We start from the raw sequence: 101,541 nt of genomic DNA, 5'->3' as shown, positions 1-101,541 counted from the left end.
GGAGGAAAGGTACCAGAACACTAAAGAGTGGTCAGGTGAATGACAGAATGATGACAAACTTAATTGTTGTGAGAACATTGTGTCAGGGCCATGCATTGTTCTTTTGGAAACACACCAGGCTTTACAGGCGTTAAGACAGGATTCAAGACAGGGCATTTTCTTTGTTGCTTTTTTTCCATTATGATATCTTTGGATATTTTTAGAATGATGTAGAAAGAAGTGTCAATTCTTTCATAGCTTCTTACAATCTTTTTCTGGAGTAATAAGACAGAATAAGGCCAGGAGCAAATATTTTATAATAGGCTATACGCTTTTAATGAATAATTAGAGTGAGTCACGGACTCCTTTAGTTTGAAATCCAGCCTTACCAGGAAGTTGGAGATTCATGAAATGTGTACTATTGTTTTTTGAGACAGATTTCATGAATCCTTGACTGGTGTCCAAGTCTCTCTATAGCCAAGGATGACCTTGACCTTCTGATTTTCCTTCCTCTACTTCCTGACTGCTGGGATTCTAGGCTTGTACCACCACATTCTGTTTTATGAATGTGCTGGTGATCAAACCCAGGGTGTCTACTAACTGAACATCCCCAGCTCAAAATTTAAGATTTTAAATGCAAAAGAGTAACTGAAGAATTTGCTTGGAAATCTTGGTTGTTTATTCCCTATGCAAAATTTTCTTTAGTGAAATTTTAAGAAACTGAAGTTCAAATTTTTCCACTTAAAACTATTTAATATATATTGCATAGTTCTTATTTGTTGGCCTAAAATATATTGAGCAGTAACAAAAGCAAAAAGTCTTGGGTAAAGTGAGACTAAGATGTATAGGATATAAGGCTCTGCTCTCAAATGTATTCACTATGCTGAAAACCACTAGGCATTAGTATATCTATTACTATTTTAGGCAATCCCAAAATAGTACTGTGGTGAAAATTTACAGGCTCTGGGGTCAAAGTCCCTTGAGTTAAATGAGATTTTGGAACTACTGACTTCCAATACCAAATATATCTGTCCTCTTGTCATCTAAATCTTAGTAAAAAAAAAAATACACTATAAGTTTAAAGTAGTACCTAGATTGTTGCAATGTTACTTACAGAGGTTGGAAGAGTTCCATTCCTACAGTCATCATTTTAAACAGAACTTACTGTTCCTATTTGGTGACAATTAAACCAGTATTTTATAAAGCTTTAAAAAGTTTTAAAAGAATTCATAAAACCAAAGATGGAACAATTTTCAGACTCAAAACAGTGTTACAGAATTTTCCGGAGTTGTTCTTTGCAGATGTTCTGTCCCTATGACACTGTCCCAATTCTGAGTCTATAAAATATAATCTCTATAATCCTCACTGCCTCTTATGAACAACTGGGATTTTTAAAACTCACACTCTACAAAGTGATTAGAGAAAATGTTTGAAAAAACAAAAAAAGTAAGTCCTCCCTCTCCAGGGGAGAGTGCTAAGATTTTTCAAAGGCCGTATGATTGACTTCTTTTTAGCCCACTGATTTTTTTCCCACTGATCTTATATATTGATGTCACTTGGTATGATTTAAGGAAACACTAGACTTCTTCCCTGAGAGTCAGTAGACCAATACTCCTGGAAACTGTAACTGGATTTCAGAAATTCCTCCCCTAGTGTGACTTCACTTAAGTAGCCTTCCTAACACAAAGTTGAGTTCTGTAGGAATAAAATGCTTGATGAGAATAAGGTGAGGAAATTAATGGTATTGTTGAATATCAGAATAAAAATCATAGCTGTGTGGCTGATCAGTAGAAAGAAATAGAGAACACAGTGAGGATGAAAGGAAATACCAGTAGAGAAATACAGAGGTAGAGATTAAGAGGAAAATGCATAATCAGCTGTGTCACATGCATGTGACTATATGAGGGAAGGCTTGCACATGGAAATAAGACCTGCCACTCAGTATATGAGGGAAGGCTTGCACATGGAAATATGACCTGCCACTCAGTATGACTGCAGAGTTAAGCCATAGGGCATCACCTGGAACTTGTCAGAAATGTAGCATTATGGAATCAATTCATAATTAAAATTTGTATCAGGACCTGAATGATTTGAATCTGCATTTAACTGAGAAAGGGTTAGTTATCAAATGTATGCAGATAGTGATGAGAACAACACACAGTTGGGTGAAGGAAGGAGGCAGTCTAAAGGCAGAGGCAGAGATGTGTATGCATAGTCAAAAGAGCCAAGAGACCATAACTACAGGGTAATTTGGAGATAACTGAGCTAATTGTTAGTCACATATTAGTCTGCATTCAGGCTTAGTGGTATGACAATGCCTGCGAGTTCCTTTAAAAAGGAAGTTGTAATAGATTACTTCAGAATTCTTATCTCATTGGATATAGGATTTAATTTTTGGATTTTGGTACTAAATGTATATTTTTCTTCCTTTGCTGCTGTCTAATTTAGCTAGGGAAAATATAGGAAAGCCATTCAGAAGTAGTTTAGGGTAAGATGTCAATCCCAAATAGGTTGGCTTCTGGATACTCTTAGTTTTTTCCAGATTCTTTAGTAGTTTTTCTCACAGACCCCTTTAAAAGCTCCATATTTCAGAACATTGAATGTTTTTGCTTCCAGGGTATCCTTGAGAACAACTTTATTACTTAAAAATAATAAACATCAATAAAATATAGAGAAGGCAAGACCTTCATTGTGTTTAAGTCAAGAAAGTGGTTATACCCAGGGAGAGAGAGGTGCTACATCTGGGAGAGGTAACAGGGACCTTCCAGGCTGTCTTGATCTAAGTGATTACACATGTATTTGTGTCATACTTTAAACTATTAGATTCTATACTCTTTATCTGTATAACTTTTTCTATTAAAAATAAGAGAGAGAGAGAGAGAGAGAGAGAGAGAGAGAGAGAGAGAGAGAGAGATCGAGATCCCCTCCCACACTCAGATACAGCCTGACTCCCAGGACATCTGTCACAACGAGGCTTGCAGGTGAGATGCCTCTCCCCACCCTGTCCTGCCCCAATACCTGTCCTAACTAGGACCCCCATAAGGTCCAGTGCACACAAGACCTATCCACCCTGCCAGAGACACATCATCCTTCCAGTCCACAACTGTGCCCGGAACAGATCAGTTGTTCCAGCCACATCCCTCTATGCCCACACCCAGAGGCAGCTTAGAAAGTCCGTCATAACCAGGCTCTTAGGAGGGACAGGATCCAGACAGAGACAGCAAGGGCATTTAACACCCGAGACAGCCAGATGGCAAGAGGCAAGGGCAAGAACATAGCAACAGAAACCAGTGTCACTTGGCACCATCAGAACCCAGTTCTCTCACCACAGCAAACCCTGGATACCCTAACAGATCTGAAAAGCAAGATTCCAACCTAAAATCCCATCTCATGAAGATGATAGAGGACCTTAGGGAGGACATAAATAACTCCCTTAAAGAAATACAGGAGAATATAGGTAAACAGTTAGATGACCTTAAAGAGAAAACACTTTAATCCCTTAAAGAAATACAGAAAAACACAATTAAACAGGTGAACGAATTGAACAAATCCATCCACGATCTAAAAATGGAAATAAAACCAATAAAGAAATCACAAAGGATGGCAACCCAGGAGATGGAAAACCTAGGAAAGAGATCAGGAGTTACAAATGCGAGCATTACCAACAGAATACAAGAGATAGAAGAGAGAATCTTAGTCATTGAAGATTCCATAGAAGATATTGACACAACAGTCAAAGAAAATACAAAGTACAAAAAGCTCCTAACCCAAAACATTCAGGAAATTCAGGACACAATGAAAAGACCAAACCTAAGAATAATAGGAATAGAAAAAGAGTGAAGATCCCTAATGCAAAGGGCCAGAAAACATTTTCAACAAAATCATAGAAGAAAACTTCCCTAACCTAAAGAAAGCGATGGTCATAAAGAAACCTACAGAACGCCAAATAGATTAGGCCAGAAAAGAAATTTCTCCCATCACATAATAATGAAAATACTGAATATATAGAACAAAGAAAGAATAGTAAAAGCAGTAAGGGAAAAAGGCCAAGTAACATATAGGTAGATCTATCAGAATTACACCAGACTTCTCGAAAGCCAGAAGATCCTGGACAGATGTCATGTAGACCTAAGAGAAAACAAATGCAGCCCAGGCTACTATACCCAGTAAAATTCTCAATTACCATAGATGGAGAAACCAAGATGTTCCATGACAAAACCAGATGTACACAGTATCATTCCACTAATCTAGCCCGACAGAGGATAATAAAAGAAGAGCTCCAACATGAAGGAAACTACACCCAAGAAAGACCAAGAAATTAATCATGTCACAACAAACCCAAAGGAAGAGAATCACACAAACATAATACCACCACTAGCAACAAAAATAACAGGAACCAATAATCATTGGTCTTTAATATCTCTCAACATCAATGGACTCAATTCCCCAATAAAAAGACATAAGCTAACAAACTAGATACATAAATAGGATCCAGCAGTTTTTTGCAAACAGGAAACACACATCAATGACAAAGACAGATACTACCTCTGACTAAAAGGCTGGAAAAAAAATTCAAGTAAATGGTCCCAAGAAACAAACTAGAGTAGCCATTCTAATATCCAATAAAATAGACTTTAAACCAAAAGTTATCAAAAAAGATGAGGAAGGATACGACATACTCATCAAAAGAAGTTCTTATCATCAAAATTCTAGCCAGAGAAATTAGACAACAAAAGGAGGTCAAAGGAATACAAATGGGAAACAAAGAGGTCAAGATATCACTACATGTAGATGATATGATAGAATACGTACGCAACCTCAAAAATTTCACCAGAGAATTCCTACAGCTCATAAGCAACTTCAGCAAAGTGGCTAGATATAAAATTAACTCAAATCAGTAGCCTAAAAGAAATTAAGCAAACAACACTCTTCACAATAGTGGCAAATAATACAAGATATCTTGGCTTAACTCTAACCAAGCAAGTGAAAGATCTGTATGACAAGAACTTCAAGTCTCTGAAGAAAGAAATCGAAGATGGAAAGTTCTCCCATGTTCATGAATCGGTAGAATTAACATAGTTAAAATGGCTATCTTACCAAAAGCAGTCTACATATTCAATGCAATACTCCTCAAAATTCCAACTAAATTCTTCATAGAGATAGAAAGAGCAATTCTCAAATTCATGTGGAATAAAAAAAAAAAAAAACAGGGATAGTGAAAACTATTCAACAATAGAGAACTTCTCGGGGAATCAACATCCCTGACCTCAAGCTGTATTACAGAACAATAGTGATAAAAACTGCATGGTATCAATACAGAGACAGACAGGTAGATCAATGGAATAGAATTGAAAACCCAGAAATAAACCCACATGCCTACGGTCACTTGATCTTTGACAAAGGAGCTAAAACTATACAGTGAAAAAAATACATTTTCAATAAGTGGTACTGGTCTAACTGGCAGTTTACATGTAGAAGAATGCAAATTAATTCTTTTTATCTCCTTGTATAAAGCTCAAGTCCAAGTAGAACAAGGACCTCCAAGTAAAACTAGTTACACTGAATCTTATAGAAGAGAAAGTGGAGCTAGGCAGATCTTGGGAGGCAGAGGCAGGCGGATTTCTGAGTTTAAGGCCAGCCTGGTCTACAGAGTGAGTTCCAGGACAGCCAGGGCTAAACAGAGAAACCCTGTCTCGAAAAACAAACAAACAAACAAACAAACAAACGACTGTAAAGCCTTGCTGAATTTCAAGTACGTGAGAAACATTAAAAAAAAAAAAAAGACGATGAAAATTGAAGAGAAGAGAAAGTAGGAAGGAACCTTAAACACATCAGCAAAGGGGAAAATTTCCTGAACAGAATACCAACGGCTCAGGCTCTAAAGTCAACAATTGACAAATGGGACTCATGAAACTGAAAAGCTTTTGTAAGGCAAAGGACACTGTCAACAGGACCAAACAGCAACCTACAGATTGGGACAAGATCTTTAACAACACTACATCAGACAGAAGGCTAATATTCAAAATATACAAAGAACTCAAGAAGTTAGATTCCAGAAAACCAAATAACCCAATTAAAAATGGGGTACAGAGCTAAACAAAGAATTCTCAACTGAGGAATCAACTAACCTCAGAGCTTCTAGGGTCTAAACCATCAACCAAAGTGCATACATGGGCCGGTTCATGGCTCCGACTACATATGCAGCAGAGAACTGCCTTATCAGTGGGAGGGGAAGTGCTTGGTCCTGTGGAGGCTTGATACCCCAGAGAAGGGGGGATGCTAGAGGGGTGAGGTGGGAGTGGGTGGGTGGGTGGGCAAGCACCCTCTTAGAGGCAAAGGGGAGGAAGATGGGATGGGGGGTTCATGGAGGGGAGATCGAGAAGGGGGATAACATTTGAAATGTAAGTAAATAAAACGATTAATAAAAAAAAGAGAAACACTAAGTGCAGATGGTATCTGAGGAAGAATACGAGTACGTACCCTTTCACTTTGAACTGTCACAATAAATACAGAAACCTAGCTTCAAACACCAATATAGCACTTTTTGCTTTGGCTGCTCTTTATTATAAACTGAGCTCTCTCCCCAGTCTGAGTCCCTCATGGAACACCAGATGAGTGCTTGTTGTAACAGTTCTGGATTAATTCTACACAATGCATTGCTCGATTGCTGTCTTAAATATCAGTTACTGTTCTGGTTCCCTAGCAGTTATGTCCTTACAGAGCTAGGGCCCAGGTATCTTCATCTTCCCTAGGTATCCACTGTGGGTTTATGAGCACAGGGGCTTATAAAATGAACATGCATAAAATCCGATATATTTTAGCAAAGCACACCCCTCCCCCAGGCTCATAAATCTAGCTTTGTTGTTAATCCTTTCTAAAATACTTGAAGCATGGGTATTTAATCCAAATATATTAGTTACACATTTACCCCAATGAAAATAATAAAGATAAATACAGCAGTGTTATTGCTGAGGCTATAAAATCCATTTGGTAAAAAGCAATCTTCGTAGTTTGCAATTTCAGTACATTAAGATGTTCATAAAATATTTATTTATTTATTTATTTATTTATTTATTTATTTATTTTGAGACAGGGTTTCTCTATGTAGCCTTGGCTGTCCTGAACTCTCTTTGTAGTTCAGGCTGGCCTCAAACTCAGTGATATACCTGCCTCTTTTTCAACTCTCTGTTATGATGTATTTTCAGAGTTCTATGTCCAAAATATTGCATTAAACATAAACACACAAGTTTATCAAAATTCTATTTTAGCCCTGCATTCTCTTTAGACTCATTTCTAGTTTTCGATTTTTCTATTACAAAACAAAAGCTTGTTCCTGCTGTTATTGTAAAGTGTTTTCATTTCTAGTATTACTTGTAAGCTCAACTCCAATTTTGTTGTTTTGTTTCTCACTGGGATGAGAAATACTAAAATGGAGACAAGATGGGTGTCTCAGCTGCATTTCTGCCTTTTGAAGAATGCTCAAGCTCTATAAGGTGCTAATGGTCACTAAACAAGTGAAAAATTGGCTTAAGATAACCCTGATCTCACACAGTGGCTTCCTGTCAAAAGGACTCTGCCCCTTCATTATTCTTTGGTGGATTGGATATTTTCTTAGAAACCAATGTGCATCTAGAGTAGAATTGTATTCCTAGATTACCTAAACATCTAGATTCCAAGAATACTGCCCAAAGATTGATAGATGGCTACAGCTATACAGTCTCTGTTTGTATATATCCCTCTCACTTCGTGTGTGTGTGTGTGTGTGTGTGTGTGTGTGTGTGTGTTTAGTGCATGTACACTAAGTGTTAGAGATCAAATCCAGGGCTCTGTGCATGCTAGGCAAGCAATCTACTAACTGAGCTACTTTCTCAGGCTTCACACCCCACACAGTGTAGCCTCAATAATGAAATAAAACGTAAAAACCAGAATGTTGTAATGATTTAATTTTCTCGCACAAATTCAAGATTGGAGGTAAAACTTGGTTTTATATGTAAATGTTAATAGAAAAATAAGACAGTAGATAATAGGAGAGTAGATGGAGTCTTCATGCAATAAGGAAATTAGGATTTATCTCATAGATTGTAGTCAGTGGGTTGTTGCCTGTGAAGTAGTTTAAAAATTCAAAGATCAGAATAACAGACTAAAGGAACAGTGAGAGACATTTAAATTTACATCCAGACAAATAACAGCAGAAAGCAATCAGCAGAAAGGCTTTGTCCCAACATTGTAATAAATCTGAATTTGATAATCAAAACCCACTATATTCTTTCTTTGTTTGAGACAGGTCTCAAATATTCCAGAGGTTAGCTTCAAGCTTGTTATGTAACAAAGTGCTGGGATTACAGGCATGTGTCAACAAACTTGATTTACACAGTTGTGGGAGACAAGCACTCTACAAATTGAGTTACAGCCCTAGCCAAAACCACTGTAGTTTTCAACATATCAGCTCCAATTAAATATTTTTATGAGATTTCTTGGTCTAAAATGCTGCTTTGCTGACAAGTAAAATAGTAACTATGAAGAAGTTTATGATAAACATAATTAAGAGGCTAGTGCCAGTAAGGCAGCTCAACAGGCAAAAAGCACTTGTCATTCAAACTTGACAACTTGCTTGACTTTGGATTCTTGGAACCCATATCAAAAAGCCAGACCTAGTAGCCTGTGACTAAATCCCAGTAGACAGGGGTTGGAGACAGGTGTTTGCCATAAAAGCTCACAGGACAGCTATCCTGGAGTACACATGTAGCTTCAAATATTCAGAGACCTTTCCTCAAAATAGAAGGTAATGGCTGATAGCCAAGATTGTCCTGACTTCCAAATGTATGGGACAGCATGGCAGGAGCACATCCTCACACTTAAAAATTTACACATACACATGCATGCAAAAATGATTTACAAGTAATGGGCTAGATTCAACTAACATCACCGACACTTGATGTCTTATTCCACCTATTACTGTTTCCATGGAGTGTAAATTACAAAAAAAAATCAATACTTTTTGTAAACCAAGTATTATGTTGGTCTGATATTTGCTAAATAAATCTACTTATTAATATTAATTGTATTTCTGTCAATTCAGTATTTTTCTGTAATTCTAAATATCAATGCTATTATGTTGGAAGAGGACATTTCCTACTCAGACTGAGAAGTGACTTATGTGCATGATATAAAAGAGAGGCTGGGGACTGATTATATTGATATGACTGTTGTAGCACAGGTGGCTTCAGGTAGACTAGTAAAGTAAAACTCCAGACTCTAGAGACCAATTAATCAAATTAAAATTACTAGTCTACTAAATTTACAGTATTTCAACCATGGATAAATTACTTCTCTGAGCTTAAGTCTTATCTGTAATGTGGGTATAAAAATAGCACCTATTTCAGAGTCATTTTGAAGTCTAAACCAGGTATTGCCTGCTCAGAGAAATTGCTCACAAATATTAGCTATTTCAAATATCAGGACCAGAAAGGAAACTCAGACAATCAAAATGATGTTAGCTCCTCTGGACCTCTGTTTTCAATTTGAAGATTATTAAAGGGACAAAATTGTTGCCTAATTTCCATTAATACTTTTTTCTAAATAAGTATATAAGGCCTTGAAAATCTGAACAGCTCTCCATCCTACCTGTTTGGAACAAAGTCCTCTGTATCCCAGGCTGGCCTTAAATTTATTATGCAGTAAGCATAATCTTGAACTCCTGATCTTCCTCTCTCCAACTTCCAAGTACTAGAATTAGACTTAATGCTTCTATTCCAGGTTAATCTAGTGTAGGAGATTGAACCCAGGGTCATAGGTATGTTAGGCAAACACTCTACCAATTGAGTTACATCCCAGGCCCCTGAACAGTTTCTTCATAGCAATATTCTAGAGTAAATGTGAATATCATTGAAATATAAAATAGATCCTGGGAGTGTAACTTAGTTGATAAAGAACTTGTCCTCTATGCACAAAGCTGTTTTAATTCCCAGCACTGCATAAAACCAGGTATGGTGGGGCCTGCCTGCAATTTCAGCAGTCTAGAGGTGAAAGCAAGATCATCAGGAGTTGAAGGTTATACCTGGCTTCACAGTGAGTTCAAGGCCTGCTTGGGATAAGTGAGACCCTGTCCCAAAATAAACAAATAAATGATCATTTTAATAAATCCTCATAAAATTCTGATCCTTAATCAAAGTTTCAGTATCTTCTTATAACTCAAATTTCATGTTTTCCCATATTATAAACATGACTGGGATGGGAACAACCTCAGTGAGCTTGTATAACATAGGAAAACTAACTATGTTGGTACGGTATGAAATAGTCTAACATAGAAAAGACTACATTACTAGACTAGAAAAACTCCACCTTACTGACTCTAAAGAAATAAGCTGGTATGCTCTGAAAAGGCTGGTTACAGAGACATTTTACAGCAAGCATACGAGAGCCTTAGGTATAAGCATGAGAGCAGTCCCTGGGTGAGCCAAAAAACGTTAAAGGGACCACAATTCTATGCTCAGATAGAAATGAATACATGAGGAGACTGGAGAGGTGGCTCAGTGGTTTAGTGCCATTGGCTGCTTTTCCAGAGGACCTGAGTTCAATTCCCAGTACCCAGTACCCAGTACCCAGATGGTGGCTCATAACCATCTGTGACTCCAGTCCCAGGATATCTGAAGCCCTCTTCTGGCCCCCATGGGGTACTGCATGCATAACGCACTAACATTTAGGCTAGAATAAAAAAGAAAAATAAATTAAAAATATAATATTCACATGAGAAATTTAACAAACTTACATTTTAATGGAAAGTTTTATTTTTATATAAGCATATATATCACTATATAAATGATGATTAGCACAATGTGAGTGTTTTAACGCCAGTAAACTGGGTCTTGGAATTGAAAAAATAAAAGGAACATGACCTTGGGCAAGAAACGGGAAGGTGAAACAGGAAAAGAGCTGGGGTGCTGGCATGAACTTAACCAAAATATGTGGTATGAAACTCTCAAAGAATAAACTTTTAATTTTTTTGAAAAACAAAAATGATTATGATAATAAATTTTGTTACATAAAAAATCTGTAGAGGTTATTAAGATGATTCAGCAGGTAAAGGTTCTTGCTAAGTTTAATCTCTAGGACCAATATGCTGGAAGGAGAATATTGATCCCCACAAGCTGTCTTCTGATCTCCATAGGCATGACATGGCATGTATGTGTTCACACATAACAACAACAAACAGTTCTTTAAACTTGTAAGAAATTCCCAACTATGATAAAAGTTAGTCTAATTGGATCTTATTTTGGTAAACAATAGTATGTTTTATATGCTTTACTATTACATATAATTTTAAAAAGTAGTTAGTCATTTAATTAACAAAAATTGTCCACCGTTCTCTATCAATTTTAATACTTGGATCTATTTCTGTATTTTTCAAGTTATTCAGTGCTCACTGTTTAGTAAGTTGACGATTCCCAGTGTATTAAGGTATTAGCATCATCTGGAACATATCCCTCAGAAAGTGTATGGAAGGAACTGTTAAGCTTTTGGTGACATCTAGTGGACTATTTTTACAGCCTTTATTCAATGTCAGGAAGCAAACATACCTAACTACTCAGCTTCTTCAGCCAGTAGAGCAATTTCAAACACAAAGTCTAACCCTTACTGCACACAGCACAGCTCTCTACCTCCAGTTTTTCTCTAGTCCACAGTTCAGACCACAGCAGTAAGACAATCAAGTGCAGCTGAGATTGCCACGCCTGACTTCTGCCACTGAGTTGGCCCTGACAGTTGGTGGTTTATATTTTGGCATTCCTCATTTCTGCTTTCCTGATAATCAATCTGAAGGTATATCCTTAATTACTTTTAATGATTCATATGTATCACTTTAACTTAATCTCTAAGCTTTCAGCAAATCTGAAATTATTATTCTGTCCAGAGCTAAAAAAAAAAAAAGCAGTAAGAAAACTCCATGTACTACATCTAAATCTTATTCATTTAATTCTCAAAGCAACCTGCTACTCATCTTTACATCTTATTTCAGTCTTTACTGTCTTACGGTTACATTTTCTAGTGTCCTATGACAAATTCTTACTGCTAATACCTCACTGTTAACTATAACAATTAAATTTGTATAATTTAATCAGTCTGTCATCCTCCTACCACTTGGAGGAATAAAGAGGCTCTGGACCTCAAGGTCATTCTTAGATACAAAGACGAGTTTGAGGTCTGCCTGGACTACATTGGGGCCCTAGCACAAAAAACCCAGCCAAGCAGTATTTTGTTTAAAACTTATTTCCATTGCCTGGCTAAGAATTACTTTCTCCAGAATGAATCCCCAGAACATTGATTGGCCTTGTAGAGATGCAACTTTTATAAAGTTCAGTGGGAACTTGTTAGGCCAATTTTTAAAAAAAGACAGTTTACAACTCATACTGTACAGCTCATTAGTATGTTCCCAATATTAAATGCTAATGTGGGGGGTGTGTATGGGAGATCAAATCCTTTAAGAAACTTGCCCAAGCAAATGAATTCCAGAATGAGGGCAGTGCCTGTGAACAAATGTTGTCTACAGTAAGCAAGTGGATTCCAGGCAATAAGGGGAAGCTGTACTGCTGCTTTCTGTCCCATCCCAAAGCCCCTCTAAAAAAAACACCTTCCCAACAGGCATTCAGCTCAGTAGGGTCATTGCTGCACTGCAGTTGCTCTAGAGTTAAGTTTTGCACTGGATAAATGACATTCCATGTTATCTACACATATTTGTTGTTGGGTCTTTAAAAACTCATTCTTAGAAGGGCTATCCTGTGACAGGAATTAAATCAACATCACTGCATAAACCGGCAGATCCTAAAAGGAATTTTTTACCTCCATAGGGAATTTATGTATGCAATACAGGCTGATTCTGCTTGGTCAGTTCTACATCTGCCCCAAGGAGAAAAGCATTAATGAGAGCAGAGTCACTGTCCTTGAAAAGGAATATTTTAAGAAAATGAAATCACATTGCTCTCAAAATATAAACTCAAAGGGAACGAGTGTGGAAACTGCATATTTAAAGAAATGTTATAGCAGCCCTAGTTATAATAAATAGCATAGACATTAAGATTACTATTCATTAAGTAATGTTAATTGCAGAAGTTTTTCTTTGCTTCCTAAATAAGTATGGATCTAGCATGGAGAGGCATGCCTGTAGTCTAAGCACCTGGGAGATAGTGACAGGTGGGACAAGGAATTCAAGATCTTTCTTGCCTACTTGTGAATTTAAGACTAGAGGTCTAAGACTGTTTCAAAAAATCTTCAACTTTCTAAAATTTGGAATAGAGATATTCAAATTATATCCAAGGTAGTAACCCAGTCCAGATAGGAAGGGTCTAGAAACTGAGTCAAACGTACCACCTGTACTTATGTGAACAAAAGAAAATCACTGTAAAAATAAGTGTTTCATTTTGTTTGGTTATATGTCATGTACTGTGCAAACCTTTAATTTCATGCTAAAATTTCTGTGAAATGTTTTAATCTTATATCAGATGTCAATGTGCAAATCACAGAAATGTTAATTGGAAAGTTTTTCATACAATACATTCCGATCATGATTGCCCCTCCCCTAACTTCTTCCAGATCTTCTCTACCTCCCCATATATTATAGATCTTAAAAAATTTATTTTTGAGATAAGATCTCACTATGTAAAACTAGGGTGACCTCAACTCATAACCCTTCTTTCTCTACCTCATGGGATACAAGTAAAGTCCATCATTAAACAACCAACCAACCAACCCAGGGAGTTAAAAGCATAGAGCATTAGATTCAGCTAAAATCTCTTTTTCCTTCCCACACTAAAAACCCCTATTAAGTGTTATCGCTCCAGTAATACTTTCTGGTTTTAGTATACTTATGCAGTTTCCCCCTTCTACCACATTATTTATACTTACCCATGTTGATCACGTGGATCTGGCCAATTCACCTGAGCTTCTGGATGGAACTTCATCCTCTGTTGAACCGTTCCTGATAAGCTGGCTTACACCTTTTAAATACCCAGGAGGGCTCTAAAAGACCAGTTTGTATATAACTCCTTGTGTACTTGTGCGTTTTTTAGGGCATTTTCTTGAAAGAACATTTCTGGATCATAAGTGTGCATAACTCCTTGTGTACTTGTGCATTTTTTAGGGGATTTTCTTGGAAGAAAATTTCTGGATCATGAGATACACACCCTTCAGCTTTACTAGGCACTGCCAATTTACTTCCAAAGTGGCTGTATCCACTTCTACACTTACCAGGAAATCATGAGTCCTTTTGCTCAATTTTTCCTTGTCATTTTTAAAAACTGATTTGCAAAGCACTCTTTGGGAAGCTATTTCAATATAAAAAAATCTTCCAATTGATTTGACATTTCATTTTGTTAATAGCACCTTTATCACAAAATATCTTAAAAGTGTGGAAATTATATCAACATATTCCTTTAGGTTTGGGCTTTTCTTTAAAAAGAATTCTCTACCCAACTATAGTGAATGCAATTTTCCTCTTCAGAATTGTTTTCAAACCATCTAGTGTATGATGTGAGTTAAAGAATCTGATTTTATCATTTGCAAATCAACAGTCATTTTTAAATTGTCCATTCTTTCACCATTGACTTTTAAAGCTACTTCTATCATATGACAAATGCTTGTATCTGTAAGTGGGCCTGTTCCTAGGCTCATGATTTTGGTCTACTGGTCTATTCTTGTCTGTTGATAATATATACAGCTTAAATTGCTAGAGTTTTGTAATAAATCTTGATATCTGTAATAATACTTGGCATCTCCTAATACTCTCTCAATACTTTTTTGGCTCTTTTTGCTCTTTATTCCATCATGTAAATTTTAAGATTAGCTATATCTTCCATTATTTTTTTAAAAACACTTCCTTCATAATTTGTTGATGAGATAAAGCTAGTTTTGTTTTGGGTTTAGCTTACCAAATAGTAACATTGCATCGCTGATCAACAATAAATGGTGTTACTAAGGAGGAAAGGGGAGTTATGAGAAAAAGTATGTTGTGACTTCACTTGAGTTGTACTGCTTTTTCAAATTACTTTGGTGAGATTGAGAAGTTATGGTAAGTGTTCTCAATCGTGAGCAAACACAAATTTCCATTTGCTTAGTTCTTCTTTGTCCTTTTATATATCTTTTTCCCATAAATATCTTAGGAGTTTTGCTAGAATAATTCCTGGATTTAAAATTTCTATTTGTTGTATTTCATCTTCTGGGCCACTATATGGCATATCCTTTAATTCATCTACTACATTGTCAAAAAAAAACCACCCATGTTCTAGGACTGTGTGTGTTGCATTCAGAGCTCAATTGTTTTTTGTTGTTCAGGTGTCCATCTGTTTCCTCCAGCAACATTACACTGAAAAGTAAGTTCTATACCATTTTCTCACATAAGCAGGGGGATTCCACAAGTATTTCTTGACCTAAGTTTGGGGTGGAAAGAGGAGACAAGTCTCTCCTGAAGTATCTTGAAAGAAGCCTCTCTGATCTTTTTCTGCCCAAACCTCCCTTTTCAGTGGGGAACACTCAAAACACCCTTTGCTTTTTTTCCGACAGTTGACCCTGCCCCTTCATAGTAGTTTGAAATTCTCAGATGTTGAAATGCAATCTTTCAGGGATTCTCTGACCTTTGTTCCTGAGAAGCTTCACCCAGGAGGGGAAGAAGCCCAATTTTCTCCACCTGAACCAGTATCTATCGGAGTTAGGAATGGAAGTCATTATGATTCCCAAATCCACCATTGGCACATTTCTTAATAACTTATTAGTGTTAAAAGTAAATGCTATCAATAGGTAATTTTGGGTTGTTTTTCAGCTTTGTGGTTGGTTGGTCAAATTTTAAATTTAGTATTCCATCGATGTTCCAATCATGTAAATGCTATCTTGGGGAAGGAAGAGACAGGAGATTCTGCAGATCTCCAAATAAAAAGCAAAATCGGCAAAGCAGTCAAAAGAAGTTAAAAGCCAGCATCCATTTGCTTTTGACTCATCGAGCGATGGGCACCTTCTTTACACAGCGGCTGGTCTAAGTGGGTTTGGTTGCTGTTTGGTTGGTTTTTAGTACTGGAAACAGATTCAGTTTGAAAGACACTTTGAAATCGAGTAGCAAACACCAATTCCCCCCAACTCTTTCTCCCCAATCCCCAGTTTGGTCTGAAGGGGCACGATCCTTTTTCCGATTTAGGTGGGCAAGATTTCTGTGCAAAGACCTTAGAACCGTTTGCCTCGTTTATCAGGCAAATTTGGAAGGGAACTACTTTGAACGACAAGGAAGACTACTACGCAGGTTCAAGTCATACTTTTAACACCAGCTTGTTGAAACGTTTAACAATTCCAAAATGAAATTAAACGAGTTTTAACTTTTTTTTTTTTTTTGCCTCTCAAATGCATCAAAATGCAGAGGAAGTTAACAAGGGGGAAAAATCTTAAAACGGTAAAAATAAGAAAAACAACTCTTCTTAGGACTAGTCCTTGGATGAGTTACCAGGAAACTGATTCTTCTTTTCTTGACTTCGGATGCCAGTCCTGAGGCCAGCGGCCAGCGGGCTCAGTACCTGCTCCGGCCTCCCCCTCGCTCCAGGCGGCTTCCCACGCGGCCTCCGCCCCTCGGGGGCGCCCGGCGGCCCGAGCGGCTGTAGGAATCGCGCGGCGTCGGGCAGCTTCGTTCTACAGACGGCGGCAGCCCGCGCTCCGGCCTACCCACGCGCTCGCGGCCACTCGAGTAGCGCTCGCTGCGGTAGCTGTCGCGGCCGCCATAGCCGTCGGGCGAGCAGCCGCGGTACTCCTCATAGCGGCCCCCACCGTAAGATGGCGGCGGACCTCGGGCAGGGCCGGCTCCACGCGGGTCCCCGTAGCTGTCGAAGGGGTCGCGGTAGGAGCCTCCGCTAGGATGCTCGGAGTAGTCGCGCTCGCGGCCCCCGTAGCCGTCGCGCTCGCAGTAGCCCCTGGAAGGGCATTCGTCTCGCGCGCTCGAGTGGCCATAGTCGCGGTAGGTGTAGTCGCGGGGCGAGGGCGCGAAGTCGCGCGGGTCCCGGGCGCTCGGGTAGTCGCGGCTCGAGTAGCTCTCCCGGGGCGAATAGCCCTCGTCGCGCGGGCCCAGGTACGGGTCGCGGCGCGGCGGTGGGAGCTCCCGGCGCGGCGGGCCCCCGTAGCCGTCTCGTCCCCGGGAGCCGGCCGCCCGCCCGCGAATCCCCGCGCCGCTGCGCGCCGGGCCCGACGGCGCTGCTCTCTTGGGCGGAGGCCCGGCCCGGCGCGGCGGTGGTCCGCGCTTCAGTGGCATAGGGGCCCGCGAAGGCCGCAGGTCGAAATCCCCCGTGTAGCCGCCTTCGTCGGCCGACCCGCCCCGGGAGGGAGGGCGCCTCGGGCCGCCGCCGCGGGTCCCGCGCAGGCCCCTCGGGCGGCCGCGGCTGCGGGGAGGAGGGGGCCCGCGCCGGCCGCTCTCGAACACCGGCTTGGTGGCCTGGGCCACCTTGATGGCCTTACCATCCAGGGACTTGCCGTTCATGTCTCGGGCGGCGGCCTTGGCGTCCGCGGGGTTCTCGAAGGTGACGAACGCGAAGCCTCTGGACTTGGAGGTCTCCCGGTCCTTCATCAGGAGCACCTCGATGATGCGGCCATACTTGCCGAAAGCGGCTTCGAGGCCCTTCTCGTCGGTTTCGAGGTTGAGACCCCCGATGAAGAGCTTTCCTGGACGGTCGGCTTCAACCATGTCGGCAGCAGGGACGGCAGCAGCGAGGACTGTGGTGGCGGAGAGGCGAGAGACGGCGCGACACTGAACTCCCCTGCTGGTCGAGACCGCCTCCTACCGGTCGGGGGCGCTGTGCGCAGGCGGGAGGGCGGAAGGCAGGGCCGGACGGCCCCTGTGCCACGGGCGACTCCTGGCTGTGATTGGTCGGCAGGTCCGCACCTCAAGCGGGTGTCTCGGGGAGGCGGAAACTGGTTTGTGGCTTCGGTGGCCTCTTCAGTCTCACTCAGCTGGCCCTGGCTTCACGTGTGGGGCCCGTCCCTGAAGGGCGGCTGAATTTAAAAGCCGTTAGGGGAAGGAGAAATAAAGTTCCATTGCTCTTAATGAGAAGAATTCCAAGACATTCCAAACCTAGTTACCCAAACGATTTTAAAACAAACAAACAAACAAAACAACCCTCTGGAAAAGGAAAATTGTAGTCGTTTAAAAAGATTTAGAACGGAGTTTGTATAGAAAGCTTAGTAATGAGATGCGAGGGTTTATTTTTCCCCTGAAGGGAGGGAGAAGGTGTTGATAGGCAAAACAATTGTGAGAAAGAGTCATTATATGGATTTACTCCTTTTTTTCTTCTTTAATCTTCGCCTGTTTGGTCTCATATGTATACATGAAAATGTTTTCCACATTTCTTCCTGCCAGTTTGTAAAGTGTAATCATAACCATGATTATCTTATCTATTTTTTCTCCATTTTTTTTTTTACTTCTCCTATAGAACGATTTGTCATACTTTTTTTCTCACCTGTGGAAGAAGTTTCTTATTCCATTTTCTCTAATGTTCTCAAAGTCTATAAGTGTGCATAGTTTGATGCTTAATCGTTCATGTGTGTGTATCCATGTAACCATAACCCACACACATCAAGATGCCTAACATTCCCCTCACTGGAACTCTCCCGTTGTATTTCCATCAGAACTGTGCCTTCCGTCCTCACAATTGGGGTCACTGTTTTCTCATCTACCACAAATGGAGTTTGCCTGTTCTTCAGCTTAATATAAATTTACTTCTAGATTCATAATGAACTCTTGTGATTTTGCTGATTCACTCAGCATATTTTTGTTATTTATCTATGTGGCTAGTTTGATATTTTTAATATTTCTTTCACCACCCTTTGGTGAACATTGGAACATCCGTCACTCTGGAGAGTGCCTCTTTCCTAACCCAATCATTTAGGGTCCCCAAAATACATTTGGAATCCATCTAATTCCATTTTGCATTGTTAACACCTTCATACAAGCTGCAACACACACACACCACAGTCTTTGTCTAGACTTCTTGGTGTAGGGCTCCTAAAACCCTTAGAATTTCTGGGAAAGAATGCCTTTTGTTATTTCTAGGGCATACTTGATGCCCAAAGCTGGTGTGATGGTTTGAATGAGAATGGCCCTATAGAATATTTGATTGCTTACTCTCCAGGGAGTGCAACTGTTTGAGAAGGATTAGGAGGTGTGGCCTGTGTTGGAACAGTTGTGTTACTGGGTGTGGGCTTTAAGGTTTCAAAAACCCATGCCAGGCCCAGTGTCTTTCTCTCTTTGTCCATCTCCTCCCTCTCCCCTGCACCTTGGCCAAGGATCAGAATGTGGCTGTCACTTACTACTCCAGTGCCATGCATGCATGCCTGTCACCACACTCTTTACCATGATAATAATGAACTAACCTTTGGAAGCTGTAATGCAGCTAATGTAAATGTAAAGCAGTTAAATGCTTTCTTCTATAAGTTGCCTTGGTCCTAATGTCTCTTCACAGTAAATGCTGTGTATATAAATCATGTAAACGCTGGTGGGGACCTAGATAACTTTAGTGTGAGAGCGGATCGTTTAACCAACCCAGTGATAAGAACGTGAGAACTTTTGTGCTCCTAAGGAGGAGGAAGGGACCAAGGATACACACACACACACACACACAAACACACACAAACACACACACACACACCATTAATGTGTTACAGTAGAAATACAGAGCTGAAAGAATACTACTTGTTTAGAAAGATTACCAAGAAGTAAACTCTTTTCCCTTAGAACTAATTTTGGAATACTGTGAAATTATGCTAGATTTATATAGTATTGATATTGTCTTGGACACAGAACTCAATTGACCAATAAAGAGATATGTAATTATGTTTAGGAGTTCTAAGGCTAGTGTTTTTCCTGCTTGGAAAACCACCACTGTGTTTAAAGAGAGGAAAAAGAGCTCTGGGTGGTCGTGTGGTGGTTTGAATGAAAATGGCCCCAATAGATTCGCAGGGAATGGCAATAATGGGAGGTGTGGACTTGTTGGAGGAAGTGTGTTTCTGGGGGTGGGCTTTGAGATTTTCAAGCTCCAGCCAGACCCAGTGGCTCACAGTCTTTCTTCCTGCTCCCTGTCCCTCCAGGTGAAAACTCCAGCCTATCTGCCTACCTGCTACCATGCGTCCCACTATGCTGACAATGGACTAAACTTCTGAACTGTTTTCCAGCCCCAATTAAATGCTTTCCTTTATAAGAGTTGCTGTGGCCATGGTGTTTCATCACAGCAATATTTATTTAGTCAGGGAATTTCAATAAAATGCTGTTTTCCTAGCAGTCATGGAAGAATTTTGACAATGGTAAAAGCTTTTAAGTGTGGGTTGTTACTGACATCATGACACTACAGCTAGTCAGTTGCCTGGCTATATGGTTAAGGAGAGGGATAATGAAAACTTGGCTTTTAAGGGGACACCTATTTGAACATCACTATGGGAATTTTGGAAAACTCCAGCATTAAAAGAGAACATATTGATGTTCATAAGGGGACTAACTTGGGAATAAGGTACAGTTGTACAGACCTGTAGTCTCTACTTGGGAGGTAGAGGCTGGAGAATCAGTCTGACAACCTGAGACCAGTCTGGACAACCTTACCTCAAAGGAGGAAAAAAAAAAAGGCAAAACTACTTGTAGCCTTAGAAGGTGGCTGGAATTTACCAAGGGATATAACTGTATACTTGTCCATCTGATTTTTGAACTGACCCAAATGAGTTGAGGGATTATGTTACAGGGAGCCCACTAGATATGACCACATAGACTCAGTTTATAGCCATTTGGAAGTCTTTATTCCAAATGGCCAGTACTACACTCAGGACTACATTTAGGACCTAAGTGTAGTCCTGAGCATTTAGAGCAAAGGCGTTTTAAAGACAAAAACCACATTGTGGTATCTTACCCTGCTGTTCCCAGGGGAGATTTGTGCAAACAGTTTAACAGAAGCTAAGGTAAATTAGCTGGGACATTGTGAATTCAGGTTCCTAGAATAGAGTTGGGTACTTTCCCATTGGATTCTCCATCAGGAAGATAAAATTATAGTTAAAACTGAAATGGCCTCAGGTTTGTCTTGCCCTGTCACAATTACAGTAATGCAAAGAATGGAGAACGCTATATCATTTCATCTTGTATTGCTGAGATACAAACTACTGCTAAAGACAGTTCTGGAACTAGAAGAGACACATCGCCCATGGCTATATGCCACATTTCCTGTAGAGTTGCAGAATATAGCTGGTAAGTAGGAGTGATTTGGACCAGAAGTGGTTATTTTCCCCTTATTTTACTTATTTTCCTGGTGTTTAAGGTTGAATCTAGAGCCTCGAGCATCTCAGAAAGCCCTCTACCACTCAACTGTATTCCTGATCTCTACCAACTTGTCTTGACAGAAAGAGACACTGAGTGAGCAGGGCTTTACTTGCTCCATAATAGATGCAAATGCTGAGTGCTAATAAAGTAGAAGAGTACTAGAGTAGAAGAGATTATAGCAATGAGGACTTCCAAATTGCGTTTCTTCAAAAAGGAACATGCTTGGATCCCACAGTTACAGCAATGGACAGAGATGCTCGTTTAGGAGTAATGCTTTTGTAGAGATTATAAACAGGCTTTTCAAACATTGTCTAAAGCAGAGGGCATGAAGAGCTGGATCATACCTATATGTTAATATCCTACCCAAGAAAGGCTGATGGAGATTCCTCTGTTTATAGGTAGATATTTTGGAGAAGAATGGGGGCAGATGCTATATCCCACCCCATCTCTTGAATTTTGGTTTTGCTATTTGAATGCCATAGAGATGCAAAACCAAGCTTTGGAGGAAGGATGCTTACTACACAAGTCATTGTAAATGTATTTAGATTTTTTTATATCAGAATTCCTGATGGCACAGTGGAACAGGTTGTACCTATACCATCTAGATAAAACTGGGTCTAATAACAAATATAGTTATATATTTTTTTTGCATGTCATAGCAACGTTTTTTTATTAGATCTCTTTGCCAGAATCTGACACCTAGAAGTGTGTAATTTTACACCTTACACTGACTGCTTGAGTGCCAGTATGGTCGACCAATTCAAACTTCCTTAACTATCTTTCACATGTTTTTTCAAAGACTGATGTAGAATCTTCTCCACCTCCCCCACTGGCTGTTTTCCCAAAGCAGTTACCAAAGGAGATCTGTGATGTTATGAATACAAAGAATTTGAACAGAACCAGAAAACAACGAAACAACTGTCAATGGAAACATCAAGTAAGGAGGGACTTCCACAGAAGTTGTAACACTCAACAAGAAAACCAAAGACTGTCCGCTGGGGCTAAATGAAGCTCCAGGTCTTGCTCAGTCAGAGGATGACTCTGGAGCCGCTGTACCATCATCTTTCCTTTTTCCTGATCAGAAGTGTTCTTACTCCCGGCTTTTCTGATCATGTCTATCACCCACAGCCTTGCCTTAAATGGTCCAACCACAGTGACTCGGGTTTGGCCTGAGGTTGTGAACCATCTCTCCAGCTGAATGAGAGTGTGGCTGTTGACCTCCATGGTGCGAAGATATTCGTCCTTGAGGCCAAATATGTAGTCTTCCTGGTCCTCTTCCATGTAAAACATTAGTGGGCTGTGGAAGTAGTCAGACACATTCCACCATGCGTTCCTTCGTGGGTCACTCATTCCTGTCTCCTGTAGGCTCCTACTTGCTTTAGCACAGAGTGATTCCAGGAAGCTGGTTGTTTCAATAGTTATATTTTTAAAAAGGAATTTAAAACTAAATTTTCATTACCTTTGTGTGTGTATAAATATATGTATGTATGTATGTATGTATGTATGTATATATGTATGTATATATGTATGTGTACCTGTATGTGCATGTGAGTGACCATACAGGCCAAAGGAGTTGGATGCCCCTGAAGCTGCAGTTATAGGTGATTACAAGCCGCCTGATATGGGTGCTAGGAATTAAACTTGGTTTCCCTAGAGAAGCAGATTTTTTTTTTTTTATAATTTATTTTTTCTCAAATCATAATTCATTCACACAGGGGTTGTAAACACAGAAAGGTAGGATGTGGGGAAGGGAATGACACTGGAGTGTGGGTGTTCAGGGGGAATACATATATCAGAACCGGGTATCGGCTGGGTGAAGGTTCCGGGGACAAGTCACTATGACTCTGCCTATGACTCGCTTGTCCTTATCTAAGGTGGTATTGTCTGCCAAGGCTACCTATTTACAAGGTCTATGACTACTCAGACTTGTAAATTTCCACAAAAGCTGCCTGTTTACATTAGCTTATAGCCATCTGTTTCAATGTTTTTCCACTGAGACCCAAGACTTGGTGTTAGTATACATGTATGACAGGCCTATTGCTGATTTTAGGCTTATGGCTGATTTTAGGCCTTCAGTGTGTAAGCAGGGCTGTCCCTGACATCTCCTCCCTTCTCTAAGTATAGAAGGGCTGTGGCAATTCTAAACTTGCCAAGGTGGGGATAGAGGCCTGACCTCCAGTATTTGAAGGGGACCTTGTAATGGCTCCAGTCCCCCTGTCGTTGTCCAGTGAGGCATTAGGGCCATACCCATCCCAATGTCTTTTTCCTGGAGAGGGGATACTTTTGGCATCAACCCCTATGCAGTCAGGCTTGTCCCTCAGGGAACCCAGATAGATATTTTTATCTTTTATTTATATTCCCTTGCAGTGCTTAGCCTCACGGCCTAAGCAAGAATTCAGATCGCCTGTCAGAGGGGGTTCTGGGTGGCCCCTCTCTGCTTGGTCTAGGGGCAGAAGTCCCCCCTTTTAGGTTGGGTGGAGATGGGTTTTGGAAACACCCTGTATAAAGTAACAACCTCATCTTGAGTCTCGTGGTCCTCCATAGCTAACTTATGATAATGTATCTGAGTAGGTTTTGCTACCAAATTATTTATCTGTTGTATCACAGAGTTAGTCCGCCTATTTGAGGGCCAGGGACCAGCAGAAAAAAGCAAAAAGAACCCAAATAATGGTCCCAAGATGGGAGGAAATAGGGTTGACAAACTTGGAGAGGCTGAAAACCAATTCTTGTACCAGCCTTCATCTGTCTCTTTCTCTCTCTGATTTTTCTTATGGCCTTCACTACCTATTTCATGCTCTCTTTAACCCTCCTTGTCTATGTAAAGGCAATCTTCTTCTTTAAGAGCTGTACAAAGTCAAGAGCTGTACGCAGCCTTTTCTATTGTAATAGAGTAAATCAAGTCCAATAAGGATCTTTGCGATTTTAGGAGGTCTCTTCAGACAGCGAAACGTGGGATTTCTTCAGATTACTGATGTCAATCTCTAGCTGTTTGATGTTCTTGTCAGTGGCCCTTCAAAGGTCTGAGTTGTATAAGTTCGGAGGCCAGCATCTGGATTAGAGCTTCTAACAGCAGACTTCAAGGGTGATTCATTTTTACCTGGAAAGGAAAAAGAAGGGGATTCTCAGGGAGATTTGTTTTCCCTGGATGTAAATTGATATTCATCATATTTATGGTTGGGCCTGGCTTTGTGGGGGTATCTATTTTTTTCATTAATCTTTTTGGTAGCCGGTTAGCTGTGCCTTCTGTGGTATCAGACAGGCATATCAATCCTCGGCCCCATAAGGGAACTGGGTCTGGGCCATTCCCTTTAAGGGTAAGAGGGTCCTTCCCCATATCTGTGGCAAAGTTTTGTTGGTCTCGGTGGTGCCAGAGGCAGTCAGCAGCAGATTTGCCATGAGCTTTCAGCTTTAGAGAGATAAAAGTGAACAAGGCATGATGGAGAGTATTTCAGGGGGACTCCTTCTGAGGGGGTACCGTTCCCCCTCTTTTGTTTTTAAAGCCAATTTTTCAGAGTTCTTGTAAAATCAGGGCAGAAGTGCCAACAGTCGCTCCTTGCACACTCAGAGAGTCATGAAGACCCTATTTAAAGATATATAAATCTATATTAATAATCTTTTGTCAAAGGACTGTTATAGCACCACTGACAACTAATCAGACTATATAATATATCGATTAGTAATAGCTTCTTCTACTTTTTGTGAGATTACCTCTCTTTTCTCAATTAATTGTTGAGGAAAATTAGGATTTACCTCTCTCTTGAGAATATTGAACTGAGACTTAGATTCTTTTGTGGAGAGCTTAAAGTAGGATCTTAGCCAATTAGCAACTCCTAGAAACTTTTGAAAATAATTTTAAATAAGTAAACTCTTTCCCTCTCTCTTTTTTTTTAGACCTTTTATCTGTGTGGTTTTTTTTTTATTGGATATTATACGTATTTACCTTTCAATGTTATCTCCTCTCCCATTCTCCCCAAAACCCCTTTATCCCATACCCCCTCCTCCTAGTTTTTGTGAGGGTGTGCTCCAAACATCCTCCCAGTCCCATCTCCCTGCTCTCGAATTGCCACACAGTAGGGGATCCAAACTTTTGGGGACCATGGCCCTCCACTTTCACTGAAATCTGACAAGGTCACCCTCAATTCCCTATACAGGTGCATGAGTCCCTCCCTTTGTGCTCTCTGGCTGGAGGTTTAGACTTTGGGAGCTCTGGTTGAAACTTTTGATACTCTTTCTAGAAAGGACCAAAGCATCCACACTTTGGTCTTCCTTCTTCTATGTGAGTTTTATGTGGTCTATATGTAGTTTCTTAGAAATTGTGAGCTTTTGGGCTAATATCCACTTATCAGTGAGTGCATACCAAGTATGTTCTTTTGAGATTGGGTCACCTTGTCGGGCAGATCTCACGCCCGGGTCGTGTGGGGGCGCCCCAGGCACGGGCGCGGGCCAGTGCCCATGCGCCCGCGCACAGATGTCAGGGCGGTCTCGGGAGCTGCGACTTGGTATAAGCGACTCTCTGGTATAAGCGACTGTAGAGTCCCAAGAACTGAGACGCCCAGACGCTGAGTGCCAGACGAGATGCTGAGACTCGAACAAAAATGGGCGGAGAGCGTCCCGCGCGCTGCCACTCTTCTCGGCTCTCAGGAGAAAGTGTCCGGAGGCTCGCTAGCTCTCTCCCACTCCCACCCCGTCGCGTGGGTTTTGGCTTACACAATGAATCCAAGATTTCACGAGACATGTGGAGTTGAACACGTCCAGATTTATTGTCACGGCGACGGTGGGTTTGGATGATAAAAGAACTCTCCCGAAACACGTTAGAAGGTGTTTGCTTATATATCAGAAGCAGGGAAGAAGGGCGGGGCCAGGGAAATCTTGAGACAGAGATTTGTTCTCTCCGCCTTCTCTCTGGGCTCTGGGGGCGTGGCCAAATTACAGGGTCACCTCACTCAAGATGATGTTTTCCAGCTCCATCCATTTGCCTAAGAATTTCATGAACTCATTGTTTTTAATAGCTGAGTAGTACTCCATTGTATAAATGTACCACATTTTCTGCATCCATTCTTCTGTTGAAGGGCATCTGGGTTCTTTCCAAATTCTGGCTATTATAAATAAGGCTGCTATGAACATGGTGGAGCATATGTCCCTGTTGTATGTTGAAACGTCTTTTGGGTATATGCCCAGGAGTGGTATAGCTGGGTCCTCAGGTAACACTATGTTCAGTTTTCTGCGATACCACCAGACTGCTTTCCATAGTGGTTGTACCAGTTTACAATCCCACCAACAGTGGAGGAGTGTTCCTCTTTCTCCACATCCTCGCCAACATGTGCTGTCACCTGTGTTTTTTATCTTAGCCATTCTGACTGGTGTGGGGTGGAATCTCAGTGCTGTTTTCATTTGCATTTCCCTGATGACTAGGGATGCTGAACACTTCTTTAGGTGCTTCTCAACCATTCGAGCTTCCTCAGTTGAGAATTCTTTGTTCAGCTCTTTGCTCCATTTTTTAATAGGGTTCTTTGATTGTCTAGAGTCTAATTTCTTCAGTTCTTTGTATACCTTGGATATTAGCCCGAAGCAGATGTTTTCTTAACCACTGAGCTATCTTTCTAGCCTCAGCTGGTTTTTGTTTTGTTTTTTGTTTTTGTTTTTTTTATTTTGTTTTTTTTTGTTTTATTTTGTGGGTAAAAATGGTCTGCTGCTGCTTGCTGTATGTAACCCCACTGTACTTTAACTGGGGTGGCTCAGACAGGGTGTTTGCTAGTCTAATATTTCTGTCTGAAATCTAGTCCTGCACAGTAGTTGAAAAGGGAGAGACTTTAGGTGTCAATAGAAGGATGAACAGCAAATAGGGATAAAGGAAGGAACAATGGACTCTATTACATTTTTCATTGGGGCCTCAAAAGAAACTGAAATGGATTACTGGGCACTAAGAACTTTATTAAAAGTCATTGAAGCCATGGACCCACAGACAGAGCAAAAAACAACCTGCTGGGTGTTCTGATGAGAGTTCAGGTCCAGTGCCAGAAATGGACACCATGGTGGGGTCTCTGAAGAGAATAGACCCCTGTGTCAGAAGAGAGAGCCTTTTCTTATTTATACTCTTTAAGGATAGGGTGAGGTTTACAGTACAGCCTGCAGCCACATTCTATGATTTCTATGCAAGATGAGTGTGGTATGATAACCTTAACATCAATATTCTTAACCTTAACATCAATAATACAAGTTAACTCAGTTCGTGTCTACAGTGTCCCAGTGGGATGCCTGGCCCTTCAGTAAGATGGAAAGAGCTGTTGTAAAGCAGAGGCTAGATGCTAACATTACTCCCTGTTAGGATCTAGGGTGGAGAAGTCCTGTACTATTCTGAACACCCTGAAGGAGGTGTGTGGAGCAAGAGATTTCATCAAAAGATGACATGAAACCAGAAAGGAAGCCATGTGCTCTGGGGACAAACGTGAGCCAGCAAACTGGAGTGGCTACAGATTATCTGACCAGCCACACTGGCCCTAGCATCCTAAAATGAAACCTCAGAGAGCACAGAAACTCCAGTGAGGAAAGAAATGCACTCACTATCAAAGAACAGGGACAACATTTCAAGAAAGAGTAATCATCTTCCTTTAAAAATAGAAAAAAAAAGGGGGGGAGTTTCTATGTGCAGGTGGTATCCTGACAGGAATAGTTGGAGAACACAAGGACTAACCTGCAGGGCCTCCTTGGGTTGAGATCCCCTGGACAGTTAAAACTTCTTCTCTCTCCTGTGGACTGGGAACTGCTGCTTCCATTTCCTCCTGGGACTGAGTTCTGGTCCAACCATCTAGACCTGTGAGCATTATGGCTCTCTCTGTTCCCCAAGTTCACTGACGATGAAGCAAGCAGCACTTCCTATGCTTAAAATTTAATCCTGAAAGCTGTAAAATGCCCACCACACAATTTACCTTCTTATCCATTTTAGGTATAAAGTCCAGTTGTGTTAAGTGAATCCACATTGTGTGTACTTTTGAGAACACTACTTGACAAAATGAGAGTCTGTCTAACAGCTTCTGACCCCTGACATCCCTCTGGTAACTCCATTTTACTTTAATACATTTGACTACTGAGCACTAATTACTCTAACAATATGGAATAAAACTCTTTAAATATTTCTCTTAGTCCACATACATTTGTGTTCTATCAGTGAACAATACTCATTCAATATTGAGATATCAAATCTGCCTGCTTTTAGGGAAGTGGCTTCAGACCTCCCCCTCCAAATTTATGTATACATTTTACATCCTGATCGCAGTCCCCTTCTTCCCAGTCCTCCCCTCATAAGTCTCTCCCCCATTCTCTCCTACCCTTCTCCTCTGAGAAGGGGAAGCCCCACATCCCAGGGACCAACCCAGCTTGGCACATCAGGTCAGTGCAGGACTAGGCACATCCTCTCCAACTGAGTCCAGACAAGGCAGTCCAGTAAGGGGAACAGGATCCACAGGCAGGCAACAGAGCCAGCCCCTGCTCCAGTTGTTGGGGGACCTCCATGAAGACCAAGCTGCACATTTGCTACAAGGAGGGGTTAGGTCCAGTCTATATGTGCTCTTTGGTTAGTGGTTCATTCTCTGGGAGCCCCAAAATGTCCAAGTTAGTTGACTCTGTTGGTCTTCTTTTAGAGTTTCTATCCCCTCCAGGTCCCTCAATCCCTCCCTCAATCACTCTACAAGACTTCTGAACTCTAATGTTGGGCTGTGGGTCTCTGCCTCTTTTCCTGTCAGCTTCTGGGTGGTGCCTCACAAAGGACAGTTTTGCTTTGCTTCTGTCATAGCAGAGTATCATTAATAGTGCAAGGGATTTGTTCTTGCCCATAGGATGGGTCTCAAGTTTGGCCAATCATTGGTTAGCCATTCCCTCAGTGTCTGCTCTATTTTTGTCCCTGCACATCTTGAAGGCGGGACACATTTTGAGTTAAAAGGTTTTGTAGGTGGGTTGTTGCCCTTATTTCTCCACTGGTTGTCCTGGCTACAGGAGGTGGCCATTTCAGACTCCATATCTTTCACTGCTAAGAGCCTTAGCTAGAAACTGAGTCATAGACCCCTGGAGTACCCTCATTCCACCGCAGCTGCTGCCAATTTCTGTTAACTAGCCCAGGCCTCTGTCCCTAGGTCTCCCTACATCTGATTCCCCTCCCTTCCCCATCCCCTCTCTTTTCCAGTTCCCTCCCTCCATTCACCTGCAATGACCACTCTATTTCCCCCTTTGAGAGATTCAAGCATCATCCCTTGGGCCCTCCTTGTTATGTAGCTTCTTTGGGACTGTAGATTGTAGCATGATTAGCCTGTACTTTATGGCTGTTATCCATTATAAGGAAGTACTACCACGCATGTCCTTCTGGATCTGAATTACCTCACTCAGGGTATTTTCTAGTTCTATCCACTTGTATGCAAATTTCAGGATGGGTAGTATTCCATTGTGTAAATGAACCACGTTTTCTTTATCGATTCTTCAGTTGAGGGACATCGGGGTTGTTTCTAGTTTCTGGCTATTATGACTAAAGCTGCTATGAACATAGTTGAGTGAGTATCCTTGTAGGATCATGAGGCATATGTTGAGTATATGTCTAAACGAGGTATAGGTGGGTTGTGAGGTAGAACTATCCCTTCTTTTCTGAGAAACTGCCAAATTGATTTCCAGAGTGGTTGTACAAGTTTGCACCCCCACCAGGAATGAGGAAGTGTTCCCCTTGCTTCACATCTTTGCCAACATATGCTGTCACTTGAGTTATTGATCTTAGCCACTCAAATGGGTGTAAGGTGGAATCTCAAGAGTTGTTTTAATTTACATTTTTCCAATGAGTAAAGATGTTGAACGTTTCTTTGTTTCTCAACATTTAGAGATTCCTTTGTTGGATTATTTGATTTGTTGGTGTCTAACTTCTTGAGTTCTTTATATATTTTGGATATTAGCCCTCTGTCAGATGTAGGGATGTTGAAGATCTTTACCTATTCTATAGTCTGCTGTTTTGACTTATTGATGGTAGTGTCAGACTTTAAATTTTTTTTTTTACAGTCCAGTCGTTACCCTCCTCCCAGTCTACCCTCCCACATTTTCTCATCCCATTTTTCCTCCCCCTGTCTCCAAGAGGATGTTCCATCCCTCCCACCCCACCCCCGCCAAGCCTCCCCACTGCCTGGGGCCTCAAGTCTCTAAAAGGTAGGCACATTTTCTCTGAGGCCAGACCAAGCAGTCCTCGGCTGTATATGTTGGAGGCCTTGCACTGGCTAGTATATGCTGCCTGTTTGGTGGCTAAGTGTCTGAAGGGGTCTGGGTTAGTTAAGACTTCTGGTCTTCTATGTGGTTACCCTCCTCCTCAGCTTCTTCCAGCCTTCCTCTAATTCAACCATAAGCCTCCTCAATTTCAGACCACTGGTTGGGTGTAAGTATCTGCATCCATCTAAGTCAGCTGCTTGCTTGGCCTCTTGGAGGACAGTCATGCTAGGCTCCTGTTTGTAAATACACTATAGCATTTATCAGGGACCTCCTTTCCCTCAGGTTCTTCTCCATTTTTGTCCCTGCACTTCTTTTAGACAGGGTCAATTCTGGGTCAGAGTTTTTGACTGTGGGATGGCAACCCCATCCCTCCACTTGATGCCCTGTCTTTCTACTGGAAGTGGACTCTGCCAGTTCCCTCTGCCCACTGTTGGGCATTTCATCTAAGATCCCTCCCTTTGAGTCCTGAGTCTCTCTCACCCCCCAGGTCTCTGGTACATTTTAGATCCCTCCAACTCCCAAGGTTGCATATTTCTATTACTTCTACTGGCCCAGGGCTTCTCTCCTTCTCTGACCCCAATACCTGATTATGTTCTCCTTTTCCCCTTCCCCTCTGCAACGCAGGTCCCTCCCTCCCTCTGACTCCCATGATTGTTTTCTCCCTGCCAAGTAGTACTGAAGCATCATTTGGGCTCTTTGGCTTGTTAACCTTGAGTTCTGTGGATTGTATCTTAGGGCTTTTTTTCTCTCGCTAATATCCACTTATTAGTGAGTACATAACATGCATGTCCTTTTGGGTCTGAGTTCTCACTCAGGATGGTATTTTTTAGTTCCATTAGTTTGCCGCAAAACTAACGACATCCTTATTTTTAATAGTTTTAATTCCATTGTGTAAATGAATGACATTTTCTGTATCCATTCTTCCCTTGTGAGACATCTGGGTTGTTTCCAGCTTCTGGCTATCACTGATAAGACCACTATGAACGTAATGGAGCATGTGTCCTTGTGGCATCTTTTGGGTATTTTCTCAGGAGTGGTGTAGCTGGGTCTTCAGGTAGATCTATTTCCAATTTTCTGAGGAACCTCCAGATCGATTTCCAGAGTGGTTGTACTAGTTTGCAATCCTACTAGCAGTGGGTGAGTATTCCTCTTTCTCCACCGAGAAACATGTGCTGTCACCTAAGTGCCATTCTGATAGGTGTAAGATGGAATCTCAGGGTCGCTTTGATTTGCATTTCCCTGGTCACTAAGGACTTTGAGCAATTCTTTAAGTGCTTCTTCACCATTCGAGATTCCTGTGCTGTGAATTCTCGGTTTAGTTCTATACTCTGTTTATTTGACTGGGTTGTTTGGAGGTTAGCTTCTACCCAAAATATATTTAAAAACTCAGATTAGACCTTTAAGTGGCAAGTTCCCTTTAAAACTGAAGGAGGCTACAGAAGTGCTGTCCAGGGTCCTGCTCTGTGGCAATGGACAACTGGATGGGGCTGCCTGCTCTGCTCCATTCCGAGTCTAGAGACTCAAGGCTGTCGAAAATCCATCAGTGACTGGTTGTGCTCCTGTCTGAAGCAGTATGTGCTTCTGCAGACTTGCTCTGGAATTCCCTCAGGCTGCTACTGCTCTTTGGTCGAGGCTAGCACTTACCTCCTCCAGGTCCTGCCCCTCAGGTCTCAACCCCTCCCACCCTGCTCTTAGCCACCCTATCCCTACCCTTAACACCTCCTCTCCACTCCCACAAGTAGGCTTTCTTCTAAGTGCCCTCCTGTAGCTACTCACTACCAGTTGTGAGTACTGGTCGTGGCAGCACTCCCAGGGCAAAGCTTAAACTGTTCCAATTCAGACACAGATGCCTTGTAGGGCTTTCATATTGGGTTTGCAGTCATCCTCCCAAGTGGCTTCCACAGCATTCCCACTCAATGCCACCAACGAGCCACACATGATACCATGTAGAATGAGACTATGTAGAGGAAAATGCTTGGCTGAGCCCTTGCTGAATGCTCATTTGCCATGTCATGAATTATTTCATTGAGTCAGGGTCTCATCATGTAACTCTTGCTGGCCTGGAACTCACTTTGTAGGTCAGGCTTTCAACTTGAACTTAGAGATTCACATGCCTCTTCCTCCCAAGTGCCGAGTATTGAAGGCATGTACCACCACACCTGGTTCTAAATCAGAAGTTTTTTTTTCTCTCCACCACACAGAGTTCTGGAATGATTTGTTCTACAGCTTTATTCAATAGCTCCTAACAATCTATGACAGGTAACTACTGTGCCATTTTATCAAATGAATCTTTTTAGTTTTACCTTCAATAGCCTTATGTCCTCTTAAAATTAAGCCCCACCTTTTTTGTAACAGGAGGCTACAAAGTAGTCATTGCAGAATTGTATTCCCACATCTACCTAAAGCTGTGATTCTCAACTACTCAGAGGTTACTTAAAATGCTCACTCCTATGGAGATTCACCTCAATATTCTTATTGATTCCAGTATGGAGTCTATATAAGTGACTCCAGATGACATTGGCAGTACTCAGCACACATACGGATGACATTTTAATAGAATAAGCTAGAGCGCAGATATGAACTAAGCCAGGGCTGTGGGAAACCAAGGTTTGTGAATCTTTAGTCCTGTGCTGGATAATTTAATGTCTTACTTTCCCACCACCCCCATCCTCAATCAAGAAAATGCCTCCATAAGATCCAGCTATAGGGCATTTTTCTTAGTAATTTATGCAGGAGTGCTCAGCCCATTGTGGATAGTGCCATACCTGGGATAGTGGCCCTGGGTTCTATTAGAAAGCTGAGCAAGCTATGTTGAGCCAAACCAGTAAGGAGCACTCCCCTGTGGCCTCTGCATCAGCTGCCTCCAGGTTTCTGCCCTGTGTGAGGCCCTCTCCTCCCTGCTTTGATAATGAACCATTGTATGGAAATGAGAAAAATAAATACTTCCCATCACAAGTTGCTTTTTGTTGTGGCGGTTTTTCATCATAGCAATAAATAACCATAACTAGGACAAGTCCCATCATCAAGTTCATCTCTATTTTCCAGGTTTTTAAGCTCCATAGTCAATAAAAACACGACACTTATAGCATTTTATGCATTTTGCTTTACTTTTTCAACCTCTGTGTGAAACCCAACAAACATTTTACCAAGACATGTGTAGCCTATCCCTACTGAAATGCAGTTCAGTGCTTATGGAAATAAACAGTATTTCCTACAAGTTAAAGACTTTGCCACTTGGAAGTTATGTTTTTAATTTTTTTTACAGGCACATCAGGTTCTTTAGAAATACTGCCACCAGCACCCACTTTCTGTACCAGGACACTGTGGCCTAATGATCAAACGTGGATTATTTATTCTTACATCAACCAGAAACTTCTTGATTTTCTTCTTGAATATTTCTTTTTTGTCCAACCTGAGAAAATAAATGAACATCTTTTCTACCTTCTAAAACTTCAGCAGAGGAAACAAACCTTTGCTAACATAGGGAATTTAGCATTGATGGGGAGTGGGATTTGGAGGTATGGTGAAGGAGACGCAGCAAATAGAAGTGGCATATCAAGTGTAATTAACAAGAGCCTCTGGGAGCCTCTTCTCAGGAGGAAGACAACCAATACACTCTTGTTAATTATACTGGACACCGTGTCAGCCTCAAGTCTTATAGATCCTTGGAATTGCCTCAAGGATAGAATTTTATCAATTTATCCACTTTAAAGATCACTTTGAGATATTAGCAAATACCCAAAGTTGAACAGGAGTGGGGCCAGAACTCAAACCAAGGTAGTCTGGTTCCAGATCTATCAAAGTGCAGCAAGTTGATTCTCAGGGCATCAAGGAAAGAATGGGCACCTAAATCCCTCAACACAGGACATAGTCCCTCTGAGAAGCCATCCAGGACTTACGCTAGAAATTCCATTTTGCATGTTGGAGACCTCAAGACTTTACATAAATTCCTAATTGCTTCATGATCAAGGGCATTCTTCATTAAGTTCATTTGTATCACACTTCGGTTGTTAGATAAGAGACCTAAGAGATCCTGACAGCAACCAGGGGTTAAACCACAGTTTTCCAATCTACAAGGGAGAGAGACAAAAAGACAAATACCTTTATTTTATGGCATAGGACAAGCACTTAAGAGATCTATGAGCTTTGGAAGGTAATCTTAGAAATTAAAAAAAAAGACATGAATATAGCTAGAGTTAATTTATGAACTACAGGAACTCACACAATTAGAAATTTATGGGTTAAACATATCCCCTTCTGACATGTACAATTCATAATTACAAGTCCATAGAATTATGGAAGCATAATACTATAAAATAGCTAAGATCTGTGTGTGTGTGTCTGTTGACATATGTGCCATTGGATACATTGTGAGTGAGGTCAGAGGCCATCTTTGTGGAATCCATTCTCTACCTCTAAAGCCTTTAGATGGATTACAGGGATCAAACTCTATTTGTACAATGTGGTAAGCCCCTTTACTTACTTAACCATCTCACCAGCCCCAAGCAGTTGAAATCTTGATCTAAGGATAAACTAAAATATATAAAAAGATTTTAGAAACTTGGTATTGAGTCCTTAAAAAGCAAGAAATAAGGCTCCAAAGCACAGTGTCATTTATGTAAATACACATCCAGGGTCTAGGGTAGATTGTTCAGTAGGTGCCTTAATCTGGTGCTGTGATAAAACACCATAACAGAAAGCAATTTGAGGATGAAAGGGATTTGTCTTAAACTACCACATCACACTGGAGGAAATCATACGTGGAGGTGTGCGCATGCCACAGTGCTCAGACCATGTGTGGTGGTCAGAGGAAAGCTTTCAGGAGTTGTTTTCCCTCCTACAATTTTGATTCTGTAGGTTCTAAGGATCTAGGGCTGAACGAACATGAGCATATAGAAAGGATAGGACATTATGAGCTCCCCAAGAACTTGGCATTCTACAGAAACACGATTGGTAAAGTCCTCTACTTCATATAAAAAATTAATTCAAGAACAACCAGAATATCTGAACAATGAGAGTGTGGAGGACCCCAGTAGGATAATATTTATCTGAGGCACTGAAGAAATAGGTGAAGATCTAAAGCAAAAGGCATACAAAATAGAGGCCCATATATTTGAACTTCCAGTCCTTATTTCTCAAAGTAACTTATCTTCTATAGCATCACTTGCTTTTTATTCTCAACATATAAATTACCTTTCTCTTCAACCAGTCTTTTTTTTTTTTTTTGTAACAGAAAACTGAACTCACCCTAGCCTCTGAATGCGGCAGTTTGGATTTGTTAAAGCGTCACACAGAATATTCAGACCAGCATCATCCAAGACGTTGTGCCCAAGGTCCAGGTTCCACAAGGTTGAGTTGTTCATAAGAACAGAAGCCAGATCCCCACAAGCCTTGCTCGTGAGAACACAGCCCATCAACCTATGGAAAACACACAGGAGGAGGAAAGCTCTTTAGTAGCAAGACTGAGCTAAATTCTTCCAGGAGAGTTGCCCAGGCAGTTAAACCTCTTTTTCTATGTATTAGTACAACACAGGACATGCCTAAGATGTCTTAATTATCAATAGAAACATATGGAATTTCTTTCTTTTTTTTTTTTTTTGGTTTTTCAAGACAGGGTTTCCCTGTGTAGCCCGAGCTGTCCTGGAACTCACTCTGTAGACCAGGCTGGCCTCGAACTCAGAAATCCGCCTGCCTCTGCCTCCCAAGTGCTGGGATTAAAGGCGTGCGCCACCACCGCCCGGTCAGATGGAATTTCTTAATGAGCAGAAGAAACCAATGTATAAACAATTGTCTCCCATAAACAAAGTTGAGTGCATATTAGTTTTTTTTTTAAAAAGAATGTTTTTGATTTTCCCCCTAGGTATTTAAAAGTTTATATGTATGAGTGTTTTGCCTGCATGTATGTACACAACATGCACTTCCAGTATTCAAGGATGTCAGAAAAACTATCCTCCCTGTACTGGAGTACAGTTGTGAATCACCACATGGGTGCTGGGTTCAAACTCTGGTCTGTTGTCAGCATGGCCAGTGTTCGTAACCTCCGAGGCATCTCTAGACATTAATAATTCTTTTAAAAATGGATATCCTTCACTCATGCTGCTGGGCAATGGTGGTGCATCCCCATCTCAGAAAAAATGGATGAAAACTTCCAAGGAAGCCTTAGATCTGTAGGGCTTAAGGTTTCTGTTGTTCTTTTTATGTTTTTGAAGTTTGGAGGTCTTGGGGTATAGGTCAATTGTAAAAGTCCCAGATTCAATTTGCTATACACAGACACACACAGACACACACAGACACACACAGACACACACAGACACACACAGACACACTCACACATACACACATACACATACAAGCAGACACAGACAGACCCCCCCTGCCCCCCCCACAGACAAGACACAGTTGTTAAAATTCTATCTTTTGGATATGACATGGCTGTTGTACTCAAACTCGCAGCAACTGTGGTTACCAACCCAATATCAAATTGATGAAAGAGGGGCTCCCCAGGAAGCATCTTTATGTTGATAAGTTTTGAGAGGGAGAGTCTTTTCTTTGGTGGTGTTGCTACTGGTAGTTGCCTATGTTCCAATAGATGACCCCATACTTTTGCATAGGATCAGTACCAATTAGACTCAGCAGGTTCTAAAATTGTAATTAAAAAAAGGACATGAAGCTGAGAAGGAAGTTATGGGGGAAGTGAGAGTAGATAATGAAATTATCTAAAGTTTTCAAAGAACAAAATTATTACATTAACATTAAAGAACAATAAAGCTACATATAGAAAGCTTATTTCTTCAAGGTCCTTTGAACATTCACAAGGTTTACTCACAGGGCACAGGTCTGTAATTTCTGGTATTTGGGTAAAGGATCATGAAGTGGGCTTACCTGTGCTACAGAATGAATGTAAAGCCAGCCTGAGCAAGTTAGTAGGTCCTATCTGAAAAAAGTATACATGTACCAACCCTGTCCCCCATATGTCACATCTGTTATTTCTTCACTTGCTTTTCCTTTTCTTCTGCCAATGATATGCTCAAATCCATTTCATCTTTCAACCCTGAAGTGACTGTCTTCTCTGTGGTATCATTTTATTTCTTGAGACTCTTTACACTTATGTATCAATATATGGAATATATTCTTCATGTATTCTTTATTTTTATTTCATCAGCATTTCATCATCACTTGAGAAGAGCATCACTACCAGTCCTCTCAGCATTAGACTCATAATTGTTTGTTTCTTCTTTTTGGGGGGCAGGGGTGTGGTGGTGGTTTTTAGAATCCTAATTCTTATAACTGAGAAAATTGCACTGGCTTCCCAGAGGCTATGGAGGTGACTACAAACCTGTGCATTAAGGAGAGAAGGCAGGCTGAGCAAAGACCTTAGATATACTAGTCTTTAGAATTTTTTTTTTGTGATTACAGAAAAGGCATTGGCTTATCCTTATCAAGTTGAGTAAAGATTGAGGAAATTTAGAGTAACACACATATACATCTTGTCCTGAAGGATGTGATGGGTGCTTGAATGTTACAATAAACCCATTTGGGAGTTGTTACCAAATACCTGAAATAAGGCACTTCATGTGTCCAAGATAAGGCAGACATTATGGTAGAAGGGTGTGGCTGGTAATATGCCCACCTCATGTCAGGCTAAGAAGCAGGAAAGGGAAGGAAAGTACAGTGGGGAAAATGACAGCCCTTACAGTAACTGGCTCCCTCCAAGCAGGCTCCATGTGGCTGATGTTTCTTTCCATCACATCCCCAGAGAAGCTCATTACTTTGTATGGAAACCCCAAGAATTAAATTGTAGGATTAAAAAGAAAAATATATAAATTATATCACAAACCCCTCCAGTTTCTTTGAATATTAATCTAACAGGAAAATTAGTTTAAACATAAACCTAGAAATGGAAAGATGGTTCAGTGGTTAATAGTATTGTCTTTTCTAGAGGGTCCAGTTTAATTACCAGCATTTGCATGGAGGCTCACAACTGTCCGTGTCTCCAGTCTCAGGGGATCTAGAATCATCTTCTGGCCTTTGTGGGCACCAGGCATGCACATGGTACACAGGCATCCACTCAGGAAAAACACCCATACACATAAATAAATAAAATAAAATAAAATAAAATAAAATAAAATAAAATAAAATAAAATGATAATTAAAAAAATTAGATACTTTTTGGAAAAATGAATAAAGCTGAAAGGAAAAACTAGTAGAGAAATTTCAGCCTTGTGGATGTAGCCGACAGACAACAGATTTACTAGAGCACAATCAAAAACTAAAACGGCTCCTATTCAGCCTGATGCCTCTGAACTCTGAGGGAAGCAGATTATGATGGCCATAGTAATTTTGGTTTTGTTTTAAACCAAACAGGCTTCTTTAGCTTGTCTCCAACAGAATGAGAGAAGAGTCATGCCTATGCTTTTTCTAATTCTCCTATTTCGCAGTTTTTCCTTTCATCTCTCCCCTGCCCTCCAAGACAACCCATAGTTCAATGTACACAACACTAGAGTCATAGGAAACCTACTCCAACTCCTGAAGATTGCAGTTTGGCTGCTGAAGGGAGTGACACAGAAGCTTCATTCCATTATCCTCCAGCTTGTTAAATCCCAGGTCCAGATGTATCAAGCTCTTGTTATTCAGCAGAGCAGTGGAGAGATACTCACTACCAATTGGAGTGAAACAGCAACACCTAAGCCTACAGGGAAGCACAGTATGAGGAAAGATGGAGTAAACCTCCACTGCCCAGTGAGAGTCTCATGTCTGCTCAACACCCCCACCTCAGGGCAGACTTCCTATTGCCTGCTTGTCCCCCTCATGAGTCCTGTCTACATCAAACTGTTAAAAACTGGACTCACATTCTTCAGAGCCAATCCCAATGTCTGTCCCTGTTTCCAATTTTCTAAAACAGGGTCTCACTTTGCAACACAGGTTGGACTACCCAGGATGGGTTTGAAATGCAATGCTTCTCCTGCCACAGTCTCCCTAGTTCTAGAATTACAGGCAAGAACCACCACACTTTTCATATTATAAATTAAATTAAATGTAAATCTTTTATTTTCCCAAAAAGGTATATAGTCCACTCTTGCAGAAGTGGCTACATGGACTAGAGAAGCAGGGATGAGGATTAAAATAGGAATAAGCAAAGTTAGTATTCTTTGTATATGATAGTGATATTTTAAATCAGTAATTTAATCATTTTGGTACAATATGCCTTATATATGGGGAGAAATAAGTATAACCCTTACAACAAAATTAATTTGGAAAAACTAAATATGTAAATGTTACATTTAGAATAAATTTGGAATAATATGCCTTAAAATTTTGAGATGACAAAATTACAATTTAAAAAGATATTCCTAGAAATGAGAAGTTTTAGGAGTTATAAGACAGAATGACTTCCAACCAAGAGTACATATGGAGGGACCCATGGCTCCAGCCGCATATGCAGCAAAGGGTGGCCTTGTCAGGACACAATGGGAGGAGAAGTCCTTGGTCCTGTGAAGGCTCGAAGCCCCAGTGTAGGGGAATTTGAGGGTGGGGAGGTGGGAGTGGGTGGGTGGTAAAAAAACACCCTCACAGAAGCAGGGGAGGGGGGATGGGATAGGGAGTTTGGGGGGATGGGGAAAGGGGATAACATGTGAAATGTAAATAATGAAAATATCCAATAAAAATTAAAAAAAACAGAATGACTTACAAAAATGACTTGTAAAAAATCAGGGCTGGGTATGTAGTACATGCCTGTAATCTTAGCACTTGGAAAGCTAAAGCAGGGGAATTTCCAATTTTGGACTAGCCTAGGCTGCATAGCAAGTTTAAAGTTAGCCCAGACTACATACAAGTTCAAAGCTAGCCCAAGCAACACAAGATCATATCTTAATTTTAAAGTTTCATAATATGGAAACGATCATATAGGAAGTTAGAAATAAAGCAACAAGATAGAAAAATTATCTGTAGTATATAAAAGTATGCATGATAATAATCATCAGGTATTATTTGTATAAGAGAAAATATATCCAGAAGAAACTAGAGCCTTTGAGGAAGCAATTCCTAACATATGAAAACCCCTAAATATCTGAAACATGCTTAACAAAAATCATTTAAAAGTTGTGATTTTTAAAGATTTTAATAGTGTGTATGATATAAATATCATACACACACACACACACACACACACACATGTGCATTCATTCATTCTAAGCTATGTTATATTGGGAAGACAGTCACTCACACAAGGCTCTGTAGAGTACACTCTGGATGCTTCAAGGTATAGCTGAGCAGCTGTATCCCGTCATCTTCCAAGATGTTGTCTGCCAAGCATAAATGCGTCAGCCTCTTGCTTTTGGTGAGAGCCGAGGAAAGAACTTTACAACCATCTTTTGTGAGGCCACAGCTCGCTAAGCTGAAGTGGAAACAAGTGAAAAAGGATCAATTCATCAGTTTCCAAATGTCCTGCCTTACTCCATAAGGAAGTTATCTGATACTTATATATTGGCCAATTTTCCTGTAGAATCAACCTCAACAGACATTTTACTTGTGAATTCCATTGCACTTAGGTACAGAAGAGAATGAGAGAAAATAGGAGAGGTCTAGAAAGTGTAAAAACAAAATAAAAAGTATAAAAATCAACAAGAAAATAGGGCTAGGGAAATAGCTCAGTTGGTATGCCCTTGCCACACAAGTACTAGCATCCCCGTTTTGAACACCAGCATCATGTACCAAGCTGAGTAAATTAGCCTATGTTACAAACCCAGTTCTGGGACACAGGCAGACCATTAGGGCTCACGTTGGTCAGCCAGCCTAGCCTATTTAGTGAATTCCAGGCCAATGAAAGACTGTCTCAAGTAAGGTGGATGATTCCTGGAACAATATCCATGGTTGACGAGAGAGAGAGAGAGAGAGAGAGAGAGAGAGAGAGAGAGAGAGAGAGAGAGAGAGGAGAGAGAGAGAGAGGAGAGAGTGCCAAACCCACTGACACTCCCCCCACCCCCACAGACACATAACCCCAACCCCTCCACATCCCTACTCTAGACACCCCCTCACAGACACACCTACCCCCACCCCCCCATAGACACACCCACCCTCCCACAGAGACAACCCACAAACCCACCCACACATAGAGCCGCCCTCTCCCCCCCGCACACATATAGACAGATAGTGACAGAGGTGTATATACACAGAGACAGAGACAGGCTGAAAGAGACAAAGACATACATACACAGAGAGACACAGACAAACTAGGAAGAAGGGGACATCTGGCCATATAGCAGCTTAGGGTTATTGCATGCTTACCATGTTCAAGGGTCTAGGCTTAATCCCAGGACGAGAGAGAAAATAGAAAGGAGTACAGAAGAATCCTGACCCAGCTATGCTAACCCACACGTTATTCCTATCCAGTTCATATGGTATCAGCAAATTGACTCACGCCAGTCTCTCTAAAGGACAGTTTGGATTTTCTAAGACCTCACACAATGACTTTACTCCATCATTTGATAGATTGTTGGTGGACAGATTCAGAAATACCAGGCTCCTGTTGCTGTGGAGAGCCTTGGATAGATTTTGACAACTGGCTACATTCAGGTCACAGGATTCCAACCTGAAAAGCAACACAAGAAAGGGGAAGTGACACATTTCAGAGAATTAGAACTACTGTTCACTCAGCCAAAGAGGGGCAGTCTCCCACTTTTGGAGATTTTGGCTGAAAATTCCGCTTCCCTTCATTAAAAAAAAAAGACACCTAAACATGTTTCCTCCGTAGTCCCAATTAGCACTCAAATCAGGTTGGAAAATCCCAATGCCTTTCAAAAATATGAATGAATAGTTTTAAATCCATTAGATGGTATGTTTTTCATGAAGAGGAAAGGAGTTACCTCTACCTACAACTGAGAAGATGGACAGAAGGCAGCTGAGATGTTGACACTGAACACTGATTTGTAGAGCAAAGATGAACCACAAGTCAGGTGCCAAAGCTGTGTCTCCCATGGGTTTTTATTCACAACTTAATTCACATTTGCTAAAGAACCTAATTTTGCTTTGATATTGAAAATTTTTATTGTTAAAGAATTTGTAAATTAAAAGAAATGTTACCCAATGAAGTTAGTCAGACCCAAAGTCTATACATCTTAAGTGAGCCTCTACAGAGTTAGAATAGGACTTAATTTTTTAGAATGAAAAGAAAGGGTTATTGCTTAGTTGGCAGAGTGCTTGCCTAGCATGCAAAAAGCCGTGGGTTCAATCCCCACTACCACATTATAAAAAGAATGAGAAGCAAATAAATAAAATGCTTCTAAAATCAGAGTGAAACAGAAAAGTTCATGTGGTGTCCTTCCAAATATCTGCACAGAGGTCTATGCAGACATGACATGGGCTGTGTGCACACATATGGGTAAGAGTCAGGTGATAGAACATTCCAGGCATGCCTCATTGTCTGATTTTTTTTTTTAAAGCAAGACCTAGCTTTTAAGTAGTCCCTTTTAACTAATCACTAGGTTCTGTTTATCAAAAGTCAGGGATTGTATCAGTAGGAACAGGAGCAGCTCAGCGTCATCCTGTCTTTTGTCATCATGACAAAATAAACAAGCAACTAAGTGGAGTAAGATTTATCTTGTTAATGGTTTCAAAAGATTTAGTCCATCATGGCATGGAGTGAGTGGGCAGAGGCATAGTGTGGTGCCAGGAAGGTAGGGGTGGAAGGAGTCGGAGGGGGGGGGGAAAGAGAAGGACTTATTATGTAACCTTGGTTGGCCTAGAATACTCTACATGTAGGCCATGATGGCTTTGCCTCTCAGAGATTCACCTGCTTCTTCTGGGATTAAAGATATGCACACCTGTCCTAGGCTTTCCCTGCATATTTTAGCTAACCTATTACACAGCATACAATGGTTAAAAACACCCACGAAGAAAGGGTAATACATCTTTCTCATCAAGATAAAATTTTATAAAATTATAGTGAAACATTCCCATGAAAATTGGTAATATATGTACCTTTTCACTATGTCAGGTACAAGATCAGAAATCTGTAATTTTAACTTTTCTAGAACATTTTATTCCTATATTTGCAAAATTCTTACAATAAGGGACTCGAGTTAGTAGAAAAGCCTGGAAAGTACTGTTTTTCAACACTTTCATGACTCACATCATGTAAAACCAGAAAGTAAAATATCAAAATGCACTTCTAAAGAGTTCATCTCAGCATGATCTATGAACAAACCACATTAATAAGAACATTAATACTGTCCAAATCTAATGAGATCTAAAGCAAATAGGAATTTGGATATTATTCCACATGAAATATTTAGGAGGCCTAAAAGACTAAAGATTATAACACACATGTGGCCACACATTTAGAGAACAACTAGTCTTCCATAATGTAGGATTATTGCAAACTTGATAACTTCTGACAGAACAGTCACTGCTGGCTCTACTAAGTCAAATCCAGAGTCTCCCTCTCAGCAGCCTACTATATAAATCTACATTGAGCATCTTCAGTAGAAGGCATTATTTAAATCTCAACAGAAAAGGGGTCTTATCAGGTCCTGCCACTTCAGGTGCCAAAGGTTTTGTTTTAGATTCACAGACAACACTGGAAGAGAATATCTTACCTACCAAATAACAGTGTGGGTATTTGTTTTGCTATTGGTATTTTATTTTTAGTCCCAAGAACCAGTGACATTATGTCTCACTTGGCTTCCAGATAATACAAGTTTAATCCAAAATCTACTTGCCTGCTAATTAAGTTTCTGTCTCAACCTGACCCACTCTCAATCATACTCAGGACTTGCCCATCAACTAACTCTTTAAGATGCTATGTATTAAGTGAATTTCATCTTTTAAAACCTATGTTAAGTGAATTTCATTTTTTAAAAACCTGGTTAAGACTTAAAAAATCCCCAGTGGTCACAGAATTCACCTATTTTCAAAAGGCCTTACTCTAGGCTTTGCTACTTTTCAAGTACTTGGACTATAATGCTTCTTTGTGGGAAGTAACTTACCTTGGCCCTTCATGCATTAAGATTCAGTCTTGACTCAGAACTGTCCAGGGATTATAAAAATTTCTAAGATGAATTTTTTTTTCTGGTTTTGTGCGTGAGAGAAACTGACTTAACTTATTTTCTAGTGAAAGTCAGTTTTCTTAAAGGCTGTTATCCAATGTGCAAACTAAATATGATGACTTATTCCAAAAAGAGCATCAACAAGAGGGCCAGCAATAAGAGGAACAGTACATGACAGTGAGCATACACCTTGACAGTTGACAGTTGCCACACTGTTCTTTCTCAGCCTTCCAGGGTTGGCTCTGAGCCACAGTTGAAGATGGTAGGGATTTATTATAAATAAGTACAATGGAGCTTTCTTTAATACTGTTTCCTGTCATCATTAATCCACGACACAATATATGCCAGAACTGAAATAAGAAAAATGTTAAATGTTCATCAATTCTTGGTCTATTCTCTCTCCTAATTTGAAAGATAAAAGACACAGATATACAATGAAAAGTGTTTCATGAGGGATGAGAGGAGTGAGAAGTCTTCCTGGGGTGGTGGATGAACTATAAGAGTAGGCTTCCACTATACAGCCCTGGGAACACCAAGTCCAGACTTCAAGTATCTACTGGGCAGACACAAGTCCAGGTTATAATGAAAACTCAAGCTTACCTCAGCACCCGTAATTTACATCCTTGGAATTCCAAAGCTTTACATATGGTCTTTAGTCCATTTTCTTCTAACTCAGTATCTTTCAGGTCAAGATGTGTCAGAGTATTGTTGGACATCAAGAAACTAAAATCCTGACAGCTATTCAGGAAACAGACAGTTCTGAACCTTCAAACGAAATATATGCAGAATGATTACATAATCACTGAAACCTGTAGTTTCATCATCATCTTCCAATTTTTACTCTCATCTCTTATCTGACTCTGGGTTTCTCATACTCCAGGTAAGGCTCCAAACCAGTGTTACAGAGAACTGCTAACAACAACAACAACAACAACAACAACAACAGGGCTATCACATAGCTTTGGATTTGTAGCCTGACAACTGGCATTCTAAACTAATTTGACATTACTGGAAATGAAAATGATATCAGGAAAGATAGAAGCCTCTGAACTTTTAGGAATGACCACAATTATCATGGTCACTCCAAATACTGTAATATCAACTTACAATACTTAAATCCTTTTTATAACTAAAAGTAAATACACAAAATCATCTTATCACAATATCTATCATTATCAACAAACTGTTGCAGATATGCCATCATTCTGTGGGCTTCAGTAAGTATACAGAGGTAGTATAAATAAAAATGTTCATCTTCCAATTTTTCTTTACTTCCTCCCAAATGCATTTTTATTCAATATACTTGATTCTTCTGCAATGCCTTCTCCTAGACCAGAATTCCATCTGTCCGTATTTCACCTTAACTAGTAACACCCCCCCCCAAAAAAAAAACTTCCTTTCCAGCTCATTACCCAGCAGTCTTCCTCCATTCCCTCTCTCCCTAGCTAAGTGCCCCCAGAAAGTACTTTTGCCCATTTACACAGCTAACCATCCTCCTAAGTCATTATGTAAGTATAAGTTAGAAGCATCTTTTTTTTCAGGGGAAAAATGACTTACCACCAAGAAGCCTGAGAACAGTCACCATGGTATCATCCCTTAGAGGGACCCTTCTGTTTTAAAAGAAACTAGCCAAAAGGTAGCATTGATTATTAATATTTACACTAGTGACATTTGGGGAAAGACATGTGAAGGAGATGTTCAGAGACGAGTAAAAAGGATTCATACATCCAGTGACCTCTCCTTATCTATAGGTTTAGATAAGCTTAAAATATGATACCAGAGCTCACAAACAATGAGATTCTAGAGAAAAATATCTGGTAGGAAGCTAGAAAATTCTTAATGGAGCCTCAAAACCACATGCCAATTGCTACTACAACCATTGCATCCTTCCCAGAACAAATTAACTCATACTCCCATATTCTCAGGCATCTTCATTTTTCCTGTTATTAGAATATTTTGCACAATGATTGTAAGTACAGTCACACATCACTTAATGAAGAAAAAAATTATTTTTAGAATATTTCATGATTTTGGCTTTGTATGAACAGTTATATGTACTCACATGGACCTAGGTCACTAGGCAACAAGAGTTATAGGGCCACTACCATCCCTCATTGACCAAAAGCTTGTGTGTCATATGATAGTTTCTATTTACAACAAGTAACAAGTAAGAGTAGAAGGTAAGACAAAGAAAAACAATGGAAAAACACCTATTAAAATTTCCCATGTGTCAAGTAGTGGTGAGGCATACCTTTGATTGCCCCACTTTGGGAGCAGAGGTAGGTAGTAGTCTCTTGAGTTTGAGTCCAGTCTGATTTACAGAGTGAGTTCCAGGGCCATACAGAGAAACTTTGTCTCAAAATATCTGCCCCCCCCCCCCTTCCCCACTCAAGACTTACATTAGTTTTTGTAGGTTACACTTTGGGTGACTTAATCCTTCATTCAAAATTTTCACCAGTGATTCATCAAGTCTGCTTTCACACAGATCCATTTCTATCAGGGATTCATTTGTATGAAGCACAGAAAACAGATCTTGCCAGTAGTGAAGGATTCGAACAGCAGCATCCTCAAGGCTGCATAATTGAAAAAGAAAGACAGACCAGTCACTTTTTCCTTAGAATATGCTACTGGATAAAAATATGGCATGAAAGAGCGTTAGTTACTTCTTTGCTATGGACAGTCCACAAGACATCTCTGCTGCCCCAAGACTTTATTTACCCACCCCCACCCCCTCATCCATTCACATCCATTTCCTTCAACACATATGAAATAAAAACTACAGAGACTGCACTTGGTAGCAAGAAACTCGGGGGGAAGAAGTCTGACCTACATTATCTGTACATTGTTTTTGTTTTGTTTTAAATTTTGAGATAGGGTCTCCCTGTGTATCTATCCCAGCTAGTCTAGAACTTGATATGTAGACCAACCTGACCTCAAAGTAACAGCTCTGCCTCTGCAGTGCTGAGATTAAAGGTGTGATCAACCACATCCAAGCTTATGCATCTGCTTTCCTCCAGGTATATGTGCCAGTGTATGTACTCATGTGGATGCCAGAAGACAATCTCAGGCATTGTTGCTCTAGTGTATTTTGTTTTTGAGACAAGGTCTCCTTGTTGTCCTGGAAACTGCCAAATAGGTTAGACTAGCTGGTTAATGAGTTCTAGGAATCTGCTTGAGTCTGTCTTCCCTGGCAGTGTGAAGACACATGCTTGTCACACCTTGACGACATATGCATGTCACTCTGCAATGTGGGTTTAGGTGTTGAAATGTCTTAATGTTTAAGGCAGGTGCTTTACCAACTAATCTGTCTCTCCCCAGCCCTTTGTATTATAATGAAATTGAAATTAATGAGGCTGGATGTTGCTTAATGGTATTTATATAGTATATTTTAAGGTGTTTGGGTTTTGAGTCTCAACCTTGGGGAAAGGAAATTTAATAAATGAAACTGCACAGTGGTGGGTTACGGAGATCTTAATTTGTGGAAACCATTCAAGAGCTTCCTAGTTACAAACACCTTAGACAAATGTTGAGCCAGACAGAGATAATGGTCATGAAACTTGTCACTATGCAACAATAAGCTGTGATGACTGGCAGCTATATGAGTAATATGCAGTGCATAATTGCTACTGTTTAATGCGTAATTGAATCAATTATCATCTGTTTTCTAGACAAACACCTATATGTCTCAGTTTTGGAATTTTAGGAATTGTGTAACATCACACCCATGTAAGAGTTCACAATTCTCTTGGCATCAGAATTAAATTGGATAATATGTTAAGTATCTTGTTTACCATATAAATGTATGCCACATAAGCTTTTACTTTTAAATATAGAAATTTTATAGTTCATATCTTCTCACAGATTTAGGATCAGAAAAGCCAACTTCATGAAAGGGAAAGGATAAACTCATATCTAGAACAGCAGAGTGTAGGTATGTATAGGACAGGTAGAGGACTGTATATTATCAGCCTCAGTAAGAGATTTTTAGATGGGTTATCTAAAGATAACTTCTGCACATTAGCTAAGCAAAGTTTCCTTCTGTAAAATCTACTTCCTTTGTTACCAGTAAACTCAACACTTACCACATTTCAGTTGTGGGGTCTAAGTCCAACATATTTTTCAAGTCTGCCCTTGCTGTCAGTCTCATAGTCTGTAGAGCATGGCAGTGCTTAAGACAGAATGAATATATAAGCAATTGCGGTTCTTCATCAACCCTCACGATAATGTTTTGGAAATACATCAGTGCCTGAGTGATGAATTCTTCATCTTGAGTCTCATATATACAGTGAAGCAAGTCTTGAAATCTCAGCTGTGATTGAGAAGAATCATCCTTTTCTAAAGCTTCCAGACACGCAAGTAACTCTTCTCTTACCTCCATGGATATTGTAAAGTTGAAAGTTTCTTCCAGTTGTCGCACTCTGTCATTATTCAGTAGACCAAACAAAAAGCATTTCATCTGTTCCAAATGAGGGTCATGAATATGGTTGCTTTCAAGCAATAGATACAAGTTTTCATAAGGCTCTAAGGGATAGTCTTTTTTTTCTGGATTCTCTCTCAGCAAGTAAAACAGAGCTGCAAAAAACTCCTGAACATGGAGGTGAGTGAACATGTAGCAGTTTTTATGTTCTGTGTCCTGCTCAAGAACCTTTGCATCCTTAAAAAGTGAGATGTCCTCTCTGGTTAATTCGTGCTTTCGGAGATTTTGTTGGTAGAGCACATGCTTCATGGTCCAAATGCCTTCAACAGCAGCCTGGCATAGGCTCCTTAGTAGTGTTTCATTGGGCAGAGTAAGGAAGCTCCCAGGTATGCGTGGAAATAAGCTGCAGATGTAGTATGTAAACAGAGCCGTGCTGGTTTGGCAGGTCTCTTCAACATTGCCACCTTTCTCCATTTGCTCCTTCAGAAAAGTACAGATCATCTGGCATATGTGGCACACATGGCACATGTTGAAAAGCCTCCCATTCATTCTTAGTGAACAAATTGCTTTCATAGCCCATGTTTTATCTTTCAACAAATGGTGAATATAGTCTATCCTTGCATTCTTAGACAGTCCTGGCAGCTTTACACGATGATGAGGCTTTTGCAACAAAGGCACTAGTCGCTTCCAAGCTGTGGATCTTGTTGTTACTAGTAAGTATGACTCAGGAAGCATCACTTTCCTCAGTAAACTACTAATAAGAAAAGACACTGGGTGCTTCTGGGTCCAATCTTTACACAGTGCAAACTCTGGCTCTTCAAAGGAGAAATCCAGTTCATCAAAACTATCGATTATAAAAAGGAGACTGCTGGGGTTGGACAGGATCTGTTCAATGGGGCCCTCATTGCTAGGCCAGTGCTTTGATATTAACTGAGCAAAGCTTTGCTCCTTCTCTTGGCTAATTTCTCTCCCACTGAGATAAAAAACATGGGTAAACTGCTGAAAGAGATTGCCATCTGCCCATTCTAAGACTGCCTTTTTCAACAACGTTGTCTTCCCAATTCCAGCAGCTCCATGAAGGACTACCGTTTGTAGAGTCTTGGAAGTTTGGATATCCACATCAAATATATGCTCCAACAGCTTTTGGTCTTTATGAGTAATTACATAAGTTGTAGATTCTCCAAGCAAAGAGGCCTTATTCCACAGAATAAAAAACTTTTCCTTTATTACGGTTCTGTAGTCTATTCCATCACCTACGTCAGTTAGAAAAGAACCAAAGACACACATGATTAAAACACATTTTCTTTAATTTCAATGTTAAGATTCTCACTGCCCACCCATCCCCTTCTCTCTGTCAACCCTTCCCTCTTTCTTTCAGCCATATAGGTATTAGGAATTGAACCCAGGTCCTTCTGTAAGAACAGCAAGTACTCTTAACTATTTAGCTCCCTTTTTAGACCTCTAGGTTAACTTTTGACTAGGCATTTCTAAATATTGTATTCTTGAAATCCCAAGTCAATATGGTTTTGGGTCTGATGTTGGCTATAACCCCAGTTTTATTGACTTTGAATGACTGATAACAGTGGTACATTGAAAGTAAACTCTTCAATGGAATAATGGTCATTAGGAACTAACCCTACCATCATAAAATTAAAAAAATATACAAAAACTGACCAAAGTCTTTGACCCTAGACACTATTTCCTCCTCAGGAACATTGTCTTCCATCTCAACATCTTCTGTCTCCATGGTCTTTGTTGTTCCTGAAATAGATTCCAAGATGATCATGAGATTTACCAGAAACAGAGCTTTAAGAATGGTTAGAATGGGGCCAGGTTAGAATGGAGCCAGACTTGTTCTATGTTGTGAGTCTATGACTATTTGTGTATAGCAGTGAATTAGTTAAACTGCTTTGGCTCCTGGCTGGTTGCAGGCACACTGCACACAACCAAGAGCTCTGGATTCATGAATGAAGGACATACACACACACACACACACACACACACACACTCACACACACAAGCTAATTTTGATATGCTTTGAATAACTCAATGGCTGGCAACTTCCAAATATCCCTGGGTAAAACACACTCCCCTCTAGTATTCCTGAGTTAACATCTTAAAAATCTGTATTTCATCTCTGCTACTCCAGACCCAATAGGAAGAAAGGCCCCCAGGGCCACTTTCCCAGAATTTTACATGTTGGCGGGCCTTTAAGTCTGTTCTCCTTGCTCCCCTGTCATGCTGATTCTCCTCTTCCTTTCCCTCTCTATCCCTTGACCACACAATCTAAACATTCCACCTCTATCTCCATGCCCAGCGATTGGCTGTACAGCAATTCTTTATTACCAATTGAAGCCAGCTGTGGGCAATGTTTGAAGTGCAGGTTTTGGGTGCCAAATTAAGACAAAGCATTAGAACCAATTTCCAGCATCTGGGTTTAGTAAAACTAGAACTAAGAGCTTCAAAAGCTGCACCAGGTTAACCAAGGAAAAATGTGATACAAACACTAGGGTAAACTTTTGCCTCATCTCTGCTCTAACATTAGACACAAAATCCCTTGCACAATAGGAATCAATAAAGAAAATCAAACAGAGGGAAATCTGGAAGTGAAAGATTTAGGAACTCAAAACAGAGACATTAGAGGAAAGCCTCACTAACAGAATAAGAGATGAAAGACATCAGGCATTCAAGACATGGTAGAAAAAAATGAGTACTTTGGTCAAAGAAAATGTTAAAACTAAAAAAATTCTGGCATGGTATCCTGAAATCAGGGACACTGAAAACACCAAATCTAAGGATAATAGGAATAGAAGAAGAAACCCAATTCAGACACAGAAAATATTTTAAAAAAATCAAAATTTACTAACAACCTATCAAAGTATAAGAAGCATATAGGACACTAAATAGACTGTAAAAAAAGACTTCTCAGCACATAGTAAAATGTTAAATGTATAGAATAAAGGATATTAAAAGCTTCAAGGGCAAAAGACCAAGTAACATGAAGACAAACCTATTAGAAGTACACCTGACTTCTCAATGGAGACCTAAAAGCTATAGATGCCTGAACACATATGCCACAGACTCTAAGAGATCAAAGATCCCAGACAGAGACAGAGGCACACACACACAGACCCACCCTAAGGCACATACAGAGAGACTCATCGCTAGATAGAGGGAGAGAAAGACAGAGACCCACCCCCAGACAGAGGGAGAGAGAGAAAAACAGAGACCCACCTCTAGACACATACAGAGACAGAGACCAACCCCCAGACACACAGAGACAACCCCCAGAGAGAGACGGAGGCCCACACCCAGACACAGAGACCAACCCCTAGACACATACAGAGAGACAGAAACCAATGCCGAGAGAGAGAGAGAGAGAGAGAGAGAGAGAGAGAGAGAGAGAGAGAGGGATATGCCAACCCCTCTGTGGCAGACAGATTGAGATGGAGACCCACATTCCCACAACAGACAGATGGACAGAGACCCAAACCCCCATGACAGGCAGACACACCTCCCTCCCCCCAACAGATGATACTCTCCCATGACAGACATAACCCCTCATGACAGACACCCCCCCACGACTAGTAACAGCACACCAAAAAGCTCTAGGACAAAAAAAAAAAATCACACCCAAAAGGAGTAGATGGCAAGAAATAATGAAAATCAGAGTTGAAACCAATAAAATAGAAACAAAAAGCAATAAAAAAAAATCAATGAAACAAAGAATTGGTTCTTTGAGAAAAATCATAATATTGACAAGCCCTTATACAAGTTAAAAGGTCAAGAGAATATCCAAATTAACTGAATTAGAGATGAAAAGGGGGACCATAACATACACCAAGGAAAGAACACCATAAGGTCATACTTTAAATAGCAGTATCTCACAAAATTGGAAAATCTAAAAGAAATGGATATTTGATACACAGCACCTATCAAGGTAAATCTGGATCAGACAAACAATTTAAACAGGTCCATAATCCCTCGTGAAACAAAAGCAGTCATGAAAAATCTACCAAAAAACAGAAACAAAAACAAAAACTTAAAACAAAAACTCATGAACAGATGGTTTTGGCTTGGATTTCTACCAGACTTTCAAAGAAGAGTTAATGCCAATACTTCTCAAATTACCCCACAAAATAAAAAACGAAAGGAACATTGCCCAATTTGTTTTTATGAGGTCACAGAAGCTTGATATCCAAACTCCATAAAGATCTAATGAAGAATTACAGACCAATTTTCCTTATGAATATAGATGCAAAAATTCTCAGTAAAATATTTGCAAACCAAATCCAAGAACAACATCAAAAGATCAGCATGATAAAACAGGCTTCACACCAGAGACGCAGGGATGGATCAACATAAGTAAATCAATAAATGTAATCCATCATATAACAAACCTGGAACAAATCTAAGATCTCACTACATGTAGAAAAAGCCTTGGACAAAACGCGACATTCCCTCACAATAAAAGTCCTGGAGAGGTTAGGGATACAACTGTCACACAATAAAGGCAGTTGTTAGCAAGCCCATAGCCAATGATATTGGAGAGAAACTCAAAGCAATTCCACTAAAATCAGAGACAAGACAAAGTTTTCCTTTCTATATATGCCTTTTCAATATAGCACCTGAAGTCTTAGCTAGAACAATTAGACAGGGACACAAATTGGAAAGGACAAAGTCAAAGTATCTTTGTTTACTTATGATACGATAGTATATACATCAGTGATCCTATAAATTCCACTGGAAACTCCTACAGCTGATGAAGTTTCAGCAAAGTAACCGATACAAAATTAACCCACAATTTAGTAGCTTTCCTATATTAAAATGACAAGTGGTAGACTGAGGAAGAAATCAGGGAAACATCTTTGACAACACCCACAAATACAAAATAACTTGGGGTGAACCTAGCCAAGCAAGTAAAAGACTTGTATGATAAAACTTCAAGTCTTTGAAGAAAGAAATTGAAGATCTCAGAAGATGGAAAGATCTCCCATGCTCATGGATCAGTAAGATTAACACAGTAAAAATAAATAAATAAATAAATAAATAAAAAGTTCTACCAAAAGCAATCTACAAATTCAGTGCAATCCCAAGCAAATTTCTGACACAATCCTTCACAGGTTTTCAAAGGACGATTTTCAACTTCATATGGAAACAAACACCAACCAACCAAACTAAGACAAAAACAAAACCCCAAACCTCTGGATAGCTGAAAAATAAAAGAACTGCTACAGTATCATCATTCCTGATTTCAGGTTGTGTTATAGAGCTACAGTAATAAAAATAGCATGGTATTGGCACAAAAACAGACATGTTGACTAGGGGAGTCAGACCCTTATAAATGGACATCTGCTTTTTGACAAAGATGCCAATAAATACACACTGGACAGGATCTTCAACAAATAGTGCAGTCAAACTGGATGTAGAAGAACGAAAACTGATCTACACATATCACTGTACACAAGACTCAACTCCAAATGGACCAAAGACTTCAACATAAAATCAGACACCACACTGTCATACATTTGGTTGCTTAGAGTTACACTAAGATATTTTATATTATTTGTGGCTATTGTGAAGGGTGTTTCCCTAATTTCTTTCTCAGGCAGTTAATCATTTGTACAAAGGAGGGCTCCTGATTTTTTTTTAGTTGATTTTGTATGCATCCACTTTACTGAAGGTGTTTATAAGCTGTAGAAGTTCTCTGGTAGATTTTTTGGGGTCAATTATGTATATTATCGTCACCTGTGAACAGAGCTAATTTGACTCCTTCCTTTCCAATTTGTGTTCCCTTGACTTCTAGTTTTCTTATTGTTCTAACTAGAATTTTCATACTATATTGAACAGATATGGAGAGAGCAGGCAGCCTTGTCTTGTCCTGGATTTTAATGAAATTGATTTAGGTTTCTCTCCATTTAATTCGATGTTGGATATCAGCTTGCTATGTATTGCCTTTATTGCATTTTGGGCATAATTTTCATCTCAGAGGCTACATCTAGCAGCTGATAGAAACAGATGCAGAGACCCACAGCCAACATTAGGCCAAGCTTAGGAAGAGTCAGAGGAAGGATTAAGGGAGGCAGAGGGGTCAAGAACACCACAAGAAGACCTACAGAATCAACTAAATTAGGCCCACAGGGACTCAGAGACTGAACCACCAACGAAAAAGCATTCATGGGCCAGACCTAGAGTGGCTACACACACACACACACACACACACGTCTTGGAGTGGTCTGTCTCTGAATTGGACTCTGTCACTTGCCTTTAGATTCCTTTCCGCTAGCTGGGCTGCCTTTTCTGGCCTCAGTGGAAAAGGAGTTGTTTAGTCCTAATTCACCTTGATCTGTCAGGGTAGGTTGATGGTAGTGGTGGCTTCCCTTTTGAGAAAGGGAATTGGTGGTGGTGGTGTAAGAGGGTGTGACTAGGAGGCTAGGAGGTGGGGCTGTGATCAGCATATAAAGTAAATAAATGAAAAAAACCCAGATACACTGAACCTGATAGAGAAAGTGAGAGATAGCCTTGAACTCACTGGCCCAGGAGAAGATTTTCTGAGCTGAACATCAGTAGCATAACAATAAATGATCTCATGAAATGGAGAAGCTTTTGCAAAGAAAAGGACATTCTCAGTTGGACAAAGTGTCAGCCAACAGAATGGGAAAGGAATATTTTTTTTTACCAACTGCACATCCAAAAGAGGGTTAATATTCAAAATATATGAAGAACTCACCCAGTTATCAAGAAAACAAATAGCCCAACTAGAAAATGGGGTATAGATCTAAAAAGAATCTGCAGTTAGAAGAAGCTCAAATAGCTGAGAAACACTTTTTAAATAAGTCAACATCTGTAGTTATTAGGGAATGCAAATAAAATCTACTTCAAAATTTCATCTTGTATCTGTCAGAATGGCTAAGATCAATTTTCTAAAAATGACATCTCATGCTGGTGAGGGTGTAGAGTAAGGGCAACACTTGTCCATTGCTGGTAGCACTGCAAACGTATACTGCCACTATGAAAATTGGTGTAAGGCCCCTCAGAAGATGGGAATTGATCTACTTCAAGATCCAGCCATAACTTTCTTGAACATATACCCAGGATGTTTCATTCTACTCCTTGCTCAACCATGCTCATTGCTGCTCTTCCTAATAGCCACAATTTGAAAACCACCTACATGTCCCTCTACAAAGAAATGAATAAAGAAAATGTCATTCATCTACACAATGTATTATTTAGCTATTAAATGAAATTAAAATTTGTAACTAAATGGATAGGACTAGAAAAAAAAATCATGCTGAGTGAGATAACTCATACCCAGAAAGACAAATGTAGTAGGATAGTATCCTTTCCTTACATGTGAATGTTAGCTGTTGATAAGCTATAATCTGTGGAACGAGAGAGGTTGCATACAGAATAAGGGCTTAGGTATATATGTAGGAGAATAGATTTCTCTAAGAAAGGGAACTAAAATAGGATAGTTATGAATGGGTGGGGATGTGGACTGGACTGAGAGAATCAGGTGGGGAGGAAGAGTGAAGAGTGGGATGAGAAAGGGGATGGTGAAAGAGTTAAAACTGAGCACCCATGCTGCATAGCTTTATGTCAATTGGTACAAACGAATTTGAGAGAAGGGAACCTAAACTGAGAAAATTCCTCCATAAGATCAGGGTTTAGGCAAGCCTGTAGGGTGTTTTCTTAGTTATTGATTAGGGAGGGCCAAGCCCATAATGCCATCCCTGGGCTGGTGGTCTTAGGTTCTTTAAGAAAGCAGGGTGACCAAGCCATGAGGAGCAAGCCAGTAAGCAGCACTCTTACATGGCCTCTGTAGCAGTTCCTGCTTCCAGGTTCCTGGCCTGTTTGAGTTTGCATCTTGACTTGCTTTGATGAATAGTGATATGGGAGCATAAGCCAAATAAACCACTTTTCCCCCCAAGTTGCTTTCATTATGTTTTGTAGCAGCAAAGGAAGAAACCCTAACACAAGACCATTTGAGAGGTACTATGGAATCAAATACAGTAACAGCTTCCTAGAATATACATGACAGTAATTTAAAAATCACCAAATAATGGAGAGACAAAGCCCTAACTGGACATCCCTTATCAAATGAAGCTTCCAGTACCAGGAGTGGGATGCATCTGATTGAGTTGTTGGCCAAGTGTTCCCTTGGGAATCCCTAAACAACCCAATTAATTCTGTTGTGGAGACTATAGGTTGCTCTCCATAAACTGATGGCAGGGTTCCATTGTTGAAGATAACACACAACTCATTGAACGTGTAGAAATCAAGCTGCTGCCTACACAGAGCCTTTATCCCTGTGTTCTGTGCATCTTTGGTACAGGAAGGAACTCTGCACATTATCAAAGGAGAAACAAACACCAACCAGGTACAAAACCTTTGATCTACAATCTGTCCTGCCTGTGAGATATGTTATGGCAATAATAGCACAAAGCCTGTGGGAGCAACCAGTCAATATCTGCTTTGACTTAAGGCTCATTCCTTAAGATGGACCATGCCTGACTGCTTGTGTGATCAAGAACCCGAGACTTGAAAACCTACGGTCATAAAGTAAAACCAAACACCTCTGTCCTAAAACAAAAATGTAGCAATAAAATGATTCCTATGGCCCTCTGTTATATCATAGATGAGTGCTTTGCTCAGCCATCATTAGAGAATCTTCTTGCAGCAGAAGGGAACAAATTCAGAGACCAACAGCCAGACAATAGGCAGAGAGTGAAAGACCTTACTTAGGACAGTCAGTCCTAAACAGGATGTCTCCCATCAAATCCCAGGCTTGGTTGATATCACTTGAAGCCTGCTCTTTTTCTTGTAGGAAACAGAAGCAGTGGGTTTTGGGGGAGAGAGGTAGTGGAAGGAGATAGGAGGGGCAGCTGCTGTTGGGATGAGAGAATAAATAAAAAACTAAAGTGAAGAGATGTTCTACTCGTTTGATTTCTTATTCAGCCCAAGCACCTTCTTGTATCTTTCTCCAGTGCCTTGAGTCTACTTCCTCTTTTGTGATTTTCCCAGATAGATCTTGTAAGAGGTATGGAATGCAACTTTCTCTAAAGTTTCTTGTTGACCTTTTCACATGTCTCCCTTTATTCTTGGTAATGGTATTGGGAAAGAAACAAATGGAAGTCAAAATATACAGACAGAACTTACATGGAGAGTAAACAATCCCCGAGTTACATAGCAAATTTGTACTTCACTATTCAGAACAGTTTTAGGGTTGTTTTTTAATGGCATTATGGAAACATTTAAAATTAAAGATGAATCTGACAAAAATAAGCTTTTTATTTATGTATACAACTGTCTCAGGAGGGAATGAGGAAATATTAAAGGGACACTGAATTTCTCCAGGGATTAAAGAATATGATCAAGGAAAATGAGACAACACTTTCGGCTTCCTGCCTTCATTGCACCAGCACCACTCCCCTCTTTTTGTAACCAGCTGAGCGAGCTCTCCACCCTTTTCTGTAGCTCATGCCTCCACCATGAGCTGAATCAACAGCAACTGTCTCCAATGTGACTCAGTGATGATTCCATCTGAATCACCTTGGTTTCTAGGTTCTTCCATTAGCATTTAAACACAGGAAAATCTAAGTTGTCTTTAACCAACATCTCCTTTCCTCTACAAGCCCTCCATCTTCCCAGTTAGAATCTCTTCTAAATATCACCTCCTATTTTGCCCCCTCAATTTACTGCCAACAAAAGTTGGGTAGTTTTTGCCAACAAGATTCCATACTGTTCAGACTTACTGCTCAAAGAGACAGGAAATCTTGAATTCAACCATCTACCAGTAAGCAGGAACAAAAGGAGAGAAGCTATTATTGTAAAAAGATAGTTATCTAGACAGAGCTCCCAGTAGCCAAACAAAAGATTAAACTCAAAATTAAAGTTAACAGCTACAAGTCTATACTGGTATAAATAATTGAATAAATACATAGTGCAAAAGAAATCTTTCCTCAGAAACTTTTACATTCTTTATGGAATTATCTCCCTCTCCACGGAGGGAGATATTAACCCCACATGATCTATGCACACCTTGACTGTGTTTAGCTGTCCCCCAAACCCCCAAGGAGACTGTGGGTGAGCTGAGTACAGAGTGAGAAATTTCAAGTCCATACCAGTCATAATCAATGAGGATAGCAGAGTACTACTACCGGGCTGACAGAGTAACAACTTGTCATGCCCTATTCACTTGATAGCCTTGAGAAGCTTGCTCACGCATCCTCTCCCCTCTCTGGAAATCAAAAATGAGTGGATTCTGGGGAGAGAGGAGGGGGGACTGGGAAGAGTAGAAGGAAGGGATCTGTAGGGATAGGGGTGTAATGTAAGAGAAAAGAAAAACAAGAAACATTGTGATATTCCTCCTGCATCCCTTAATCCCAGTCTAACCATGGGGAAAATACATAAAAGTTCAAATTTTAGGACATGCTATAAAATAACTATTTCTCAAAACTGCCAAGGCCATTCACTAGAATACAGGAAAGACAGATTTCATTGCAGACTGGAAGAGACTAAGGCCAAGTAACTGTCATCTGGTATCTTTGACAGAAATCTGGAGGTAGAAAAACTAATACTAGGAAAAAGTTAGGGAGACCCAAATTAAGTACATGTCAACTGTTGCAGTCAAACCTCCTTAAGACAGACACACCACAGAAATGGAAAGCTGCAAAGAAGAGGGAGTTGAGTGAAAGACCAGAACTCTGTAATTAAAAAAAATTCTAAAGTAAAACTTTAATTATAGACATGCATCCTCAGAAAGAAGATGTATGCAAGAACAATAACAGCACCATGTAATTTCTAAATTCTGGATAAACATCTAAGAAAGCTCATTTATGATAGAATTAATCAGTTGTAAAAATTACTCAAAACCAAACCAAAATCCCAGTGCGTATTGAATCCAGCGCCTTTCAAATGCTAGGCAGGTGCCTAGCCTCTGGGCAATACATACAGTCATGGATATATATGTGTGTGTGTGTGTATATATATATATATCCTATTAAGTAATCAAACTATAGGAGTTGCAACAAGTCACCAAGATGAAACTCATAACGAGTGAAAGTCAAATCCAACATGATTAAACAGGGCATAAATCCATTTTAAAATATTAACACAAAATCATACCAGGCTGAACCGTTTTAAAATGCATTATATTTTAAATGGTCTAGTGTGGAGTAAGTCTATGAGGCCTCCATGGGAAGTGGGGGAGGGGGCATGCAGAAGACTCCCTGAAGTTCTCAGGTGCTGGCACTGTATCCTTTTACTTGACCATGGCTTACAGGAGTCACCACTTGTTAATCAGCCAGCAAATGGCATACGTTCCATAAGCACTTCTGTAATTTCTACTACACTAAATTCTCACTTTAAAAAGCTTTATAGCACCAGAAAGGCTTGAAACAAACAAGCCAGGGTATCAGGAAAACAAATTTATTTTGAGCAAGGGAGAAAGAGCTATCACACACAAGCAAGACTGACAAGTCTGGCAGGGATTCCAGAAAATGTTCAAACTCTAAAAATCCCAGCAGATGCCAAAACCAATGCAAACCAGTAGATAACAATTTTCAATTATCAAAATGGTTTTTAAAAAAACCCAAAAAACAATAGCATGTGATAAGAAATGAAGCAGATAATCTGGCATAAATGTTAATTGACATAGTCTTAGAAAGATGAGTGCTCCAAACTACCGACAACTTTAGAAACGGGACTTTTCAATCAACACCTTCCTTAGAAATTTATTCAATGCAATGAACTGTGCAAATACAAAGCTTAAACAAATAAAATAAAAGCATATGGGCTTATTCGATATTTGGTTTTAGTTATTGTTCTGTTTGTATTTTGGGACTGGGTTTCTTTGTCTTGCCTTGGTTGTCCTGGAACTAGCTATGTAGGCTAATTAAAGCTAATGGCCTTAGTTAATCGATCCACTTCTGCTTCTTGAGTGTTGGGATTAAAAGTGTGTGCCGCCACCACCACTCGGCTACTCTCGATTTTTTTTTTTTTTAATCATTAACATGGCATAAGCAAGCAGCAGTATGGTAAAAAAAAAGGCAATGTCTGTTGGTCCCAAGGAGATAATGAATGTGTGCCATAGTAAACCTGTGAGGAGCATAATCATTGGTAACCCCAGAAGCAAGAGCAATTCTGGTCACTCTTGGTATTGATGTGGGCGATGAATGACAAAGCCTCGAATCACGGCTTTCTATAATTTTGACAGAGACATCCTGGCGGCGAGTAGGACCAGGACTGCCAATTTTTGAAGAGACTTATTTTGCTAACAGTAAGGAAAATCAAGAGGCATCAGACTAAAGGACCATACCTGCACCTGGTCCAGGAACAGAGGAGGGCGAGGCGTGGGTCCCCCAGGACTGCTGAGCAGACTATATACCATTTTAATTCAGGACCTCAGACTAGGAGTTACTATTGATGCCGATTAGGCCTCAATGCAAAGACCACTCAGCAGGAGCAAACCCCAGTTCTAGTTTTCCATCCCATCTTGACCCCAACTGCCAGCAGACCCTCACGCAGCAGCTGCATATTCCCGCAGGATTGTCACCCACACTAAAGATGTAGGTGTTGGGCTTTTCTCCATCCTCAGGTGCAGGTCACATCCCTTTCCTAGTTTGCATGCATCAAAAGGATTCCCACTAAACCCTTACTAGTCTAAGAGGGGTCAAAATAGATGTCCAAGAAACTCTTTCCATACCTCTGGTTTGGGTCGGTAATGTTAGTGATGAAAGTTAAGTCCTTGCCTTGAGAAACAAGAGAAACACCTGCCTGAGAAGCCTCGGTAGGTTCTGTGAAAGGGGCTCACTCTTTAGCCCTTAAGACCTCTCTGTTGTTGGGCGGGGCAGGCTTTCCAGCAGGGATTGGTGGGCTGGCTCAATTGGGCCTCAACACTGGTCCAGCAAGTCTCTCTTCTGATTGGTTGTCTGGGTAAGCTCACTGCTCCTGTGTATCTAGGCCTCCCAACTCTTGTCAGATGCAGTTCCCACCCAGGAAATAATTTCTGTGCTCACAAGTGTGGGATCACAAGCATGCACTGAATTACAAAATTTGAATTATATTACTATGAAATATTTTTTGTTCTTGCTTTAATAAACAATTTTTCCTTTTGACTATTGATGTTCTATTCCTGCCTTCCCAAATTGGTACCATGTGCCTTTCCTCAGTACCTAAGATCCATAACTTTCTGCAGCTCTTAAGTTAATCTTCAGTTAGCTGCAACTTCTGATCTGTTTGCCTATGATTGCTTTGTTAAAGCAACGTCATAAGTGTTTCTTTCTTTATTATTCTTTTTTTAAAATTTACTTACATCTGAAATGTTACCCCTCCTATCGGCCCCCCAGAGTTTTTTTTTTTACCCCATCACCCCTCTCCTTTGCCTGAGAGGGTGATCCCCACCACACACAAATTTTTCTTATAAGCAAAAAGATGGAATTTGCTGCCTTACCCATTCTGTTCCTGTTCTTATATAGGAAAACCCTATAATTTCATAGTTAACAGAGTTTGTTATATGCTTGACATGTTACATTGGGATTTTCATTTTACCTAGTGGCTTTCTGTTTCTTGGGGTGGGCTTTCCCATTCTTTTTTTGGGGTGGAGTGTATGTTTTGGTTTTGTTGCTTGATTCTAGTCTTTTCTTGATTTTACTCTCCACAGTTAGAAGACCTGACTGATGTGACCTGATTTCCTACAGGTTTTCTTTTTTTTCCCCATCCCTCCCATCCTCCTCCTACAGGTTTTCAAATTGTTCTATCACCATGACAGGTGTTTACACTGGGCTGATGAACTGCAACATGTTTGTCTTGAGAGTTTGTTCTGTTGATCCAAGTTTTAGCTTTTCCCATTACAAACAGGAAACAATGTCTTTCCCTCTCTTTTTTATTTAACTTACTCTTTTTGCCTGAAAGTTTGTTTTCCCTTTACACTTAGAATGTAGAAATTATAACTGATACATCAGGTGTGCCTTTCCTCATTAATCTGGACAAGAATCCAGTAAGTTCCTTAGATCTTCAGAAATTTTACATTTAAATTAAAAACTATTTCAAGCAAGAGAACTTTCTGTGTTTCTTTCATCCCTCCCACCAGCCTGCTTTCTCCTGTGGAACTGGAATTTCCTCGGCTGCATACCAGACCTCCAAGACCACTCTACTAGCAATTTCTCTCTCTCTCTTTTTTCTTCCACTCCTATCTTTTTTCTTCCTATGATTTGAAAAGTGACTTAAACTTTATTTTTTATTTACTTATCGCAAATGTGTTTGTGCCACAGTGCACATGTGGCGATCAGGGGAGAGTTGGTTGTCTATGTCTACTGTGTGGACTCTGCACTCAAAGTCAGGTCTTCAGGCTTGGCAGCAGATGCTTTTACCCAACAAAGCATCTTACCAGCCCTAGGGTGATTTTACCCAAGTAATGTTTCTTATCTTTGGGGTCAAAACTTATCATCTTCTCCAACCCAACTATTAAAATGTTCAAGAAGCTACAAAGAATTTCTTTAACTTTCAAAAGCTTTGTCTGCTCAAGTGCGTCAATATTTTCATTTTGTCCTCTATCCATTAGCAGTTTTGTTGCCTCAGATGCACATTCTATTTGTTTCTTTAACAAACGGCTCTTCATAGGTATTTATTTTTGCTAGTTAGTTGAGGTGCAGGCTGGTTAACTGAATATTTCAAGCACCAGTGGGTCTACACCTGGGAAAACACACAGTAAAGTCTCATCCTCTTTGGTTATTGAATAGGAGTGTGGAACCCACCACAGTTCTACAAGGACACCTGGGGAAAGCCTCTTTGGTCTCTCCATAAACTGCTCAGATTGAGCACAAGGTGAGCTAGCCCACACTTTTCAGCTGTTTCTTCATCATGTGGGATTGAAGGAGTCAAGTAAGTTTTCACAGGTCTCCTAGACATTAGGGGTGCCCCAGACCCAAGGGCCAAGCCTTTTATTTTTGTATTTATTTTTAAGTTTAGAAAAACACTTCTGTTCTCACACCCGGGCTCTCTTCTGCTCTTCTCCACATATTTTCTAACTTGGTGCTCAGAGCCCAAGGATGATCTCTATAAACCTCAGCTTCCTGGGTTAGAAGCTGACAGCTGTAATCAGGGAAAGCAGGAGCTCATTTCAGTAGCTCTTCCCTAGGCTGTCCATACACTGTGCACACATCTTTAATATTGAGCCACTGGCTTTTTTGGTAACTGATCTTGAGAGTTAGGAGACCTATTCACTTTTTTTTTAAAGATGAAAAAGGTCTGTTCCCCTCTCTGCCCCCTGCCCCCACCCCCAGTTTTTATGAACTTTGGAATGGGGAAGACATCATCAGTCTTATACATGGGTGTTCTTAATTAGCAATCTGTTCTTTGAAGCAAAATCCCAGGTCCTCTTAAAATGAATTTAAAATGCTCAAAAGCCATATCCCCTAACACAAAGCATATACATTTAACAAGTGAGAATGTAGTCATGTAATGTTGCTGACAATATTTGAGGCTTCTATTTGATGAGCCAGGAATGCTGAAAATCAGTTACACATATTGTGTACTTTAAAAAAATTATTATTTATTTAAACTGCAGATTTTATCCCACTCCCCCCCCCACACACACTCTCCGACTGTTCCATATCCCATACCTTCTCCCCGCCCCCTGTCTCTATGAGGATGTCTCCATCCCCCACCCCCACCCCACCTGACCTCTAAACTCCCAGTCTCCTGAGGGTTAGGTCCATCATCTCTGATTGAACCCAGACCCAGCAGTCCTCTGCTGTATATGTGTTGGGGTCTCATATCCACTGGTGAATGCTGACTTTTTGGTGGTTCAGTGTTTGAGAGATCTCGGGGGTCTGGATTAATTGAGACTGCTGGTCCTCCTACAGGGTTGCCTTTCTCCCCATCTTCTTCCAGCATTTCTCTAATTCAGCCACAAGGGTCAGCAGCTTCTGTCCATTGGTTGGGTGCAACTATTTGCATCTGACTCTTTCAGCTGCTTGTTGGGTCTTTTGGAGGACAGTCATGATAGGTTCCTTTTTGTGAGTGCTCCATAGCCTCAGTAATAGTGTCAGGCCTTGGGACCTCCCCTTGAGCTGGATCTCACTTTGGGCCTGTAGCTGAACCTTCTTTTCCTCAGGCTCCTCTCCATTTCCATCCCTGTAGTTCTTTCAGACAGGAACAATTACGGGTCAGAATTTTGACTGTAGGATGGCAATCCCCTCCCTCACTTAATGCCCTGTTTTCCTGCTGGAGGTGGGCTCTATAAGTTCCCTCTACCTACTGTCTGGCATTTCATCTAAGGTCCCTCCCTTTGAGTCCTGAGAGACTCTAGGTCTCTGGTACATTCTGGAAGGTCCCCACAACCTCCTACCTCCCTATGTTGCCTGTTTTCATTCTTTCTGTTGGCCCTCGGGGCTTCAGTCCATTTCCCTCACCTAATACTACATCATGTTACCCTTTCCCCCCTATCCCTGTCCACTTTCCCTCCAGGTAATCCCTTCCTCCCCACTTGTGATTGCTTTCTTCTCCCTCCCAAGTGGAACTGAGGCATCCTCACTTGGGCCCTTCAGCTTGTTGACCTTTTTGAGTTCTGTTGACTGTATCTTGGGTTATTCTGTACTTTCTTGGGGTGGGGACTATATATCCACTTATCAGTGATTAGATACCATGCATAAAGTTATTTTCAGGCAAATGGATTGGACTAGGAAATATCATCCTGAGTAAGGTAACTCAGACCCAAAAGGACATGCATGGTATGTACCTTTAGTTTTTAAAATTCACAATTAGTATTTCACAGATTGGAAGCAGATGCTATGTTTATATTGTCTCTGAATATGTAGATCAGGGAGATGTTCCACACAGTGATTTCCAGATAGGACCTTGGTTATCTAAGAGATTCAGGCATCCAGAGTGTGCTGGGATAGACTCTGAATCACTCATCCTGCTATACATTTGTCTAGCTAACATATAATATGCTTCCTATGTTCAAGAGAAAAGTTTAAGCATTTTAATTGTACAAACTATTATTGTTATTGCATGTATGTGTGTAGTGTGTCAGAGGACAACTTAGTAGGAATCAGTTCTCTCCATCTACCATGTGGGTCTTCAAAACAGAACTCAGGTCATCAGGCACTCTTACGTGAGCAGCCATCTTGAAAGCCTCTAACTAATCTTTTTATTCTAACAAGTCTGTGAATTTGGTGTTGTTAGCATGGCTGTTAGTGTTGTGGCTATTCACCTGGCACAAAAAGTCTAAGTGAGTCAGCTGAGGTCACATTAATAATAGAATTCAGAATTTAAGAGATCACTGTCTTTTACTGACTACCCAAAGCTCCTTTGCCTAATGAAATGTTCGGCTACTGCTGATTATGTCCAAGTTCAACGTAGAGCATTGAAAGAGTAAAAAACCTTTTATGACTACATTTTCAACTGTGGGAACAAGTAAAAGACACTTATTTTAAGTACTACCATTTTGTTGTCAGACTCCATTTAATCATGGGGAGATACTAAATTCAAGGTTCCAGGCCAAGGGAAGTTGGGGACTTCTGAATAACTGAACAGCCTCTATTATAAGGAAAACAGTTGTCTGAGTACAGATATCTCAAGGACAGTTTCTCCATATTGTTGGCAGGGTCAAACTAAGTTCATGTTATCAGGCCTAGGAGCCTTTCCTAACCTGATTGGTAAAAACTCACTTGCTCAACCTCTTATGTCAAAATATGATTGGACAATGCTATAACCCATCCTTCTCCTCCTAGTTTTGTGGTTTTATCCTTTAAATATGTTGTACAATTTCTCTTCAGGGTCATAGTTCAGCTCTTGATTCTGTTCTGCAGCCCTGGTAGATCAACAACAGCTTGATTACAATAAATTCTTGTCATCTGCATTGACCTGGTGTTTGAGTTATGTTGGATTTGTGTTGGATTTAAGTGGGCCCCCACAACACAACTACATCATAGAAGCCCAAGCCCTTTATAGTCTTTCTGAGATCGAAGGTTAAGTCCTTTCAACCAAGCTCAAGGTCAGTTCAGAAACTAGCTACTAGCAAAGGTCCAGGCAAGGATCTAAAGGTGCAATCACCCTGAACACCTAAAGATGGCTCAGCAAATGTCTCCTTTGGCTCCAGATATGCAAGATGTGAGTGTCTGGGGAAAACACTTCTTTACTTAGCACATAAGGCTAATTTTAGAATAGCTCTGCTCCATTCTAGGTTCTTCATGGTCACAGAGTTCCACCCTCCAGCAGGTGTGTTGGGTAGATGTGAGGGGTGGTAGTAGTGAGGGGATGGTTTGAAAGAAGCTGAGGCAGGGGTGAGTTATGTTCTTTCTGGCCATTCTGGAGGCATGTCCTCTCTGTTCTTCAGCTCTCTGCCCCACCTTCTTGTATCCATGGGAACACTCTGGGTATCTAAGCCAAGGCCAGGACTTCTATTCTGGTTGGCTACCAACTGATATCATTGTTCCGAAAAAGTGTTTGGACCAATCTTTGTGTGTCCCACTGACTATGGAAAATCTTTGAAGAGGCAGAAGCAAAGGGGCAGAAGAGTAGCTATGGAAGCAAAAAGAGTGGGAGGGAAGCCAGACTTGTTGCCTAGAGGAGTGTGATGAGTGTGGCAGAGGGCTTCAGTCAAAGCTCAAAACTTCGGATTCATAACAAAAACCAAAACAAACATGTGGCATTTGAGGGATGACCGTGAGTCACACTGATCTTCACACTCATCAGTGGGTTCACACAGAAGGAAAGTGTTACCTCTGTGCATGCAAGGTACAATAAGGGTTTCATCCACAGCTCAACTCTTCAGATTCATCCGAGTCCACATGGCAAAGAAGATGTATAAGCTACAGGTCCTGTCTTCAATCAGAATTCATTTCTCCTTGATAATTACAGAAGGGAAACTTAAGTCTTGTTTATTTACTCAACATCTTAAGCAAATTTAACCTTTAAACATAATATAAGTGACTAGAAAAGAAATCCTATAGATATGAGTAGTGATGACAAGCCACACTTATAGAGATTTCCTGATTCTCTAAGAATAAGGTAATCTCAATGAGGGTGTCTCTGAAGGGGAGCAGTCTCAGCCTGCCTTCATCCTGGAGGAGGAGGAAAACTGTGATTGGTTCTTTCTATACATGCTATATGCATTCTATGCATCCATAGTCTGACCAGGGGAACCTGACAGTGGGAAAAGGCCTTGCTATTCCTATGGGTCTGAGGCACTGGAGCCCTTGACATGGCTATGCTGATGACAGTATGCACACACTCAGTCCTATATCAGCTCACCACACTATATATTTTTGAAAAAGATTTTTTTTTACTATAAATGCTACTTTTATTTAGAGGAGAATTAGGACAATATAAACATGGAGTTACTAAGAATGTGTAAGTCCTTTGTATATGTTTCAATTATTTCCCAAGAAGGGAAAAAATGTTAAATAGACCCATTTCAAGCAGTGAAAGAATTGTTAATACCAAAGAATGGAATGTCATCTAGAAGTCCAGAAATCTGTAGCATTAAGGAAAAGAAAGGAGAAAGTACCCTCAGTATCGTAACAGAAAATAGAGGGAGAACTTTAGTATAAGTCAGAAAGTTCAGAAGGTCCTCTGAAGTCAAAAGAGAAACAAATGCAGTTACAATGTTTTTTTTTTTTATCTGAATTTTAGGTTGTTAAAGAAGAGATCATAGAGACAATTTTTGTTGATTTTGAAGAAGGAAAACTTGTAAGTTAAGGAAGTAGAACTGTCTCTTCAGTGGGAAGTAGCTGATGGGGCTGTGGACTGCTGAGTTGCTGTGGATACTTCCAGCAGTTCTTGAAACACAAAACAAAGCAAAAGCAAGCAAGCAAGCAACCAAACAAACAAATGGCAGATCAACCAAGGGGGCCCCTTTAGTGGGCTGGTTTCCTCTTGGCATGTGTGTTTAGGAGGGACCTGAAAAGGATAAGGACCAGGAAGAAAATTCAAGTAGACCTAGAAGGGATGGGCTGTGCTTTGTTTGCAGCTCCCACCACTCAGTGTTTGGCCCAGAAAAAGGCATGTTTTGTTTGTGTGTGTGTGTGCGCACGTGCATGAGTATGCATGCATGTGTATGTGGGTGTGTGTGTTTAAATCAGGAATCAGGATAGCTAAGGGTCTTGGCCTATAAGGTGACAAATGTTAGTAACCATGGTCTGTGTGTATGTCTGTGTTGCTCAACAGCCAGGGATAGTCGTGTAAATCTCAATCTTAGGGCACTTGGAGGTAGGGCTTTAAGACCTAGGAGGTGCTGAGGGCCAGGAGCAGGACCTTGTCAAGGGCAGATTGCAGTTCTAGATCAACAGTTCTGGGATGTGACCTTGAGTTAGGGCTCTGAATCTGGCTGTGCTGGGGGAACCTAAGGAAAAGCTGTTGTTCCTCCACCTGAAGACCCATTGAATGCTGCTTGTAAAGGAGAAAGAAGCAAGCCTGGGAGGTGGGCATGGGGGGTTAGGGGTGTGGTGGCAGAACCCAGAATGCCAAAGGCTGATGCATTCCAACTAGGAATGAGCTTTGTGTACAGAGTAAGCTTTGTGACCTGGGCCCTGGGCCCTTTCCTACAGATCTGGGTAAAAGTGAGTGTACTGCTTACAAAAAGCACTTTGCTCCCAAGGTAAAAGGCTGGGAAGGCTTTGCCTAAAGACAAGTAAAACCAAAGGTGGGTAAGATTCTCACCCAACATTCAAGGTAAACAAGAAGTTTCCCAAGGCTCCAGGGCACAGAATATCCCAGCCATTTCTGGGTATGCTCCCAGCTGGCAAGGAATCCTGTATCGGTCCTGAAAACTACTGTCCCTGAAGATATGTCTGGGGGTCCAAAGCCAGGAGACATTGTCTTTGCTGGCAATTAATTTGATTTTAAGTTCTGGTGATATTATTTTTTCTTTCTCCTGCAAAGTTACAGTACTTTTAAGTAGTGAAAACAACCAAAACCAAAAATACAACAAAAAACCCCACACTACTCTGTTCATTGCCATTATTTTTGGATGAAGGGTCTCATGTGACTGAAGATGACCTTGAACTCCTGATCTTCCTGCCTTCATCCTCCCCAACTGGTGGAAATAGGGGGTTGAGCTATCATGTCTACCTCACCCATTTAAGATGAATAAATGATAAATACAAACAAAAACAAAGAACACCCAAACCTTCTAACCTCCCTGGAATTGATTTTAATGTTTTTATGTGATATCCAATATGTCTGATCTCATCTACTAGATATTTAGCTCATATTCTTGCCTTTCTCAGTCATTGGCTGGTGATTCTTTTCCTCATCATGTTCTCCTTGTTGCTCTTCCCCCAGTTTCTCCTGCCTATTGAAAATGATACTTTAATCTTTGAACCATACGTAGGAAAATCAGCTTAATAAAACGTATCCATCACAATTAACACAGCAGTAAGTACTTTGATGAAGAGCTACATCCCAGTATTTTATACCCGGAATGTCTCGTTGGAATCCTTGATGTGTGGACTTATGTTTGTATGAATTATTACACCAATTGTTTTATGTAGAATTTTGTAACAAATTGTGATGTAAAAGACAAAAAACAGAATATTTTTTTCATCTATTAACACACATAGATATCTCTTCTGTGTGTTTTGTTTTTTTGCTTTGGAATATGATATGAACTCTGATAGTAAGCCAGCATTATTCATCTGAGATATCTGCATATGAATCATTTTGGGATGTTTCTTGACTCAAGTAACACTTTGGGATCCTGGTATAGCTCACAGTGGCCATGGTTGTGGAATTTTAAAATGCTCTTCCTTGAAAAGAGAGCTGTCAAATATACACCGACTCCATCCCTGATTTTTTAAACTTTTAATGATCTTAGTATTTGAGAATCATATGTAGGTAGTAGCCCTCTATTGTACAAGTGGACTCAAAGCAAACTGAAACTTCCTCAGAGTCTTAAAACTTCCTTAGAGTCTGTATTTCTCAGCAACACATTGTCTAAATGTGGTTTTGATCTAATTTGGATTATGGTCTAATTTTTGTCATGGCTCTAACAACAATTCATGGGGCTGTTCAGTGTCATGTTCTCTGTGCTAGTAAATAGAATGTTGGTATTTTTGGAAATGCATTCATTATCTTTGAAAAGCACCACCATCTTGAATCTGATATTCTCCTTACTGTTTTCCTTGGCCACATTTTCTACCCTCAATTCTTCTTCCTATGTTAACCTTTGCAATAGTGTTCTCCAAAGCTCCCCTTTGGTTCAAAGAAATATCCATGTTCTGTCTCAAGTTCTTTATGGAATATTACTTCACTTTCTCTGAAAATAGAACTTTGTCATCACTTCTTAGCATCCTGTAAGTGTTATCATTTTGGAAGCTTTGAAATATTGGTATATTCTTAATCTCATTTCTGCATAATAATTTCTCATGTAAAGTATTTTTTATGTTCTCTAGTTATTCCATCCTTGCTGTTGTAATCCATTAGGCTGTTAACAAATTTATTTTTAACACAAATTTACTGACCATCTGTATGTGAAACATGCAAATTGCTGCCCCACTGAATCTAGTCTATTGTGAATGACCACATAAACTAATTTCAATATAAACTTTGATTACTTGGCTCATATTTCTTTCTACCTCAGATCTTTACAGTATTATGGTATGTAATTTCAAAACTGTCAGGCGACTCCAACAACTCAGAATGACAGAGCTTTATGTAATCATTTCTAGTAACCACAACCAGCCAATCTACCCCACTGTTGTATTATTGATTAGAATTACACTGCCATGAGAATAACATTGAATAAATTTATCTGAAACCACATCCTCCTAGCCTTTGAATATTTATTTCCTTGCTCCTGGTTCGTTTCCCCCCTTTAAAATCAAGGCCGTACCCCTTGCTGCCCTCTAGTGTCAGAAGAAGGTAGCCATTCTTCCTATTGGCCGGATCTACTCCTGATTTTCTGTTATCACCTGGGGGACGAGTATTTCAACTAGACCCTCCATGAGGGTCATCATTTCATTTCTGTTCTCCAGGTGCTGTGAGTCCACCCAAGTCTTGACTTTCTCTGGAAGGTTCTCTAAGAGCTGTTCCAGCACCATCATCTGTAGGATCTGTTCCTTCATATGAACCTCTGGTCTCTGCCACTCAAGGCAAAGATCTGAGAATTTGCTCATCTAAATACTGGAAGTATCTGAACTTCCAATGAGGTGCCTCAGAGTCATGTCTGTCAGTGGCAGTCATATACCTCCAAGACCTATCAGCCCTCACGACTTCACTTCATTCATATACAGCCACGTTTTGAGATTTTGTGACAGCCATCTACTTAGAGACTACGTGTTCCAATATGGTTCAAGTCTGCCCTACTGTAGCATGTCAGTAATTCAGCAGCATGGGTATCTTTTTATTTAATTACACATAGGATGATTTTTGAATCAGGACAAAGAATTTTAGAAGCTTCCGACATGTGGTCAATATGCAGCTTCCTCAGAGACTACAAAAAGTAAAACACAAATACAACCCACAGGCAACATATCTACTAACATAATGTTAAAAATAAGATAGTATAAATAATCTTTAAATTACCTAATAAAGCAATACCAGATCTCTTTTATCTTGTTTAGAATAGGGAAAATGTTTTTCTTTACCTCAGATACCCTCCTGTAAAAGACAAACACAGATAAAACAAGTGGCAAAGGAAGTCACTTTTTAAAATTAAAAATAAAAATTAATGTTTATAAGTTCATTAAATTGATACATTCTAACTCAGGGGACAAATTGATTTTTGCTTAAAGACAAAACAAAACAAAACAAATCTTCAAGCAGGATGTTCAGGTTCAGGCTTCAAACAGTGTGCCTGAATACATTTCTGCAATTCTTATTCAAGTACCAGTGGTATTATATAAACACGGGTGAGAATCTAAGTAAAGAATAATCTTATTATTCCGTGAGTATTAATGTACAATATTAACATAAAATGTTACTAATGGGAAAACTAGGTGCTGGATGTGTGGGAACTCCTCCATCTTCTCAATCGTCTTGTAATTGTATCCATTTAGTCCCTACCCTCCTAAAGTAGGAAGCCACAGAGGCTGGTACTGTCTGCTTGAGAGTTCTCAATGCTGTGACTAGGAAAAGTCTGGGCAATGGTATCCTTCCTAGACCATTTCTAGGTCCTACTAAACACAATGCACTTCTAGTTCTCCCAGAATAAGTCCTCCCTGAATGAAGCTTTCCTGTAGTTCCTTCAGCCTTCAACAAAAGCCCACAATTAAGGAATCTAAAATCGGCCACACCTGTTGATACTCATCACCCTTTGTGACTTACTTTTGGTTTATGCAATTATATAGTCTCAAGTCACCAACAACGTTCACCAAACATCATGTCTACCTGTTTTAAATACACATCGCCGATACCATCAGTCTGTGAGGATACACAAAAAGGGTGACAGCTCAGCACCCAGCAGGTGAAAGGCCCTCTTCACAGGCTCATTGCTCCAACTGGCATAGAAGATAAATTGGAAGCACCTTTATAGATAGGCCTAGATGAAACAAAACATGTAGGCATAATGTTTTTGTGCACTGTGTAAATGTTATCCTCATGTTATTCAAATGCTCATTTCTCTGCCCTCATATCTTGTTTCAAATTGGACACAATTGTAATGCTTATGTCTCCTGTCTTAAGCTTGTAAAAATAATTCTTCCCATCCATTCTCTGCCTCGTCAATAAATGCTGATCACCCAATGGCTGAGTAAGAGAGAATAGGACACAAACTTCTGCCAGTCAGGGGGAGGAGAGTGGCAGGGTGAGAGTGTGTGTGTGTAAAATCCTGAGGAGAGGTCCAGGAAGATCAGGAGAAAAGAGCTGGAAAGCTGGGACAACAGAACACACACACACACACACACACACACACACACACACACACACGTAAGTAATGCGGGGATATTGTCTGGGAGGAAGCCTGGCTAGCATGGAAGTTTGAATGGAGTAATAATGACTCAGTATTTGCCTCAAGGCAATTTTAATACATCTTAGTCTCTCTATGTGATTATTGGGGAACTAGCAAAGAAAAAGGAATACAGCTGTCGGACTAATCCACTGAATACATTTATATTTAAAATAAGCCATCTTACAAAAACAAGCCATAATAGACTGGGAAAAGAAGCTTCAGTGAACAAGATCTGACTCATCAGTTTAAAATTCTACAGGTGCAAAAGCCCTAAAGAGGTATAATTGATACCAAAAAAAAAAAAAAGAACTGTGGTTCCAAGTATTTTTTAAACTAACATTAAAAAAAAAGAAGGAAAAATAAATCATTCTGTTCATATATTAAAAAACAAAACAAAACAAAAACAAAAATTATAGTATTTATATTTAGTATTTATATATATAAATACTATATTTATATATATAAATACTATATATATATATAGTATTTATATATAGTAATTATATTAAAAGATATAAATAACAAAGATACTTATTTTCTATTGTAAATTAGGTCAGAATTTAAGCACAAGTGCATACAAAAGAGACAGAAAATAAAAATGCACTCCCAATGTTAAAAATAAAAGGACCATCAAAAAACTACAGGACAGAACAGATGACAAAATGGACACAAGTGAGCCAAGGATACAGAATGAATTAAAATCATAAATCCATTAATTTAGACAGTGGGAACTAAGTGATGGAGCAAGTATCACCTAATGAAATATAGCTGCCATTATACATGTCAAACTACGCATCTGAAACACATGTATAGCTCTCCAAGGAAGAAACAAAATCAGCAATGGTACAGCAGAGATGGAAAACTAAGTAACTTCCAAAAACCTTAACAGAGAACATAATCACTCAGAGGACATAGGTAACATGCTCCACCTCACAGCTATCTAAAATCAGACAGGTTGTAGTTACTACTCAAACACATGTGAAAATGTTTACAAAAGCTCTTATGGGGCACCTAAAAGAAAACCTTCAACATATAGAAAGCAAGGCAAAGTAGTAGAGATCATTTGCTACCTTAATGCAAAGTCATAAACTAACAGCAAGCGGGAAAATAATATTACTTCAAAATATAACATTTTGCTCCTCCCCCAAATAAAAATGATCAAAGGAACAGTAGTAAAATGTCTGAAAATTAAAGACAATAAAGCATCGTACATCAAGACCTAAGCTTTATTAGGCAATAGCTAAGTTTTACATCATTTAAGCAAAACTGAGATGATGAAACATTAAATCCAGGGAGTGAGAAGCATGCATGTGTGTGTGGACAATTGGAAGGACTCAGAAGTTAAAAGCACAAACCAATGAACTACTCTACTCAGAGCATTATAGAGACAGCAGGTTACAAGTTCAGGATGCTATGCTTGAAGTTTAAATATTGGCATTTAAGTTCTATAAGGAAGAACAGTTCTAAGGTTAGAAGTTCCTGAGAGGCCAAACCTTTTAAGTTCAGACTCCAATTTAAAGAACCTGACCTAAGTTTGAACACTCAGGTAAACTAACAGACTGGTAACCTAGCAGTAGTTTCCAGTTTGCCCCCTAACAAAACCAGAGCCTAGCTCCAGTCTCTAGGCTAATCCCCAACAAGATCAGCGACTCCAGGTTCCATCCTCAAGAAGATGAGCATCTCCAGGTTATTCCCCCAACAAACCTGCACCCCCAGGTTACAAGCCCACCCCCTGCCTAATAACCACTGATGCAGAGGGAGCAGAAGTTATGATATGACTCCTGGCACCAGGCAATTATGTTAAAGGCCACGGTAGCTTTCCAAATAGATGCTTACACACCATCACTTGCTGCTTACAATAAAGCATTGCCCTGATAGATATTTGGGTCTCCCCCACCACCAAAACTGTCCTGTGTCACAGCAGTGCATTGAAGGGGCAAGATAGCTCAAATAGAATAAAGACCCTGTTGTGAGTTGCATCAGATTGTCTCCTGTCTGTTTTTTTTTGGGGGGGGGCACTAACATTTCCCTGGCACTACAGTTCAAGCCATGATACACATAATGAATGTTAGAATAGCAAAAATCAACAGTATTAAACTACAGTATTTAATAAAGCCCTCTGGGCTGGGGATATAGCTCTCAATTAGTAGAGTGCTCAGCTAGCAAGCCAAAGCCCCTTGTTCAGTCCTTTAGTACTGCATAAATACAGTGTATTGGTCCTGTTCCTAATTCCTGTCCCTGGAAGGGTGGAGGCAGACACCAGAAGTTCAAGGTTTAGAGCTGGAGAGATGGCTCAGTGTTTGAGACATGCAGACAAAATACCCCTCCAAATATAAAATAAAAACTAATATTTAAGAAAAAGAAACTCAATGTTTACATGAAAATTTTGTCTCAACAAACAAAACAAAACTACATTGAATAAATGGCCTCTGAGATGATGGTGAGACTTGACAGAGAGTCCAGCTAAGCCAGTGCTTCTGCCTGAGAAGACTCAGGGCAGTGCAGGTGACAGCAACCAGCTGGCAGAAATTGGATGGCTTTTGTGGCCTGTTGAAACTTGAACAGTTTGTTAAATGTAAAGAGTAATATCTTTGAAAAGGAATGTTGATGTAATCAAATTGGTTACAAGTGGGGCAGTTGAGAAATTAGTCTCCCGAAAAACAGAAAATACGCAAATCAGAGTATTTGAGAAAAGTAAAATAATCTGGAAGTTTTGATTTTTTTTCTGGGAATGGCTAGGAAATGTCTGGGGAAGTAAAGCTTGGGAAAGAGCCTTTTCCAGGGAAGAACACACAAACTAGTTATCCAATACCACATGATCAGCACTGAAAACATACATACACACAAACCGAATGTTCGGGATGGATTCTAATGCTTTGAATTAATTGGGAATCTGTGCATTCAAACACTGAAGGTCCTTGTCCCCAATTGTTTTTGATCAATCAATAAAGATGCCAGACTCCCATCTATTCAGCTACGAGGAAGTAATCCATGCTAGGTCAGACCATTTTACTAATGTGATTGTTTGGGGTCCACCCAGACTCCCCCAAATAATGCTTCACTCATGCCTATAAATGAGCACAGAAGAACCCATGTTACACTTTTATGGAACTCGAAATGGGCAGGAGCTGATGAGGAAACCATGGAGAGGTGTTGCTTACTGAATTGCTCTTCATGGCTTGCTCAGCCTGCTGCTTTATAGATTCTAGGACCACCAACCCAGGAGGTGTCCACACAATGATATGTGCCATCCCATATTACTGATTAAGATAGTTCTCTACAGGTTTGCCTACAGCCAGTCCTTACAGAGGCAATTTCTCAATTGAGTTTCCCTTTCCTCAGAAGATAAGAGCCACGCCAAGTTGACGTTGACATAAAACTACCCAGCACACTGGGATTTGAGGCATGTGCCAGCACGTTTGACTTGCTTATGCCGAAATTGGGTCCAAGGCAGATTAATTAACTATGTACTCATTGAAATAGGACGTTTAACCTTTCATAATCAGAAGACATTCCAGTTTTATACCTTTGTCATTTTCACTTGTGCTTTGGCTTAGAGTGATCACCATTCCCACAATGTGTTCTTCTGTTTCATGATTCGTCCTGAAATGACTTATTTAATAACTGCCTCAGAAAATCCTGCTTTATGTTCAGAGATGTTACCATGGTGGTTGAACCCCGATCCACAGGTCACTGCTTCTGATAGAAGGCCACTCTTGCAGCCAGTCTCCTGAAGGCACTTTTGACATCCTTGTTCCTCAGACTATAAATTATGGGGTTTAGCATCGGAGTCACTACTGTATAGAACACAGACATTATCTTATCCTGTTTCTTCCTGGTTTTGGTGTTTGGCTGCATATAGTTAAATATTGCAGACCCATAGAAGAGGACAACAACGATGAGGTGTGAACCACAGGTGGAGAAGACCTTGAGCCTTCCCTCTCCAGACTGCATCTGGATCACAGTGGAGATGATGTTCCAGTAGGAGGTGAGGATGAGGGAGACAGGTGCTAGGAGGATAACCACACCCATTGCAAAGATGGCCATTTCTGTGCTGTATGTATCTGCTGAAGCCACCTTCAGGAGGGCAGGAAGTTCACAAAAGTAATGACTGACTATGTTCTGCCCTTGATATGGAAGATAAAAAACAACAGCAATATCTACCAAAGATACTAGGAGCCCACTGGCCCAGGATCCTAGGGCCAATTGCAGACATAATGGTTGGGTCATGATGGTGGAGTAGTGCAGTGGCTTGCATACAGCCACATACCGGTCATAGGACATCACTGCCAGCAGTGCACACTCTGTACATCCAATCTGAAGGGAGACAATTACCTGTGTCACACAGCCCCAAAAGGAAATAGTTTTCCTTTTTACCAGGAAGTGTGACAGCACTTGAGGAACAATGCTACTTGAGAGACAAAGATCAGCAAAAGAGAGGTTTCTAAGAAAAAAGTACATGGGGGTGTGGAGTCGAGAATCCATGAGGATGAGGATAATGATGAGCAGGTTTCCCAGTAGAGTCAGGATGTAAATTATGAAGAAAAGAACAAACAGGAGGATCTGAGTCTGTGCATCTTGTGAAAGGCCCAGCAACAAAAACTCATCTACAAAGGTCTGGTTTTCTCTTCCCATTGAGATTTTTGTGTATTTACCTGTTTGTCAGAAACAATAAGAACACAGTATGACTGGGTTCATGACCTTCAGTCATATAGAAGGGGCTTATGTTAAAACTGAGTTGTAATCGGGTAGTTCTAGGATTTTATATTTTTCTATCTAACGTGTTCTAATTAATATATGTGATCATTTTTATTCTAATTGTTTGCTCACAGTGTACAATAGCCTCATCTCCTACCCTCCAAATACTTCTTATAACCACTGCTGTTATTTTAAATTAAGACCACTGCTGTTTTTTTTTTAAATAGATAAAATGCAATATAGCTTAAATCCTCCTGGGATGGCTGGAAATATGGTTCTGATGTTAGGAGAACTCTCTGTTCTTGTAGAACACCCAGACTCAATTCTCAGCACCTTGACAGCTTATAAATGCCTTTATCTTTTGTTTGAGAGAATATGATGCCCTCTGTTGGTGTCTGTAAGCATTAGGCATACACATGGTACACAGACATAAATGCAGACAAAACTATTCACAGACATTAAGAAAAAAATTAAAGTCTCTCTGGCTAGATTTGACAGGATGGTTAAAATTCAATATGAAAAAATGTAAAACCAACTTAAATTGTTATGATTCATGAAACAATTAAGAAAATATGAATTGCACTTGTGATATATGTGGAAAGATGCCTGTGAAATAATAACATGATTATGACAATATTGCATGAGAACATTTGAGGGAGATGCTAGATAAAATTTAACTGTGACACTCAGCACATACGAAAGACAATATAAACTAAGTCCAAATAATGGTATTCCAAAGAGTATACATAGACTATGAAGAAGAAATTGTGGTGTGAAATGTGTGCAGACAGTTAGTATGTCAAATATTAAAGCATTATTAAAGAAATTTATTTATGTCATAGTAGTTCAGGTAATAGCATCTCAGTGAAATTAATAGAGAATTCACAATCAAACTCAAGAATAGTTTGGGAATAATGCTCATGGATTAGTAGGATTAATATAGTGAAAATGATCATCTTACCAAAAGCAATCTATTGAATCAATAAAATTCCCATCAAAATTTCAACACAGTTTTTTACAGACATTGAAAGAGCAATTCTCAACTTCAGATGGAAAAACAAAAACATCAGGCTAGCTAAAACAATCAGTCAATAGGATAAAATAGCTGCCTATAGACTGGGAAAAGATTTTTCCAACCCTACATCCAACAGAGGGCCAATATCCAAAATATATACAGAACTCAAGAAGTTAGACACCAACAAACCAAATAACCCAATTAAAAATGGGGCATAGAGCTAAATAGAATTCTCAACAGAGGTATCTCGAATGGCTGAGAAGCAATTAAAGAAATGTTCAGCATCCTTAGTCATTAGGAAAATGCAGATCAAATGACTCTGAGATTCCATCTTATACCCATCAGAATGCCTCAGAGCAAAAACTCAAATGACAGCACATGCTGGTGAGAATGTGGAGCAAGGGGAACACTATTTCATTACTAATGGGAGTGCAAACTTGTACAACTTCTCTGGAAATCAATTTGGCAGTATCTCAGGAAACTGAGGATAGTTTTACCTCAAGACTCAGCTTTACTACTCCTGGGCATATACCCAAAAGATGCCCCACTATTCACAGGGACACTTGCTCAACTATGTTCATAGAAATTTTATTCATAATAGCCAGAAATTGGAAAGAACCCAGATGTCCCTCAACAAAAGAAAATGTGGTTCATTTATACAATGGAATACCAATCAGCTATTAAAAACAAGTACATCATGAAATTTGAAGGCAAATGGATGAGACTAGAAAATATCATTCTGAGTGAGGTAAACTATACCCAAAATGACATGCATGGTATCTACTAACTTGTAAGTAGAAATTAGCCAATAAAGTGCAGGATAAACATGCTACAATCCACAGACCCAAAGAAAATAATGAAGTCCCAAGGGAGAATCATCCTCAAAAGGGGAAACAAGATAGTTGATGGATAGAGGGAAGGAACTGGGTAGGAGAGGGGGTAAGGAGGAGAATGGGGATGGTGACCAGGTGTAAGGGGAGGATTGAGATTGAGAATGGAAATCTGTGGTGGATATCTCTGGGTAGCTGGAGGACTGGGACTGGGGGTGGGGTACAGGGAGTCTATGGGGGTGAGCCTAGCTGGGATTTCTACTATAGGGAAATATAGAGTCCTATAGCTAGGCAAGATTTCCAGAGGAGGGAGGAAGACATCAATTTACCCACAAAACCTTAACCCAAAATTGTTCGTGCCTACAAGATTTACAGAGATAAAGATGGAGTAGAGACTGAGGGAACAGCTAACCAATGACTGCCCCAACTTGAGACCCATCCCATGTGAGAGAGACACCCCTTACACTATTAATGATACTCTGCTATGCTTGCAGATAGGAACCTAGCATATCTATCTCCTGAGAGGCTACATCCAGCATCGAATGGAGGCAGATGAAGGGATCCACAGCCAAACAAAAAGCAGAGAATGGGGAGTCTATTGGAAGAATGGGGAATAGAATTAAGCAAGCCAGATGGGTAAAGGATACCTTAAGAAGACCCACAGAGTCAACTAACCTGGGAGCATGGAGCCTCATAGAGGCTGGGCCACCAACAAAGGGGCATGCACATGGCTCCCTACACATTTGTTGCAAATGTGAAGCTTGGTCTTCAGGTGGGACCCATAACAAGTGGAGCACTGGCTGCCTTACTCTTTGTCCCCTGCCATTCAATCCCCTCCCCCTTCCTGGACTGCTTGGTTGGGCCTCAGTGGAAAAGGATGTGCCTAGTCCTGCTGGAACTAGATGTTCCAGGGTGGGGTGGTGCCCAAGAGGGGGGCCTTCACCTTCTCTAAGGAGAAAGGGAGGAGGCACTGGGGGGGAATTTGGAAGGGTGGGACTGGGATGTAAAGTGAATAAAAATAAATTATTGGAGAAAAATAGTTTGGGAATAATGATAATAGAAACAAATGATAAGGTATTATTAAATCAATAAGAAAACAACATATTAAAAACAGATATCTGATTAGAAACAAAAATGTCTCATTTCTACTCTTCTCCAAAACTTAGATGGATATAAAAACAAAGCAGAAGAAAACACTCTATAATTGATCAAAAAATAAATATTTTTGTAATCTTTGAATGTGAAATGATTTTCTTAGAGTGTTGAAAGGCATAATCATTAAATTAAGATTGCTATGTTGTATCACATAGCAATGATTGATTAAAAGACTATATTGAAAATCTAGTTATCATATTAAAGAGCTTTGAAAAATCAAGAATAATAGAACTCTTTATTAGAAAATATGAAAAAATGAGCCCAGTTGGTAGAGTGCTTGCTTTATAAGTACAAGGGCCTGAGTTGCATCTGCAGAGTTCACATAAATAGTTCAGCCATGGTGGCACACACTTGTAATCCCAGCTTTGAGGATGCAGAACAAGGCAGATTCCTGGGGCTCACTTGCCAGTCAACCTTATCTACTTGGCCAGTTCCAGCTAGTATATACCAGGTACACTTTGTTTTCTCCCTCCACAGTGCTGGGACTGCAAGCCCCTGTCACCACACCTGGCATAAATTTTAATGTGTTCTGGGCATTGAACTCAAGTCTTTATGCTTCCAAATCATAAAGCAAGCTCTTTATTGGCTGATGTATTTCCCCATCTGCGAAAAGAACTTTTAACAAGCAAGTCACAGAGGAAAAACAAATGACAAAAGAACTGATCATGCAAAGAATCAATTTATCCTCAGGTAGGACCATAGAAATATAAAATGAAGCAACAATTAGCTCTTCTGTCTGATCAGATTGGCAAAGGTGAAGTAGAATAAAGTTAAGCACTAGCATGAGTGTTAGTAAGATATCTCCCAAAGAAGCTTGAAAATGTAAGAAATTTCAGTCCTTCTTAGAAGGAGTAACAAAATACTCACCGGAGCAAGTACAGAGACAAAGTGCGGAGCAAAGACTGGAGGAGAGGCCATCTGGTGACTGCCATACCTGGGGATCTATTCCATGTGCAGTCACTAAACGCAGGCACTGTTGTGGATGCTAGGAAGTGTATGCTGACTGGAGCCAGATATACCTGTCTCCTGAGAGGCTCAGCCAGAGGCGGATGATCACAGCTAACCATTGAACTGATCATGGGGTCCCCAATGGAGGAGGTAAAGAGAAGACTGAAGGAGCTGAAGGGGCTTGCGGCCCCATTGGAAGAGTGAGAACACCAACCAATCAGAACTCCCAGGGTCTAAACCACCAGCCTGGAAACAAGCTTGGAGGGACCCATGGCTCCAGCTGTATATGTAGTGGAGGATGGTCTTGTCGGGCATTGGTGGGAGAGATCCTTGGTCCTGTGAAGTCTGGATGCCCCAGTGTATGGGAATTCGAGGGCGGGGAGGGGAGAGTGAGTCGATGGGTGGGGGGCACACCCTCATAGAAGTAACAGGAGGGGGGCCTGGATAAGGGGTTTCTGGGGGGATGGGAAAAGGGGATAACATCTGAAATGTAAATAATTAAAATATCCAGTTTAAAAAAAAGTCCCTAGAACAGAAGAAATAGGGCTTTAGTAGCATGCTTCCTTAAGTCTGATCCCATCTTGTGGAGTTGTATTACGCTTTTACTCTTACCTTTCAAAAAATTATATTTTCACTGTTAGTATTTCATGTCTTTCTCACTTTGTTCAAGTTACAAACTCAGAAATCAACTCAAAGGCATACCACAGAGACTCTCTTTGTTAACAAAAGCATGATACATTCATATGTAAAACTAGCACAGTTGATCTCCATTGATGAGTGTAAGTAATGTACACTAATAACTATAAGAAATAAGAATTATTTTTGGGAAATGAAATAACAGCATATTAATAACAATGGCTAAATGACAAGATGAAGTTCAAATATGTCCATTTGAATTCGAAATAAATATCTAATTCAGCTATAAGACACTGTCTTGATGTAAATACATGAAGTAATATTTCAGGGTTACATAAAACTATTACAGCAGTAACTGTTTGCTTCAGAGTTGTTCTTGGAGATTAAATTGCCCCTTCAATACTGCATTCTAAATTCCAAAGAAAAACAATCTTAAATGACTAAAAGTTTCACTGCCGAATAATTATTTTGCTTGGCAGTAACTAAATCCAGATGTCCTTCAACCAAAGAATGGATACAGAAAATGTGGTGTATGTACACAATGGAGAACTACTCAGCTATTAAAAACAACGAATTTATGAAATTATTAGGCAAATGGATAAAACTAGAAAACATCCTCCTGAGTGAGGTAACCCAATTTCAAAAGAACACACATGGTATTCACTCACATATAAGTGGATATTAGCCCAAAAGCTTGCAATACCCAAGATACAATTCACAGATCACATGAAGCTCAAGAAAAAGTGTGGGTGCTTTGGTCCTTCTTAGAAAGGGGAACAAATACTCATGGGAACAAATATAGAGACAAAGTGTGGAGCAGTGACTGAAGGAAAGGCCATCCAAAGACTGCCCCACTTGGGGATCCATCCCATATTCAGTCACCATACCCAGACACTCTTGTGGAGTGTATGCTGACTCTTGGTCCTGTGAAGGCTTGATGCCCCAGTGTGGGGTAATTGGAGGGTGGGAGGAGGGACTGGGTGGGTGAGTGTGTGAATACCATCACAGAAGCAGGGGAGGGGGGATGGGATAGAGAGTTTTGGGGGGGATCAGGAAAGGGGATAACATTTGAGATGTAATTAGAAAACAAATAAAAAATTTAAAAAAAATTTAAAAAAGAAAATGTTAGAAATTATAAAATGAATGTTCTTTTAGTAAAGATTATATGGAATGAAGTAACTCAGACTCGAAAAGACAACTGTTGTTATGTTCTCAGTTGAGGTTCCAACTCCATATCTTTAGATGTGAGTACATAACCTACAGTAACTACAGAAACTCATAAAGTTAAAAGGGACCACTTTGGGGGTGGGTGTAGGAGCATAGAGAGCAAAATAATAGCAGAGCACCAGTGATCCGAAGGGAAAGTTGAAAAACAGGTTGCTCTATTCAGTGAGGAGCAGGGCATTAATACAGAAAAAAGGTAAGAAAAGCAACAGGAGGTCTGAAAAATTCTTAAGCAACCATACTATTACTATCTACCTAAAATACCTATAATATATATAAGTCAATGTATAAATCTACATGTACATTTTAAATAAAAACATCCCATCTTGACCAACAATGCTCCAAAGAGACAAAGATCATCTAACAAAGATTCCAGTGCCAGGCATGAGAAGTCCTCTTTTGAGTTGTTGATCAGGATTGTTCAAGAGACTTCCAAAAATCATTGTAAGCTATTGTTATTGCCCTTGCTCCTTCCCCATAATCTCCTAGAGATAGAAGGTAAATCCCTGTTGCAAAATACACCATTTTCTTTGGACACAGGGCCCAGAGGCCTAGAATTAGATCTAACCTTAAAGCCTTCTGCTCAAAGACTAGCTTTCATGGTAGCAAAGGTGCCATTCAAGCTTCCAAAGCACAGAAACAACCAACGGTCATACTCAGCTATAATGTCAATGAACCACAACAGTAACAAGCATGATGCTATAACACAAAGGCTACAGTTGTGGCACACATACCTTAGCAGTAATCATTAGTTCTCTAATTGGACTGAAGGTCTGCACACACACAACTCCCCACATCAGCATTCAATATATATGCACACAGAAGCAAATAGTCTTTTATATAACATCTGGATAGCAGCCAATTCTTTCACCACACCAGAGTAAGTACTGACCAAGGCTGAGCCATGCAGCAACTCACCAGGCCTGTTGCTTATGAGAAGAATATTTAAACATTAAGTTAAAGTTTGATGTATCAGCACTAGGTTTGTTACCTCTTCTGCACTAGGAGGACCATCTTGGTTGTAATTGGACTCTCTTCTCCATGGTGTCACTAGGGGATTGGAACCAGCAGTGTTGATTCATTCATAATTCCTACATGGAGCAATGCTGAAGAGAAACAGGCACATTTTGATGAGCTCCCCAAACCAATGTTCTTAGGGTCCTTGCAACTCCCCCTGTATTTAGTATGCCACCCATAAAGGGAGATGGTAGGATGATTAGAAACCTAAGGAAGCAATGAAAAGCTGAAGGCTGAGAGCTGAGCAAGGAGAGAGCCAGGCAGAGCTGCCTTTCACACCAAAGGGAGAGCAATACTGGAAGGCATGACCTCTGGGCCCTCTGTGTCTTTGTGGTTCTTATGGGATGAGCTTCATCCCTGAAGGGGAAAGTTTGGATTCCAGTTTTCTGACTGGGATTTTGGAGAAGAATGGAATAGATATATATTTTTTGACCTGGGAGCCTAATAAAAAATATGAACGAGTAGGTGGGCTAATAACACGGCCTATTTCTTCCACCCCAATCTCCAGTCAATCCTATAGAGTTATGCAGACTAGACCTATTAGCAGCTTCCCCTCTTTTACCTCAGTGCAGACATGGAGCAGAAGCAGTGTTGGAGGTGTCATCCATGAAGGAACTTAGGAGCTAGCATAAGGAAGAGACTTAAAGAACAGCACTGGCTTCTGGGAAAATTTTCTCAAAGCCCATACTGATCTTATGAATTTTAGCTGTATTCTAATTATGCCTTTATATTTTACTTTACTAAGTACAAACTCCAAGTCTCCTAGGTCTTGCTTCTAAATATTTTCCTTTGAGGAACCATTTAAAGGTAGGGTCCTAAGGATTGTGTAAACAGAGGGTTCCCTGGAGGGTTCAGCATCCTCAGTGTTACTATCGTTCTGTTCTTTACAGCAACACCCTGAGACACTATGTGTTATAATTAAAATCACAGGCTAAATTTGCCAAACCACACGTATCTGTCTTTCTTTCAAATCTTGTAGAAATTTTGCTCAAAATAGCATCAGAAGATGATCTGGTTTGGGTTTCACAGAACCATTTGACTTCTGATTTTGTTAATATAATAACTGAACTCAAGATGAGCATGCCTTGGCTCACCTGAGTTTTGGCTCTATAGTTAAGGAATGTAACTCGATTTCTAGGTTTTCACATTTCATTCAGTTTTTGTAGTTTTTGATGCCTAAAGTACACAGAAGACCAACTAAAATAGTAAGAATTTAATTGTCTTAACACTGTCCTAAAATTAACATGGCAATATGTTTTTCCAATGTGTAGGAATAATGTTTTGTGCATTGTGTAATGTTATCTTGTGTTATTTAAATGCTGATTTCTCTGCCCTCATATCTTGTTTCAATCCAGACACAGCATTATAAGGCTCATGTCTAAAATCTCCTATCTCAAGTTTGTATAAACTATTCTTCCTATTTATTCTCTGCCTTGTCAATAGATGCTGCTCACCCAATGGGTAGGCAGAAGAGAGAATGTGGCCAGGGGGAAGGAGACAAAGAGAAGGAGGGAGATTCAGGTCAGTCAGGAGGAGTAGGGGGTCTGAGAAGACACCACAAGAAAAAAAAATCTGAAACCAAAGGGCCAGATCAATAATAATGTAAAAATCATGGGATCATGGCTGAGGGTAGCCAGGTTGTTTTAGAAGATTACTAAATCAATAATTGCCCATATATTGAAGTACAGCTTGAAATAAATCTTGGTTTTCTCTCTGTGGTTATTGGGGACTTCCAAAGGTAAAGAAATACAGCCCATGGATTAATTTGCTATTTGTACTTATATTAAAAGAATTCATGAGCTGAGCCATCTCTCCAGCTCAGTTAAAAGCATTGACTGCTCTTCCAGAGGTCCTGAGTTCAAGTCCCAGCAACCACATGGTGGCTCACAAACATCTGTAATGGGATCTGATGCCTTCTTCTGGTGTGTCTGAAGGTTGTACATGTATATATATATATATATATATATATATATATATATATACACACACACACACATACACTTCATAAGATCAGACTGTAGACAAACATGTAGACCATTTTAGGAAAAAAAGACTTCATTTTACACCAATGTCTTCTTTATTAAACTTTTATACTTCTATTGGACATAAAGACAAAGTTTTTTACTCATAGGGATAATTTCTAGTAATACAATTAAAAATTACATTTATTTGAGTGTGTGTGTGTGTGTGTGTATACACATGTGCCACAGCATGTGAAGCCAGAGGACAACTTGTGGGAATATACTATGTTCCTCTCAGGAACTGAGCTCAGGTTGTTAGGGTTGGTCATAGGTATCTTTAGCTGCTGAGTTATCCCACTAGCCCCAACTCAGACAATTTTTAGATGAGACTTTAGGTTCTTATTTAAAAAATTTTTTCTTTCCTATGTTTATTAGTTTTTGAGAATTTCATACAATGTATTTTGACTATATTTATCCTTCATTCTCCAAATCCTTGCAGATCCAACTCCTCTTCCCTTCCCACCCATTTTTGTGTCTTTTTTAAAAAAATAAACTTATTGAGTCTCATATGTATTGCCAACATACTCTTGGGAAGTGTGGCTATTCACTGGATCCTATGAGACTTACCAGAGTTTACTCTCATAGGTCATCATCATCATCATCATCAGCAGCTTCATCAGCATCATCATCAGCAGCAGCAACAAAAAGAACACAACAACAACAAAACTGTCTTCCCAGCAGCTATCAATTGCCAAGAGCTCGGCAGTTTAAAATGTATTAAAGAGTTTCAACCTAACTACTTCTGATATTCTAATTGTGGATTCCTATTTTCCCACATAAATTTGAGAGTAACTCTACTTATTTATTAAAATAAACAAACTGAGTTATATTTATACTGTACTAAATGTATACACCAGTCTTGTTTTCTTCATACTGGGATGATGTATTATGTTTTTTTTTCTATTTTGTTTCTTTTTATGATTGAGGAGTATTCCACTGTATTTGTATGTCACATTGTAAAGCTGATGAACCTTTGTGTTATCTGGGCATCACAGAGCCTGGGAAGAAATGCAAGACTAGAGACTGGAGTACAAAGATGGACTTTCTGGGGAGGACTGAGGACTGAGTACGGTGCCAGTACTTGTCTAGTGGAGGAGGGCACTAAAGCCCCAGCACTACTGTAACCTACTTCCCCTTGAGCATTGCAAACAAATAGACAAAAACAAAAGAACGAGGGTGATTAGAACATCCAAACAATGGCTTAACTCCTTAACAAACAAGTCTTAACACAAAAATACAAGAAAGATAAAAATCAAGGCAACATAAAAAGTACTAATTAAAAGCAATGGTTTTCTTATTTATTTGTTTATTTATTTACACTCCAGATTTTATCCCCCCAATCCACGTCCACTCTCTGACTGTTTCACATCCCATACCTCCAACCCACACCCTGTCTCCACAAGGCTTCCCCCACTCTCCACCCTCCACCCAACCAGACCTCTAAACTCCCTGGTGCCTCTAGTCTCTTGCGGGCTAGGTGCAGCATCTCTGATTGAACACAGAGTGGGCAGTCCTCTGCTGTATATGTATTGGGGGCCTCACGTCAGCTGATATATGCTGCCCTTTTGGTGGTCCAGTGTTTGAGAGATCTTGGGGGTCCAGATTAATTGAGACTGATGGTCCTCCTACAAGGTCACCCTCCTCCTCAGCTTCTTTCAACCTTTCCCTAATTCAACCACAGGGGTCCACAGCTTCTGTCCATTGGTTGGGTGCAAATATCTGCATTTGACACATTTAGTTGCTTGTTGGGTCTTCTGGAGAGCAGTTATGATAGGTCCCTTTTCATGAGCTCTCCATAGCCTCAGTAATAGTGTCAGGCCTTGGAACCTCCCCTTGAGCTGGATCCCACTTTGAGCCTGTCGCTGGACCTCCTTTTCCTTAGGCTCCTCTCCATTTCCATCCCTGTAGTTCTTTCAAACAGGAACAGGAACAATTATGGGTCAGAGTTTTGACTGTAGGATGACAATCCCCTCCCTCACTTGATGCCCTGTCTTTCTTCTGGAGGTGGGCTCTGTAAGTTCCCTCTCCCTACTGTCAGACATTTCATCTAAGGTCCCTCCCTGTGAGTCCCGAGAGACTCTCACCTCCCAGGTCTCTGATGCATTCTGGAGGGTCCTGCCAATCTCTTACCTCCCTATGTTGCCTGTTTCCATTCTTTCTGCTGGCCCTCAGGGCTTCAGTCTTTTTCCCTCACCTAATAATAGATCAGGTTCCCCTCTCCCACAACCCCTGTCCACTTTCCCTCCAGGTCCCTCCCTTCCTTCCCACTTGTGATTGCTCTCTTCTCCCTCCCCAGTGGGACTGAGGTGTCCTCTCTTGGACCCTTCAGCTTGTTGATCTTTTTGAGATCTGTTGACTGTATCTTGGTATTTTTTTTGTTTTTGTTTTGGCTAATATCCACTTATTAGTGAGTACATACCATGCATGTCCTTTTGGATCTGAGTTACCTCACTCAGGATGATATTTTCTAGTTCCATCTATTTGCCTGCAAAACTCAGAATGTCCTCATTCTTAATAGCTGAGGAGTATTCCATTGTGTAATTGAACCACATTTTCTGTATCCATTCTTCTGTCGTGGGACATCTGGGTTGTCCAGCTTCTGGCTATCACAAATAAGGCCAATATAAGCATAGCGGAACACATGCCCCTGTGGCACGGTGGGGCATCTTTTGGGTATATTCCCAAGAGTGGTATTGCTGGGTCTTCAGGTAGATCTATTTCCAATTTTCTGAGGAATCTCCAGACTGATTTCCAGAGTGGTTGTACCAGTTTGCACTCCCACCAGCAACGGAGGAGTGTTCGCCTTTCTCCACATCCTCACCAACATGTGCTGTCACCTGAGGTTTTGATCTTAGCCATTCTGACTGGTGTAAGGTGGAATCTCAGGATCATTTTGATTTGCATTTTTCTGATCACTAAGGTTTTTGAACATTTCTTTAGTTGCTTCTCAGCCATTTGAGATTCCTCTGTTGTGAATTTTCAGTTTAGTTCTATACCCCGTTTTTTTGATTGGGTTTTTTGACTTCTTGGTGGTTAGTTTCTTGAGTTCTTTATATATTTTGGATATTAGCCCTCTGTTGGATGTGGGGTTAATGAAGATTTTTTTCCAGTCTGTAGGTTGCTGATTTGTCTTATTAACTATGTCCTTTGCCTTACAGAGCTTTCCAGTTTCATGAGGTCCCATTTATCTATTCTTGATCTTAGAGCCTGAGCCATTGGAGTTCTGTTTATGGAATTTCCCCCTGTGCCAATGAGTTCAAGGCTCTTTCCCCACTTTCTCTTCTATTAGATTCAGTGTATCTGGTTTTATATTGTGGTTTTTTATCCACTTGAGCTTGAGCTTTGTGCATGGTGACAAATATGGGTCTATTTTCATTTTTGTTTTACATGCAGAAAACCAGTTTGACTAGCACCATTTATTGAAGATGCTTTCATTTTTCCATTGTCTATTCTTGGAATTGGGGTTTATCTATCTTGTTGATTTGATCAAAGAACCAGTTTTTTGGTTTTGTTAATTCTTTGTATTGTTCTTTTTGTTACTATTTGGTTGATTTCTTCCCTGAGCTTGACTATTTCCTGCCTTCCGCTCCTCTTGGGTGAGTTTGCTTCTTTTTGTTCTAGAGCTCTCAGGTGTGCTGTTAAGTTGTTAGTGTTAAGAGCTCCAGTTTCTTTACCAAGGCACCTTGTGCTATGAATTTTCCTCTTAGTACTTCTTTTATTGTGTCTCATAAGTTTGGGTATGATGTTTCAAGATTTTCATCAAATTCTAAAAAGTCTTTAATTTCTTTCTTTATTTCTTCCATGACCAAGTTATCATTGAGTAGACAGTTGTTCAGTTTCCATGTGTACGTGAGGTTTCTGTTGTTTTTGCTGTTATTGAAGACCAGCCTTGGGCCATGGTGATCTGATAGGATGCATGGGATTATTTCAATCTTCTTGTGCCAGCTGAGGCTTGTTTTGTGACCAATTATATGGTTGATTCTGGAGAAGGAAACATGAGGTGCTGAGAAGAAGCTGTTTTCTTTTGTTTTAAGGTAAAATGTTCTGTAGATATCTGTTAAATCCATTTGATTCATAACCTCTTTTAGTTTCCCTGTGTCTCTGTTTAGTTTCTCTTTCAAAGTCCTGTCCATTAGTGAGAGTGGGGTGTTGAAGTCTCCCACTATTATTGTGTGTGGTTCAATGTGTGTTTTGAGCTTTAGTAAGATTACTTTTATGAATGTAGGTACTCTTCCGTTTGGGGCATAGATATTCAGAATTGTGAGTTTCTCTTGTTGGATTTTCTACTTGATGGATTTCCCCTTCATTACACTTGATAACTTTTGGTTGAAAGTCTATTTTATTGAATATTAGGATGGCAACTCCAGCTTGTTTCCTTGGGCCATTTGCTTGGAAGACCTTTTTCTATCCTTTTACTCTGAGATAGTTTCTGTCTTTGTTATTGAGGTGTGTTTCTTGTATGCAGCGGCTTATGCCTTTTTATAGGTGAGTTGAGTCCATTAATTATTGAGAGGTATTAAAGAGAGATGACTTGGTTCCTGATATGTTTGATTTTCTAGGTTGCTTTATGTGCTTGTGATTCTCTCCTTTCGGTTTTGTTGTGAGATGCTTTATTATCTTGTCCTTTTTTTGGTGCAGTTACCTTCCTTGTGTTGCAGTTTTCCTTCGAGGATCCTCTGTAGGGCTGGATTGGTAGATAGATACTGTTTGAATTTGGTTTTGTCCTGGAATATTTTGTTTTCTCCATCTATGTTGACTGAGAGTTTTGCTGGGGATAGTAGCTGGGCTGGCATTTGTGTTCTCTTAGAGTCTGCATGGCCTCTGATTTGTGTTCTCTTAGAGTCTGCATGGCCTCTGACCAGTCTCTTCTGATTTTCATAGTCTCTGTTGAGATGTCTGGTGTTAATTCTGATAGGTCTACCTTTGTATATTACTTAGCTCTTTTCCCTTGCAGCTTTTAATATTCTGTCTTTGTTCTGTGCATTTAGTGTTTTGATTATTATGTGACAAGAGGATTTTCTTTTCCTGTCCCATTTATTTGGTGTTTTATAGGCTTCTTGTACCTTTATGGACATCTCTTTCTGTTAGTGATGTTTTCTTCTATGATTTTGTTGAAGACATTTTCAGGTCCTTTGAGCTGTGAGTCTTTGCTCTCCTCTGTTACAATTAGATTTAATATTTTCATTGTGTCCTGTATTTCCTGGATGCTTTGGGTTAGGAGTTTTTTTACATTTTGAATTTTCTTTGACAGTTGTGTCAGTCTCTTCTACTGTATCTTCTATACCTGAGATTCTCTCTTTTATCTCTTGTATTCTGTTGGTAATACGTACATCTGTAATTCCTGACCTCTTTCCTAGGTTTTCCATTTTCAGGTTTGCCTCCATTTGTGTTTTCTTTATTATTTCTACTTCCCCTTTTAGGTCTTGGATTACTTTAATCAATTTCTTCACTTGTTTACCTGTATTTCTTTCAGTGAGTTACTGATGTCTTCCTTAAAGGACTCTATTATCTTCATGAGGTAGGATTTTAGGACAGACTCCTGATTTTCAGGCTTGTTGATGTATTCAGGGCTTGCTGTGGTGGGAGAACTGGGTTCTGATGATGCCGATGTACAACGGCTTCTGTTATTCATTGTCTTGCACTTGCCTCTCACCATCTTGATATCCCTGCTGTTTGTTGGTCTGGGTGACTCTGTCTGGAGTCTGTCTTTTTTGTCCTTTGGTTGTTTCAGGTCTCCTGATAGGCCTGTGGCCCTGGCTGTAGCAGACCACCTGTGGGGCCTTCAACTGGTAGCTCTCCAGAGGGACATAGAATCTGCTGATCTGTTGCCCTGGCTGCAGCAGATCTCCTGGGAGGCCTTCAGACTGTTGGGTCTTCATTGGTGCACTCAAGCTGTTGTCCTGTGTGGACAAGGGGGGGCGGGTACAAATTGTGGTTTCTGTTTCCCTGTGTGCAGCAGAACTCCAGGGAGGCTTTCAGTCTGATAGGTCACGTGCCCTGCATGCCTTCAAGCTATGGTGTCAACTGCTCTGAGTGCAGTGGATCCTCTTCGATGGCTCAGGATATGGTGTCTTCATGGAAGCAGACCAGCTAGCAGTCAACTGCTCTGAGTGCAGCTGATCCTCAATTGCTCTGAGTGAAGCAGCTTATCCTCAGCAGCTCTGAGTGCAGTGGATCCTCTAGGATGGGTCAGGATATGGAGTCTTCACAGGAACAGACCAGTTGGGAGTCTGCCTCAGTAGAAAGGACCAGGCAGAAGGGGAGTGGTATTCAAGAGGGCGGGGTTTTGGTAGGTGGTGGGCCCAGAGTCCACCAGGCTCCGAGCAGCAGCTCTGGGACTTCGAGTTGGGTAGGGGGTGGTTCTTACCAACTGCTCTAAGTGTAGTGGATCCTCTAGGATGGGTCAGGATAAGGAGTCTTCATGGGAGCAGACCACTAGGAGTCTGCCCCAGCAGAAAAGCAAGCGATAGTTTTCAATGAGAGTAAATTAGATACAATTTCAGAAAAAGGAGTTGAAGAACTGATTATATAAATTGTGTTAGCTTTTATTGCTGTGATAAAACTTCATGACCAAAAGTGACTTATGGAATGAAGAGTTTATGTTGACTTATGGTTTTAGAGTGAGAGTCCACAAGGTCTGGATACATGGAAAAGTGCAAGCCAAGCAGAAAGCTGAAAGACCTCAGCTTCAGCCACATACAGAAGGTAGACCTGAAGTGAAACAAGGTTATCAACTCTTAAAACTCTCTCTATTTCCTCTAAGAAGGTTCCACCTTCTAATGATCCCACAGCTTCCTCAAACAATACCATGAGGACCAAGTGTTTAAATTTATGTGATATAGAGGACATTTCTCATTCAAATGACCACATGAATGTTCAAAGAAATAAACTTCCTGAGTGAGTTCTAAGAAAATAAAATGTAATAAATTCAGTACTGGATATGGAAGTTAGATTTGAAAGTAGGTGAAAATCCTGCAGAGAGAAGGGGGTGGGGAGAGAGAGAAAAGAGAGGGAGAGAGAGAGAGATTTTGATGGTTTTAATAAACCAGAGATTTAAGAGAACCAGAGGCTCTAGAGAATATGACTCAAGCCCCATTACTGGGTTTCTCTGAAACTTTTATTCTAAGATATCTCAGAACTCAAAACAAGAACAGAGAAACAATGATACTTTTACTCACCATTTTCTGTTCAGGGGCAGAAAGTCTCAGCTAAATGAGGGTTGTTAAAAAAATGAATGTTATAAATTAGGGAAAAGATACAACTTGCCTGTGGCATTCCTTGGGGAGAATTCACATAGCAGGAGGAAAGGGTATAGCATATACAGGCCACAAAAGTCAAATAAAGAGCTCTGAGGAAATCATCAACCAGAGAGATCATGAGAAAACAGAATATGAGAGTTCAAAGACAAGATAGAGGAATTGTAAAATTTGGAACCTGGAAAGCAAAGTAAATATCTATAAACAATACATCTGAGATCTATGGGAGGTAAGAAAATAACAAATCTATTAATCATGGATATAAAAGAATAAGGAGGAGGAAGAGGAGAAGGAGGAGGAGGAGAATTTCAAGCTTAGGACATAGAAAATATTTTCAATAAAATCATAGCAGAGAACTCCCCAGATGTAGCATAAGAGATAATCATCCAGATACAGGAGGCATTTATATCACCAAGCAGACCAGACCAGAAAAAACATTCCTAATTATATTATAGGTAAGTGACCAATTATATAGAATAAATATATCAAAAGCTGCAATAATCGAAGGAGAATGAAAAACTCTCCATGATAAAAACAGGATGAAGGAATTCATCATCCTTAAGCTTGCTCTATAAAAGATATTTGAAGATATCCTTCAGACTAAAGAGAAAGATAAAGGCACTCATGATTCTACACTAGTTAAATAAATGAGGAATAGGGAAATACCAAATACTACAAATTAGCAAAATAATAGGAATTAATAATACACTTTAATAATCATTCTAATTATCAATGATCTTAATTGCTTGATCAAATGACACGGCCTAGACTGGCATGACAGTGGATGCCTTTAATCCCAGTACTCCACAGGAAGAGACAATATGATCCTTCTTGATCCACGTATTAAGTTCCAGGTAAGACAGGGCTACCACATGAGACTCTGTCATAAAAATAAATACATAAAAGGACACAAAGTAGCAGATTAGATTAAAAGTAGGAACCTACAATGTCAGCTACAATCTTAGGGGGAAAGATGGCAAAAGGTCATCCAAATAAATGGCACTAGAGACAAGCAATGGTTGTTGTTGTTATACCTAACAAAATAAAACTCCAATTAAAATTGGAAGATGCAATGAAGGTCATTTCATAGCAATTAAGGAAACAAATCATCAGTGGGACATTAGAATATTAAGTATATATGCACATAACATGGGTGGCACATAATTTTGTAAAACAAACACCACTAGTTGTAAAGCTAGATTAATCTACAACAGAGTAATAGTGGATAATTTCAATATCCCATTATCACCAATGGACAGGTCATTTTGAGCTAAAAAAAAAAACCAGAGTTAAATGACATTGTAGAGAAAGTGCCCCAGCAGAAAGCTACAAAGCACACCATCCAAACACTGTGTGATAAGCACTCTTCTCTGCATCTCATGAAACTTTCTCCTAAGAACATCATGTAAAATGACACAAAGCAAAGTACTAGTGTAGGAAATTTTAAATAATTCATTGTTCTTTTCTGATCATAGTGAACTAAAACCTGAAATTAATAATAAAAGAAACTACTGAACACACAGATTAAATGACAAATGGGCCATTAAAGAAATGAAGAAGAACTCCAAAGAATTCCCTGAATTGTATGAAAAATCTATGAGGTAAAGTGACAGAAGTCTTAAGAGGGAAATTTATAAGTAAAAGCAATTATACTAAAATAGCCAGAGATATCTCAAATAAATGACTTACTTATATACCCTAGGGACTTGGAAGATCAATACAAGTCAAACAAACTTCAGTAGACAGAAATAATTACAATCAGGGTGAGAGACCAGATCTTTGGTTAAGACTCTATCTTAGAGAACCTGATCTAAGGTTGAACTCTCTAGCACCAGTTCCCAGGTTACTCTCCAACAAATCTATACCTCCAAGTTACAAGCCTGCCCCTGGCGTTTCACTTCCTAACAACTACCAAGCAGGGGGAAAGCAGAAGTTAAGTTTGTGGTTTGGCTCTCAGCACCAGACAATTATTTTAAAGGGGAATATAATTCCATATTAGCCCCTCAACCAGATGTGTGACAGGCTAGGATCCCCCCACCCCAATTGCTTGCTATTTCCTATAAAACCTTGCCCACTGAGGTTGGGGCTTTACTGTCTTGTCCTGCTGCATCAGAGATGGTGGTGTGGCCCAAGCTAGCTTGAATCTAGAGATCCTAGTGCAACCAGAGTTGACTCCTGGGTGGTCTTTTAGGGTTTGTGACTGCTTAATGGGCACAGCAAGAGCTGAAGTAAAAAATTAAAGAGAGAGAATTACAAAAACAATACAAATATCCATTAAGCAAAGAGTTTATCCTTTCCAAAGATAAAGAGGATTAACAAACCTTAGCTAAACTAATCACAAGATAGTGAGAAATGACCCAAATTAAGAGAGGTGCAAATTGAGACATCATAACAAACATGAATGGAGTAGAGAAAATAACTAGGACATATATAAGAGCGTATATTCAACTAAGTTGCAATATCCCAAAGAAATGGATGAATTTCTAGATGCATATGACCTAAAAAATTAAACCAAGGTATGATAATTTAAATAGCTCTATAATAAGCAGTGAGGAATTATCCATTCATCTCCATAGCTGCAGAAAAGGCTTTTGGCAAGATATAATATCCCTTCATGATAAAAAACCAGAAGGGACTAGACTGGAAGGAATGTGTCTCAGGCCTTAGTTTGTATTTTCTTTACTCACACCAGCCATGTTTTCAAATGTTATACTTAATTGTTCTTTGTCATTGATTTGTGTTAAATTTTCAGTCCCCCATCTGGACACCTTAGGATTCTTCAAATGCATAGCATATTTCCAGAATAATGTCAAACATGGTATCATTGAGCTCAGACATTAATCTCTCAGACTGATTTTAATTCTTATGCTCTTATCACATGCAGACATTATGCTAGTCATGCTCATCTAGGGATATCTAGGACATACTATCTTCATAGTTTGCAGATAAATCTTCTCAAACTAACACAGGGAACATATGGTAGGGTATGCAGTATTTCTCCAAAGAAGCCATGTAAGACCCAGTGATACGATAAGACCTGATGAGAGTCATAACTATGTGTTATCTTTCCATCTTTACAGCCATTTGGGAGACTTTTGAGAGGAAACACAGCCCAGAATCCATTCACATTAATGAGAAGGAATTCTCTTGAGTACTCTAAACTGCCCCAGAGACAGCTTTTAACACCTCCACTCCCTACTCCATTCACTGTATTTAAAAGGAGCTATTGTAATACAGTATATTATGAAGACAATAATAAGACTTTACATACAGCAGGAGGGTGTAAGATAAGTGAGGATTCCTGCCCTGCGTTGATCGTAATTTCTCTAGCTTTGACTGAGTTCTCTGCCTTTATGAAAAGATGTTTACTCCTTGCTTGGTCAGTGCTATAAGCAATACCATTCTAGAGCTTTCTCTATCAAGAGTGAAATGTGTTCAGTAGTTCTAAAATGTTAATTTAATCTTGATTTTTTTTCCTCTAAAAGAGAAAATTTGGCAAGATTGGTAATGAGAAGGCCTGAGGTGAAGTAAGGAAATGGGTCAGATTGTGAGTAGATTGTTTTTTAAATCTAGATTTTATTTTTATGACTTACTTATTTTCTGGCATAGATCTAGCCAAGGTTTTTTACTACAGTAGCTCTCTGTCGTATCAAATAATGATTACACTGTTAAGTTCTCAGTGAAGAAGAATATTGTTTTTCATGTTATGGAGTTGTAAGCATACCTTCCATGGAATCAGGTTTGGTCCTGTGTGTGTGTGTGTGTGTGTGTGTGTGTGTGTAGTGTTTTCACTACAGGGGTGTTTATCTCTGAAGGAATGGATATTTAATCAAAAACTCTATAGAAAAAGCTAAATGAAATGTTAGAAAGCTTAGCAGTGACAATGATATTTGTCAGAAACTTTCTGACTTTAAGGCAACATTTTCAACTTCACATTTGTATGGGAGTTTTTATGACAATAATGGAGGTTTGGGTACACTTTGTAATGCCACTGCAGAGTAAGTGATAACCTCACTATGTGCAAAGTCATAGTCACACTAGTGTCAGACTCACAATCATCCCTGTCTCTTAATATTTTGGCTCAGGTCAAACCAGTTCAAGAATGTTGTATATTCTTATTGTATTACAGTTGATCATATTTGCTGTGAATAAAGGTGATTCTGATGTTATCTCTGTACTTGATCAGCTATAGGCACACAGAAAGATAAATGTTTTCAAATATAATTTGTTCAGACCTACTGTGGGGGCAATTAGATAATGATGCAGGCATGTTTGTATATCTGAGAGTAGGTGTTTGTGAATGGGTATATATGTGTGTATATGTCTGTTGTGATTGGGGGTTCAGAATGGAGGATGGATAAAGATAGTGTGGGTAAAATCCTAGGAGTAAATAGCTGTGGGTAAATGTGGCATGGTCATAAGGTAGGCTTCTGTTATTTGGCACATATAAGAGTAACAATGGTTACTCTTCATTGTCAATTTGGCTAGTTTTAAAAATCACCATAGAAACATACCTCTATGTGGATCTGTGAGGGTATTTCCAAAAAAGGGTTAACTGAGAAGAGAAGGCCTACACTGAATGTGGGCAGTGTTATTTGTGGATTGAATCCTCAAACTGTGAGCCAAAACAGACCCTTTTTATCCCTGTAAGTTGTGTTTGGCATGTTGTCGCAGAGACAAATAAGGTTAGCTAAACACAGTGCAGCCCTGTCTTTATTTAATGTATGTGAGTTCATTGTAGCTGTCTTTAGATACACCAGAAGAGGGTATCAGATCCAATTACAGATGGTTGCGATCCACCATGTAGTTGCTGTGAATTGAATTCAGGACCTCTGGAAGAACAGTCAGGGCTCTTAACTACTAAGCCATCTCTCCAGCCCCTTAACTTTATTCTTAAAGCCTCTTATGAGTTGAAACATTCTATCACTTAGACTCACAGCTCCAGCCTTAAACTGAACTAAAATGTGTTCTTCAATCTGGATGTGAAGTGCTGTATCTCCATTTTTTCCCTCTAACAAAATTTGGCATCTTCTAAAAATTCAAACTGGCATTAAAAGTCAGAAATATTTTTATATTTTATTGCAATTGTTAAAGAAATTTCTAAGTATCTAAAATCATTATTCCTTTAAAATAAATTTATTCTAGATCCACCATTATATATAACAATTAATTTCCTCATAAAGACACATAATATTTGTTATCATGTTAATAAAGCCCGTATGTTGTTGTTTTCATATATTTTCTAAAGTTATCCAGGTAACTATTTTAATATAACTAGCTTCCTTAGTAGCTACATCTACTTTGTTATGTACAAAGTACATATACAAAATAAATATATATTTATATTAGTGCATTTTAGAATACTATTTTGAGTCTTCTTTGCATGATAGATAAAAGAATGATAGCTCAACACCTTCATAGGAAGTTAAACTTTATGATTTAAATTTCTTTTTTTTTGGAGAACACATTATTATTATTAAAAAGCACAATTATTGTTAAAAATTTATTCAATTTCCCTAAAAGTATTTGTAAGTCTTCTAATAATTGTTTAAGTATATATCGAAGTATTTTGATTTACTTAATTCATAATCATGGACTAAACAATGTGCTATTCTATATCTTCTAAAGGACACAGTAAAGATGACATCATTTTCAGAAAAGGCTTTGTAATCTTTGGGAGGGATAGCTGATAGATAATGGGAGGAAATGAAAGACGATGACCTGCTCAGTGCAGGGAGTTAGTACCGCTTGAGGGTACCAGGAAACCAGCTGAGCTGCTGGCTTAAGTGGAAGTTTTGTTGTGATGATGCTGTGCCCACTGTCTTTGAAGTTCTACAGCTGGTGCTGGGAGAGCTACAGCTGGTACTATGGACAAGAATGCTAAAGGCACTCAATCAGACTTATCCTTTGAGATGCTGTTCTCCTCCAAGACAGGTTATTTTCTCTTATTTAAGAAATAGGTTTGATAAGGCATATTGGCTCTCTCTTTCTTTTTTTTTTTCCACTATTTTTATTGGATATTTTATTTACATTTCAGATGTTATTCCCTTACCCCATTCCCCCCACCCCTGCCCAGGAACTCCCTATCCCGTCCCCCCTCCTCCTGCTTCTATGAGGATGTGCCCCCACCTACTCCCCCTACTCCCACCTCCCCACCTCAAATTCACCCCCACTGGGCATCCAGCCTTCATGGGACCAAGGATCTCCTTTCCCACCTTATGCTGACAAGGCAATCCTCCCCTACATATACAGCTGGAGTCATGTGCTCCCAAGCTGGTGGTTTAGACCCTGGGAGCTCTGGTTGGTTGGTATTGTTCTCCTCATGGGGCCACAAACCCTTTCAGCTCCTTCAGCCTTCTCTCTAACTCCTCCATTGGCAACCTCTTGGTCAGTTCAATGGTTAGCTGTGAGCATCTGCCTCTGAATATGTCAGACTCTGGCAGATCTCTAAGGAGACAGCTATATCAGGCTCCTGTCAGCATGCACTTCCTGACATCCACATCAGCGTCTACATTTGGTGACTGCACATGGGATGGATACTCAGGTAGAGCAGTCTCTGGATGTCCCCTCCTTCAGTTTCTGTCCCACTTTGTCTACATATTTGCTCCCTCGAGTATTTTGTTACTCCTTCTAAGAAGGACGGAAACACCCACACTTGGTCTTCCTTCTTCATGAGTTTGTGTGATCTGTGAGTTGAATCTTGGGTATTTCTAAAACCTTAATTAAACCTTTGTGATTGTCCTTTCAGGGAAGAGAAAACTTGCCAAAAATATCTTTTAAAAATTCAACACAATCGTAAGATGGATGGAATATGATGAGAGCAGCATAAACCACGAGGAGTCCACTGATAATACACTGGGACCTCACATT

At 40.0% G+C, this 101,541-nt stretch overlaps 3 protein-coding genes and 1 pseudogene across 3 annotated transcripts; all 4 read right to left on the bottom strand.

Annotated features, from left to right (window-relative positions):
• Nucleotides 1-16,264: 16,264 nt before the first annotated feature.
• Nucleotides 16,265-17,736, bottom strand: Rbmxl2 (RBMX like 2). The gene has a single exon (XM_028768128.1). The coding sequence runs from the start codon at nt 17,675-17,677 to the stop codon at nt 16,517-16,519; it is 1,161 nt and encodes a 386-aa protein (XP_028623961.1). The 5' UTR covers nt 17,678-17,736; the 3' UTR covers nt 16,265-16,516.
• Nucleotides 17,737-22,136: 4,400 nt separating this feature from the next.
• LOC114621633 lies at nt 22,137-22,636 on the bottom strand (annotated as a pseudogene).
• Nucleotides 22,637-33,602: 10,966 nt separating this feature from the next.
• Nlrp14 (NLR family pyrin domain containing 14) lies at nt 33,603-61,774 on the bottom strand. Its single transcript, XM_028768129.1, has 11 exons — nt 61,683-61,774; nt 50,651-50,737; nt 48,642-50,229; nt 46,959-47,132; nt 45,160-45,324; nt 41,934-42,104; nt 40,740-40,910; nt 39,036-39,206; nt 35,765-35,935; nt 34,417-34,587; nt 33,603-33,929 (listed from the first exon to the last, which is right to left on the bottom strand). Exons 2-11 carry the CDS (start codon nt 50,721-50,723, stop codon nt 33,797-33,799), a joined length of 2,988 nt encoding a protein of 995 aa, XP_028623962.1. The 5' UTR covers nt 50,724-50,737; nt 61,683-61,774; the 3' UTR covers nt 33,603-33,796.
• Nucleotides 61,775-77,502: 15,728 nt separating this feature from the next.
• LOC114621751 (olfactory receptor 2D3) lies at nt 77,503-78,548 on the bottom strand. Its single transcript, XM_028768111.1, has one exon. The coding sequence runs from the start codon at nt 78,504-78,506 to the stop codon at nt 77,562-77,564; it is 945 nt and encodes a 314-aa protein (XP_028623944.1). The 5' UTR covers nt 78,507-78,548; the 3' UTR covers nt 77,503-77,561.
• Nucleotides 78,549-101,541: the final 22,993 nt, after the last annotated feature.

Source organism: Grammomys surdaster, unplaced genomic scaffold (assembly GCF_004785775.1).
Source record: "Grammomys surdaster isolate TR1022 unplaced genomic scaffold, NIH_TR_1.0 184, whole genome shotgun sequence".
Lineage (NCBI taxonomy): Eukaryota > Metazoa > Chordata > Mammalia > Rodentia > Muridae > Grammomys > Grammomys surdaster.
Note: the sequence above shows the minus strand (reverse complement) of the source record. Positions and strands in the feature narration are given on the sequence as shown.

Coding starts and splice junctions, on each gene's coding strand:
- Rbmxl2 (XM_028768128.1), bottom strand. CDS start 17,677: ATGGTTGAAGCCGACCGTCCAGGAAAGCTCTTCATCGGGGGTCTCAAC.
- Nlrp14 (XM_028768129.1), bottom strand. CDS start 50,723: ATGGAGACAGAAGATGTTGAGATGGAAGACAATGTTCCTGAGGAGGAA. Junction 50,230..50,650: donor GTCTAGGGTCAAAGACTTTG/GTCAGTTTTTGT, acceptor TAACTGACGTAG/GTGATGGAATAGACTACAGA. Junction 35,936..39,035: donor TGCAATCTTCAGGAGTTGGA/GTAGGTTTCCTA, acceptor TGTTTTCCATAG/GTTGATGGGCTGTGTTCTCA.
- LOC114621751 (XM_028768111.1), bottom strand. CDS start 78,506: ATGGGAAGAGAAAACCAGACCTTTGTAGATGAGTTTTTGTTGCTGGGC.